This window comes from Fringilla coelebs, assembly GCF_963513975.1.
Source record: "Fringilla coelebs genome assembly, chromosome: 8".
Lineage (NCBI taxonomy): Eukaryota > Metazoa > Chordata > Aves > Passeriformes > Fringillidae > Fringilla > Fringilla coelebs.
In genome coordinates this window covers 32819602-32961958 of record NC_140066.1, presented here as the reverse complement: position 1 = coordinate 32961958, position 142357 = coordinate 32819602, and the positions used below count along the sequence as shown (strand labels likewise).

General features: G+C 44.8%; 8 protein-coding genes across 9 annotated transcripts in view; 1 reads left to right on the top strand and 7 right to left on the bottom strand.

Annotated features, from left to right (window-relative positions):
* The window catches only part of LOC311156330 (disintegrin and metalloproteinase domain-containing protein 9-like), a gene marked incomplete at both ends in the record, with an annotated part of 13917 nt that extends 11923 nt beyond the window's left edge, over positions 1–1994 (bottom strand). Inside the window, 2 exons of the mRNA XM_084210180.1 lie at positions 187–284; positions 1925–1994. Coding sequence (XP_084066306.1) covers positions 187–284; positions 1925–1994 — 168 coding nt within the window. The remainder of the gene's footprint in view (positions 1–186; positions 285–1924) is intronic.
* A 1857-nt stretch (positions 1995–3851) lies between these two features.
* Positions 3852–8860, top strand: LOC311156660 (ATPase PAAT). 2 transcript variants are annotated; one of them, XM_084210781.1, is made up of 6 exons: positions 3852–4074; positions 4165–4356; positions 5350–5422; positions 5987–6193; positions 6880–7349; positions 8304–8860. In XM_084210781.1, exons 1-6 carry the CDS (start codon positions 3920–3922, stop codon positions 8530–8532), a joined length of 1326 nt encoding a protein of 441 aa, XP_084066907.1. In that variant the 5' UTR covers positions 3852–3919; the 3' UTR covers positions 8533–8860. The 2 variants fall into 2 exon arrangements, with proteins under 2 accessions (XP_084066907.1, XP_084066908.1); XM_084210782.1 differs by lacking the exon at positions 4165–4356.
* A 138-nt stretch (positions 8861–8998) lies between these two features.
* On the bottom strand, positions 8999–18277 carry LOC311156659 (CUB and zona pellucida-like domain-containing protein 1; the record flags this gene model as incomplete). Its single annotated transcript, XM_084210780.1, has 9 exons — positions 8999–10241; positions 11177–11445; positions 11795–12180; positions 12670–12842; positions 13670–13893; positions 14665–14815; positions 15774–15988; positions 16840–16975; positions 18196–18277. The coding sequence occupies 9 exons, from the start codon at positions 18275–18277 to the stop codon at positions 10081–10083; spliced, it is 1797 nt and encodes a 598-aa protein (XP_084066906.1). The 3' UTR covers positions 8999–10080.
* Positions 18278–38947: 20670 nt separating this feature from the next.
* Positions 38948–57946, bottom strand: DMBT1 (deleted in malignant brain tumors 1; the record flags this gene model as incomplete). The annotated part of the gene is made up of 22 exons (XM_084210177.1): positions 38948–39233; positions 39899–40287; positions 40899–41071; positions 41297–41508; positions 41819–41969; positions 42739–42768; positions 43894–44205; positions 44645–44686; positions 45024–45335; positions 45787–45828; positions 46159–46470; positions 46919–46960; positions 47299–47610; positions 48855–49166; positions 49641–49682; positions 50119–50430; positions 51175–51216; positions 51713–52024; positions 53017–53385; positions 53533–53970; positions 55548–55859; positions 57880–57946. The coding sequence occupies 22 exons, from the start codon at positions 57944–57946 to the stop codon at positions 38948–38950; spliced, it is 4821 nt and encodes a 1606-aa protein (XP_084066303.1).
* A 4126-nt stretch (positions 57947–62072) lies between these two features.
* LOC311156327 (scavenger receptor cysteine-rich domain-containing protein DMBT1-like) lies at positions 62073–65115 on the bottom strand (the record flags this gene model as incomplete). Its single annotated transcript, XM_084210176.1, has 5 exons — positions 62073–62245; positions 62904–63175; positions 63270–63326; positions 64198–64586; positions 64966–65115. 5 exons carry the CDS (start codon positions 65113–65115, stop codon positions 62073–62075), a joined length of 1041 nt encoding a protein of 346 aa, XP_084066302.1.
* Positions 65116–67392: 2277 nt separating this feature from the next.
* On the bottom strand, positions 67393–74384 carry LOC311156326 (scavenger receptor cysteine-rich domain-containing protein DMBT1-like; the record flags this gene model as incomplete). The annotated part of the gene is made up of 7 exons (XM_084210175.1): positions 67393–67946; positions 68469–68783; positions 69749–70060; positions 70583–70894; positions 71122–71169; positions 72008–72145; positions 74285–74384. The coding sequence occupies 7 exons, from the start codon at positions 74382–74384 to the stop codon at positions 67393–67395; spliced, it is 1779 nt and encodes a 592-aa protein (XP_084066301.1).
* An 8271-nt stretch (positions 74385–82655) lies between these two features.
* On the bottom strand, positions 82656–90970 carry LOC311156325 (scavenger receptor cysteine-rich domain-containing protein DMBT1-like; the record flags this gene model as incomplete). The annotated part of the gene is made up of 9 exons (XM_084210174.1): positions 82656–82941; positions 83714–84102; positions 84749–84921; positions 85186–85397; positions 85736–85886; positions 86301–86333; positions 87156–87370; positions 88941–89094; positions 90604–90970. The coding sequence occupies 9 exons, from the start codon at positions 90968–90970 to the stop codon at positions 82656–82658; spliced, it is 1980 nt and encodes a 659-aa protein (XP_084066300.1).
* Positions 90971–107729: 16759 nt separating this feature from the next.
* Positions 107730–140621, bottom strand: HTRA1 (HtrA serine peptidase 1). Its single transcript, XM_084210335.1, has 9 exons — positions 140158–140621; positions 125422–125521; positions 124870–125074; positions 115707–115901; positions 114989–115021; positions 113707–113821; positions 112642–112699; positions 111183–111278; positions 107730–108463 (listed from the first exon to the last, which is right to left on the bottom strand). Exons 1-9 carry the CDS (start codon positions 140606–140608, stop codon positions 108295–108297), a joined length of 1422 nt encoding a protein of 473 aa, XP_084066461.1. The 5' UTR covers positions 140609–140621; the 3' UTR covers positions 107730–108294.
* Between the last annotated feature and the right edge of the window lie 1736 nt (positions 140622–142357).

The following is a 142357-nucleotide window of genomic DNA, read 5'->3' as shown; positions in this document are numbered from 1 at the left end:
CACAGGCCTTGTGGGGACAAATTCACTTAAAATTAGTTGAACATACTAAGAATCAGAAGAGAGAGTGTGGGGCATATTTCATTACAAAAATCCCTATATACCATCCATCGTGTGTGTGCATAATGAAGGACAGTGTTTTGAAAAATATGAACAATCAGAAAAAAAGAAAATATCAGAATAACAAACCTCATGAGAAAATGGAGGATGTTTCTCTCTGCCTGTCAGACTTTGAGGAACGATTATTTCTAATGTAGAAAGTCTGGATGTGTGTTCAGCAGAGACACCTGAAAATAAAGTTTGAAATTGGTAAAGAATCAGAAAGGATAAGGCATTATGTTGGCCCCTGCACAGTGGTGATAGCCAAAAGCCTACTCTGATTCAGCCAGCAATGAAGAAGGAGTGAAACAGTTCAGGAATGACTTTAAAAAAAGTTACTTCAGATTAAAGCTGGGGTCTTCTGAAGCACACAAAGAAAAACTATCAAAGCATTTAAACAAAATCCTAATTCTCTCATATTCTGGATTATTAACTTTGTGACTTTATCCTTTTTTCTTCCATGACTGACACTTTTAACCTGATGTACCACAGGAAATTGGTGCAGCTGGCCTTCTCCTTTCTCCATTCTCCTGAATAAGGAACACTTTTAGCTGTCCTCTGGATACAATTTGTCCCCCTCCCTTCCCTTCCTTTCCTTAGAAAAGGTGGCTCACCACGCTGCCTCCTGCCATTGCCTAATCTTGCATTTTGTTTGTTCTAGCAACCGTCAGATCTTTGCAAAAGGTTTGTAGCCTTTTACATGATATCAGAATTATCTCCAGAACAACCAATGCTAATGCAGGAAGCTAAAGATAAGAAGGCTGCCAAGTATCTGGTTTCAGGTAAGTGGTTTTATAAATACAAAAACAATCTCCAGTGACTTTAAAAAATTGTGTGAAGTTGAATTAATCTTCCTTTTTCTTGTCTGCTCATCAACAGGTTTGATCAACAGAGACACAACCATTGCTTTTAAACAGAATCAACAATAATATGAGTTTTAACAATGGAAGAGGTTTCTTCCTTATTAAATTGTTCTTTTATAAGGAAACAAAGAAATTTCTTCACATTTATAGTAGTACAAAGTCACCCTCAGCTTCCCCATTCCTGTGATAGGAATTCATAATTGCAAAAGAGTTACACAATCACCCATTCAAAGTGAGGAGGGTTCTCCAGTGTAATGATGATCTCTACCTGTTAGATAGCATCAGGATTTTTAAAAGCTAGGTGCAGGTAGCATATATTTAACAGTACAGGCTGCAATTGCAATCCAAATGTGGAAGCTGATATTAGCAAACCGGTCTGCAAAGAATATCAGTTGTGATTTTGCTCTTAATCTTCAATAATTTTATTATCTAAATCACAAAATCCATTCTGTTTCATGAGTCAAGTGTATGTAGAACTAACCATGGAGATGCTCTTTTAACAATTCAAATTTTGAAACTTGAAAACAGGAAACTGTCTTTGATGCATGTCATAAAAATACCAGTTTCTAAGAAACATTTCAGGTGTTACACTTAAATCTAAAATGTGAAACCAAATCATAAATGGAGATGAGTTGATGAAAAATTCCAATGAAATTGTAGGAATTTCCCTCACATCAGAGAAGAAGAAATGTTTTCCTACAGTTTCTACTATTGATGAGAGCGACAGCATCTGCAGTTGTCACAACCAGAAAATGATGGATTTACATACCTACGATATCCAGGAGGAAAAAATCCCACAAAGAGCTCAACTATAAAAAGTTTCAGCCTGTAATCTTTTCCAAGATTCTCTCAATGAGCAGGGCTGCACAAGGAGAGCTGTGGCTCACTGTTAAAGGTGCATGATTACAATCAGGGTCAAAGCAGACGTGGAAAACTTTCTGAATACATGAAAAAAGAAAGCTTACCTTTTATCCAAAAAGGGTTTCCAGTAAAAATTAGTCCAAAAGTGAACAAGAAGAAGCTGTGCATTAACATGACTTCCCAGAGAAACTACTCCAGCACCTGACCTGGCTCTGGCTGCTCTGCATGGAACCAGAAGACTGAGAACCATCTGCTCTGAAGGTAAACAACAGAAAAAGCTCTTTGATACTGCATCTCTGCTGAGGAAATGGGAAGTAAAATTTAATCCACTAGGCTTGTGAGAAAACTGGTCAGACAGCCTAATGCAAATAAAAAGCACCACATTCTTAAATGCTGATTGGTGAGTGCCGTGTCAGGATCAAACTGGTTTATTCTAAAGGACTTTCATCCCACAGTGAGATCTTATGAGATTAGAAACATAAAGTATTGCTACTGACAAATGCAGTGTTTAGGATGTTTATCCTGGCTACTGTCAGCTCAATGAAAAACTAGTCAATTTACTCTTTGAAATTTTCAGCTTCTTGTCTTCCATTATTTTCATCTTTACTTTAAAATACAATGCATATGAATATATGAAAAATCCCAAAACAGAAGTTCTACCCAGTCCCTTCTATGTTAAACACAATTCTCCTCACCAGAAATCCGTAATTTTGTGCAGATCATTGCTCTTCCAGGATCAGAGTCATCTTCCACGTAACCACATTGTCACCAAAAGCAGAAAATAAATGCTTCTAAAACTGGATGAGTTTGCAACGCATTTCAGAAGTATCACACGCATTTAGAAACAGAAAAATGAGGCTGAGACAACACACTCAAGCATTTCCATTAATTAATTTTAATTAATTCTTTGATTAAAGCAGAGAAAATCCAGTTTTCCATTGCTGATAAATGCTATAAAACAACACCTTAAGTGGCGAAAAGCAGAAGGCTGGCTGTGTTTGCAGTATTAGTTTGTCAAAGCCCTTTCAGGTCCATTTCCAGAGTGTCACAGACTGAGAACAGCCTGAACATTCCTGCACTGAGCACTGGCGGAAGCAGAACTTGACACCCTCATTCCCTGGGTCTGTCTGCCACAGCCTCAGGAGCAGCATTCCCCAACTCCAGAAGGTGAGATCCTACTGAAAATTAAATGAACCCCATCTTTTATTGATGGCCTCTTTTATTCATAGCCTCTCTCCTGTGTGGTGCACTATCAGGACACAGCTCGGGAGAATCCTGCTGCTCCAAATTTTGACATATTAGCAAGTTTCACAGAATCCAAGAATCATTTCAGTTGGAAAAGACCTGTGGGGTATTGAGTCCAACAGGGGGGCCTGTTCAGAGCTGGATCACACTGTGGGGGAAGAACATTTTCCTAATACCCACCCTAGACCTCTCCTGGCCCAAGTTCAGTCTCTTCAGTGACAGGACAAGAGGATATTGCCTTAAGCTGCACCACAGGAGGTTTAGGGTGGACATTATGAGGAATTTCTTCTCAGAAGGAGTGCTTTGACATTAGAATGGGCTGCCCAGGGAGGTGCGGGAGTCAGAGGTGGCTAAGGAAAACCTGGACCTAGCCAAAGTATGGTTGGCACGGTGATGTTGGGTCATATATTTGATTTAGTAAATCTCAGAGGGGTTTTCCATGCGAATTAACTCCAGCTCTGCGTCCCTTGGGCCATCCCCGGGCTGAGGGGGCCACTACCCCGGGATGAGGGTGCCGTTCCCCCGGGATGAGGGGGCAGTTCCCCCGGGCTGACGGTGCCGCTCCCCGGGCTCAAAATGTCACTCCCCAGACTGAGGGTCCCGTTCCCCCGGGATGAGGGGGCTGTTCCCTGAGCTGAGGGTCCCGGTCCCCCGGGCTGAGGAAGCCGCTCCCCGTTCCCCATTCCCCATTCCCCTGCCCGACGCTCCCTCGGGCGGTTCCCGCCGCTGCCCAGCGCGCAGGCGCGGAGCCCCCGCGCTGCGCAGGCGCGTCCCGGCCGCGGCGGCCGCTGAGGGTCGGTCGGTGCCGCTGTCCCGCCCGGCTCTCCCGGCCGGTCTCTGCCCGCGGCTCCGCGATGTCGAGCGACTGCGCGGCGGCGGAGCAGGAGGCGGAGGAGAGAGGCCGGGAGCCGCGCTGTGTGTCGGCGCGGTGCTCCTGGCCCTGCGCGCCGCCGGGCGGCCTGGCCCGGGCGCTGTGCCTGCGGCGGGGTGCGGGGGACGGCGAGCCCGGGTGAGGGCGGCGGGCGGCGAGAGGGGGCGCCGGGCTGGGCCGGGCGGGAGCGGGGCTGAGGGGACAACGCGTGTCGCTTCCCCCCCGCAGCGGCGAGCCCGTGGTGGCGGAGCGGCGGGAGGGCGGCGAGGAGCCCTGCGAGCTGCGGCTGCAGTGCCGGGCCGGCGCCGAGATGGTGTCCGTGGGCATCGTGAGCCAGGCCCGGAACATGGAGGTGTACGTGGGCGAGGAGTACTGCGGCACCGGCCGGGGACAGAGCCGCGGCACCCGCCCGGCCGCGGGGTGAGTGGTGGGTCCCGCACGCTACTCTGTGTGTCTCTGTGAGGTGCTGCTGCTCTTCGAGACCTGATGTCTGTAACAAGGCTGAGAAAACTGAGGTTGTTCAGCCTGGAGAGGAGAAGGCGCCTGGGGAGACCCTAGAGTCTTTCCACTGCCTGGAAAGGATGCGAGAGAGCTGGAGAGGGACTTTGGGCAAGGGCTTGGAGAGATAGGATGGGGGGAATGGCTTCACACTGCAAGAGGGCAGGGTTAGGTGGGATATTAGGAAGAAATTCCTCCCTGTGAGGGTGGGCAGGCCCTGGCACAGGGTGCCCAGAGCAGCTGTGGCTGCCCCTGGATCCCTGGCAGTGCCCAAGACCAGGTTAGACTGGGCTTGGAGCAGCCTGGGACAGTGGAAGGTGTCCCTGCCCATGGCAGGGGTGGCACTGGGTGACTTTTAAGGTTCCTTCCAACCCAGCCCATTCTTGGGTTCTGTGAAAGTCTCTGTGATAAGTAGTTATCTCACACTTCAAAGAACAAGAGAGAAGATTTAAAAAAGAAGTTTTTGTTTTCCCCTTCAATACTTCCTTCCATGCTTTGCCGGGGGAAATAAAGCAATATTTCTGTTTTGTTTTTAAGTCATTACATGGCACATCTGCTGCTTAATTAGCTAACTAGAAACCAACCGACTCAGAGCCTCAGGGAGGATGTGTGAATAATGCACTGAACCTCAAAAGCTTCTCTAGTGTGCAGTGCAAGAACACATACGAGTAATTTTTACATAAATATTTCATAAGATTATTGCAAGTTGTATATAAGCATTAAAGCTGCTATTAGAAAGTAAAAAACTGCTAAAAACTAGAAATTAAAAGTGCTGTTGGAAACTTTAGATCTGCATTAGAAATGTGTTCTAGTCAGTCTTATTTCTTATCTAAATGTTTACCAATGTAGTGTATTTCTACAAAAGAAAAGTACCTTGTAAATTGATGTCACAGCTTGTTTATTTTGTTTTTCTAGTGAAACTGAAGAGGTTACTTTATACCACAAGTACCTTAAGTTTGAATGCCCTGCGGCCTCTTGTAGAATTAAGGTAGGGAGTTGAACAGCATTGTTTTATTTTTCTTCTATCTTTTTAATCACTTAATCGACTAAATTGCATTTCTCTTAGTAAAATTATTGGTTTTATACACTTCATCTCTTCACATAATCACTTAAAAATCTGTTGGCTGCTACTTTGTCTTGATGGCAGAGTGCTCCTTTTAAGTTGGTATCTCAGTTTTCTTTTCATGAAGACTTTATATGATACAGATAATTTAGTCTTAGTGAAAATAACCATAAACCAGATAAAGTGCAGATCTGTGATTAGAGCTGTCAGCTCTGGGGTTAAATAAGTTTGTGAAAATTGTGTGGCCACTACTCTTAAATTTAGCTTAGAAAATCTTTATTTATATTTGGGGCACTCAGGCGCCTCTGTTCCAATCAGAATTTTATGGGGAATAATAGCAAGGAGCAATTGGCTTAATTTCCCTGGAAAAGAGTTCATCATAATTTTCCCCAAGACTCAAAGAACAGTGCATTGTCCCCTATGTACAAAGAAAAACATGACATTTTATTTTCTAACCAAAGTTTTTGGTTTTTTTCCTTCTTGCAATAGCTGCTCTCCTTTGGTGAGAAACACAGAGTACTCATCAGTAAAATAATTCTAGAAGTGAAAGCAGTGTCTGCAAAACTAGCAACTGATTTTCCTTCACTAGGCTCAAGCATAGATCTAGACAGAGTGCAAACTATAATGGAATCCATGGGATCTAAGTTGTCTCCAGGTGCTCAGCAGCTCATGGACATGGTCCGGTGTCAGCAGAAAGTAAGTCACTTTCCCACAAGCACAAACTGGCACTTTATTAGTTAGGAATGCTCTAAAAAGATTTTGGGGATTTTTAATCTGCACTTTCTGCATTTGAATCCTGATTTATCTGTTGCCACTCAAATGAGTGCAACGAGTAAAGATTGTGTTCTCCAAGATGATGATGATGATGGTGATTATTTTTATTATTATTATATGCATTGTTATAATTTTAAGCTTCACTGCCACCCTGCTCTCCTTCTGCCTGTTTCCATTGTCACTGCTGACCATCCCAGGGCATTTTCCCTGGAGTGTTTGGGATCTAGATAGATGGGCTGGTTTCTCTCTTATATGGTCATTATAATAACCATGTCACCTTCAACTAAAAGGAATGTGCTCTCACAGAGCATTTACTTTAGCTCCTAATCCTGCCAAGTGGGCTGTATCAACAGAATCCTGAATCCATCTGATCCTGATAAGTCAGTTTTGGGAACACAGCCTGGTAAAAATGAAGTCAGTAAAGCTCTTTTCTTACTTAGACACTGACAAGATAATTAACACTTCATACTTACAAGGAATGTAGTTCAAAACTACTTTAAAAATCTTTACTAGTAGGATGCTGGGTTATAAAGTATCTATTGTTACTGCTGTATAATTTCCACTATATTGAAATCTCAAGTACTCAAATGGATTTTTCTTCTCATCAGAACAGTTTCCCTCTTGGAGACAAACTCAGTTGGATCATGGGGAGAAATTCTGACTTTGGAGGTGACCATGCAATAGATGGAGTGCACAGTGCAGCTCTGCAGTCATCATTGAGTCCACCAGCCAGTGAACCTTTGCCTGTTAAAAATCATTTAACGAGTGAAGCAGTGTATAAAGATCTAAAAATAACTCGTGATCTGAGCTCAGAGCTACCTGAAAGAGGGAATACTTTGGATTCTGAAGGACTTCCTGCCCAGCAAAATGCAGTCGACCTCAGGAATGATTTGAAAGTTGTGGGATCTTTGCAAGTGCAGCAGCAAGCAGGTGAAACTCCAAACTTGGCCAACCCACAGGTGCTTCTTCCTTTTCTTCAAAACTTGTGCACTCAGGTGAATCACCTTCGGCTCAAGGATGGAGAGAGGCACCTTGGGAAGAGTGCAGTGGCTAAAGAGGAAGGTGTTCAGAGTGCTGGGTGAGTTAACTTTGGTGAATCTCTCAAAGTAGTTTTGGCAAGTTTAAACAAAATGTGTGATGTAAGCATTTTCTTCTCATTAGCAGCAATAGTGAATCTTAGAATATGGGGTTTTGAAGGTTGTGTGGTGATGAACATTACAAATTTTCCATTTCACAATTTTTTTGAATTTAGGAGTTTTTCAGAAGAAATCACATCATTTGTAGTTACAAAACTGTTTTGTATTCTACCTCCATTTAATCTAATTTAAAAAGCATGTTTCTTCATACACATTTAGTTTGTCTTTCTCATGTACTATATTTTCAGTTTGATTACTTTTACCCCTAAATTCTCACATCTTCCCTTTTTTACACTGTGGGCCATAATCTTTCTGCTGTACTTGGTGGGAATCATCCCACTGATTTTCCTGTTCCTCCTCACCTGCATAAACAGTGCAGGTGTCACAGTTAGCTAGTTTGGTACCTCAGGAACAATAGTGGAACTCCTGAGACGTAGGAATCAGGATTTAATGGAGACTGAATATCTCAGCTCCAGTATTTTTAAAGAATGCAGATACAAACCCAGAGAGTTGCAGAGTTTGGATGACTCTTGAAGCACTTTTGCTGACAAGAGCAGTCTTCCATGCTGACAGAATAGCAACTGTGTATATTGTTGACTTGTGTGGATTTTGTTTATTGTAATTAAGCTCTCTAATGCCTATTTGAATCTTTGAAAAAACAAGGTTGAAAGAAGATGACTACATACAGTAGCATGTTTATGAAAAAAAAAAAAAAAGATTTAAAAGTGTGGCAGGCAGGGTACTTTGCTTTTGCTAGAAACCTAATGCCTTCCAAAGTTCATTGCCTAATAAATGAAATTTTGCATTTAACAGATATTCAGGTGCCCAGATCTCTATATTGCCCCTTGTCATTAAGAAACAGGTTATACTTATTCTCATCTTTGTTCTTCTTACAGAGTGGAACAACAGCCTATTTGCTCCTACTTGGAAAAGATAATTTCAAAGAACCTGGATTTGATGGAGAAGAAACTAATGGACTATATTGACTGCCAAATCCAGGCTCTTCAGACACACATAGACAATAAAATGTTTCTCTTGATGGACTTGGTTCAGAACTCAAAACCAAACAGAATTTCCCAAGCACATTATGATTCTAACGAGGGGTTTTCTAATGGAGAGAGATAGAGGGATTCACAGGTAGGATTTCAGTGTGAATACCTGGAGTAACTACACTTTACAAAGCTTAGTATTTATGCAGTTCAAACTATGAAGAACCTCAGTGTTGTTAACTTGCATTTTGTTACTGTAATTCTATCCACTGTTGTACACACTTGTTAGTTTTATGAAAGATCTTAAGAATGTGTTTTTTCCTAAATATAAGAGTTTTGTATGCCCTTTGTGGCTTATTTATTTAAAGAGCATTGCTAGAAGCTGTATGAACAGTCCCCTAGTTCCTGTTTCAACAATGAAGTACTCTAAATAAACTGAGTTACTGCTTATCTTTTTACCTACATGTACTCAGCTCACTTTTTTTAGTTGTATTAATTTTGATGTGAAGTGTGTTGTCAGCAGGAGGCAGTATGTTCTTTTGCTTTATTGGCACTCCTGTTGAAGACATTTCTTGTTCCATCTCTAAAAGGAAGCTTGGATTGTCATTGCCTAATTTGGACACTTTTTGAGTTGTCTTTACAGAGCTGGGGGAATGTGAACCCAGCCTGGGTTCTTTGGAAGCCTTGTGGGCTGTACAGGCACCTAAATTAGGAGTCCAGGCTCATTGAGATACCTGAAACAAGACTCTGATACTTCTTTCCCTCCTAAGCTAGCTGAGTGTGCAGGAGCAAGTGAAATGAATGCATAGTCAGCAGGCTTTATCCAGGTTTCATTATCCTAGGAAGTGCAAGTACTTCATCCATGGTTCCTCTCAAGTGGATGTTGCTCCCAGACAGGATGTGCTGGGGTAGCTCCAGAGTTTTCCTTACTGCATCACAGTTCTTTTAACCCGTTGGGATCAGTTTTGCTGTCATGTGGGGAGGTGGGAATGTGGTTCCAAATCCCTCTTGTGTGGCAGGTTGAGTTTTAAACTTCATTCTGTTTGTTGCTCTTGGATTCTGGGTGCACCGTTTCAATTGGAGGGTGTAGGGACTTCATGGTAACCCCCTCAGTTGGGTGCAAAGCATTTTTGGCAAAAGTTGTTGATGGGGAAGCAAATGTTGACTCAAAATCAGCATAAGCATGTCTAAGCCACTATCTCTATTTACTCAGCCTGATGTTTCCTTCTCCAGGAAAAGTGATGTATTTTGAAGGCTGTCTGATCCTGGTGGTAGTAAACACACAGACGCAGATCTGGGAGAGGATAATCTGCTTTGTAAAGACATCTTGCAGTTGTCCCTGATCTTAACTCCTGCCAGGTGCAGTTTCAAAGTGATTCAAAAAGAGAAAAATATATTTTTTTTTAAGACAAAAGGATCTTAATTATCTTGTACTTCATACCTGTAAAGGCATAAAATCTATCCTGAGGTACACACACGTTTTCAATTCAGTAACTTGAGATAGAGTATTAAATTGAGATGGTTTTGGGTTTGGATTTTTTATTTGATAATGAAGTTGAAATTAATTTCTGAGTGTTGAGTTCCAATGCTGTTAATTTAATGATTTTTTTATTTTTTCCCTCTTCTCTCTCTGGGTGACAAATATGAATAGCAGTTGACACTAAGTAGAAATCTCCAGAAGTAGTTAAAATGAGCTCTGGATGTTTTGATAGCTGTATCCTACCTGTTGCTTGTGATGCTTCAGTATCACAGCTACTACAATGAGAATGTTTGAAATTAAAACCACAAATGCCAGAGTGTAGAAGTTGTATTGTTGCAGGTTTGGTGTTTTTTCAGCTTCCACTTCTGTGCAGAGAGAAAAATAAAGTGTTGTAAGTTTAGAATACTGTATGATTTAACTGGGAATTAAATAAGCATTTTTTCAGATATTTTCATTTGACATGACCCACACAGAGTGCAAATCCTGAATAGTAGTACTGAAGAGTTGTAAAAATTGCTAATAAAACAATCCTGCAGATCATCATGATGTTCAATTCTTTGGTATTGCTGCAGCCAAGTTTCTGCCATGCAGTGATGTCACCATGAGAAAGATTTGAGACATTTGCTGAAGCAAAGTTGGGAAAAAAAAACCAGTTTATGGTTTCAGTGGTTTCCTATCTGCTCCTCAGCAAAATTCATTCTGCTTTATAATATTTGCACTTGAATATTTGTGAGTTACAGATGTGTTCACTTCCACACATATGGATGCAAAATCTTTCACTATTGAAATAAATGGGAACATATCTAAAATGTTGCTAGAGTTCAGAAAGGTTAATAATTAAAAAAGAAAATACTCTAATTGCTATCAAGAGCAAGATTAATTCTAAATATTTCCTAGCTCTGATACCTGAAAGCAAGTGGCCCAGTGTGCGTTTCTCAGGTGCAGCTTTGGGCTCCATAAAAGAGCAATGAGCACAGTGGGAGTAGCAATACAAGCTTTTAAAAATAGCTTTTCTGTATTTTGTAGTTTCTCTTTGGTCTCAGTACCTGACCATTGCAGATCAGACTGCAAATGGCACCAAAGCTTAGTTGTCTTACAGACTACTCTGCAGCTCTGATTTAAAGGCATGGTGCTTTTGGTTTCTGCTCTCAAGACTCCTTTTTCCTCCTGCTCTGTGCATGCAGTGGGGGGATTTAACCTGGCCTAGAGTCAGTCAGCTGTGTTTATTATCTGGAGTACCAACAACAAAACTGAGTGAAGAGCACACATATATATATTTTTTTTATTTTTCCCCTCTCACCTGAGTGCTCAGCAGCCCTGAGATCTCTTTTCAGGCGGATGGGACCCACCACAGTGTTGGTTTTCCATGTGTAGGGAGAGATGTCTCTTTTCTGCCTGGAGATGCAGCCTCTGGCACAGCGAGAGTTGGTGGTGTTGCTGTCACAGATCACAATGTCACACTGCAGATAAACTGATGGGAAGCTCCTCAGGAACCTGAAGGCCCTAAATTTGAATCTTCCATGATTTTCAAATGCTGGGTAGGTTACCACAGTGTCATCTTTATTGCAGCTGCAAAAGGATGTACAGATCTGTTAAAACAGTCCACTTGGAATAATCATTCTGGCTAAGTCTGTGAGCCAGAAACGTGAGCTGTAACTACAGCATTTAACCAGGGCACTGTTCCTACATGTGGGCATACAGTGATGTGCTTTTTTGCCTTTGCCCAGCATGATGTGATGCATATTTTTCCTAGCTCTAGCTCTGTGGAATATCTTTAAATTTGTCTGCAACTCACTTCAAATCACAGTCCCACTAAGGAAGGTAAGTGGAAGAGAAAAAAAAAAAAAAAAAAAATTAAAAAAAATAGAAGAAGTGCAGTTGACATTTAGTTAGGAGACTGTAATAAAATCAGCCTTACCCACTCCTGATTAGGTCATATGTCAGTGATCCAAAACCAGGCTGTGGAGATGCAGTGCAGGTATCAATGAACACCTGGAGATTTGGGTCAGTGGAATGAAGAGTCGCCTCAGCAAAGAGAGTTTGGTTCAAGTCTACGTAGTATGGGGAGTATTGTATGGGCTTGGAGAACTGATCTGACTCGTAGAAGGCCATGCTGACGTTGTACCTGCCCCCAGCAGCCAGCTTTTGGATGGCATTGTTTGTTGTGATGTAGATGAGCTCCAGGGTTTCGTTGTTGCTCATTCTGCACTGAGCTATGATCTCGGTGTTCCTCTGGCGGGTGATGGTGCTGCCAGCTGGAGCCAGGGAGATGGTGTTGGTGTAAGTGATGCTGTGCCCTTCATCCTGGGAAAGGAACCGTGCCAGGTGCTCAGCTGGGGTTGCACCAGCACAGCAGTTGAAAGGAATTGTAGCTAAACTTACACACCTGCCCAGCTGTGCTTATCAGAGTCTTGGAAATGTGAAAAAGGCTGCAGCCAAAAAATCTTTTTAACCCTCCTCTTATTTTTTTCTAAACACTGAACCAATCCAGGCAGCAACAAGGTTAAGGAATAGTGCATGGAGTGTGGGAAGTACCAAAGCTATGCTCCAGTCACCCTTATCAAAACAGTGCTATCAAGTGGCTCTTGGGAATCTTTTGGGGGTTAATTTGTGTGGATTCTCCCATACTTCTTTTGAAAGGGTCATTGATGTACTTCAAGACAGGAAACATGGAATGGGATGAGCTGAGTGAAAACAAAATCAATGTACTCACATGCTATTTATACACTGCTTTTATCAGCTCTTATTTTTCCTAAGCTCTCGTTAGCTTATTCATATTTTCATCCCCTTTACCTTTTTGATTGTTCCACAGCTGGCCAATGGGAAGGAGAAGATCACTGAATCTGTTACAAGTGGTCTGCAAGATGGATCATTCAGCTGCAGGTGAGCTTCCCTAAAGCCAAGGGAGGCCAGGTAAGACTTGCTCAGAACAATTCTCATGCTGTCTGAGGAGCATGTAAGGGTTGCTGCCATTGAAAAAGAATCAAACAAAACCAAGAACACATTAGGACAAACTGCAGTGGTCCTTTCTCACTTTGTCTTAATCCTTGAACCTGTCACGTGATTCTGGATTTGTCAGTGAAAAAGTTCATGCCCACTTGAGATCATGCAGAAGTTGCACCAAAATTTCGTGCTCAGAATTAGAGCAAAACCCCATAAAACTCATGCAGAAAGCTTAATTTAAAACCCAGTAACACAGGAGGGTCTCTGCATTTTTAAAAGGGAAAATGAATCAAAGTGCTGGTGCAGAATGGTAAAGAAATTGATTTATCTCAGGCACTGAGTCTTTAGAAACTCCTTTGCACCTCAGGTAATGGGAAGATGGGCATGCAAGGATAGAGGACCAATAAGGAAAGTAAGGCCCAGCTCAGGGGAAAAGGAAATTACAACACACCTGAACTCTGACTGACCAGTGCAGACCAGGAAAATTCCTGAGTGCCTTAGGCAACAAAACCATTTAACTAACCAGACAATAGTTTATCTTGGCATCTTAGCATGGTAACAATGCCTGTTTTGTACAAAAGAAGGAAAACCTCCGATTTTAAGTGGTGCCAGCCAGAAAAAAAGCACCCAAAAGTGAAAGAACTGTTTTTCTTTTGCAAATGGGTCAGGAAGTAACTTATGCTCTATAGGTGAGATAATGTGGGATTTTTGTGTGTAAAAGGGGTTAAAAGACTACCAATAAAAAGGATTAACTCTTCAGTATCAACCATCAGTTCTTTTGGATGTTTTTAAGAGAAGAATCACATCATAAAAAGAATCAGCATGCTCTCCATGTAGCAGGGGCACTCACTGTTGGGCTCCGTGGGACCTGGCAGGGGAGCAGTGGAATACTGAGCTGAAAATCCTCTGTAGGAGTTGGTGTCATCTGTGGACAGCACAACTGTCATTGTGTTTGAAGAAGACTCAAATGTGGGCTGGGCACGCCCACACACTTTCCCCAACAATCCAGAGCCAGTGCTGGGGCCATCATAGACTGCTGTGAAGTCAAGCTGGCAGTATTTGTCCAATTCCAGGCTGCAGACAGAGGAAAAATCATTACAGGGAGATCTGAGTGCAGCTTTGGTTGTACTGGAGAGAGGATCCAGTGCAGATAAAGTGTCTGAGAGTTCCACTCAGCTGAGGTAATGGAATGGAGAGCAGAACACCACAAATGGACATTGTTAAAACCAAATAAAACATATTGAAAATATTGTGTTTCTCAAAATAATTTTTAAAGTGTAGGGTTGGCTTCTGAAACCTCTTGAGTGTATCACAGAGGAAGATTCTTGCAATTTTTCACCAGTGGAGGGTGGATTCTCCCAGAATTAGAGATGGACCCTGGCCAGAGATGCTCAGAGCATATTCCACCCTGTGCAGTGTTTATCATCTCAGGGGGCAGTGGTCAAGGTAATGATTTCCTGTGGAATCCTGAACATTTCCTACTGAACTCTTGCAGGGCATCCTGCAGTCTGAATAGCTGAAGAAATGGACCTGCCCCTCCTGGTTGGTCACCTGAGATGTTTTCTGCATTTCCCTGACTGGCACTGCAGCTGCTTTAGGGTAATGTACAGGGATGTGAAACAATCATTTTATCATAACAGTTTATCATAACCCTTTATTTTAAAAGTGTACATAGGTTCTAAAAGTTAAAAAGCACCTCTTCCTGTGTTTAACAAAGTAATGCCTTTAAACAGAATGTATCAAGAGAAACAGAGCATTTATAATTGTATGTATAAATAGGGATATATAAAAAATATATATTTTTATATATATACATAAATGAATATAAATAGGGAATTTACTCACAAAAAATCTTGGAACTCCAAGTTTATCTTTGTGTTTTTTGGTGCTTGTATGTGCCAGACACAGTATTTGAATTGAGGGTAAGGTGCTGGGTAGTTGGGGCTGCTGAATGTCCCATTGGGACCAGTTAATTGTCCCCCACAATTTTCATCTCCTGAAAAGAAGAGGAGATATATTGGTAACAGAATAAGTCATATAATGAGTCATTAAAAAAACCCCCAAACCTGATGTAACTATCAGGATTGATTCTTTAGGACTCCAGTCCTTTGGAAATGATTAAAGATACTAAAAATGGAAATTCTGTAGGGAATTTGAGGTGGAATTACAAAATGGAGCCAGTGGTCACTATTTGTGTGATGACACCTGAGCTGACTGTGGATCAGTTAACTTTGGTACTGGCAGCAGCTTAGTGAGAGCCACATTTATCCACATTTTGGATAAATTCAGTGCCCTCTTGAAAAACTGCACCAGCCATACATGATCTGTATGGAAGTGCAAAATCTGCAAGTATGAGAGAGATTTTGCTTGACAAAGGTGAAAAAAAAATCATGTCAGTGAAACCTCAGACAAATGTAGACTAGAAATAGGGCAGAATCTTTCAGCAGGAAAATTAAAGACTGGAGCAACACGAACTAAGATTTGGTAACTACTCTGTAAAATTAAGTTTTTAAGAGCTTAATACCATGCCACCAGGTCAGCAGAAGCAAAGGGGCTGGTCACAAGCTAAGATTGATTTTGTCCAAGCTATTCTTGTCTTTCAAAAGAAAAAGAGTAAGGAGCTTTTTGAATTAAAATCCTTACTGGCTTCTGTGATCTGTACTTGGCAGGAGTTCTGACTAGATGGTCAAATTCTCCTGGGTAAATGCTGTAATATTTGCAAGCTGAGTACATTTCATAGAAGTCTGGAAGTAAAAGTAAAGTCCCATAATGTCACCTTTGCCATCACTTTTCTAAGTTAAATTTAACTTTTCTGGATCTCTGCAAACACATTGCTTGTGCCTCTTTCCCTGATTTTTGCCATTTTCTGAGGCCTGAAAACGTGAGTGAGACTGATTTAAGTTTTTTAAAAATATCTTTCATTGCTGCAGTTCAGATGTTATTTAATGGCTTACTTGATCCTGGTGAGAAGAAGTAGTAGTAGACAAAGAAGTTTCGTGTGAAAGGCACGGAGTTGGTGGTTATGAGAAAAGTTAAACTGTCTGAGGATGATTCAAGCACTGGGACTGCATCTGTGTCATCACACACTTGTCCAAGGAGAGGTGAAGCAGTGGAGGGACCATCAAACACTTTGATGCTTTCTGTTTCACAGCTTGAAGAAGGAGCAAATCTATTGGGAAAAGCACAGTGAGAATCACCTGAGCTCCTTGGCAGACACACAGGCTCCTAGGAAATGTGCACAGGGGCTGGGGCAGTCCCACAGACACAGGCTGGGTGGAGAATGGCTTGGGAACAGCCCTGAGGGGATGGATTTGGGGGTGTTGGTGAATGAGAAACTCAACATGACCCAAAAGTGTGCATGTGCACTCCAAAAATGAATGGCAGATTATTGAGAGAGGTGATTCTTCCCCTCTGCTCCCATGGGACCCCATCTGGAATGCTGCATCCAGCCCTGGGAGCCCAACACAGGAAGGATGTGCTGGAGTGAGTCCAGAGGAGGCCATGGAGCTGCTCCCAGGGCTGGAGCCCCTCTGCTCTGGGACAGGCTGGGGGTGCTCACCTGGAGAGGAGAAGAATCCAGGGAGAGCTCAGAGCCCCTTGCAGGACCTAAAGGGGCTCCAGGAGAGGGACTGGGGACAAGGGATGGAGGGACAGCACACAGGGAATGGCTTCCACTGCCAGAGGGCAGGAACAGATGGGATTTGGGGAAGGAATTCTTCTCTGTGAGGGTGGGAGGCCCTGGCACAGGGTGCCCAGAGCAGCTGTGGCTGCCCCTGGATCCCTGCAGTGCCCAAGGCCAGGTTGGACAGGGCTGGGAGCACCTGGGACAGTGGAAGGTGTCCCTGCCATGGCAGGGGTGGCACTGGATGAGAATTACCTCACATCCAACCCAAACCATTCTGGGATTCACTGGAGGGCACAACACAGATTCAATGGAGAGAAATATTTAGAGGCAATACATTTCTGTGCTATAGTCTAGTGAAATGGAGCAGTACAAAAGCATCTGTAGGAAATACTTACTTAAAATGGGAGAAAACAATCCTAATTGTTTGATTTGCATTCCTCTGGATTTGCCAGGTGCAGTCTGCATTTGCATTTAGGTCAATCCTTAATGCTTTGTTGGGCTCATGAAGTGAAGCCCCACAGCGAGGCGCCCCTGTAGAACAACAGCAACCACAGGAACAGCTTGCAAGGATATCTCTCAAGTTTTCTCTTGCAGTAAATATTTAATCCTCTACATGCAAAAACTGGGAGAGTCCATCATCAAACAGATATTTAAAATGTGCTAATTTTAAAAAAATTATTTATATTATTTCATTTTATGAAATCTGATGAATCAGATGGTAAAATAATATTAAAAAGCCATGGTTTATCCTGGTTTTCCCAGTAGCAGAGAAAAGGATCAAGCCAGTAGCACAATTGGAAATGCCAAGCACTGCAGGACACCTCATCATTTCCAAACCTTTTCAGCAAGGTTTGTCACCACAAGCAATTCAGGCCTTGGGACTTTTAAGTACCCTCATGAAAAAACCCCACAACTCAACTCTGTCTGACATCACTGACACTAATTGATAGGTTAGGAAGTAGTTGAAGTAATGGCAATTGGATAGGAAACTTTGGAGAAAGTTTATAATCCACTCTGAGAGTAAGATCTCCTTTCTGCTTTAATATTAAGTATAAAAATAATGGTCTAAAGCAGTCAGAAGAATTTTCTGTAGAGCGCATGCAGGCCCAGAAAATTAGGTCAGGCTTTCTGATGGACTCCAGAGGGAATAGAAAGGCTGAGGAGAGACTTTTACCATCACAAATGAAACCCCTCTCTGTAAGAGCATTACAGGTCAGTCCTACCCTCCTGCACTCTCTGAGGTTCTGGGTCAGACAGCAGTGGAGCAGCTCTGCTGCAATATTTCATTATCCTGCAATAGCCACCCTCCTTCAGTCAGCCACATTGCTGATCTGGGCACAGAATGGGGATCCACACCGAGCAGCAAACAGCTCTTTATTGCTTCTGGTTGAACAAAGGAAAAATGAACAAATCTCTTTCAAAAAGCAAACACTCCCCAATTAATCTCCTGATTTCTGTTATTGCAATATAGCGTTAATTTATAAAAGGAAATTTACATTGCAGGTAAAAACTGCTTCAAAATCAAGTTCTTAAATTAAAATAACTGTCACAGGGTGGACTGTATATAATATTTTTTTTATTATTTACCATTTTTAATGCTTGCAGCCACATTTAGGTGTCACTATCATGCCATCAGCACATTAAAATTAGATTCACTTTTAGAAGTGTTCAACATTTTGCCCTTCAGTTGCCTATATAAGACCTATTGTGCAGAAATCAATAAAATATCACAGATAAACAGATTTCCATACCTGTGAATTCCACTGAGTTGCTTTCAGGGAGAGCCAGAGCAGTGCAGAGAGGCAGGAGGAGGAGCTGCCTGAGCAGCTGCATTTTGAGGGCAGCTGGGGAAGGAAGGCTCTGGCTTTCCTGACTTTTATACCTCCTGCTATTTCACAACCATCCTGTCCTGTGGTACCAAGAGGGAGGGTTTAATCTGCAGTCACTGTTTCTTTTTAACAGATATAAATGAGAAAGTAACAGGTGGGCCCATTTTTTAAACAGGCACTGTGTGGAGGAAGTTTAAAGTGCTTTTGTCAGCTCTCAAAGCACATTTTCCAGCGGATTTCATTGAGAGGCTGTTTGAGAATGTTGTGGAAGGGATTGACAGACCCCCTTGAGACACATTTGCAGGTTTTTTACACATTTCAGTTTTCTCAGCACTGCTCAGCAGGAGTTTGCTTTCTCCCACCTTCATTTTGACACCTCTCCCTTTAGGTTACACTGGGCAGATCATTCCCTGTCCTTGCTGAGGATTGCAACTGCTGTAAAAGAGTTGTCATGAATATATTGCTGAAACACCCAGGGATGAGCAGGGCCAGATTGCCACAGATTAAAAGGAGAAGATTGCACTGCAGCCACTCTGCAGACAGGAATTTCTTAGCCCCACACTTGGAGCTCCAGAAGGAAAAAAGGAGTCAGCCTTTCCTCCCTGAGGCAAGGAAACAAGCACAGCCCTGAAAGCCTGAATTCCTTTCAGCACAGCTTTAACAAAGTACCTGTTCCAAGATATTCACCCTATTTTAAGGTGAATAAGGACCAAAAGTCTGAAAAAATTACAGAGTAGTGCAGAGTATTTCAGTGCAGCAGTGAGTTTGCCAGTCCTTAAAGCTCCTGAGGCTGTGCCAGTGGCCCAGGTGTGCTGTTACCTGGCCTTGGGTCAGGCTGGTACCTGGGGTGGGAGCAGCCAGGGCTCCCTCAGGAGCTGAACCCACAGCTGTGCAAACAGGGCTTCTTCCAGCTTGACTAGAAAATAAAGTCAAGACCTTCTTGAAACACAGTCAGGTGCTTTTCTTCCATTGTAATTTTTTTTTTTTGACAAAACCATTTTCTTTTATAAGCAAACTGGTATATATAATGCATTTGTAATGATACTGTATTTCTAATCTCAGACCTATGCCTTCTTTAAAACAACTCTCTGATTTTTAACTCACTTTAAGGATTTTGAATGGAACTGTCTGTTCATTCTGAAATGTACTTACCCTGCCTTTGAGTGTGGAGGCACTAAATAGATGTCTAAAGATGTTGCACTGCATTTGAATTCCCTTTGGCTTCTGGAAATGCTCAATTTGCATTTGCTCTGTGTAGCCTTTTATTTCTCAAACCCACACACGTGTACTTGCAAGGAATTTTCAGATGTCAACATCCCTTTTGTGCCTGGTTGTGACTCTGCAGTGAGTGTGTGAGCTGGCAGGAGGATCCCTGCCAGTCAGTGCCGTGTCCTCCAGAACCCAATGCCCTTTGCATCAATTCCTGTGAGAATCAGGGCACAGGGTTAGGACTGTGGTGGAGTTTTGTGTGAACTGAAGGAACATTGAGAAGGAAGCAAAGTCTTGAGTAAAAACAGGCCGTCAATCCAATTATTTTTTGCCACTGAGTGTTTATTGAAGTTCAGGCTTTTACAGATCCGAAAAATCTGAAATTTAGCAACCTAAGTTCATCTAAGATTAAATACCTTTAGATTTACACCCACTAGTCTATTTTTAGAAATCAGCAGCCGATCTTGGAACACAATCAACAGGTCTAGAGGTGCTCAACATAATCAGAAACATCATTACTGGGGGGCAATGACAATAACAACACGGTCATCTGTGCTTCTCCTGACTCTCCTGGTCCCTAGGATGGGTCTGGGAACTGGGATGGGTCTGAGAGGAGGGAACCCGTTCCCTGGGATGGGTCTGAAAGGAGGGAACCTGTTCCCTGGGATGGGTCTGAAAGGAGGGAGCTTGTACCCTGGGATGGGTCTGAGAGGAGGGAACCTGTTCCCTGGGATGGGTCTGAGAGGAGGGAACCTGTTCCCTGGGATGGGTCTGAAAGGAGGAGGAGGAGGAGGACGAAGGTTGCACCCTGACACGTTGCACCGTATGCAGACTCTGGAGTTTACAGGAGCTCTGTAACGGAGCTGGAGGAGCCTCTGGCCTGATGAAGGCTGATTCCCACAGGTTGGGTCATACACACACCTGAAAAGGGAAACAAAAACCAAGCCCACATATAAATAATCGTGTAAAGATTGTGGCGTGCTCACTAAGCCCGTTTGTTTCCTCGGTTGCAAGAAGCTTTCTTCCACAAATGTCCAGCTGTGATGTTAATCACAGCTCACAGCACTGGAGCCCTGTCCATTCCATGCCACTGCCTGGGATTTGGGTGTCTGTTGGTGCAATGTGCATCCCAACACACACAAATGTCACACATGTAAAGCACAACGTGGAATTCTGGCAGTGAATATTAAATCACATTGTAAGCTGTACAGTGATGAGTTAGTGGAATTTTACTGCACATTTTGCTATGGTTCATGCTTAATTGAAACAAAAGGACAGCCCTGGAAAGAAGGATTTTGAATTTTTTGGAAGCTTAGAGCTGTCCATGAAGGATTCCCCTGGGCAGCCAAGACAGCACCAGCATCCCAGCCCCTCTGATGTGTTTGAAACCCTGCCAGCATCACCTGGTGCCATAAATCAGCGACTCCAGCAAGAATGGCTCCAGGGACATCTGGATCAACAGACATGCACCAAGAATGTCTGTCTGTTTCCAAGAAATAGTGGTCTTTTGCAAAATTTTAGTGTGATTAGTAATTGGAAGTATGGGTATGACTGAGTAGTCAAATCCAGTTGTACCTGAGCAATTGAAGTGTGTAACAACATGATGTGAAATCATGTTTGGGGTTTCCCAGCTTGGCTGGGGCATCTCACCTGATTAAATAATATTTATTCATGCATGAATAAATATTTACCCTTCCAATGTTACTCCTGGCATCCCAGGTCTCCTTGGCTGGCAGACGCGATTTAGGTACTGCAGCAACAACCGCCTCACAAACTCAGGCACAGGAATGAGCTCTGCTGCAGGGGGAGGAATTGAATGTTGATTAGCCAGAGGTGAGCACAGAGCAGAATGCAGCAGGTATTTTACTGCAATTTTTTTTTTTTTTTTTACTGCATATGTATTTAAATACTGGCTTGCTTTGCAAATTTAAATGTGGGTCTGGAATGGCAGCTGAGTGGGGAGGAAATGAATTTCTCTCTCTTTGATGGTGTCCCATTAAAAGCTCATTTCTCCCTCCTACAACTAACAACTAACCCTGAGGTAACTCCTTGGTCTTGTTCTCTCCTGGAAGAGGGGGAATTTGCCAGATCATGAGATGTCTCTGCCTGTGAGACCTCCAGAGCACAGAGCAGAGCTGGCAGGCTATGGGGGGACATTTTAAATGGCTTTTGACCATAAATGATGCAGACCTGGGGCAGCTGATCCCCTTGGCACTCACCACTGAGGATGGTTCTACTGCCAGCCCTGTGTAAGCAGTGTGTGATCCCTGGCTGAGCTGGGGCATTCCCAATCTCTCTGCCTGCATCCAGCCTCTTCCCTGCACTCAGATCCCCTCTGCCAATGAACTTCCCAGCTCTGCCAGCCCTTCCCAGCTCACATCTCTTACCCAGGGTATCCTGCCCTTAGGAAGAGAAGTCATTTTAAAGAAGAAAGAATCAAATACCTTACCTGAGCCTGTAGTTGCTGCAGTTGTCTGTGGATTGGCTTTTAATGAAAATAGAGAAGGTTAAAAAGTGAGCTGATCGAGGAGAAGATGTGCTTTTATGCCATCAGTTAATAAACATTGTAATGAGCAGAACACATTAGGACTAGGAAATATTATTAGCAACAGTTTTGAGGAATAGAATTGTCATGGACAAAGGTTTCATATTAAAGAAAGTGTGGGGGCTTGAGTACTACAAGTGACATATTGCTGGCATTAATGGGAACAAGATTTAATTCTGTTTGTCCCTCTGTGTGGGGTGATAACCCCATGCTCAAATGCCTGCTTTGCACCTGAAGTTCAGTTTCTTGTGTGTTTTATCAAAGCAGCCAAGTGCCTTTTATCAAAGTGTAGCTGCTATGGCCAGACTCTAAAATAAACCCTGGCTCTGCTCTGTGAGCAGCTGAGACAGAACATTATCAGCTAGTGAGCAGAATTTGCAATTCAGTGTTCTCAAAAGACAAAGCCCACTGTGGAAAACTAAGGTTCAAAGCAAATACCACTGAATATGTCCAAAGGATTCCCACTGCCTCAACTTCCAGTGGGGATGCAGCTTTGGAAGTGCAGGGGGGCTGGCTTTGTAGGAGTGAGGCGATCTGGAGGAAATCTGAATTTATGCTGGTGTGGTGTGTCTGCCCCAGTGAATCCCAGCTCCTTAGAACTTGTAGCAGAGCAGGTATTCCTCCCATATCGATGCCAACAGTTCAGCTCCCTTGATTTGTATGGAAGCCAAAAGAAATTATCCCTAAATTTCAATATTAATTTGATGAGGTGATGCATGGAGACAGGGAGCTTTGCCAGCACATCATCAGATCCCAGCTTTGGTAGGGAATTAAGGGAATAAACCAGGGTAAATCTGCTTCATTTACCAGTGGCATTGGCTTTTGTTTCAGGAGTTGGAGGGACTGATGCAGCGGGTGAGCTTGTCACTGTGAGAAGAGAAAAGATGAAGTTAAACATTGTCTGTGTTCTAATACATGGATGACTCACATGAAATATAGTGCAGTGTCCCCCACTGCAGAAAGGACCAGAAATAAATACCTGGGTTTTCAGCTGTCATGAGCTCAGTTGTGACTGTCAAAGAGAAAACAAAACCACACTTCAGTGTCTGTTCCATTGTTGTGTGGGCACAGCCAGGGCTGGCAAGGGGGGGTGGAGCAGGATTTTACTCAAGCTGATGCTTGGTCCTGAAATTCTGACCAATACACCGAGGTCATACACACCTGCTGCTCCAGGTGTGGTCTCTCCTGCAGGGGCTGATCAGAGACACGAGAGGAAACAAAACTTCAGGTTAAAATCTGCTTTCCCAGAGCTGGGCAGGTGAGAGATACCCAAACCTCAGGAGACTCCAAGTCTCACTTGGGGGCTGGACAATGTTCCAGAGAGGGAGGAAAACCCATCCCTGCGCTGCCTCTGAGCATGGCTCAGCCCTGGGAGCCTGGGGCTGTTTGCTAAACACCAGTTTGGGCTGCTGGGATCCAGTTTCTGACATGCAGTGCCTGCCCAGAGCCGTGTGCTGGCGAGGGCTGGGGTGCCTTGGTGGGCACTGAAGCTGCCCACCCCCATGGCAAATACATCCCAGAGTGTGCAGGGATGGGCATGCAGCTCTGGGAAGGATGATTTTCTGGGAATGGGATGACCAAGAGCAAATCTGAGTTTGTATTGATGTAATCTGCCCCATCCAGTTCTAATTGATGAAATTATATTGTTGTGGAGGCAGGGAGGCAGTCAATACATGATCAGAGCATGGCAGACAGCCAAACATGTAAAGCAGAGCAATCCTGCATTACTTACAGGTGGTAGTGTCTGCTGGTGCAGCAGTGGATGCTGGTGCAGCAGTGGATGCTGCTGCTGTGAGAAAGAAAAGGTGAATTTAAATATTGTCTACATGTTACATGTATTTTTTTCCCCTGACACCCACAGCATGTAGGCCATAGTTACTCTTTATTACTTACTAGGGGTAATGTCTGCTGGGGCAGTACTAGGAGAGATTGTTGCTGCGAGAAAGAAAAGGTGAAATTAAATATTAAGTGTATATTTTTGCTTTGAAACTTGTAGCATGTAATCCAGAGTAACACTGTATTACTTACTGGTGGTGATGTCTACTGCTGCAGTACTAGGAGAGATTGTTGCTGTGATTAAGAGAAGGTGAAATTAAATATTCGGCGTATTTTTTTTGCTTTGAAACTTGTAGCGTATAATCCAGAATAACACTGTATTACTTACTAGTGGTGATGTCTACTGCTGCAGTACTAGTAGAGCCTGTTGCTGCGAGAAAGAAAAGGTGAAATTAAATATTAAGTGTATATTTTTGCTCTGAAACTTGTAGCATGTAATCCAGAGTAACACTGTATTACTTACTGGTGGTGATGTCTACTTCTGCAGTACTAGTAGAGCCTGATGCTGTGAAAAAGAAAAGGTGAAAGAAAAGAAAAAAGAAAAGAAAAGGTGAAATTAAATTTTATATGCATTTTAAATGTTTTTTTTTTCCCTAAAGACTGACAGCATGTACACCACAGTAATGCTATTTTACTTACTTGTGGCTACATCTGCAGGTTCAGCAGTAGAAGAGGCTGTTGCTGTGAGAAAGAAAAAGAAGAAAAGGTGAAATTAAATTTTATGTGTATTTTAAATGTATATTTTTTTCCTCAAGACTGATAGCACGTACACCACAGTAATGCTATTTTACTTACTTGTGGCTATATCTGCAGGTTCAGCAGTAGGGGAGACTGTTGCTGTGAGAAAGAAAAGATTAAATTAAATATTGTGTGCATTTTAAATGTATATTTTTTCTACCAAGACCCATGGCATATAAGCCAGAGTAATGCTGTATTACTTAATGCAGAACGAAAAGGTGAAATTAAATATTGTCTGCATTTTAACTGGATACTTTTCCTCTGAGACCTACAGCCTTTCCTGTTTATAGGAAATCAGGGCTTAGATACAACAGTGATAGAACAGTGATTTTTCTGGGATACCTTGCAATTTAAGGAATATTGGCTTGGGTTTGTTTTTTCCCCTCCTTTAAATACTGCCTGGTCCAGCCTCTCTCCCCAACTTTGCTTCTTCGCTGAGACAATGAGCTAGCAGTTGGCTGATTTTGAGGTTCATTCATTTACTTTCATCCTGATTTTGAGGTTCATTCATTTACTTCAATCCTGTCAATGTAATCCATTTTGCCCAAACTCAAGCCCTGCTATTAGATTTTATGGCATTGTGTCTGTGTCTTACCTTCAGGTGTGGAAAGATTTTCTGCAGCCGCGGTTGTCACCTCTGCTATCAGTTCAGCAGGTAAGGCTTTTGGTTCTGTAGTATTGGCAACAGCTGTGAGAAAGGGGAAGAAAAGTGGAAACAAGAGGGAAAGAGCCCTCAGGGGAGGCTGGAATCAGCTCTTGGTGTATTGAAATGCCTTCAGATTCCTTGGGGTTCACAACGTGCCCCCTCCTCACAGCGGACTCTGTCTGCAGCACTCACAGCTCCCACCTCCCTGCTGGCAGGATGGCCAAATTCATGGACAAACATGAGCTGAGCTGAGAGATGCTGATTTGGCAGCAGATTTTGGCTTCTCCACTGAAGTCCTGTCCCAACCACATTTTTCTGACCTGCTGCATGTTGTGCAAATGCCCTTTACCTGTCTGCGGCGTAATTGGGATTTCTGATGTCCTGCTCTCTTCTGGGGTGGTGGTGGGAGGGAGGGAGGCTGAAAGGGAGAGAAATTAAAGGGCTGCAAGCAGCAATTAAAGGCTTAAGAGGGATGTCAAGAGCTTGTGATTCTATATGGTAGAAAACACTTCTCTGACTGTGGATTATGGAGAGCATAATTAACCCCTAGATATCCCAAGAAACAGGAGCAGAGCCTGTACTTTAAGGTTTCCATTGTGTTATGATTATTTCAGAAAAAAAAATTGAATCAGAAACTTAGACTTGGGGTGTAAAGACTTGCCTCATGTTTTCATTAATTATTAGTAGGTAAGTGGTAAATGCAGTTTGTACTAGCGATGCAAAGAAATAATGAAAATATAAAGAAACAATGTTGCAGTGGGTGAATAAATAGTAATTTGGAGCAATAAATTGTAATTCAGAGCATGTGCCTCTGTAGAAAACTGTCTGCCAAGGAGCTCTAATCGTATTATTTTCTGAGTTAGAAATTAGACTCTGAGCACTGGGGAGACTCCTTACAGAGCTAATTTTGGGACTCCTGTCCCAAAATCTCAGCCTTACCTGTTGGTGCAACAGTGGAGTGGATTGCATCTGTGAACAACAAAAAAACGCAAGAATTTACTTTATTGGGCAGTTATTTATATTATATATTTATGACAAGAATTATTTTTTGTCCACTCACACATGCCTGGCTCACCCCTGGCTGGCCGCTATTTTCTCCTTACTCTTTGCCTTTGTTATTTTGGGGGTTGGCTGTAATCAGATATTGACTAAAGTGGTCCTGAACTACCTGCTTTTCACTGTTTTCATACCCAGGGCTTGCTGTCCCATGTTGTTATTTTGTGCAAGGATTCCTTTTGCTCCTCAGTCACAGACTCAAACAGAAGAACCCCACCTCCACTTTTCCGCCCTGATTTCCAAGCTCTACCCTGATGTTCCTTGCATTTACAGTGAACAGCATAGTCCAAGGAGGTTTTTTCTTATTTGACAGTATTTTATTTCCATTATTATTTTTATCTTTACCTGAGCAGATGACACCAACATCCTCATTGAGTCCACAGTTGTGCTTGCCCCAGCCGGCATGCCGGCAGTCCCAAAGGTGGGATTCACTTCCTCTACACTGCACGTCATCCAACTGGATAACTTTTCCACTGAGGCCAAAGTAAGACAGTCCCAGGACAGAGACAGCTTGGCCACAGTGGAGTTGTCTGCACACCACGTTGGCACTGTTCATACTGAAATAATCATCACAGACCGTGCCCCATTTTCCATCATGAAACACTTCAACCCTCCCGGCGCATCGGTGCCCTCCAGATTCCAGTCTCAGCTCTGGTTGTGGTGGAGCTAAGGCAAAAGTGGACAGGTAAATCTCAATTTGGTGATTTATAGCTAAATTTCTGGTGTTTAAATTTGAATCCCCGTGGTTCTGCTGCCTGCAGGGCCTGATCTACCCTGGTGGGGCATGGCTGGCTGTGCTGCTGAGGCACGGCTCGCCCAGAGCTGGCTCGGGGAACTCTGCCCATCTGCCAGGTGCATTCACACTCAGGAGCACATCTCTTACCTTTGTTCTCCAATTTTTCTTTAATCCACTCAGCAAATTTGTTCCATATTGAGTTTAGGTCTCTTTCTGACTGGTTCCACCAGGCTCCACTCGCTGTGGCAGAGGAGGAAACGTATTAGCCCTGAAGTAACACATCATACTCTTGTTTTGTAAATAATTCAATACAGCCAGCCCTTGATCTCTCTGTGAAATCACCTCTTTTTGTAAGGGATTGGCAAGACTTTCTTCATGGTGCCTTTGGTGATAAATAAAGATCAAATTTTCTCATTCAAACTAGCAAGATTGTAAGTTTGAAGGAACATGTCATGCAGAGCATATTTCCACCTGGGTCTGGCAGACTGCTCTATGTTTCTTTCCCCCTCTTTCTCTACATTTTAAAATGTACAGTATAGAATAATCTTAATTAAAACTAGAATATTGGATGAAGAACATGTAGAAAACGACTTCCACAAGCTATTTCCCTCGTGAGAAAGAAACAAAGGAATATTCTTCAGCCTTCTTCAGTCTGTAACCTTCATGGGTTATATTTTAAAATACAATATATTAATATAATATTACATGTATCATGTATATTGTATTATGCCTTTTGAAATAAATATATTTTGAAATGCATACATTTTAAAACACAACCTATGGATTTGCACTGAATCTTTGAAGCAGAAGACAAACTGTCAATTCTACGGTACAAAACTCATCAGCAATATTCGAGGAGAATCTTTGCCACCACTTCCCAGCAAGTCAGCCTGTATTAGTAAATAATTCTGTAACATTTCAGAAATAATTCAGTGACATTTCTGTAAAATCAAAAAGGTTTTCAAGGCAGTACCTGGTTCAGCCAGGAGAGTGGAGCTCAGCAGAAGCAGCCAGGTGAGACGCACGTGGAAGTCCATGGTCGTTGGGGATGGTCTGCTCTAGCCCAGCACAGCTGCACAATTTATACCCAATGGATGCTGTGCAACCTGATCCCTCTGCCTGAGCTCCAAGAGAGATGCCAAGGAAGTGATTTAGTGAGGATTTTCCTTTCACAGGGTACATCCAGACATCCGGATGCGGAGATCCAGCTCAGGGAGCTGTTCCAGACTGGCCACTGAGATCTTCCCAAACACTCCCCGGGCACCTTCGTGGCCCTGTGTTGGTGGTGTGGCTGTTCCAGGAAGCAATGATTTACTTTTGGAGATTAGGCTGTTTGATAAGGATTCTCATGCCACCCATTAAGACATTTTTCCAATTTACAACCATATTAACCAGATTAATTGGTGTGAGGATTGTGCCAAAAGATTAGCATCCTGAAAGTCAGGCAAGCCTCAAACAAATTCTCTTTGTTTGCCAAAACTACTCATGGAAGAAGCAGTTTTTCTTATTTTCCTGGCTTCTCTTTTAACCTGGGAGAAGATCCCTCCAGCATGTTTCAGATCTGCAGCTCTCTCTGTCTGACCTGTAGCCCCCAGAGCAATAAAAGAGCTTCCAGTCTTCTCCCTGGCATGGGGTGATGGTGGCAACACCACCATGGCCTCTGATATCCTAAAGGATGCCTCCAGCTCTGCCTCATTTTGTCCTGTCAGGGAGAAGGGATTCAGCTACAGAGAGAAAAAAAAAGCAAAGCTGAATTTTCTCAGGTGAGTTAAAAATGAGCATAAATTCTTTCTTTTCATGAAGGCTTTTCTTATTTTCATGGCACAGTACAGCTCTGTTTGGAGCCCTGATGTAGGGATGGAAGGTGACATGGAAGGAACATGGCTGAATGCAAAAATCTTTAGTTATTAAGAAGCATCAAGATTTGCTTTTTCAGCATTCCTCAGTCTCCTTTAGGAAACAGGTAAGGACCCAAGGAGGTCATGCAGAGGGCAAATCCTGCTGCCAAGAGCCAGCAGTGATGGCAGTAAGGCTGACCTTTGTGGTCTTGGAAGGACAAAGCTGTTCCCCAGAACATCTTGAAGAAATCTATTGAAATCTGCTCCAAGGAAACAAACAGTGGTGAAATCACTTTGGGCAGGAGGTTCAGCTTAATCTTTCTTCACAGAGCGAGGTTTTGCTGCACTGGCAGATCTCCCCCTGCCTGGAAATAACTTTATTTAGAGTTATAATTTCTCAGAGTATCTGGGCCTAAAGGGGCTAAAAGCAGAGGGAAAATGAGGAGCTGTTCCGGTGGCTGCTGCCACTGGAGGGCAGCGGGGCCCCGTCCTTGGGAAGAGAGCGCGGGATGGGGAAAGATGCTCCAACACCACAGAGCTGCTGGGGCACCCATAAAAACACTCCACCTGAGCAAATCCCTTTAAAAGTGCACATTTCTGTGAGGAGTTTCACTAAAGTGTTTTTGGAGGGATAAACTAGGGCTGACTGCCTTTCTCCTGTACGTGTATTTATTTGTATTTCTCATTCCCTAGGGAAAAGAAAAATCACTGATGTGTGTGAACTCAGAACTTTCTCCATGCTGTAGCAATGTGTTTGTTATTTCTTTCAACATCACACTGCACTCCAGAAAAGTTTTCTTATGGGGTAAATCCTGGTTTTTGCTGCCCCCACTGTGTTCCCCACGATCTGGGACGGGCCATGTCCAGTGCCTTGCCACAGTGGAAGTGTTCCCAGTGCCAAACTCAGTTCTGTACCAGCCCCTTCCCCACTTCTGTTCCCTTCCCTGGACACTCTCCAGCCCCTCCATGTCTTTGTCATCCCCAGGGACCCAGAGCTGATCCCAGGAGCTGAGGTGCCTCAGCAGGGCTGGCACAGGGGATGGCCACTGTCCTGCTCCTGCTGGCCACACCGGTGCTGGAAGAGGCCAGGTTTTCTCTCTGACAGCCTTTCCACTGAAGTCCAATGAGTTCTGAAGTGAGAGGAGTTTTTGAGGAATGATTAGAGAAAAGGCAAATCCCATCTGAAGCAAATCACATCCTCAATAACACAACCTGCAAAGCCATTGCTTGTATTTATGGTGAATTTATTGTGAACTGAAAGCTTTGGGCATGAAGCCGCTGTGTTTGGACAAAACTGAGTATGGAGTGCTGGGTCCAGGGGCCCATCCCAGAGGAGACTTCCCTTGGGATAAGGATGTCCCATCAGCCTCTGGAAGCCCCAGTGGGGGAAAACCTTTGTCAGGGGTGAGGGCTGTGCCAAAGTGCAGGGGTGTCAGTGACCTTGTCCCCACGCAGGGCAGAAGAGGTCACTCCATCCTGTCACCCACTGAGGCTTTCTGCCAACACACCCTGCTTGTCTTGGCACCTGCTGCATTCCTGCAGCTTTTCCTGCTTCCCACTTTCCTGTGGACAATGGTCTTAATGGAGAGCTTTCCTCAGCTTCCAGCAAATCCCTTTGACCTCAGCAGCGCCAGGGCAGGGTCACATCCCTGCTGGTGACCTCCAGCACCCTTGGAACATTTGTCATCAAACACAGGAGTGGCCTTGGTGTGCCAGGGGCTGAGCTGTCAGTGCTGCTGCCTTTAATTTAAATTTTTAAAATTTAATTTTTAATTCAGTGCAGTGAGACACATGAGGCTTGCAGTGTAGCTCACTGCCAGTGCAGAGAAGAAGAAAGACTGCAGGCTGCCAAAGTTAGTGTGATTTATTCCCAGCTCAGTAGTGGTTATGAAATTTGTCATGATTAAATAAATTACCTGCGCTAGACAAATGATGGTGGGTATTTATTAATATATTTACAATGAAGTATTTAAATTAATAGGGCAAAATCAAGGTTCAACTCATTGAGACAAGGGTGTGACCAAGACCTGAGGTTAATCAAGCCAGAGCAGCACAATGTCACCATGACTTCCCTGTCTCAGCATTTCCCTTTCTCCTTGCATTTTAATAGCACTTCAGGGCCTTTGAGTTTCATCAGGAAGTACAAAATATTTTCTTAGGGTTTTTTTTATGTGAGGTAAATCTGGATAACAGATAATATTAAAAATGCTGGTTTATGCAACACCTTTCCTTTTCTAAGACTTGAAACTTTTAACAACCTGATGGAGTGAAGAGGTTTTTCACACTCAAAAGGTCACATCCTTTCAGTCCTGGGGCAAATCAGATTTATATTTAAGTTTCATATATTAAATCTCCTTAAGAATTAAAAATCTATAGTTAACCTCATGAAAACTCATGTAACTCAGAATTACTGCTTTCACTGTGGTCAAAATACACTGTATTTTAAATTTTTCCTTATGCATAAGCTACTGAAGAAACTAAATAAGGTGCAAATCAGTAAAAATTTAAAGAGCAAGATTTTTATGGTAGGGGATTTTTTTTCAAGATAGAAATGGTTGAATAAATATGAAATTGAAAGTGCCAGGTATTTCAGTTCCCATAGAAGCTGTCAGAGGAAGAAAGAGACAAAATATACATTTTAGCAATTAGTTTCTGTAAAATTAACTGTATTTTTCAAAGAGGTTCTTCACCCAGAGGGTGGTTGGACACTGGAAGAGCTCTTCTGGCTACAGCACAAAACCTACCAGAGATCAAGAAGTGCCTGGACAACATTATCAGTCAGGTGGTTTAATTGTAGGCAGCCCTTTTGAGGAGCAGGGAGCTGAACTCAAACATCATGGGCTGCTTCCAAATCAAGATATTCTATGATAACAATTCACCTTTTTTGTAAAACCTGTCTTGTTTCACAAAGTGCTCAACAACTGGATAATTAATGAAGAGTTGACTGTCCTTGCCAACAACTTGAAAAATCAGAGGAGAATGAGACTGAACTTTTTTTACCATCAGGCAGACATTTTAAAAAGTTGTCAAGGTTAAATTTGTGTAAGGACCAAGAAGGGCCAGAAGGTCATGGCATATCCTGCCTTTTTCTTGCTTTCTGCCCCTAAGCTGCAGAGGAGTTGTGACTCTGAACCTTTGCATTTGGTTTATCCTGGTTATCCCACTCAAATAAATCATCCTCGGGTGTTCAATAAAAGCTTTGTCAAGGTGAGATATGCGGGATTAGCACTTTAAGCTCAGGAAAAATCTCCTGGGTGAAAGTTTGTTGGTTCTGTGAGGGCAGAATGTGCCTCGGGATTGATTTTGTTGCTCCTCCCAAGCCTTGGTAGAGAGCAAATAGAGCTGGATGAGGAGGTTACAGGTGACTGAAAAAGTGTGGTAGAAATGTAACAGGATGGGCTCTGAGTGACACTGCTTAAAATGCTCTAAAAGATTTGGAATCTTAGTTGGATGGAAGTTTGCCATGTCAAATATAGCTTAAAATAAAGAAAAAAGAGGGAAGCACTGCATAGGACAGAGATTTGGTGACAGTGTGGGTATTAAGGGAGGCATAATGCTGTTGAGAAATGTGTTTTATAGTTCAGGGGAGAACTTTTGAATTTGACAAAATTAAAAATTCACGATGGCTCCTCTTGAGCAAGCAAAGGTATTGTACCCAAGCAAATGGCTCTGGCATCACAATGGCTGTCACACTTCTCCCCACACTCCCACAGGTATTTCTCATTCCCCCTGCACTGCACATCATCCATGACACTTTTTCTTGGGCTGTGAGCAAAAGTCACATCTCCTGAAGGTGATGCAGCATGTCCACAAACCTGCTGGTTGCACACAGCTGCTGAATCCCTTTAATCCCAGAAATCACCACAAATGTTCACCCAGGCTCTTCTGCAAAATATTTCAGCCTGGTTCCACCCATTCACCACCCTCACTGACATTTATTTGAAAGACAAAAGAGAATTTCCCTGAACCTGGATGTTTCATGGAAGGGCAGAATCAGAGATTCATGCAGGTTGGTTTATTCTGCTTGAAGCAGGTTCTGCTGGGTCGTGTCTGTAATACCTCCAGGGCTCTGCTCTCTACAAATTCAGTTCTGGAACATCAGAGCATGATACTAAATGCAATTACACAAATGTAAGGAGTTTGCCTCTTCCTTCAGATCCTGTGCCAGCTGTGAATGAAAAAAATCAGTCACTTCTAGGTGGAGTTTGAGTCACTGCAGTAAAAACTACATCTAGCAAGGAAATGGGGTCTTACACATGGTGCTGAAGATATTATTGAAACAAAGAAGCAGATTAATACACCTTGTTCCAGGACTATTACACAGGCCTACAACAGAAGTCAGACCAGTCTTGAAATGCATTTGGTTTTGACTATGGGGGAAAATATGAATTTTTACAGTGTTAGTAGTAAAAGGGTTGTGTACATGAAACAATGTGGTCACTAAAATAAAAATACAAGGCAAACCAAAGTAAAACTAAAGGATTTGATCTGATAGGGTTTGATACTGCAGAGGAAGTGTTGTGGAAGGCAAGAAACTGAGAGAGCAGCAATAGCTAATGTAATTTCATAGAGTGGAGATACTTTGAACTTCTAAAATGTTTCAGTAATTTTTTTTGCAGGGGTTCCTTTCTAATTGCCTCATTTTTTGAGTACCTCAATACTTGTTTGAAGCCCTTCTCTTTTGTGGGAGCAGTGCTTAACCCCTCCCCTTGGACAGAGCAGCCACTGGCCCAAGAGGAGCCGTGCAGAAAACATTACCAGGGCAATACACTACCTTAGCAGCAGTAATCAAAATGCTATTTTTTTCTATTTTTTTTTTCCAAAATGACATGCCAGGAACCTCTCAAGACTGTCCAAACTCTAGCCTGTGTTTCAAACAGTTAATTCCCAGCTTGATTTCTGTCCCCCCAGCTGTGACACTGCTGCCTTTGGGCAGCCCCTCCTGTGACGTCCGGATGAATCCTTGCGGTGCTGGCAGGGAGCAGCCCTCTTGTCTTCCCCAACAATGCATTCCTTAGCAAAACCCAGTCAGCTCCTGGAACAAAGAGGGCTTGTCTCAGGCTGGCAAGGCTCAGATCAAGTGTTTACTCTGCTTGCTCAGAGTGCTGCTCTCAAACCAACGCTGCCCGGCACCTCCGAGGGAAACTGAAGCCGCAGGTTCTGCAGCTGGGGCTGCACCTTTGGATTTCTGAGCCTGAACTGGGAATATCAACATCCAGAATTTGGGATGGAAGGTTTGGCTTTGCCAAACAGAGTCGTGGAATCACTGAGGTTGGAAAAGAAACACCTTTGTGTGGAGGCACAGAGCCCTCACCTGAACACAGCTCCATTCTCACCATATCTCACAACAAAGCCTTGCCTGAATCCAGGCTTAGCAACAGAAGGTGGTAACTAATGCCAAATGCCTCCAAAACATCTCAGCATCACTGGGAGGAAACAGAGAATCCACCTCTCTGAAGTGATGAGAAAAATACAGGGGGAAAAAAAAGTGACAGTCATTCAGACTTGGCAGGCTCTGTAGAACAGCAGCAGCACAATTAATGTCCACATTACACCCTGTGACTAATCCACTTATTTCAGAAAAAAAGAGAGAAAATTTGGCTGGATGAGTACCAGGTGATTCAGGGCAAAAGAGGTGCTCCAAGTGTTATTCTAGGAAATGGAAACAGCCAGGTCACTGATGGGTTTCCTCAGCCAGGAGGGGTTTTGTTAAAATTGACTTCTTGTGTCCTGAGTCTGAGAGAGAAGATCAAACATTCACAAGCTGCTGTGTGAATTTTAGTGCCTCCTTAGGTTTTGCCATCTAGATAAAAACAGCCAAAAAATTTAAAAATACCAAAGATTCTAGTGCAATCCTGGTAAAAAAGCTTGGTTGTGGCTGGGTGAGTCTGATGGAGTTAACTAAGAAAATGAAATAATCAGTTGAGTGGAATGATCTCCAGAGTATATTCCCTTAGTTTTGTAACTGGAATTTGGTGCAAGCAGTGGGGCTTGGGCATTAAAGGACCCCCTGGCCAGAACTGGGAGCAGAAGGTTGTGCTCAGCTGCTGAATTCAGCTTGATGTCAATGCATGTCTGGGATTCCACAGGGAAGCATGGGGAGAAAGTAATGAAAACCAGAAAAAATGGTGTTTCTTACCCATACCCTGCAAACCCTAACTGGCTTTTTGAAATCTCAATCTACATGAGGATTTGTTATTAACAAATAAAAAATTAATTCTCCTTGCTGGCTATGAGATGCAGAAAGAAAACAATATTTATTTATTTATACCCAGTTAGAAATATTTTTCTGGCAGGTTCCTGGGAAGGAGGACTGCAGAGCTGAATGATCTGCTTCATTCTCCAAAATTAGAATGGAAGGATAAACAGGACAGGAAATCCAGCATACAAACAAGCTAGCAGGGCCTTTGTCCCTGAGCTTTTCTTCAACCCCAGCTCTGGCCAAGTGGGTGCCTTGGTAGCTCTGGGAACAGCATGAAGCCAGGAACCCACAGACCCCATGCAATTATTTACTAAAAAATACACATGTATTTTAAATCAAATTGCTTTTGATCCCTTCTCTTCCCGTTAAAGAAACCTTGAGGAGAATTTCTCAGGGATGTGCAGTTTTGTCAGACTTCTGAGCACCTTCAGCTGTTTGCTTGTTCCCCTCTCCCAGTGGGATGGGGGAGAGAATTGGGGAAGAAATAAAATAAAATAAATAAAAAATGAAATGAAATTGCATGAAATGAAATAAAAATTTAAAAAAAAATTAAATGTCTTGAGCCCCCCAGCCTCCTCACTGGCAGGGCAGGATGAGGAGCAGACAAATTTTTGACTGAGTGTGAGAGTTGCCCAGAATAAAATAAAATAAAATAAAATAAAATAAAATAAAATAAAATAAAATAAAATAAAATAAAATAAAATAAAATAAAATAAAATAAAATAAAATAAAATAAAATAAAATAAAATAAATAAAATAAAAGTCTTGAGCCCCCCAGCCTCCTCACTGGCAGGGCAAGACGAGGAGCTGACAAATTTTTGACTGAGTGTGAGAGTTGCCCAGAATAAAATAAAATAAAATAAAATAAAATAAAATAAAATAAAATAAAATAAAATAAAATAAAATAAAATAAAATAAAATAAAATAAAATAAAATAAAATAAAATAAAATAAAATAAAATAAAATAAAATAAAATAAAATAAAATAAAATGTCTTGAGCCCCCCCAGCCTCCTCGCTGGCAGGGCAGCACGAGGAGCTGACAAATCCTTGACTGAGTGTTGCTCAGAACCATCAGTATCTTCTCAACATTATTCTCACCCTAAATCCAAGCAGGGCACTCTACCAGCTTCAAGGTAGAAAATGACCTGCCCCAGCCAGAAGCAGTGCAGGGTGTGATTCTGTCATTGGGTTGACACTTCTAAGGGATTTTCTCATGGTGCTGCAAGAAAAATATTTATTATTGGTGCTGAGATGATGAGCTGAGTGCTGAGTGAACAAGCACATGGTTGAGTGGTGACACACACACCAGGAGGAAATAAAATAACCCAGTACCAAAGTCAGACAGTTCAAAGGAAAAAGCTGCCAAGTGATGGTTGGTGTGTCTTGTCTGAGGGCAGAGCAGGTGACAAAAATAAGCAGCCCCAGAAAGAAAGCTCATTTAAAAGAGCAAAAGAAGTGTCCTGCACGTGCTCCTGGTTCTTGACACCCTTGTGTTTGCAGGCACCAGCCTTCCCTGGGAGATTGGCACAGCTGATCCCCTGCAAACCCAACAAAAAACCAAAACAAAAGGCCAAATAAACAATTTTAGCTTACATTTTGGATTTAATTCTTTGTATTTTTTGAACTAGGACATGAAAGGCAAGAAATCCCAGGTCTTGCTTTTCATGTTTTCATGCATCAGTGATAAATGTTTATGTGGCATTTGGCTGTTTGCATTTCCAGCATACTTCAGTCTGATTTTTAAATGTGCACAAGACATTCTGAAAGGCTGGGTAAGTCCTGAGAAGCCAAACCCCTCACAACTGCAAAGCCTACAACCATGGAGGAGGAAAAAAAATCAAATAGTTTTGTGATCAGCGACCAAAAGTAATAAAAACTGAACAAAACTCTTCCTTCTGGAAAGCAGATATGAAATATCTTTCACCTCTTGACATTTGGGTGAGAGCTGAAAAGTCTCTTGGATGACATTTGTGGTTTTGCCTGGTTTAGGATATGTGTTAATGGAAGGCTAAAAATTGATATAACAAGCCTTTAGAATGGATTGTGTGTTTCAGCCTTAAAGATTGCAAGCAAAACATCCTTAACAGCTCAGCATATTTTGAATTTGAATTTATTCAATTTAGAGAAGCTAAAACTTAATGGAAAAGATATTAGTCAATGTTCAAAATAATTAGAATATTGTAAAGCCACAAATCCAGTTGCTGTGGTAAGATCAATTTTTACATTTCCTTTCCAGAGATGATCCATTCTCACCAAATGAAATCTTCCTTCCTTTCAATAAACCTTGAAATATTTCCTGATGCCTCACTCACATTTTCACTCCAGCTCACAAAATTTTGAGGCATTAGATAAATGATTTTGGAATTATGTGAGAGGAGAATTAAAGAGGAGAAAAATGATAAAATAATTATGCTAAACAACTTGTGGCATGAAAGTGGAAATTGTTTCTTAATCCTTTAAGAGGTGTTAGGACTACAAAGATGTTCTTAGGCATTGTAGCAGAATTTATTGAAGATAAAGAAATCACAGCTTCCCACAAATGGCACATGTGAGACTGTCATCAGTGAAGCATTTTGGTGGCTCATAAAATGTAAGGTTTGCCCTGCATTCATCCAGGGGTGATGCTGACCTTTCCTCTGACATTATCCCATGTGAAAGCAGCTCCTTCAGCGCCAGCCTTGCAGGAAAACCATCAAGAACAGAAACAACAACTGCACCAACCACTGGTGTGAGGGAATTGTCAGCAGCAGGGGTAAGATACTGAAATATTTATAACCATATCAATAATAATAATTATAATATTATATTTACTATATTGTATATTTAATATACTTTGTATTGTATAATATTTATAGTTATATTTTAATTTTACAGATAATTTTTATATTAAGATATCTAGGAGTTCCCCGTGTAGTGTTTCAGAAGCAGGGGGCTTAGACCATCACCTGGAATTTTTAATCAAACAGACCACACTCTCTAACAGAGTAAAACATTTGTATTTTAAGCACAGAGACATTAATTTGAGAGACAAAATAGATTTATTGCTTTGTAAACGTTCCTTCCTTTGATTATAAATTACACTGCTCACAGAACAGATTAATTTTAGCTTGGAAATCTCTGCATTTTATAAATAAGCACAGACCCATCATTGTTTCAATCAGAAATATAGCACTAAAAGCAAAACTCAGAGTAATTAGAATATTGTATAACCCCAATTCTGGTTGCTAGAGGAGCCCAGCCCTGTGAGTGAAATTTCTGGGGTTTGATCTCAGATTATTGAAGGTCAAGGCACAAAGAGCTCCAGTTTTAAAGGGATGGCTCCCAGATCAAAGTCAGAAATAAGAAAACTCACAGATTCGTTCCTTTCAACTATTTGGACAGGCTTCATATTAGCAGGGACAACAACCCAACTAAACAAACTTCATGAGCAGAACACAACTGAGGGAATGAAATATCTCTCAAGGAGGCTGGGAGTTTGCTCCCAGCTGGCTGTCATGGAATCATGGGATCATTTAGGTTAGAAAAGACCTTTAAGGTTATTGAGTCCTACCATTAAACTAGCACAGAGAAGTCCACCAATAAACCATATCCCCAGGTGCCATCAAATCCACAATCAGACTGGAGCTAATTAGCACAATTCAAGGAGTTACTAAAAAGGAGTTACTAAAAAGGATTACAGGGAACTCTCCTTTGGGACAGCCAGGGAAGTTACACTTTTTTAAAATGTGGGTGAAAGCAGAAGCTTGCAAGGTGTGGATCTCTTCCTTTTTATGGCAAAATTGGCCAAAGCAGATTTCAGTGAGAGGCGACAGAGCTGGGGCTTTTCTTGGAGCCCGTTGGTCACCCTGGAGCAAATGTCAGAGGAATTTATTCGTCTTTCCCGGCGCTCCCGCTGGGAGCCTCCCCTCCTCGGAGCTGGAGGGGCCCAACCACCACATCCACTTGTTCCTCAGCAGAGCTGGTGTCTCTCTTGGCCCTGGAGCTGCAGCCCTGGTAGCACTGGGAGGAGTAGTCCCCGAGCCTGCAGACCAGCATCTGGCACTTGAGGTACACCGACGGGTGCCGGCTCATGAACTCAAAGGCGTTGAACTTGAACCGAGCAAAGTGGCTGGAAGGGGAGTAGTAGGTGGCATAGGAAGAATCTCTAGGACACCTAGAAAGGAGTAAAAGAAAGGGATTGGTCTTCATGGATGTGCACACGCTCATTCCTGCAAAATTAAAATTCAAATTATTTGATGAATTCCTGCGAAATTCAGATTTAAACTGGATTATGTCATAGTCGGGTACTAGGAAAGCAGTGGGATAAAAAATGTAACCTTTATAGCATAGTATGGACTTAAAAAATATAGACTATTTAAAGTACTATGAAGCAGCTGGAGGGTTGGCAACTCTTCTTCTTTTTCCAAGAGAAGGACACTTTAAGTGATGAAGAGGGAACAAACAGATTGTTAGTAATGTCAGTGTTATACAAGGCATAAAAATTAGTGTAATGCTTGACCTGGTTTTACAAAAATGACAATTTTACAAAAATGACATTTTACAAAAATGACAATTGTCATCCTAGGATGACAATTCCTACTGCCAGTTTTCAGTGTGTCATCTACTTTTTGCCCACTACTTCAAATTTTGTTCACAGGACAAAGAAATGAAATGAAAACAAGGTCTAAATAGAATTTCTTATTTCCAAACTCATACTGCAAAAAAAAAAAAATTTGAAAGACCACTTTTCACAGTCTGTTGACAGGGAGTTCTAACCCCATTCAGATTGGCTGTATTATTTAAAATAAATGTGGGTGACAGGTGTGATTGAGCTCTTACCTGTTCCTGACTAAGTAATAGGCCAGCGTGTTAAAATCCCGAGGGTCAGGTGATGCCACACACGTGTCCACAACCACCTTCAGGTTTGGGTCTGGGCTGAGGAGACAGGCTTGCAGGTAGAGGTTTTGGTTGAGGTCGATGTAGTAGGGAGAGCCGCGCACCTGGCGCCGGAAGGCCGGGGACTCGTAGAAGGTGATGTTCATCTTGTAGCTTCCAAACTGGTACTCGTCCACATCCACCGTGTCCTCGGCAGTGTACACCACCTGCTGCCAGCTCTTCCTCAGCATTCTGCAGCTGACATGCAGGTTGATGTTCTTCTTCCTCCTGATTATGTACCCGGAAGATGAGACCCTGATGGTGTTGGAGTAGTTGATTGTGTCGTTGTTCTCCTGTTGAACGATGCAATTTACAATCAGGAATTGTGCTTTTGTCATCTCTCATATTTCCTGAAAAATCCCTTTACCGGGATTTCTTCTCCTGGGAAGATGAGAAGCCTCAGCTTCTCCATGTTTTGCTCCTATGGAATGTGGTCTGGAGACTGTTTACCCAAATATGTGAATTGTTTTTACTTAATGACCAATCACCATCAGCTGTGTCAGACTCTGAGGAGTCAGTCACCAGTTTTTATTATCCATTCTTGTTAAGCCTTCTGTCTGTATCCTTCTCTTCCTTTAGTATAGTTTTAGTATAACATTAGAATGGAATGGAATGGAATGGAATGGAATGGAATGGAATGGAATGGAATGGAATGGAATGGAATGGAATAGAATAGAATAGAATAGAATAGAATAGAATAGAATAGAATAGAATAGAATAGAATAGAATAGAATAGAATAGAATAGAATAGAATAGAATAATAAACCAGCCTTCTGAGAACATGGAGTCAGATTCCTCATCTCTCACCTCAAGCTGGGGACCCCTCACAAACACCACAGTCATGTTCCATCTAGGTTTTGCCAAGCTTAGATATGCAATTGAGTGCCCAAAACGGGGAGTTTACCTCTTGTGTTGTCCCACAGCCGTTGTAGGGGATGTTGAATACAACCTCCTGCGAGGTGACTGTCGGTCTGCAGCGCTTGTCATTCAGGGTGACCCTCTGTGCTGAGTAGCCCTGAGACTGGAGGTAGTCTCTGCTGACCACTACGTGCATGTAGTCTGGCAAGCACTGAATGGCTGGTGGAAGAGGAAGATACAATATATTTGTGACTTTAGGTATTTGGTAATGATTAGAGGCAGTTTTTTTTCAGAATTTTGAAGTCAGGCGGTTCCCACACCAACCCACTCTATTTCACGCACTTCATTCAGTTTCCACAATCTTTAAATTGACACAGATATTTATTCTGCAAACGAAAGCAATAAATAGGCTTGTCTGTTGGGAAACACTGGCCAGGAACTTACTGGTGTTGTGACCTGCTGGAATGGAGGAGTAGTGAGCCTGAAAGCCTCTGAAGGAGAATCTGGAATCGCTGTGGAAGCGAACACTCATCATGTTTGAAGAGGACACGTATGTGGGAAAGGAGCCAGAACAGAATCTCCCAAGAAGAGGGGAAGAGTGGAGGGGTCCATCGTAGACTTCAATGTAGTCGTGCTGGCACGTCCCTCTTTGCAACCTGGTAGAAAAACATCAGCATTTGTCAAATCCATTTCAGAAACTCTGATTTCACTGTCTAACATGTGATAAAATCTTTCAGTGTTTAAAGTTCTCTCAGCACAAATTTAATTTGGCGTTTATGCAGTTCTAGCAGAAAATGGTGAGTAAAAAATGCAACATCAATCCAGATTTTGATCTGGTCTTCCAACTGTGGATGTTATTGGAAGTATCTTTAAAACTGGGAAGGTTGCCTGTTTCAGACAAGATCTCAGACTTCTCAAGTAAGTTTTGACTTTGATATTTGCCCAGGGAATCAAGGCTTTACTTACTCAATATCTCTAAATGTGAGAGTTACACGGAAATTGTTCTCCACTTGTATTTCCCACGTGCAGTCAGCGTCGTTTGGATAATTTCCAGGATAGTTGGGACTCTGCAGCACCCCAGAGGGATCTGAGACTGAGCCACCGCAAAAATAAGGTGCTGCAGAAAGAAATGGGAAAGAATTTACTTACAGTAACCTCTGCAAAATTGTACTTGAGCTGTGTGTGCCTCATCAAGTGCTACTGAAAAGCAGGTCCCCTGCTGACTGCAGGTGGTACTATAGGAGCTGAGTCAAAACTAATATTTGTTTTTGCTTTAGGTTAGCTTTGGTGTTGGGTTTGGCATTCACTCAGGGGTGGATTTCCATCCATGGAGTCAGACTACCCTCTTCAGGCTGGGCTGGTAACACCTGGATGCTTTCTGCCCCTTTTTAGAGTTGAGGTCCATTCTGGGAGGTGTCATGACACTTGAAATGGAAGCACTTTCCTCAACAGACAGCCTCTCATCAGTTACTCTGCTGCTTCTCTTTATTCCCCTAAGGTCTTTGGAGGGTAATTAGGTTTCAAGTTTTCTAGAAAACTGCAATTTTCTGGTCTCAGATGAAATAAGCACTTCAGGCTGCTGCGAAAAGTCCTAAGTACAAACATAGCTGCAAAAAGCTTTAGTATTCCTGCCAGCATGAATGACATAATTCTTGCCACAGGTAATCCTAAAAGTGTTTTTGTAGGAAGGTGAGCACAACCACTAAATATAAATGCTTCAAGATGTGACATTTAAAGATGAAAATCCATTTTATATTCTGCTTGAAAAAGATCACTCACACTTGCAGCGATATTGTCATAGAGACAAAAGACAAATTTACAGAAATGTGCAGCAGGGAGACAGACTGCAAATTAGCAAGGTGAGAAGAGCCACAGCAGAGCATTACCTGGTGGGGGTGTTGAGATGGCCACTGGAGCTGTGTGAAGGAAGAAGAGACACATGTGAGAAATGCAATTCATGAGAAGAGACACGTGAGAAATGCAATTCATGAGAAGAGACACATATGAGTAATGCAATTCATGAGAAAGAAACTGGGGCCTGAACATGGCATCACCTTGAGGCACAGAATGATAAAATGGGGATCAGAGAGAGGCAGTGAAGTGGAAACAGGAGATGAGGCACAGAGGGTCATGAGCTCCATAGGAGACCCAGTTGCCTTGACAACAAATGATCATATTCTCATTTCTTCTGATCATATCCCAAACCCCAGAGTATATCTAGAAAACAACGCTGGTACAAGCAAGGCAGGAATTGATGGGGTGAAGGCAGATTGGTCCCTGGGCATGAGACTCCTGGTTGCAGTGGAAGGCAATCCCTCTGCAAAGAGTTTCATTAAACCAGCAACGGCTGCAGAGATGCTGGACTCACAGCACAGTTGTCCCATTTGCCAGCTCTTCCCCATGATCTGTTTGCATCCCCACTTTAGTTTGGGGTGGCCTAAGAGGACAGGCCCAGGGCTGGGAGACTGCCTGCAGAGCAATCTACTCTGGCAAGGGAGATGAGGAGCAGTGGGAGGGCAGTGAGTGAGAGTGGACAGGGTTACCTGCTGTGCTGCTCTTTGCTGTGCTAGGCGCTGTGCTTGTGGTGGTCAGCAGTGCTGGGCCGGACTCCTCGGTGGTGGCAGGGGCTGGTGCTGTGCTGTTCATTTCCAGAAGGGTGGATGTGTCTGTAAGTTGGGGAGGTGATGAGTTCAATGGCAGTGGCCATGAGAAGCAGAGCTGGAGGCCTAATGCCAGGAGAGAGGCTGGAGCTCTTTCCTTCCTTTCCCCCATCCTGGCACCAGCCTGACCTGTCCCCAGTCCTGCCCCATCCTCCATCAAGAACAATCCCTCAATCCACAGCTTTGCCCCATCAGTGGATGCCAACAGCAGGAATTGTGGAGATCCTGGTGTTCCCTGTGTGTGCAAGAATGGGGATTTTGGATGGCACGGGCCTGAGTCCAAGGCAGCAGAAGAGCCCAGCCTCACCTCTGCCCTGGCGTGACCCAAAACCCTGTTAGAATGATGTGCAAAAGAGCCAGAGCTCCCTGCTGGCCCCGCACCTGCACAGATGACACTGGCATCCTCCGTGTGCCTGCAGTTGTGCACGCCCCAGCCGCTGTGCCGGCACATCTGGAGGGAGGGCTCGTCCCCGCGGCACTGCACATCATCCAGGAAGATGCGTCCGGAGCCCGGGCCAAAGCGAGCGTTGCTTGGGGCTCCCAGGGGCCGGCCACAGCCCAGCTGCTGGCACACCACCCGGGCATCCCGCAGGTCCCACTGGTCGTCACACACCGTGCCCCACGTGCTGCCGTCGTACAGCTCCACGCGGCCCTCGCAGCCGTTCCTGCCGCCCGACAGCCGCACGCCGGGCCCTGACAAGATGCAGTTTGGGGTCAGTCCAAGTCAGAATCCACAGCTCCCACTACCACCCCTACTCTTTTTGAGATTTGGTCACAGAGACCATGATCTGTGGTGGTGCAGGCTCCAAAGACTTGGAGGGGACAGTGGCTGAGGAGAGACGCTGGGTATCGAGATGGGACATGTTCCCTGTCCAGGGCCCTGCTAGATGTGCCTGGGGACAGAGGTGCTCAAGACCCTGTGACATGGGCGGAAAAGCTCTTTGCCTACTGTGCAAATTCACAGGCCCATTCACTGAGGGGGACATTCATGGAGCCTGGAGATGTCAGGGGAATATCGGAGGCGCAGTCTTGCACCGACCAGGATCAGACCTGTTGAACTCCCCTCTTCACTAATTGTGCCAGATTGGGGCTGGCTTTAAAAACGGGCCTAGGATGGGTGAGCTGGACTTACCTGTTGTGAGTGGCCATTGAGGAGGAAGGGTTGTCTCAGGGGCTGCAACAAAGAACAGGGAATGAAGAAATGGGTAGTGAATGCATCAGGATTGTAACAATGGAAGGACATGGACATGGACATGAACATGGACGTGGAGATGAAAAACCAGGCTATAGGATGAAAAGGGGAAGGGAGCATGGAGTTCTGTCCAGCCTTTCCCCATCCAGACCCCACTCAGATGTGCTCCCAGTCCTGCTCCATCTTTCCCACTCTACAATCTCTCCATCTGGTTTTTGCCACCTTGTCACTCAATCCCAGCTCTGCCAAGAAAAGTCAGCATGCCTGCCTTCAGGGGAGGAGCCCAAAAGCTCTCAGATGGACTCTGCTGGCCCCGTACCTGCACAGATGACACTGGCATCCTCCGTGTGCCTGCAGTTGTGCATGCCCCAGCCATTGTGCCGGCACATCTGGAGGGAGGGCTCGTCCCCGCGGCACTGCACGTCGTCCAGGAAGATGCGTCCGGAGCCCGGGCCAAAGCGAGCGTTGCCTGGGGCTCCCAGGGGCTGTCCACAGCCCAGCTGCTGGCACACCACCCGGGCATCCCGCAGGTCCCACTGGTCGTCACACACCGTGCCCCACGTGCTGCCGTCGTACAGCTCCACGCGGCCCTCGCAGCCGTTCCTGCCGCCCGACAGCCGCACGCTGGGCCCTGACACACAGCACAAGGCACAGTTTGGGGTCACTCCAAGTCAGAATCCACAGCTCCCACCACCTCCCCTACTGTTTTGGAGATTTGGTCACAGAGACCATGATCTGCGGTGGCGCAGACTCCAAAGACTAGGAGGGGACAGTGGCTGAGGAGAGACCCTGGTTGAGGAGAGATGGCACATGTTCCCTGTCCAGGGACCCGCTGGATGTGTCTGGGGACAGAGGTGCTCAAGACCCTGTGTCTTGTGCGGAAAAGCTCTTTGCCTACTGTGCAAATTCACTGGCCCATTCAGTGAGGGGGACACTCATGGAGCCTGGAGATGTCAGGGGAATAGGGGAACAGCAGTCTTGCACCAACCAGGATCAGACCTGTTGAACTCCCCTCTTCACTAATTGTGCCAGATTGGGGCTGGCTTTAAAATTGGGCCATAAGCTGAGTGAGCTGTACTTACCTGTTGTGAGTGGCCATTGAGGAGGAGGGGTTGTCTCAGGGGCTGCAACAAAGAACAGGAATGAACAAAGGGTATTGAAAGCATCAGGATTGAACAATGAATGGACATGGACATGGACATGGACATGGACATGAAAACCCAGGTTGCAGGACTAAATTGGGAAGACAGCATGGAGTTCTGTCCTGACTTTCCTCCATCCAGACCCCACTCTGATGTGCTCCCAGTCCTGCTCCATCTTTCCCACTCTACAATCTCTCCATCTGTTTTTTGCCACCTCGTCACTCAGCCCCAGCTCTGCCAAGAGATGCCAGCATTCCTGCCTTCAGTGGAAGAGCCCAAAAACCCTTCAGATGGACTCTGCTGGCCCCGCACCTGCACAGATGACGCTGGCATCCTCCGTGTGTCTGCAGTTGTGCATGCCCCAGCCGCTGTGCCGGCACATCTGGAGGGAGGGCTCGTCCCCGCGGCACTGCACGTCGTCCAGGAAGATGCGTCCGGAGCCCAGGCCAAAGCGAGCGTTGCTTGGGGCTCCCAGGGGCCGGCCACAGCCCAGCTGCTGGCACACCACGCGGGCATCCCGCAGGTCCCACTGGTCGTCACACACCGTGCCCCACGTGCTGCCGTCGTACAGCTCCACGCGGCCCTCGCAGCCGTTCCTGCCGCCCGACAGCCGCACGCCGGGCCCTGACACACGGCACAAGGCACAGTTTGGGGTCAGTCCAAGTCAGAATCCACAGCTCCCACTACCTCCCCTACTCTTTTGCAGATTTGGTCACAAAGACCATGATCTGCGGTGGCGCAGACTCCAAAGATTAGGAGGGGACAGTGGCTAAGGAGAGACCCTGGGTATGGAGATGGCACATGTTCCCTGTCCAGGGATCCGCTGGATGTGCCTGGGGACAGAGGTGCTCAAGACCCTGTGTCATGTGCGGAAAAGCTCTTTGCCTACTGTGCAAATTCACTGGCCCATTCACTGAGGGGGACACTCATGCCACCAGGAGATGTCAGGGGAATAGGGCAGGCGCAGTCTTGCACCGACCACGATCAGACCTGTTGAACTCCCCTCTTCACTAATTGTGCCAGATTGTGGGTGGCTTTAAAAACGGGCCTAGGATGGGTGAGCTGGACTTACCTGTTGTGAGTGGCCACTGAGGAGGAAGGGTTGTCTCAGGGGCTGCAACAAAGAACAGGGAGGGAAGAAATGGGGAGTGAATGCATCAGGATTGTCACAATGGATGGACATGGACATGGACCTGGACATGGATATGGAAATGAAGACCCGGGTTGTAGGACTAAATTGGGAAGACAGGATGGAGTTCTGTCCTGACTCTCCCCCATCCAGACCCCACTCTGATGTGCTCCCAGTCCTGCTCCATCTGTCCCACTCTACAATCTCTCCATCTGGTTTTTGCCACCTCGTCACACAGCCCCAGCTCTGCCAAGAGATGTCAGCATGCCTGCCTTCAGGGGAGGTGCCCAAAAGCTCTCAGATGGACTCTGCTGGCCCCGTACCTGCACAGATGACACTGGCATCCTCCGTGTGCCTGCAGTTGTGCATGCCCCAGCCGTTGTGCCGGCACATCTGGAGGGAGGGCTCGTCCCCGCGGCACTGCACGTCGTCCAGGAAGATGCGTCCGGAGCCCGGGCCAAAGCGAGCGTTGCTTGGGGCTCCCAGGGGCTGTCCACAGCCCAGCTGCTGGCACACCACCCGGGCATCCCGCAGGTCCCACTGGTCGTCACACACCGTGCCCCACGTGCTGCCGTCGTACAGCTCCACGCGGCCCTCGCAGCCGTTCCTGCCGCCCGACAGCCGCACGCCAGGTCCTGACACACGGCACGGGGACAAGGACGAGCTCACACCAGCCCAGCACTCTGCTCTGCCCACACGGGCCACTGCAACAGGGCTGCTGCATGGCCAGGCATGGGGCTGGGGGGCTGGAATTACCTGTGGAGTTTGGCCCGGATGTGGTGGGTGCTGAAGTTGTGGCTGCAAGGAAGAATTGGTGTCAATGACAAAGGTGCCAAACAGAATTATCACAATGTCGTGCAGATGAGTGTAGCCCATTTCTAGGAGCCCTGTCCTGTGATTCCCTCAATATCCTGGAGAGTTCTTTCACTCATCTCAAATCACTATCCTGACTTTGCTGTTTCACACACACCCCACTTGCACACAGTCAACTCTCCTGGATGTCAAAATATTTAAGGCAGCATTTGTCTTTCCTCCACCCACCTCCCCCATGCCAGAGCATGTCTAGGAAATAGTTCTGGTACCACCCATGCAGGACATGAGGCAGTTAAGGCAGAATGAATTTTTTGCTCCTGGTTGCAGTGGAAGGCAATCCCTCTGCAAAGAGTTTCATTAAACCAGCAACGGCTGCAGAGATGCTGGACTCACAGCACAGTTGTCCCATTTGCCAGCTCTTCCCCATGATCTGTTTGCATCCCCACTTTAGTTTGGGGTGGCCTAAGAGGACAGGCCCAGGGCTGGGAGACTGCCTGCAGAGCAATCTGCTCTGGCAAGGGAGATGAGGAGCAGTGGGAGGGCAGTGAGTGAGAGTGGACAGGGTTACCTGCTGTGCTGCTCTTTGCTGTGCTAGGCGCTGTGCTTGCGGTGGTCAGCAGTGCTGGGCCGGACTCCTCGGTGGTGGCAGGGGCTGGTGCTGTGCTGTTCATTTCCAGAAGGGTGGATGTGTCTGTAAGTTGGGGAGGTGATGAGTTCAATGGCAGTGGCCATGAGAAGCAGAGCTGGAGGCCTAATGCCAGGAGAGAGGCTGGAGCTCTTTCCTTCCTTTCCCCCATCCTGGCACCAGCCTGACCTGTCCCCAGTCCTGCCCCATCCTCCATCAAGAACAATCCCTCAATCCACAGCTTTGCCCCATCAGTGGATGCCAACAGCAGGAATTGTGGAGATCCTGGTGTTCCCTGTGTGTGCAAGAATGGGGATTTTGGATGGCACGGGCCTGAGTCCAAGGCAGCAGAAGAGCCCAGCCTCACCTCTGCCCTGGCGTGACCCAAAACCCTGTTAGAATGATGTGTAAAAGAGCCAGAGCTCCCTGCTGGCCCCTCACCTGCACAGATGACGCTGGCATCCTCTATGTGCCCGCAGTTGTGCACGCCCCAGCCGCTGTGCCGGCACATCTGGAGGGAGGGCTCGTCCCCGCGGCACTGCACGTCGTCCAGGAAGATGCGTCCGGAGCCCGGGCCAAAGCGAGCGTTGCTTGGGGCTCCCAGGGGCTGGCCACAGCCCAGCTGCTGGCACACCACCCGGGCATCCCGCAGGTCCCACTGGTCGTCACACACCGTGCCCCATGTGCTGCCGTCGTACAGCTCCACGCGGCCCTCGCAGCCGTTCCTGCCGCCTGACAGCCGCACGCCGGGCCCTGACACACGGCACAGGGACAAGGACAAGGACAAGGACAAGGACAAGGACAGCTTTCCACCAGCTCTGCACCCATGGCCTCTAACTTCCCAACTGCTTTTCAGATTTTGCCACAGTGGCCATGAGGTGGAGTAGTGCAGAGCCAAAGGGGCGTGGAGTAGTTTGTGACCAAGGATGGACGCTGGGCATACAGCCGGCAGTCTAGCCTTGTTCACGGACTTGTTGGTGTCCTGTTAGAGCTGTCTGTTTGCAGAAGTCATGGATTCACTGAGAAATTTCCAGAAAAACTCTTTGCGTCCCTTGGGAGCACCATCCCCAATGGGGACCCTTCAAACACTCTGGAGTTTTCATGGGCCAAGGGGGTAAGCAGCCTCACATTGAGCAGGATCAGCACTGTTGGACTCCCCTTTTCTCATCTTGTGCCTGGCTAGGCATCACTTAGAAATTGGGTATAAGCTGGGTGAGAAGGACCTACCTGTTGTGAGTGGCTGTTGAGAAGGAGTGGTTGGATTGGCAGCTGCAAAGAAGAAGAGGGAGTGAACAAAAGCATAGTGAGGCTTGTGGCAGTGTATGGACTTGGACGTTGACATGGTCATGAACATGGACATGAAAATTCAGGCTGTAGGACTAAAGGGGGAAGAGAGCTTGGGTCCTGCCTCTTCCCTCATTCCTCTACTAGCTGGACTTGTCCCCAGTCCTGCCCCATCCTCCCCAAAGAACAACTCCACCCTCCTGCTCTTTGCCCCCTCATTTAGCCTCTAAAGCAGGAATTGTGGAATGTCCAGTGTGCCCTCTCTGAGTAAAAACGTGTCTTTTACATCGCACAGGATTCAGCCCTGGGTGGCAGAAAACGCCTGGTGGCAGCTTCTGCCCTAACCCTACCAGGGACACTCAGCTTGGCTGTTCTCAGAGAACCCAGAACACACTTAGGGTGTGTGCAAAAGGCCACTCACCTGCACAGATGACACTGGCATCCTCCATGTGCCCGCAGTTGTGCACACCCCAGCCGCTGTGCCGGCACATCTGGAGGGAGGGCTCGTCCCCGCGGCACTGCATGTCATCCAGGAAGATGTGGCCGGAGCCTGGGCCAAAGTGTGCATCTTGTGGGGCATCCAGGGCCTCTCCACAGCCCAGCTGCTGGCACACCACCTGGGCATCCCGCAGGTCCCACTGGTCGTCACACACCGTGCCCCACGTGCTGCCGTCGTACAGCTCCACGCGGCCCTCGCAGCCGTTCCTGCCGCCTGACAGCCGCACACCGGGCCCTGACACACAGCACAAGGCACAACATCAGGGTTCCAACACCCCAGCATCCACAGTCCCACAGTCCCCCACCACCTCCCCTACTGTTTTGGAGATTTGGCCGCAGTGACTTCGATTTGAGGTGGTGCAAACCTAAAGAGACCAAGGAAGGGGAGTGAGAGAGCAAAGACCCCAGGTGCATGGAAGGGTGATGCATAATGAGCAAGGATCTGCTGGGGAATCCCATGAGAACAGCCTGGGGGTCCTGGGAGCTGCTGGGGGCATGAGGGCATTTGCCAAAAATCATGTGACATCCCCCCCTACCAGTCACACATGTTGCAGGTGTTTGAGGCTACAGGCCGTGGCAGGGCATCCACAAGGAACTGGCCAACTCTGCTTGATGGCTGAACAGCAAACAGCCATGACCTGGCATCAGGACAGATACCTGGGGCTGGGGCTGGCCTGGCAAGCATATGGGCTTGAGGAAAGGGATTGCCCCCATCCTCTTGGTAATTGCTGCCCCACAGCCAGGAGCCATGGAGTGTCTGGCAGACCAGGGCTTGGACCCACACCACTGCAGTTGCAGCTCTGCTGACGCTCAGATCCTCCCTGGCAGAAGCCCTCAAATGACAAGACCGTTTGCCATGGGCAGAAGGGACCAGCAGTATTGCAGTGAGCAGGCTCAGCCCTGCTCTTCTCTCTTCTTCTCTTGCACCGAGGTGGGGCTCACTATAAAACTGGGAAAATGCTGGATGGGAAGGAATTACCTGTTGTGTACGGCCATTGAGCAGGAGGAGTTGGATCGGCAGCTGCGAGGAAAAAGAGGGAATGAATGAAAGAATACTAAAGGCAGCAAACTTGTGACAGCAGATGGACATGGACATGGACATGGACATGGACATGGACATGGTCATGGCATGGACATGGGCATGGATATGGACATGGACATGGACATGGACTTGGAAATGCCAGGCTCAAGGAATGAAGGCATGAAAGGGCATGGAACTCCTGCCACTGACCTATCCAGACACCAACCTGACACGTCCCTGGTACAGCCCATGCTGTGATCCCACCAACCTACTCTTTGCAACCACATGGAGCACCTACACCTGTGAGACTGGAGAGCCTGTTCTGACCTCTCTGCAAAAATGGGGATTTTGCATAACATGTATTTCAGCACCAGGCAGCAGAAGACCCCAGGCTTTCCTCTCTGCCCTGGCTCTGCATGGCTGTTTCCCATGGAGGACACCAGAACTCATCCAGTGTGAGCTGCTGGAGAGCTGATGGTCTCTGCTGGCCCCGCACCTGCACAGATGACACTGGCATCCTCCGTGTGCCTGCAGTTGTGCACGCCCCAGCCGCTGTGCCGGCACATCTGGAGGGAGGGCTCGTCCCCACGGCACTGCACGTCGTCCAGGAAGATGTGGCCGGAGCCCGGGCCAAAGTGAGCAGTGTCCAGCGCAGCCAGGGCCTCTCCACAGCCCAGCTGCTGGCACACCACCCGGGCATCCTGCAGGTCCCACTGGTCGTCACACACCGTGCCCCACGTGCTGCCGTCGTACAGCTCCACGCGGCCCTCGCAGCCGTTCCTGCCGCCCGACAGCCGCACGCCGGGCCCTGACACACGGCACGGGGACAAGGACGAGCTCACACCAGCCCAGCACTCTGCCCTGCCCACACGGGCCACTGCAACAGGGCTGCTGCACTGCCAGGCATGGGGCTAGGGGGCTGGAATTACCTGTGGAGTATGGCCCCGATGTGGTGGGTGCTGGAGCTGCGGATATAAGGAAGAATTTGGTGTCAATGACAAAGGTTCCACACAGAGCCATCACAATGTTATGCTGATGGGTGAAACCCATTTTCTAGGAGCCCCGGTCCTGTGATTCCTACAACATCCTGCAGAGGATGTCTCATCTCTTTCATTCATCTGTAATGACTGTCTCGACTTTACTGTTTCACACACTGAACAGTGAGAGTGCACAGGGTTACCTGGTGTGCTCCCTTCTCCTCTTGCAATCCCTGATGTCATCATCATCCCTTCTGTAGTCACCAGCCCTGCTGAGGTGGTTGTCTGTGCTGAGGTGGCTGTCTCTGCTGAGGTTGCCATCTGTGCTATCAGGGTTGTTTCCTTTATCTTCTGCTCTATCATGGACATCCCTGCTGGGGAGGTAATTCTTACAGTGGCCACAGCCTTTGGTGTGATAGGCAAGGATGGATGATTAATGATGGTAGAGAGGGTGAAGCTCTGTGTCATTTCCCGTAGAGACACCAGCCCAAAGTGCCCTGAGTCCTTCCCCAACCTCCCAGCTCTGTCACCTCTCTGTCCTGCTCTTTGTCACCTCTCTGAAACCCTATTCCTGCAGGACAGGAGAGTCTGCTGTGCTCTCTTTGTGCAAACAGGCTTTTTCTTGGCACATGCTCAGCTCACCAAGCAACAGAAAGCGCCAAGGTTGCTGCTTTGCCCCACATCTTCCAAGAGAGGTCAGCATGGCTGCTTCCATGGGAGTGCACCAAAATCCACCAGTGGGACAGGTGCTGGGGGTTAGGGTCACTCAATAAAGGGATTGGGAGCATTTAGGAGACCAATGAGTGAGAGATGACAGGGTTACCTGGTGTGCTCTCTTCTGCTCTCATAGCTGTTTTCTCTGAAGTGCCCAACAATGGTGAAGTTTTCATCCTTGTGAATATGGTTGTCTCTGGTGAGGTGGACGTCTCTGCTGGGCTGGACATCACTGCTGAGGTGGGCATCTCTGGCATGGCACTGGATGCCACTGTGCTGGTCATCTCTGCTGGGCTGGACATCACTGTTGAGGTGGACATCTCTGGTATGCTACTGGGTAGCACTGAGGTGGTCATCTCTGCTGGGGTGGACGTCTCTGGTGCACTAGTGGGTAGTGCTGCGCTGGTCGGGTATGTTGGGCTGGATGTTCCTGCTAAGGAGGTCATTAGTGCAATGGCAATGGACATGAAAAGCAGAGCTGGACAAATAATGGGGGAAGAGAGCATGGAACTCTCTCCTGTTGGGAGAGAGACTCATTTTGGGAGTCTGTCTGCAGTGCAGTCAGGTCTGGGAAGGAAGTCCAGGGGCACTAAAGAGGACAGTGAGTGACAGTGGACAGGGTTACCTGCTGTGCTCTGCTCCACTGTGGTGGTCACATCAGGCAGTGAGTACAGCACTGGTAGGGCAGAGGATGACACTGGTAAAGCAGATGACTCTGGTAAAGTGGACATCTCTCTCGTGGTCGTTTGCCATGGGTTGGGTGTGACTGCTGGGGTTGTCATTGGCACTGTGGAGGCCATCTCCACTAGGAAGGATGTCTCTGCTCTGGGGGATGGTGGCACGGTGGCAGTTGTCACCAATGGGCTTGTCTCCTCCTCTGTGTTGGTTGGTAATCCAGTTGTGGCCGTCTCCCATGGGGATATCTCCTCTCTGAAGGCTGTTGATGCTGACATTAGAGACATTGTTGGTTCTGTGGGTGTTGTCCCTCCTGTGGTGGTTGTCTCCAGGGCTGAATCTGCTGCATATGTTTGTATTTGCTCGGCTTGTTTTGAATCAGGCTCCTCTGTGAAAAAAAAAAGAAGAAAAACACCCCAGACATGAGCACTGTGCAATGTGTGGTAGCTACAAGCCCAGATCCTTGAGGATGATGAACTGAAATCAAGAGCAGTTACTCTGATGGGATAGTCCTCCTTACCTGGGATCAATGGAGAGAATGGAGGTGGGTAACAGCCAATTTAACATTTTTATTGGAAGTGGTATTTCCAGATGGTAAGCAGGGTAAGGTTCAGGGATGGCATCTGCTCCCAGCCCCTGGACTCCACAGCCCAGGCACAGGCTGAGACTCCACAGGCTCCTAGCATGAAGGGGGGAGCTGTGGGGCTGCTGGCAGCAGCGGGGCTTAGACCTGTCCCCGTTGTGAATGCCATCTGCAGAGGATCAGGACAACCCCAGGAACAGTTTGGGCAGTTGTTTTGGGATGGTGCTTGGTGCAAGGGCAGGAGTGGACCAGGCTGAATCATCTGTTGGATGATTCATCCAGCCTGTAGAAGGCACTGGAGCTATGAACGCAGGCAAGAAATAAATGGCATTTTAAAAGGCTCTGAATATATCACACATCGATTAATACAGGTCTGGGAGCAATTTTTATTCTTTTCTTCTAAGTGAAAAACACTGGTGTAGCTAGCACTTCCTTCCAGTATGGATTCAGCTCTCCAGGCTGTTACTGTCTAAGGAAATGTGGAATGCTGCAATATTGATACAAAACACCTGAACAGTCTGTTGTCCTCAGCAATGCTCGGTTCATGATGATCAGTTGTTAATACATGAGAAAAAAAAGATACAAATAACCCACATTCTCCTAAAAAATAATGGTAAAGTAAAATGAACACAGCAAGCTGAAAGAGTACTCAAAATGGATGGATATTTGCAAAGGAAAAAGGCATTAATGGACCTAAACGAAGGAAGACTTGAAAAATACAGAAACAATCCAAAGTGAATTGTGAGCTATGGCAATCTGAGCTGTGATTGTGAAATTTTTATAGCCCATAAGAAATCCATTAAGAATTCACCTAACCCCATTCTTCCCTGATAAACATTGCCTATCAGACATAGCTTTGTCACTAATTTTGAACTGTTTCCTTATTGCCACTGCCAGGTGATTGGATGGAGCAATTGTCCTGCATATCTGCAATGTAGATCAGATCCTTGGGGTTTTTAATTGCTTTACATAACGAGAAAAACACAAATCTGTAGGGGGATAGAATATAAAAAAATAAAGATAGTGTAGAAAGTAAACATCTTACACTGAAGGAGTTGCAGCTGGGCCAATTAGCGAAGATTAGGAACAGGCCTGACTTTAACAGGCCACATCTGTAAGCAATGAGAAGGAGAGTGCTATAAAAGAATGGGTTGGTTGGTTGAGAAGGGAACTGGAGTCAGCTGGCTGCTTTGTGAAGAAGAAAGAGTGAGTGCTTTGAGGAGCTGCTCATGAGAAAACACCAAGAAGGTGTGAAACTTTTGCGATAAGGAGACAACAGTACGGAACCCCCGCAGTAAGATGACAACACAAATCCATGCTGGTTCTGCAGGGTGGAATGAATGGAATGGATTGGAGGGGGGGAAAAAAAAATGTGGAAGTACCTGAACAGACGACAGAAGCATCTTCATAGTGGGCACAGTTGTGGATCCTCCACCCCGTGTGATTGCAGCGCAGCAAGGACGCCTCGTTCCCGCTGCACCTCACGTTGTCCAGCACGATGTCACCCGAGCCTTGCCCAAAGTAGGCACTTCCCAGGGCTGCAATGGCCCTGCCACACCCCAGCTGCCTGCACACGACCTGGGCGTCAGCGAGGTCCCAGAAGTCATCGCACACCGTCCCCGAGCGTCCCCGGTAGTAGATCTCAACGCGACCTTCGCACCGGTGCCTTCCGTTCACCAGGTGGACGTAGGGAGCTTTGGGAGAGAGGGCATGGGCACAAAACAGTCAGGGAGATGGGCTGCAAGGAGCATCTGTTCTGCCTTCTTCCCCTTTTGTCTCTAGAAGGTGTTGCCCAGCCCAGTACTAAGTGCTTGTGAGGACAAAGGTGATTTATTCCTTTTTTACTCCTATCTTCCAGTTCCCCAAATCAGCCACATATGTTTAGTACTAGATCCATGCTGTAAAGTTGGCCACCAGGCTAAGCACAAGCAGTTTAAGCAAGAAATGAAATTTTTGGGACAAGTTTAAGGACCAAGAGTCCACATGTCACCAAATACTATAGCTTACAAGAGTAACTTTAGTGGAAGAATTCCACCAAATGTTCCAAGGAATGGATGATGGTCTCAACAGGATTATAAAGATTTCAATAGGAGTTCAGTAGCTTTGTTTCTTATGTACCAGTAAAATTTATTACCTTTTGAAATAAAGAAATAACCTATCCTGTATACAGCTGATTGCTGCATTCATTCAGGTAAAGCCAATCTGCTTTTCAGCTTTTTGTGTCTTGCTTAGCCATTGTGGTGTGACCAGTGTGAAATTCCTGATTTTAGAGATCCATTTTTGGTGAAGAAGTTTATTAAAGACTTTACTATCAAGTGTAAGCAAGCAAATAAATGTTTTAACTTTGGATTTGCAGTATTTACACTCTGGAAATCAAAACACGCAGCTGCACTTGTTATAGTTTACATTGCTGCCAAGCATATATTTACCTTATTATTAAACACTAAGTCATCCAAAGCAAAACAAATTTCAAAAGTTAACACCTCCAGGATTTCTTCACTGCACCTAATTCTTTGCTAGTGGTCCAGAAGTGCAGTCAAGATGGTGACCAAACTAAATTTGCCCTGATTTGTATGACTTTCAAAAGGCAAAGTTATGAAAGTGCCCCTTGACTTATATCTGACTTGTTCCTTCAAATATCTACTTGAGCACGCACATTTTTGAACCCTGCTCACAGGGTTGAGAGGTGAAACAGCAAACCTGGCAAAAAGTCAGAGTGGGATTAGGAAATTAAAGCCAACCTAAGCCAGTTTTATTTGCTTTCATTCAAGGGCTGTCATCACTGTGAGAGCATAACCATCAGCTGGGGGTGAAATTGGATAGGCTGAATCCTTCCTCACACTTCAAAGGTATCAAAAAGACAAAAGCCTGTGATTGTACAAATACAGCAAATACTCTGCTCTGGGACACAGAGGCAGAGAGCAGAGCTAGAGCAGCAAGAGTGAGATGAGTTATCACCAGGAGACAGATGGGGAGAATTGATGAGGTGAATGGTGGCAATATAAATTATCACCACAAAGCTTAAATAACTCATTAGAAAAGTCATCAGCAATTATTCTAGGATATACACAGAACTGTTAACTCAAAGTCACCCAAACCACTCAGGAGATAGAAACTAATCATGGAAGGAAAAATTCCATGACCATAAAAAAAGTTGAACTAAAAGTATTTAATCTCTTATAATTTTTAGATGTCCATCATTTAACCACAGTGCTACAGTGTGAAAACCTAACTTCATGTTATATTTTGTTAAATTGTGCATAAGACCAAGAAGAACCAAACAATACAAGTAATATTAAATATATAGCATATGTGTGCACACGTGTACTCTGGAATAAAATACACATGGAAAATAAGTAAAGAAATAAATCTTTCCATGATTTGTAGATCAGATTTCTGGAACTGGAAGAATACCTCATTCATGATGTACTCACAGACACAATTCTTGCAATGATGCAAGGCACTAAGATGAGTAGGACCCTGTGGTAGCAAAATAAACTCCATAAAATGGTTCAAATAATTTTTATCATCCCCTCTGATGATTAGCTCATAATTTTAGTAGAACAAAACTCTGCTCTTTCATCCAGTTCCCAAACTTTTGCCCAAACCAATACCAGCCTGAATTTAATTTCTGCTCTTGGAACCAACAGAGAGGACTCCAAGCAGTCTTTATAATTTTTTTTATGTGCCCTGGAACAAATCTAAGACTTTTACCTGTTTTGGCCTCCAGAATTGCTGGACCCAACAAGAGAAGCCATGTCAAAATCATGGTGGTACCCATCTCACCAGGTGTTGTTGGTAAAGAGGACCTCACAATATATACTCTCTATTTCTGAAGGGGAGTGGCTCTCCAGGTCTCTTTTTCTTCAGCAGAACAATAAAACAACCACAGCCCTCTAATCTGAAACAAACATGTGTTTGATTTGTTATTTAATATTTTGTAACTTCCTGGGTTTTGCAAAAAGACAATATCTCAAGAGAAACATTTTCCATTGCCCGGAAGGAACTATTTATGCTACCATAGGTTTCACAATCATCTCATTGTACCAAGAAAAAGAGAGCTCCTGTCCAAAGATACCTTTTAGTTCTGGCTGATGCATCTCAGCATTTTTCTTTCATGAGGAGGTTCCTGGTCAGATATTGGGTTGGTAGTGGAATCTTGAAACTAAAATGGGTTTCTTCCAGCAAAATAGCAAGAGACCTTTGCCAACTAATGTGGCAGGTCTTTTTGGGGAGTCATAAATGTCCTAAAGCTTCAGCAGACTTTAAATAAAATGAGATCAGACCTGGTGGCCCTGTTTAAGTCTGACTGAGGGTCTCTGAAGAACCTTGCAGCTGAAGTCAACAGCTCCAGCCCCAGTATAAACTAATTATTTTGGGGCACATTTAAGTACAAGCCAAAATTCCAGTCAAAATTCACTGACAGGCAGATTACCAGGAAATGTCAGAGAATCAGGGTCGACTGATAAGTTTTTGTGCAAACACTGTGGAAAAAAATCAGTGGATTTCATGCATAGTGAAGGAAATTACATAGATGGAAACTAATTTTATTCTAAAATTTCATTTGACCATTTGAACCAACAAATTGGGGGGGAAAAGTCCTGATTTCTTCAGATGAAGAAAATGTCTTGATCTATTCCTTGTTTAATTTTACACAGTGACAATAACAGCTGTGTCATTGAAGAATGAATCCAAGGCTTTTCAACAATATGAAACAATGCTTAATTCTCATTCATCACTCTCTTGCCAGAGTGGTTTCTTTCCTCTGTTTCTGTGTTTCCAACAATTTAACAAGAAACTCTGAGGGTCATCCTAGCACTGAAGAGTCAGAACATTGTTCTCCATCTCATCCCTACCTCCACAGCCATCATGTCTTGCAAGGAAGGAATTATCACCAGTTAAAATTGTTGCCACATATGAATTTATTGCCTCCAGGGACAGCCATCAAGCAGCCATCAAAGCCCAGGCGGAAAAGAGAATGATCTAAAACATCTTTCCACACAGGCCAATATCATTGGAATGGAAGAAGGAAGTGAAAAATATGAGAGGCCAAAGATAACTTTGGAAGGCTTGAAAGTGAACATTCAGAATGGTAAATATGTTTCTTCTTTATCCAAACAACCACATTTGCACATGAATGAGGATATGTACACAACACCTGGTATTTACTATTCATATTCTGGTTTTGACACCCTGACAAGAATGAAAAATCCAGTTTATTTGACTGGCCAATCAAACACTGCAATCACTGAAGCAAGAGTGAGTGATGGATCACAGTTCTTCTCCAAACCCTTGTGATAACTGAAAAAGGGTGAGGAGGAAGGGGAACACAAAAGGGATTCCCAGGTGGTTCAAGTGTAAAAAAAAGTCTTAAGCTGCCCAGGTAAAAGATCAAGATTTATTGTTTGTTTGATTGATTCATTGATTGATTGATTAGTTCTTCACTACCCTCTTCATAAATAAATTATGTATTTCAAAAAACTAGATATTTCTAGAGATCTTTATTATCAGACAATCTCTGCACAATGGAAATGGATAAATAATTTGTTTTAATTAACCTTAGTTAATTAGTGCAAATACCATACAGCATTTCACCCTTCCCACTGGCTAGATAAATCTTTCTTAGTAACACATTTTTGTTCTCAAGGTCTTCTTCTGACAGCTTGAGGCATTTCCCAGCACATCACTCTGAATGAACCTACCCTGAGCCTTGAAAACACCTTTTCTGCTGCTGAAAATTGTGAGGGCCCTTTGCAAACATACTGGGTTTTTAAAGGTAAAAATGGAAACCAGTGGAAGGAAAAACGAGATTAATCAGCTTTCACCCATGACTATAGGAAAGTATCTTCACTGGAATAAGGATATCCACAGCCTTCTCCACAAAGGAGTGATAGTCTGAATCCAGGCAGGAAGGTTTTATGGCAGAGAGATCATTCCCAAGCACATGGCCCTTTCCTCATCATCAAACCCAGTTTTCTTGAATCCTGCATTTCTATAATGCTCATGGATCAAGGGAGAGAGCAAGAAATGAGGAGGAGTCTGAAACATCTACCACCTGAACAGTTTGGCAATGCTTTCTGCAGCAATATTTAATATGGAAACCAGTGAACTTGGTAATTCTACCTTGCATTTTTTATCCAGCCTTAGTATTTCCCCCTCTGGGAGCCCTGGCACAGACATGCCATAGGAAAACTCAGCCCTACACAGCACAGGGATGGTGAGGATTGGAAACACCAGGATCTAGGCCTGGGGTCTTTCTGCTTGTCTGTGAAAAATGATACTGAGAGAATAGGAGAAGTGTAAAAAACGTGCCATCAAGGTGTACCCTGCAAGATGGTGTGATAGCAACAGCACAGCAGCAGGGACAGGGGAAGGGGAATACAGCAGGTCTAGGAAGGAGAGGGGAAGGTGCTGTGCTACAGAGTTAGGCAAGCCCAGGTCCAGGAGAGTCCTTGGTGTGCTGAGCAGATGGCTGGATTCCCCTGAGCCCAGACAATCTCTGGAACAGAGAGCAGGTGAAGGTGGACCAGCCTTCTGAGGTGCTCTGCCTCCCAAAGGTGGCTGCAGGCAGAGGTGGGGGTTGAGAACCCTCAATCCTTGTTCCTCAAATGTGGAAAAAACCTCTCACTTTCTGTGTGCAGTGCCAGTTCCTACCCGTGTGATCCCTTCTTTACATCACAGAGAGGTGATGGCAGCCCTGCCTGGAACCAGGAGGAGAAGGCAGCTTGAAGGAACAAATGGTACAGGCTGCAGGGCTGGTTCCTGCCAGAGCTGCCCTCATCCTCCTGGTCAGGTCAGGATGTCACCCAAGAGTACAGCTCACCTTCCTCACACGTCACCACCTTGGCTCACCTTGCGCAGCTGACACTGCTCAGCTCCAAATGAACCTGCCTCTTTCACAGCTGGCTGGGAAACAGGAACCTCTCAAGAAGGGCATTTCTCAATCAATACCAGTGACCTTTCCACCTGTATTAAGTAGCTTCTTCCAAGAAATTCTTCCTTTTTTGTTGGTTTTTCTTTTTAAATTTTGTTTTCACATGGGGTGGGAGAGAGATCACACTTCCTTATGGGAACTTCTGTACATTTTCTCCTTCCCACCCATTCCCGGTGTAGAAATGTGTGAGAGCAAGAGCAGGAATCATTGCTTGGCACAAAGTCACTTTGTCAGAAGCCACATTCTCAAACCCAGCAGTGTGTCAGCCTTGAGTTCACACATAAAAGTGGGATGTTTGCAAGTACACACACACAAAAAAAGTATTGCTCAAAAAACCATTTTCTTTCCTGTTGTTTTTAATTACACATTTATGTAATGGGATTATATCCATCTTCCATACAAAATCATATAAATGGCCTATATTTATTCAGAGAAATATGAATTTGGGAAGAACCAATCTGCCCAAAGTCAGGAATGCTGTACAGCAATAATTCTTCATATGCAGCCCCTGAGCATATTTGTTTATGGCTCGTTATTGAGATTTTTTACTGCAAATAAACATTTTTCTTGTACTACTTCCCAGTGTATCTATGGTGCTACACAGGTGTTTCATCTGCATATCAGCAAGGGCCAAATGAATCAGCTCTTGTTTCTCAAGTCACCTATTTCAGTCTTCTCAGGCAGACACTCAATGAGGAGTTCAACAGAAAAGCTTTGAAATGTCCAGCACTGAAGGTGCTTATTTGGATGCTGGGATGAAAGAATCAATCCTTCTTTACACCTTAGGTTTTAAAATCAGGTTGCTTTATAAACTCAGTTCATGGTAGCATCAGGTGTAATCTTGATTCTTCAAACATGATCTGGATGGTGGAATAGCCAAGTAAGAGCTGCGCTTCACACAGATTGCAAGCTGAAATAATGAAGCAGGTGGCTGGTGAAAGTGTCCTTCCACCTCCATGCCTGGAGCTGCCTCTCACATTTTCTGGTATGGGATGGCCTCTTGCAGTTTCCTCTTCCAAAGAAATCCTCCCACTGTGAGAGCAGCAGCTACCAGCACCACGGTGGTCACAGCCAGAGGAGCATGGGAGCTGGCAGCAGGCTTTGAGCTCAGAGTTTCCCCTTTTGGCTGGATGGCAGAGGCCAGCCCTGTGCATAAAAGAGTCAGAGAGAAACTTACTGTTTTGCTTTTTTTCCCCTGAGCTAGTTAATTACAAAGATAGTTAGGCAAAGCAAATTTGAGTTAAAAAGCTCTAATCTGGATCTGATCAGAAAACCGCACATAATTTCACAAATTATTCTGTGGCCATGCAAAACAGGTAAAGATTGTGACAAGAAATTAAAGAGAATCTGGGAGTCTGTAATGATTGCACTCAAAGACCTTAAGATGTTGCTTTCTGGTAGTGGAAACAGCAGCTACAGCACACTGAGAAACAGCATTTCCAAGAGGACCTAGAGATTGATTGCAAATAAATAACAGACATGCAAATTAGGTACAGACACCATTGGAAAATTAATATAAATCAGATTAGTTACATCTCATCCCTCTTCCCATAGAACTTAGTCAATTGCCACTTGATATGTGCAGAACAAAGAATGCGTCTAAACTTACAAGGAGGAAGGAGCTTGTATAAATCTACTAGAACTATTTTGTGTATATAAAAATAACAATCCCCCACAAGAATAATAGCCAAATTGTAAATAAACCAGTAAAAGTACATTTCAGAGCTGGGTTTCCTGTCTGAACTGAAATGCAAACAGACAGTAACACACAGAGTCTTACGTTATTCAAGATATTTAAACTTACCGATGTTCCTGCTCTCAGCGTGAGCTTCCCGAAGCTGCACGGGTCCAACAACAACATTCACTTGCTCGTGGGAAGAATCTGCGTTCCTCTTGAACCTGCTAAGGCAGCCCTGGTAGCAGCGGGAGGGGAAGTCGTGGTACCTGCACACCAGCAGCTCACAGCGCAGGAACACCGACGGGAAGCGGTTCACGAACGAGAAGGCGTTAAACCCAAACCGAGCGACGTCGCTCCGCGGCGAGGGGAAGAGGGAGTAGGTAGAGTCACTGGCACACCTGGAAGGACACGAAATCAACAAATTAGTTATTAACTCACAGCTTCTCAGGAGCAGAAGCACTACTACAGCCTCTCTTTGCGTTAAACCCGAACTGAGCGATGTCACCGCGTGGCGAGGGGAAGAGAGCGTAGCTAGGGTCACTAGCACACCTGGAGGGACATAAAATCAACATTAGGACATAAAATCAACAAGATTAGCTATTAACTCACACCTTCTCAGGAGCAGAAGCACTATTACACACTCTCTTTCAAGGTTAAGTATAAAGCCAGGAAGTAAAATGGAAATCGAAAGGCTTAAAATAAAAATGTGCTTTTAGAAGAGAAATTAGTAAATGTGCACAGCACAGAAATTTCATAGCTTAACAAGTTCTGTGTAAACATGAATAGCTGAAAAAAATGGCTAGTGGTTCTGCTGGTTTCTGTGTTTCAGGTGAGAGCCTGTTCTGCATTTGCAAACAGGATTAACTGTTTGAAAAGAGTCCCTTGAAAGTTGTTGCAGAAAGAGAAAATTCTCCTTTCTTCTCTGGAAGCATAAATCTAATTTTTTTTTTTTTTTTTTAATAAACATTCTCTTTAGTGCTTCAATGCACTTTGGTATAAATTTAGGCAAAGTGGTTTAGGTTTCTAGAATAGTAAGAAAAGGCTAAGGAATTTCTCTTCTTTTTGAGTAGACAGTTTTGTACTCCAGTTATGATGCTGTAAAACTCATGACGTACAGAAATGTAGAGCCATGAACACCCCTCCTTTTCATACATCTATTTCAGAAACAAAGTCAGACCTCAATTTCCTCACTGAAATTCCTCAGTGAAATCTCAGTGCTTGACTGTGACTTCTGAATGACATTTTGGTTGCCATTCTGAATTTCACTCAGGCTTTGCCAAAAAGTTGTTCTTAGAAGAACATTTGCCCTGACAATTACAACCAGTGTACACTGATCCTAAATCACCTCATTTCACAAATTAAGTTCTTTTAGAACAACACATAGAAACGCTTTTAAAGTGATTTTTTACAAAGTTCTTACCCACTCTTGGTCAATTCATAGGCCAGTGTTCTAAAATCACTAGAATTAGGCGATGCCACACAGGTGTCCACAAACACGGTCAGATTTTGGTCAGAGCTGTGGAGAGAAGCTTGGAGGAACAAATTCTGATTCATGTCAACATAGTAAGGGAAGTCATGCACTGGCCACTGGAAAGATGAGGAGTTGTAGAAGGTCAGGCTCACTTCGTATCTGCCATACTGGGTTTTGTTGACATCAATGACATCATCAGCAATGTACATGACCTGAACCCAGGTGTTCTGCAGCATTTTGCAGCTGATGTGCAAGTGAAGGTCCTTTTGCCTCTTGATGACTTTGCCAGGAGCAGGCACTTTAATCACGTTGGAGTAGGAGATTGTTTCGTTGTTGCTCTGTTTGACACATTAAATGAGAGTTAAATTTCCACATGGGGTCATGTTCACTGTGAGCATTACAAACTCCTGTATGTGCCAGGTCCTGGCAGTCAGGATACTGAAAAATCCCAAGCATCCAGGATGGGATTGCTCACTTAACTCTCCCCTCTATTTTTGTTCTCTGGAACATCATTCTGAAATAGGTACAGGGAAGGATGTAAGTACCCTGGGAAGGATAGGTATAAATATTTAACCAAATTCACCCTCCCAAAACACATGCTCCTTTTCCGTGTTTTGCATGCCTGTGGCCTACAACACCCTTTGCAATCCATGACAATTTTCCAATTGTCTATTAAATTCCCATGCCCAGAGTTTTCCCAAATGTCTTGACACCAACCTGTCTACTTGTACCACAGCTGCTGTATGTAATGTTGAATATAACCTTAGTTGATGTAATTTTTGGTCTACAGTCAGGGTCTGCCAGGCTGATGCTCTCCACTGAGTAGCCCTGGGACTGGAGATAGTGTCTGTCTACAGCTGCATACATGTAGGTTGGGGAGCACAGAAGGGCTAGGGGGGAAAAAAAAATATGAATTATTAGTGATTTTGGATACTTGATAACGTTTTCATATTGCAAGTCCAACAAATGCAATCACTGCTGCCATTTAGAGAAGAGAATTCATAAGCCAAACCACTTATTTTTACACTTGAGACTTAGATATGAGTAAGCAATAGGACAGTACTGGAACAGGTCACCCAAAGTAGTAACTTTCAATACTTCATCCTTTGAATATTTCTAGACATTCAGCCAGGCCAGTTCTTAATGGATCTGACCTGGTGTTGGCAGTAGCTCTGTTTTGAATAGTTGGCCTAGGAAACCTCCAAAAGTCCCTTCTAACCAACGTTTCTATGACTTTGTGAAAGTTTGTCCAGAAAGGTACAAAAATATATAAGAATTATGATGTGGTACAAGGAATATGAGTTTAGAAAATAACAGAAAACATCTAAAGGCAAATGAATTGAATATTTTTAAAGAAGAAAAAGTAGTTATTTTCCGAAAGTGAGCAGTCAATAATCAGTAACAAAATTCAAACAGGAATATCATCTACGTGAGATTCCTTCAACAACATTAACAAATACTTATTTAGTTAAAAAAGCAGTATATAAAAGCTTTTGAGCAAAGAAAACATTACAAAGAGAACAGAATTACAAATAGAATGGAAATTTACTGGTGTTCTGGTCTGCTGGAAGGGACTGATACTGAGCCCTAAAACTTCCACTGGAATATCTGGAGTTGCTGTAAAATCTCACAGACATGTAGTTTGAAGATGAGGTGTATGTGAGATGAGAACTAGAACAAATTCTTCCAAGTAGAGGAGAAGATTTGGGTGGCCCATCATAGATCTCAATATAGTCATTCCGGCATCCACCTTGCAACCTGAGGAAGAAATGAGAATATACAAAAAAATGCATTTGCTGAACTTTGGGACTTAAATGCTGAACAAACAATATGATAGGATTCTGCACTCACATATTTCCCATGTATATTTCTCATTCACTTATAGGATGGGAAATGTGCCCAGGAACTGTGGATGCAGTTGAGATTTGGAATTTTTGTATTGCCCAAGCATAAAGTGGTTTACTTACTGAATATTATCAAATGTGAGCGCAATGAGGAAATTGTTTGTCACTTGTATTTGCCACAAACAATCTGCTTTATCTGGAGGGTTCAAAGAAGGACTCTGAAATGTTCCAGAGGACTTAAAAAGTATATCACCACAAATAACTTTTTGACCTGAGAAAGGAAAGGAAAAAAAAAAAAGAAATTAAAGGGATAGAAGTGATTAATTTAGATTTACTTCTGATCAAATAAAAATATGCTCGATATACAGAAACCGCGGCAACACAAGTTTAAATCTCAAAAGAAACATAATGATTGTGCTCCTCTCAGGCTACAAAAGTGATGAACTCTTCAGAGAATTATGATCCATGCTTGCAGTTATTACCTCTGTGGGCTTCAGGCCCATGAGTATGAAATAGAGTAAAAGGCGGTGGCCTAAATACCATTAAATCAGAGAATAAACAAAAGTAAATCTCCCATGTAATCAGCATACTCTGAAATCCACCCCCAGCCACAGAATCACTCAAAGACAAAAGATTAATGAATAGCCAAAAGATTAATGTGTAGCATATAAAGAATTAAAACCAGAAAGGATTTTTCCCAATGTATTATGCTATACAAATGAAACAGCTCACACCTGAAAAACAGTAATCATGACACTTCAAGAGTAATGGATTGGAGAAATGGGAAAAAATATATAAAAATACAAACCTGGAGGATTTGTAACAAGGGCTGTGCTTGTGGCATCTGTATGTGACAAAGAAAAGGAAGCAGGTGAGGCGCTGGAGGATGAAGGAGCATGGCAAGGTTTTCTACCACCCCTGGGCACGCTGTTGCCACCCTGACACTGGGAAATAAAGAGCTTGGGGTCTCAGCAGAATGCTCTCACATGCTGCATCAACCAAAACCACAATCCCGCACTCAGCCCCAAAAAAATTTGAAGTCCAGTCAAAACAGTCTACAAGCAGGAATTTTCCTTGAGAGGGCCTCGACAATGCTCTATGAATTTTAGGGTCCCACGACTCTCAGTCTCAGCTGCATTCAGCTGTGCTTTTGCAAGGCTCTGCTCTCCCTTGGAGGAAACTAAACCCCAACCTTTGAGGCACTAATTGTTTCTGCAAAAAAGCAGTGGCCAGAAATCCCAGGAGGAACTCAGACCCACCTGAAGAAGCAGAGGTGATGGGGTTGTCCGTAGTTATGCTTTCAGCAGCTGTAGAGGAGGAAAGGAAAGAGGCAGGTGAGGGCTGTTGGATGAAGATCCATGCCTGCCTTTCTCCCAGCGCTGGGCACGTTGCTGCCAGCCCGGCACATGGGCAGTGGAGAGCAGAATGGTCTCTCATGGTGGGACCCACCAAAAAGATAATCCCCAACACACACCCATATCCAGCCAAGAGGGGACACTTCCTGAACGAATCCCAGCATGCAGGCAGTCAGACCAGTGGTACCTGAGCACACAACACCAGCATCTTCATGGTGGCCACAATTGTGGCTGCCCCAGCCGTTGTGGCGGCACTGGAAGAGGGACGATTCTGATCCCACGCAGTTGACATTGTCCAGGTAGATGCTGCCATTGCCTTGTCCAAAGGAGGCCCCTGATGTTGCAGAAACAGCAGCTCCACATCCCAGCTGCCTGCACACCACCTGGGCATCGTTCAGGTCCCAGTCATCATCACAGACGGTGCCCCGGCCCCCGGAGTGTGAAATCTCCACGCGACCCTCGCAGCGGCTCCCGCCGTTCACCAGGCTGATGGTGGCACCTGGGAAAGAAGGAGGTATGGAAAACTTGGGAAGAGCCTCCAGCACAAAGGCATTTTCTCTTGCCAGAGAGAAATCACTCTATGAATTTCAGACCACCACAACTCCCAGCCTTGGTTGTATTAAACTGCCTTTCCTGGCTTCTCCTCTCTTATGGAGAAAACCAGACCCCAAACTCTGAGGCACTAATTGTTTCTGCAAAAAGCAGCAGCCAGAAAACCCAGGAGAAATTCAGACCCACCTGAAGGAGCAGAGGTGATGGGGCTGCCTGTAGTTGTGCTTGTGGCACCTGTAGGGGAGGAAAGGAAAGAGGCAGGTGAGGGCTGTTGGATGAAGATCCATGCCTGCCTTTCTCCCAGTGCTGGGCATGTTGCTGCCAGCCCGGCACATGGGCAGTGGAGAGCAGAATGGTCTCTCATGGTGGGACCCACCAAAAAGATAATCCCCAACACACACCCATATCCAGCCAAGAGGGGACACTTCCTGAACGAATCCCAGCATGCAGGCAGTCAGACCAGTGGTACCTGAGCACACAACACCAGCATCTTCATGGTGGCCACAATTGTGGCTGCCCCAGCCGTTGTGGCGGCACTGGAAGAGGGACGATTCTGATCCCACGCAGTTGACATCGTCCAGGTAGATGCTGCCATTGCCTTGTCCAAAGGAGGCTGCTGATGTTGCAGAAACAGCAGCTCCACATCCCAGCTGCCTGCACACCACCTGGGCATCGTTCAGGTCCCAGCCATCATCACACACAGTGCCCTGGCCCCCAGGGTGTGAAATCTCCACGCGACCCTCGCAGCGGTTCCTGCCGTTCACCAGGCTGATGGTGGAGGCATCTGGGAAAGAAGGAGATACAGATTCTCTAGCACAAAGACACCTCTTCTTGCCAGGGTGATGCCTTTGTCAATCTATAAATGAAATAACACAGCTTTTGGGTTAATTTTTATATAGGAAGTAATATAAAAATGGATCTTTATTGGAGGCTTCCAGGGCAGATGTGGAAAAATATCCACAAAACTCACAAAATATCCACAAATGGTGGTGCAACTTCCCCCCTCTCCAAGTCCCTTCCAAGTCCTCTCTGCCTTCGGATGGGACTGTACTTTGTTTATGAATTGTGTGTGAAGAGCCGTTTTTCAGCCTTTTTAGCCAGGAAGAACCAAGATAGCATAGGGATCCTGGAATGAGTTTTGACTTCCTGACTAGGAAAATGCTGGTGCGAAGTTAAAATAAGAAGCTACAAAGCTACAAATATGTGCGTAAAGGATACAGAGAATATATAAAGAAAAAAGATAAAAATCAGGATGACACCAAGGCCTTGAAATCATTTTGAGTTTCAGGCCACCACAACTCCCAGTCTTGGCTGTCTTAAACTGTTTTTCCTGGCTTCTCTTCTCCCAGGGAGAAAACTAAACACGAAACTCTGAGGCACTAATTCTTTCTGCAAAAAGGAGTGGCCAGAAAACCCAGGAGAAATTCAGACCCACTGTAGGAGCAGGGAATGTGGTGCTGGGAGGGGTTGTGCCTGTACTTGTGGCACCTGTAGGAGAGGAAAGGAAAGAGGCAGGTGAGGCCTGTTGGATGAAGGTTTGTGCCTGCCTTTCTCCACTGCTGGGCACATTGCTGCCAGCTTGGCACATGGGCAATGGAGAGCCCGGGGGTGTCAGCAGAATGGTCTCTCATGGTGAGACCAACCAAAAACATGACCCTGCACTCATCCCCAACAAATCATCTAATTCCAGCTAACTAAGAGCACCTTCTGAAAAAAGTCACAGTATGCAAGAAGTCAAACCAGTGGTACCTGAGCACACAACACCAGCATCTTCATTGTGGCCACAATTGTGGCTGCCCCAGCCACGGTGGCTGCACTGGAAGAGGGACAACTCCCATCCTGTGCAGTTGACATCATCCAGGTAGATGCTTCCACTGCCTTGTCCAAAGGAGGCCCCTGATGTTGCAGAAACAGCAGCTCCACATCCCAGCTGCCTGCACACCACCTGGGCATCGTTCAGGTCCCAGTCATCATCACAGACGGTGCCCCGGCCCCCGGAGTGTGAAATCTCCACGCGACCCTCGCAGCGGCTCCCGCCGTTCACCAGGCTGATGGTGGCACCTAGGAAAGAAGGAGGTATGGAAAACTTGGGAAGAGATTCTAGCACAAAGGCATTTTCTCTTGCCAGAGAGAAATCACTCTATGAATTTCAGACCACCACAACTCCCAGCCTTGGTTGTATTAAACTGCCTTTCCTGGCTTCTCCTCTCTTATGGAGAAAACCAGACCCCAAACTTTGAGGCACTAATTGTTTCTGCAAAAAGCAGCAGCCAGAAAACCCAGGAGAAATTCAGACCCACCTGAAGGAACAGAGGTGATGGGGCTGCCTGTAGTTGTGCTTGTGGCACCTGTAGGGGAGGAAAGGAAAGAGGCAGGTGAGGCCTGTTGGATGAAGATCCATGCCTGCCTTTCTCCCAGCGCTGGGCACGTTGCTGCCAGCCCGGCACATGGGCAGTGGAGAGCAGAATGGTCTCTCATGGTGGGACCCACCAAAAAGATAATCCCCAACACACACCCATATCCAGCCAAGAGGGGACACTTCCTGAACGAATCCCAGCATGCAGGCAGTCAGACCAGTGGTACCTGAGCACACAACACCAGCATCTTCATTGTGGCCGCAATTGTGGCTGCCCCAGCCGTTGTGGCGGCACTGGAAGAGGGACGATTCTGAGCCCACGCAGTTGACATCATCCAGGTAGATGCTGCCATTGCCTTGTCCAAAGGAGGCTGCTGATGTTGCAGAAACAGCAGCTCCACATCCCAGCTGCCTGCACACCACCTGGGCATCGTTCAGGTCCCAGCCATCATCACAGACGGTGCCCCGGCCCCCGGAGTGTGAAATCTCCACGCGACCCTCGCAGCGGCTCCCGCCGTTCACCAGGCTGATGGTGGCATCTGGGAAAGAAGGAGGTATGGAAAACTTGGGAAGAGATTCTAGCACAAAGGCACCTTCTCTTGCCAGGGCCTTGGCATCAGGCCACCATGTCTCCCAGTCTTGGCTGTGTCAATCTGCTTTTCCTGGGTTGTCCTCTCTCAGGGAGAACACTAAACACAAACCTCTGCCCCACTAACTATTCAGCCAAGACACGTCACCAGAAAAACATTGACAAAGTCAGACTCACCTGGAGGAGTGGCCAACCTGAACTTGGGTGGACCGTTGGCTGTGGCATCTGTAGGGAAGAAAGAAGAATTAGCAAGTGAGCTCCTGGTGGATGAAGGAGCATGGCCAGGTTACTCCCAAGACTGGGAATGTTGGTGCCACCATGGAACACAGGATATGGAGAGCTTGAGGGTGCCAGCATGGTGGTCTTTCATTGTGGGATCAAGCAAAAACATAATCCCACACTCATTCTCATCACACACCAAATTCCAGCCAACAAAAAACACAGGCAGGTGCCTTTCCTTGCCAGGGCCTGGGCAATGCTTCTTGATCAAGCTACCACAACTCCCAGTCTCAACTGCATTCTGCTGTGCTTTTCCCAGGCTCTGTTCTGCCTTGGAGAAGACTAAACCCCAAAGTCTGAGGCACTAATTGTTTCTGCAGAAAGCAGTGGCCAGAAAACCCAGCAGAAATTCAGATTCACCTGAAGGAGCAGAGACAGTGAGGTTGGTTATGGCATTGGTGGCATCTGCAGGGGAGGAAAGGAGTGCAGCAACTATGGCTCTGTTGGATGAACAGGATGGCCAGGTTTCACCCTGTCACATGGGAGATGGAGAGCTTGGGGATGTCAGCAGGGTGGTTTTTCATGGTGGGATCAACCAGAAACATAACCCTGCTCTCATTGCCAACACACACCAAATTCCAGCCAGCAAAGACCACCTTCCCTTGCTGGCACCTTGGCATGGGTGCCAGGTTTCAGGCCACCAGGAGTGCCACCCTTGGCTTCAGTTATGATGTGCTTTTCCTGGGCTCTGCTGTCCCATGGAGGGAACCAAACCACAAACTCTGTGGGAATTACTGGTTCCTCAAAAGCACTGGCCAGAAATTTCAGAGAGACTCAGACCCACCTGAAGGAACGGAGGGCATTAACACGGATGTATTAGTGGTGGTGGCAGATGGAGTGATGGAAGGTGAAGCCAGTGAGTCCCTGGTGAGTGAAGAATCATGATCAAGTTCTTTCCAGTGGTGGGGATGTTGGTCCAACCCTGTCAAATTGGAGATGGAGAACAATGTGTCAATCTCAAGGCTGATCTTTTGTGGAAGGAGTAAGGAATTCAAGAATTTTTGGACACATATTAAAAACACTCTTTTCCCTATAAAATGAGTCCTAATTTTTTTCATCGCCCTGAGATGTTGTGGATTTCCCTTCACTGGCCACTTTCCAGGTCAGAGCATCTGTTTTAAACTGTCTCTGCTTCTTTGGGAGGTTTAAGCCTGAAGATTATTAAAATTACCTTGTAACCCAAATCATTCTATAATTCTTGACTCCATGAGCGCATTACTTTCAGATTTTTGTTGTACATGGCTGCTTCCTGTGATTTAATTTATGATACATCTGATAAACAAATTTATATCAGGTGTGTTTTCCCTAGAGAGCTGCATCTTCTGGGATGCAGGGCAAAGATCTGGTCTCTGTGAAATCAGAAACAATTGGTAATGTCATATTCCACAAGGGTGTGGTAACCTCACAAAATTATCTCTTCAATTAATGGAAGTATGTGAACAAAGACAACTGAAGTAAAATCTGCCAATTAACAAACATCTTTTTCATTCATGTATGTTTGGATTAATGTTTGGTCAGACTAAAGAGAATAGTTTTGATTTTTGACTAATATTCTAATTTTTTTTCGTTGCAATTCTTAATGTATATTTGCTAGGAATAGACAGAATTTGCTGGGAGGTCAATAAACCAAGCATTAAAGTCTTACTGATAACCAAATAAAGTTTACAGGAAGAGGTGCCTGGGCATGAGTAATACAGAGTATGATGCAGAATATGCTTGGAACTCCCTTAAATCTGGGCTTCTAATTTGAGATGCAACAGTACTTTCAGTTGTTTATATACACAGGTTTATCTGTAAAATTAAATGGGTAATAAAAATCCCCAAAACAAGAACAGAGAAAACTTCCATAAGTGTATTTGTGATTTTAATGCAAGAAGAAATCAGGGACCTGCTTAGCTAGGCTCAGTGATCTGATACAGCATTATACAAGTCCTGTGTCTTTCTCAGGCTTTTTTTTTTATCTGAGTAGCACACACAAAGTACCAGGTAATTCCCAGACATACAGAAAGTGACTTTGTACAGTGAGACAGGTATCAGACCCTTTTGGTTTCTTTGTTCTACAATTTCATTCTTTTAAATCTCTCTTACTCTGATTTCCTTGGATTAGTTTTCATTAGTTTCTCTTTGTATAATTCAAGCATTTTGAACTGTCTTTTGAAAAGCAGTGGGCAAAATTAGCAATGCACACTCTATCACCAATATTCCCATGGATATAATGGGTGTTTTTTCTTATTTATAGCTGCAAAAAACAGTGAAAAAAGAGGTGTCTGAGTCAGAAGAAATTCCCAGCAGGAACATAAGACTTCAGACATTTTCTGTGAAAGAGGAGTGAGAGTCATACCTTTTTTATTAATTTGTTGAGTTTTTGTTGTTGCAGCTTTTTTAAACTACAGATAGTGTTTAGAAAGTCCTATGCAATACAAAATATTGGTTTCTGAGGAAACCCAACACTGTTTTGTATTTTTACACATGCAGGCTGGATAGTTACAGTCCCCAGGTTTTTATTCCACCTGCCTGAAAGTCCCAAGTTAGTAAAATGCACACACCTGGGGCATCCTGACACCCTACAGCACAGCAACTGTGTCTTTCTGGTGCAGTCCCATTAAATTATATAAAGCTAAATAAGTATTTCCCATTAAATTATGTAAAGCTAAATAAGTACTGGGTGGTTCCATGTGCATTTGCAAGGTGGAATTTGAAGTACTGCAAAGCAGATATGCATTACAGCCAAAGAAACTACAATCCCTCATCATTCCATACTGGAAGCCATAGATTTATAAGAACAAGGTCTCTCAGTCTTTCTTGTCAGATTTCTTTTTAAATCTGGTTCAAACTTACCTGCAAGACACTACTGCAAAACAACGATCATTTCATCACACTAAATTCACTTCAACAAAAATAATACTTAACTGTGGTATTGATTGGTTCACATTTTTAATAAAATAATCTGATGTTCTCTAATTTCAATCTGTCTTCCAATCTGTCCAAAGGGTTGATTAAACTGGCCTGTGAGTGCCATGGATAGACCCAGAGTAGCAAAGCAAGACACCCTTTTTCCTACCTTTTTGGGAAGAATAATTTTTGTGTGGATTAGGTGAGGTGGCATCCAGGAGTGCTGCATTTAGCAGGAATAACCACAGCAAGTCCCTGGTGGCACCCATCTTGTCAAGAGATCCCAGTAAAACTGAGCATTACATTTTATACTCTGCACTACTAAAAACTGGGGCTCCCAAGGTCAGCCTGCCCCATGCTCTGTCTGATTTATTATGCAATATTTTTTATGATTACCTGATCTTTGCAGAAGGATTACATAGGAGTGGTAAAGTTTCCATTTCCTAGATAATTTGTGTTGCTAGGAAGAAAAGTAACTCCATGCCAGCCCAAACCAGGATATGCCTTTATTATACATTATCTTCAACTGTATGTGCTGGCTCAGAGTTACCTTTGGATCCAGACTGATGAATATATGTGTTTCTTTTCCTCAACCATCCCAATTTTATTTATTTATTAATAATAGGTAATTGCTTGCTTACGCAGACTGTAGGGTATTGCAGAATGAAGCAGTAAATTCACAGCAGATTTTCTGATAAATTCTTCAGCAGAGAGTCCTGGTCTCGTAAATGATTATATTTTAATTCTCCATTTGAAACTGTAGGTTTGTTTCCCTGCTGTTTGCACATAAAAAATAAAAACCACATCTTAAATGGGGTTAAGTCAGGAATAAAAAGTAAATTCATGCAATTTTTTATAACATACCCTAAGTGGAGCTCACCTGCAGGCCTCTGTTGAGCTTGCTCTGTTTTACCAGGGTCTTGCCTCAATCTACACCTGTGGTGCTCAGATGCATCTGCCAGCAGGACTCCCTGCAACCCCTCCAGTTACACAGTTTATGAAACAGAAAAGAAGGATGAACTGGAATCAAAAGTCCTGTTGAGTTGGTTTCCTTGGTTGGTCTGTGTGAAGTCTTCATGGAGTTTAGGATGACTTGGGGGCACAACAAGTCCTGTCTGCTGGGGTCATTTTATTTTAAAATGTTTTAAAGTAAAACTTTTACATTAAAAAATATTGCATTTCTGCTCTTTCTGCTCACCTGATGAGGAGAAATAGAGCTCAGCTAGAAACAGGCCAGTTGTTGGTCTGATATTCTTTTCATTACACCCCATCCAGGCTGTATCTCTCTGTTTATTTTGGCTGCCAGACCAGCTACAACCAAACTGCAGTCATTGGACATAACTCAATATTCTTGCTGGTGTGTTCCAACCCTCCTGCTGTAGAAATTCACAGCTTGGGTCTAGAACAGGGGGAATAAAGAGTGCTCTTCCTGCAAAGGTTCACAGTGCTCAAATTGAGGAAAGAAAGACAAAAGGCCAGAGTCCAGAAACAGAATCAGAAGCTGTTAAAGCTGTTTCTGAGAAGAGCAAACAAACTGGAGGACAATGGTAAATACAATCGATTGTACTCACATGTTAATAAAGAAATGGAAGCTTGAACATTGCTATTCACAGCTCCACTGCTCCTGACTGCCTGACAAGGGCAAAAACAACACCATGTGCTCAGTGGAGTGATCACACACTGTCGTGGGGAGGGGCTCATGAGGTCAATTCTGCTTTAAGATCCTTGAAAAATGAGCCAGACTTGTCTCAGTGGTGCCTGGAGCAGGTTGGGAAGAAATGAGCATGAACTGAACTACAACAAACTCAACACAGGGAAAGAGAATTCCTCTGTGTGACTGGACAAGCAGTGGAATAGGGTGCCCAGAAATTTTATAGGTTCCTCAGTTCTTTGAGATATTCACACCAACTGGACAGTCCTGAGCAGCTTGATTTCTGTGACCCTGCTTTGAGCAAGGACTTGAGGGTTGGCAGATTGTCCAGCCATAGCTGTTTGAGACACTGTGAACAGAAAATTTATGGATGATACCAAGGAGTTTCAACATCAGAGAAGGACTAAATGTTAAATGTATCCACAATAATTAAATCTGCTAGCAAGGTTCACGAACACATGAACCTGCCAGGCTACTTCCTGGGTCTCACTTAATGGTGCATTTCTGGCACTTCCAGTAAATGCTTTTTAACTTAAATGAGGACCTATGCCTTAATGACAGGCACCTTTGATTTGTAGAGGCTAAAATTCCAATGTAATCTGCGAAACATGCCTCAGATTATCTGTTTTACCTATTGCACACACTGAGATTAGACAGCAGGAAGTTTTGTGAAAAACAAAGTAATATAAAAGTCCACAAAAAAACATGAGTTATGAGAATGCATTCCTGCTAGCAGAACATATATATGTGTATATATATATATCTCACATCAGGAATAAATGAAACTTTTGTCTTAGCTCTTGACTACTGATTAGTGAGATAAAATACACAGGGTCAAATTTGTCTTACTGTGGTCAAAAACCTTGAGACACAGGAAACTTTAAGAGATTTGTCTAAGAATATCAGCCTCAATTAATGCATACCCTGTTTTTTCAGAGGTCAGTTGCTTGCTGGAGAAGTGCTCAATAAATTATACTGTTATAGTTGGATTTAAATCCAAATATCTTTTATGCAATTTCAATCAAAAATGAAGTTTCAAACTGCTGAATTTTTCAATCATGGTTGTAATTTTTAGTGGTTCTCAGAGCTGTTAAACACCACAGAAAGCTCTGCTGTGTTCATTGATCAATCATTTTCTTTCAGTTTAACAAAGGAGTAAGACTTACAATAACACTTTGTGCTATGGATATGTGCAGGAGGGAGCTTGAACAAAATCAATCTCTCTGTATCTGCCCAGAAATGCTCTGTAGGATTTAAATTCCTATATCTGTCCCTACTCATTTTGTGTTGCACAGATGGGCCATACCCCACCAGGGGAGCACCCAGCACTTTTTCTCTCCTTTGCTTTGTCCCCACAAAAGGAAAAATGTTCAGTTTTAAGTCTAAGAAAGAGGCAAAAGTAAATATCAGATGTTTTATGAAAAGCCAAAAGAAGGTGAAATCAATCTGTACACCACCCCTGCCTGTGTCTGACATTTGGGTGCTGTCCTGGGTCTCACAGCCTCAAACCCCTGGATGAACAGACCTGCACTTCCCTTGTGACATGACACATTTTTGTCACATAGTGAATGAATGTCCCCCCAGCCAGAATTTCCTGTATTTGCAGGGATTCTGGGAGAGACTGAGAATAACCTTGGTGGATGCTTCTTATATGCCATATTGCTCCTGCCTTTGTGACCCTGCAGCTGAATTCCTTCCTGCTGCATTATAGCTGATCCTCAAACCTGCCTCTTGACCTCCACCCCCTTTTTATACTCCTCAATTCAAACCACCCTTAGTTATTTGAAGTGTTTTTACATTTAATGCCAATTTTCTTTCTGAGTTTTTGAGTTTTACAGAGAGAAAAAACACCTGATTGTGGGAGTCTGGGGCAAATGGCTCCTGGAAGAGGTGGTGTGAACATAGAAAGGTGGTGGACATCTAAACCTAAGAAAAGTATAGAGGAAAGGAATATGCATTTCTCTCTGTGTGAAAGATATTTTCAAGGCAAGAAACAGAAAGGGAAACAATCATTTAGCAGTTCCACAGTAATTACTTCCCATCACCAATCTGTTTATAATCTCTTGCTCAACTTTTATGGTACTTTAAAGCTAATACAAACTGATAAACCTCAAAGTCCTTTTCCAGAAAGATAAAACTGACCTTATATACACCAATTTGTCTAAGTGCTTTTACCTGTTCACCTTTTCAGGAATGTATTTCTATGTCTGCCTTTAGCCAGCCTCATTATTTCATCCCTTGTTCTCACAACTGGACAAGAATTATGTATTTCTGAAGCCTTTTAATGACCCATGAGCTTTGAATATGTTGAAAATTTGAAATTAATTCCTTGGCCACAATATTACATCTTTGTCAAGGATTTCTGTTCATCCTATGCACCTCCCAGAAATTCTCAATATTAAAAAGAAATCATCTTAAAGCAATATTCCTTCTGCTTAAACACAGAAATGCCAAAAAAAAAAAAAAGCTGAATTAAACTGCTTTAAAAATAATAAACTGTATTTACTTGGAAGGCGAGTGGATTAAAAGAAAACTTGTTACTAAATTTCTGTATGTGCAGTGTTTAAGGACATTCAAAAGCTAATACAGTAAGAATTCCTTTTTGTGATAAGTCTGTGGTGCCATGTCTCACAGTAATTGTGTTTCAAGTCTATTTATGTGCAGAGAAACACCTGTGGTCCTAAGGGAAAGAAAAACTACATTAAATTTACATTATATTCTTTATCCTAGAGAAGCCAACTGCACTAAAGGTCGTGATTCCCAAACATGTAAGTCCACATTTCTAGCCAAGAGGGCTTTTGATAATTTCCCCACTCAGCCCAGCTTGTGCAAATTCTTCCCAGAAATTCCCTGGACAGCAGGTGTCTACATGTGCTACCCCATGCTTTGTCTCTTCTAGGAATTTTTTCTTTCAAAGCTCAAAAACCAAAAAACCCCCAAAGAGCCATAATGAAAAGGACAGGATTACTGTTTTTTTTTATTTTTTTCTAATCAAGGCCCCAGTAATTTACACCTTTTGTATTAAAAATGTGTGCCTTGATTTGTCATTTAAAATAGAATTAGATTTTTGTTTGTATCTATCACAAATCTTTAAACTTAGAAACACTTTTTTCATTCTTCCTCGCATTAACCAAAGATCTGGAAGCATCAAGTAGTTTATCTCAGGAATGTGTAGCTTTAATAACTAAAATCTGCACCAAAGAAAAATTACCAATGAACAAAAGGAATTTCTATCTGCAGTCCAGCACTCAGTGCAACACAGTCTAGTTTTCTGAGCTGCATGTTTTATTTTCTCTGAATCACACAGGGTAGCAAGATAGAAAACAAAGTGTAATATGTGCCATTTCCTTTCACACTTTCATTTTTTCCCACCTATCTGTGCAGAAAATTTCTGCCAGTGCGCTTTTTATGGAGTGAGGGATGCTCTACATCTGACCATGTGAGGCAGCAGTTTTTACTGAGTGAGTGGGCAATGACAGCTGTGAATACATTTCACCTTACCCCCACTTTACAAGGCACTCTGTAACAATTCATAGACAGGGAAGAGAAGTTTGTTAATTTTGCCACAGTAAATGAAACCAGTTTTACACATATATTACTGTACTAAATATTGCATGAGGGCAAATATGCATTGACATTTAACTGTGGGCCAAGAGGAACCATTAAAATAAAATATTTGAACTAGCAAATGTTTAAATAATTTATGTGCATAACTTTTCTGCTATGACTGGTCTCCCAAATTCTTTGTAAACCACTGGGGTAGTTAAGTGTTTGCCCTAACCTCTGCATGATCAGGCCTCCAACACACTTCTTGAAATCCATCCTGAAGGTATTTGCTGAACTACTCACTGCTCGAGTGAGGCTCTCAGTGTATAAATTCCACAATGATGGTGCACATTGAGGGCAAACATACCTCAGCCCCCACGCTGGAAAACTCCCCAAAACCAACCCAGAAACCTGTGCCCCACCCTCCTGCACAGCCTGGCACAACTGGGGCATGGCCAAGCAGCAGGTTTTGCTCTTTACCATTCAAAGTCAGAGATGAGATCTCCCTGGTGGGCTCCACGCTGTGTTTGCTGTTATATAAATAACCAAGAATTTGTGTAAAGAACAGAGCCCAGAATTTGGCTGCACCATAATTCATGGGCAGGCTCTGGCTGCCCAAGGGCTCACAGCCTGCTGGAATGAGCTGGCAAGACTTACTTGCCTAAGCCAGGCAGTTCAGCAGACATCTCTTGGTTAGAGAAGATGAATTTTGTATTGGTCTATTTATCTAAATACAATGGAAAGAACAAAAGGGGAAAAGGTGGTGGAGACATCTTAAAATTTTTTATATATCTCATTTTAAAATAATAAACTGTATTTACTTGGAAAACTTTTATGTATATATTTATAATATATATAAAATATATTTTTATGGCTTTCATTGATATTCAGATATATCAGACTGACTTCAAGCTCAACAATTATGGCCCCAGAACAGATCAGATCCACAGAAATGTTCAAAGTACTCTAAAACGATTTTGCATTGTGTTTGCAAGTTAGAATTTCATACATCTCATCTCTTGCTGTCCTATCCTCATCCCTGAGCTACATGCTTTTCTTGAGGATTTCACTGTGCTGCAGCTCTGGCTTTGGTGCTCCCTGGTCCATGTGAATAAAACAACACAATGAATCTACTCTGTCCTTGATAAGAATGGGTGAGTCATCCCTTCAAAAAGAAAGAGACAAAATAGCCATTGACTTATTCCATTGTTCTCTTTGTAGCTGCCACCCCACAGTGTAGCAAGATTGGTCATTTTGAACCAAGAACTTGAGCTAAGAATAATAATAATGTAGGCTTTTACTGGAGTGACCAGAAAGAAATGTTAGTACAACCCTTTTCAAACAAGATTTGGTGGAGCACTTCAGGGAAGCATGGTTAAAAAAAGAAAATATGAGAGTAGATGCCACTTATTAATAATCATCACTTGCATTTACTAAGAGCACTTTAATGACTACACCATTTGCCCTAAACTTAAGATTTTATATAGAACTGGAGACTTATTATACATAGCCAAGGAATGGTGAGGAGAACTTCAGGCCTTAATGCAAATATGACAGTGCAAATACCTCTTTGAGCACACTGATATATTTCCTATTCATTCACCAGTATTTAACAGAGGGGCAAATTATAGAGACATGTGGGGTTTTGCTGCAATTTTGTAGGTTGTGGTTGCATGATAACAGAAGGTCATCAGAAACCATTGGCTACTCCATTGGCTTCAGTCACAAATATTAAACCCTTGTGTGTCATTAAACTTCCATCCAGTTCAGTCCATGTTATCTCCCAGCCCTCTTCCCCTCCAGGAGTCTTCCACTGAAGAATTTCTTCTGGCTGTGGTGCAATTACTCCATCACAGTGGCACATGATAAATGAAAGGCACTAAAGTCTGATCTAAGCTTTTTTCCCTTGGGATATTTTGAACACATTTCCACTCCTTATGTGGTCCAGACCCTTTCCCAGCTCCTTTGCCCTTCTCTGGACACACTCCAGCACCTCAATGGCGTTTTGCAGTGAGGGGCCCAAAACTGAACCCAGGATGTGAGGTGCCACAGCAGTGCTGGCTCCCTTGTACAAGCCACATGATGGCACTCAGGATTAGGTGTTACAGGCATGGGGTGTTGGGCTGTGCTGATCTCCCAGCAGATCTGGCTGTATTTTTCACTGGCAGAACCAAGATATCCCTCTTGAGAAGACAGATTTTATGGTTCATGTGCTGTGATTAAATAAGAGAGCCTAATATTGCAAGGTGGCAATCAATCTGAGGGTTCAACTTTCCCTGGTCTTTTGGCTTCCTCCAGGGTTGAGTAAGGTCAAGCCCACCTCTTTTCATGAAGTGAGCCTCCACCAAGGAAAGCCAGTCAGGCTTGGATTTTAATCTTGAATCATCAATGAAATTACTCAGCACAAGGAAATTGCTCAATCCACCAAACTACTCAGATAACGTGACCGGGTGTTTAGCAAGGTTTACATAATCTGGTATGGAATCACTTTCTTCATTTTCTGCTTCAATAGAAACTCATCCAGAGTGAGAGCAGTGACTGAGGGGAGCCCTCATCATGGTCTGCAGCTTCCTTGTGAGGGGAAGTGAGGGACAGCACCAACTCTGGTCAAGGGCATGGCCTGAAGTTATGTCAGGGGGGTTCAGGCTGGATTTCAGGAAAGGATCCTCCCCAGAGGTGCTGGCACTGCCCAGGCTCCCCAGGGAATGGGCACAGCCCTGAGGCTGCCAGAGCTCCAAAGTTTGGGCAGCACTGCCAGGGTGGGGTTGTTGGGGTGCCTGGGCAGGGACAGGAGCTGCACTGGATCATCCTGTGGGTCCCTTCCATATTCTGTGATTCTATGAACCGCCAGGGGTTGAATGCAAAAATTAAATTATGCACAGGAATCATCAGATGGAACAGCAGCTGAATTCATGTTTTCCTGGATGACAAATGAATTCAGCTCTGGGAGAGATGAAAAGAGCTGGACATGCTTTATCCCTCATCGGGTTATGTCCCAAACATTAAAAAATGCCAGAAAATGTTACTCTAATACGTCCAGACACAGGTATCTGTATATTAATAGAACTTGTTTATAGAACCTAAACTGCAATTTCAACATTCCAGTTTTACCACTGAGAAAGCAAATAACAAACAAAAAGCTTAAAGATCACAAATTTCACTCCCCATAGAACTGCTGAGGTAGCATTTTTGTTATATGGGGATGACTGATGTGAAGTGGGATTAACAGGCATGAGTCAGTGAGCACATTCCTAATATTTATTCTATTTATTTAATCTAGCAGCGTGGTTTCTTCCAGAATTCAATTGGCATTTAAAGATGCTCTCTGTCAAAGGAGACAGCTTTACTGAGACCCAGGTTCATCCATCATCTCAGAACCAGGTTCCCAAAGCTGTATTGGGCCAGCAACAACAATCACACTCTCTAGGTCAGAGCTTGCCTCTCTCTTGGACCTTTGGAGGCAGCCTTGCTGGCATCTGGAGGAATAGTCGTAGGCCCTGCACACCACCAGCTCACACTGCAGGTACACCTCTGGGTTGCTCTGAATGAACTGGAAGGCATTGAATTTGAAGCGGAGGGTGTGTCTGAGGGGCGAGTAATATGTAGCATAGGTGGGATCTTTGGCACACCTAAAAAGAAACAGAAAAACCCCTCTCATGAATACACACTGCATTTACATGCAAGAAAACACAAGACATGAGAAGTGATTTTTAAGCATAATGAAACAGTTCAGAAAGCTGCAAGTCGGAAAACCAAAATGCCTTTTTTTGGCAGAATTGAACCACATCGCCTTTCCTCAGCCTGTTGTGTGTCTGATACCTGGAGTTTGTATGATTCTGTGAAGGTAAATTAACCTTATCTGAGGTATTTCACTATTACCTAAATCATAAAAATAAAATTTAAAAAATAACATAAAATAACATAAAATAACATAAAATAACATAAAATAACATAAAATAACATAAAATAACATAAAATAAAATTAAATTAAATTAAATTAAAATAACATAAAATAACATAAAATAAAATAAAATTAAATTAAAATAAATAAATAAAATAAAATAAAATAAAATAAAATAAAATAAAATAAAATAAAATAAAATAAAATAAAATAAAATAAAATAAAATAAAATAAAATAAAATAAAATAATTCATCATGAACTGGCCATAGCCATTTAGTCTACTTATTATTTTAAGCTGTGGTGTCTGTGTTGTATTTGGGGTCAATCCATCTCCCTTTTCCCAGTAAACCCTGAATGCTCTAGTCCATTAATTAATTAGAAGTTGTCACTGTCATGTATTACATTCACACTATTCAATTAAATTAAAAAATAAAAATTAATAAGAGATACAGGAGTTTGAAGGCAGTTTTATCTGTCATTGCAATTCATAAGAACTCACCCATTCTTGATTATAGGATAGGACTTTGTTGTAAAATTGTGGCGAGTGGGAGATGCCACACAAGTGTCCAGGAATAACTCCAGGGATGGGTCAGAGCTGTGCAGGGAAGCTTCCAGGAACAAATTCTGGTTGATGCCAACACGGTAGGGTGATTCATACACTGGCCTTGAGAAACTTGAGGAGTCATAAAACGTGAGGTTTACATCGTATCTCTCATACTGAGTTTCGTTGACTTCAAAGTTGTCGTCCGCGACGTACATCGTTTTTGCCCACGTGTTCTGGAGCATCTTGCAGTTGACATGCAAGAGAAGATTCCTATTTCTTGTGATTAATGTACCAGAAGAGGACCCTCTAATAGTGTTGGAATAGCTGATTGTGTTGTTGTTTCCCTGTTTGGCACATAAAATATAAAATTAATTCATATATTCAGGTACACTACTGTACATTCTGAACTTTGATGTATCCTTACAGCAATGTGCACTGTAAAACATTATTTCCCAGAAAGTCCGAATCTAGTAATTTCTGTTCTCAAGATAAGAATCTGTAATCTTCATGTGATATTCAGTGCCCACAATTTTGACCTAGAAAACTACTCACAATAAATGCAGACATAACAGAATTAAACACAACCTGTACAACATTAATGTGAAGGTTCAGGTCCAGCACATTATTTAAACTGAAATCTGGCTACAACATCTTTAGCCATGTTTAGTGAAAGCTTTGAAGCCTTTGTGGCTATCACACTCAGCCTGGGACCTTGAAAATGCCAAGTATTTGTATCCTTCCACAGCTTATTCCTTTGGAGATGGGTAACAGGCTGTAAGGGAATGCTCTGCTAGCAGAGGCAGGAAATGCAAGTGCAAATAAACCTCATCCTTCAGCAGAGAGGGAGACAACCCATAATCACCAGGACACTTCCAGTCTCTGCAGGTCCCAGGGAGCTTTCAATCTGTGCTGCTTTTCAAAGCAAATTCTCCTGTTCTAATTTTTATATCCTCCTCTTTTTGCCCACTCTGTTGAAACGTTCGGTCTTACCTCTCTGACAGTGCCACAGCGAGTGTATGGAATGTCAAATGACACAGAGTTTGATGTGATGTTGGGTGTGCAGAAGGGGTCATTCAGGGTGAGGTTCCAAGCAGAGTAGCCATGGGACTGAAGGAAGTATCTGCTCACAACCACGTGCATGTAGTCTGGCAAACACAGCAGTGCTAGTGGATGGCAAAGAAAATGCGTTGCAAGCTCAGGGAAGTGACCAAAAAAGGTTGTAAGCAGTGGATTAAATAAACACTATCTTTTGCACAAGCAGCTGATATGGCAGAAGGAATTCAGAATCCAAACCATGGACTTGAATCTCCACGAAGATGCTACAGAACTTAAATTTTAAAAATCCAATTTAAGACACTAACGAGATTAACAACCAGCGAACTAGAAAATAATTGAAAAGCGTGTTTCTGCTTTAAAGATGAACTTACTGGTGCTGTCATCAGCAGGAGTGGAGTGATAGTTGGCCTGAAACCCTCGGTAGGTGTGCCGGGAGTCGCTGTGAAAGCGGACGCTCAGCAGGTTGGAGGACGATGTGTAGGTGGGGTAATAACCCGAACAAATCTTCCCGAGGACAGGAGAGGTCTGCGGGGGCCCATCGTAGATCTCCACGTAGTCAGAGAGGCATCTGCCACCTTCCATCCTGGGGGGCAATGTAACTGTTTATTTTTATGCTTAGTTTTTATGCTCTTTGGTTTTTGTTCGCTTGTTGGTTTGGGTTTTTAGTCAGATTAGCTCTTTATAGCAGAAGAATACATTTGATTGATACGGCTGTCAAATCTTTGGAACAGAAACTACAGCTTCCAATTTCTGTCTCAGTAAATGCCAGCCACGTTTTTGACTAAATAAGCAAAAATTTTCCCTCTCCAGATATACTAAAAGCTTTGATAAAGATCCTTGAAATCTAGTTGGCTTTTACTTAGTAAGTCCTAGTTGTCAGTCCCATATGTTCATCTTCCCAAGTAATAAATTCTTACTTACTGAATATCTGTAAATACAAGTGTGACACGGAAGTTGCTTTCTACTTGTATTTCCCACACACAGTCAGCATTGTTTGGATAATTTCTGGGGTAAAATGGGCTCTGTAAGGTACCAGATGAAGAGGAGAGAAAGCCACCACAAGAATAATCTTCTGCAGAGAATAATACAAGAAGAAAAAAGATATGTAGGCACCTTTAGGGTTGCGTTTGGAGTACATCTGTGTGAAGTTTATGCCTAAACATAGAGATAGTGACTTCTATCAGCTGCAGTAGCCTCTCCATTAGGTTCATATACATCTGAATGCAGGTTAGGAGATGCTAACCACACTGAATAGATTTTATAATGATGATCTGCAGTGCCTGCACTAGCAGGACACAATTTTCCACAGCACTGGACAGTTTTGAGGCTGGAATTGTGGAGATAAACTGTTCCTTGAAAGAGGAACCCCCTATTAAAATTGCTAATGACCAAAGGGAGGAGGAAAAAAAATTAACTAATTTTGTTTTAAAAGAAAAAAGTTAATAAATATCCAATTCATAAACTTACCCAAGTCCTCCAAACCTACCTGGGGTTGGTGACAGAGTAGAAGTATCGGGAGCTGTAGGGAGAGAGCAGCAAGTGGTAAAAAATACAAAATACACTCAGCATTTTGCCTAAGAGAAACAGCCCTCTGGAGGTCTGAAGGACCTCCTGAGAGGTCTGAAGGGCTCCTGAAGAGACACTGACCCACAACACCAGCCCCACAATCACTACCTGCACACATGGCAGGTCCCTGTGTGCTCCAAGCCCTCCCTCTCCACCCACCAGCCCAGGCTGCAGCTGGTGTTCTGCATGTGCAACAGCTCCCATCAGCAGGACCTTAATCTCCTTTGTTAAGGGTCAGCAGGGTGGGACAGAGTGGACCCTCAGCATGTTTGCTGGTGACACCAAACTGGGAGGAGGGGACGGTGAAGAAGATGGTGCTGCTGCCATTCAGAGGAAGGCACTGCTGACAGAGCAGCAGCCAACCCTGCTGCTCCACAGTTCCTCAGCTGCCAAAAGGAGTTCTCTGCACTGTGGCTGAGCACATCAGCTCCCTTATTTTGGAAAACAACAAGCAGTCTTTGGCCTCTACAGCAATGAGTGTGCCAGGGCTGAGCAGCTCCTCTGCCTACAGCACCGAGGAGGAAAATTGATGATAACTCAGTGGCAGCACTGGGGGAGGTGGAGGGAGCCCCATTCCTGCCCACCAGGCAAAGAAACAGTGTCTGGCAGCAGCTTCACAGCCATCCTCTCCTGAAAAACACACTCGAGCCAGGATGCCTCTGAGTGGGACTAGAGTGTCTGGATGCCCTCAAGGCGTTGAGAGCCGCCAGAAGCTCTTTGTGATTGAGCTTGAGCTCCTGCCCTGGCGAGGAGTAAAGGGCAGCTCCAGTCTTACCCAGGGTGGTACTGAAGGCAAGAAATGAGGAGTAGTAGGCGTGGAAGCCCCTCCTGGTGACGCTGCCGTCGCTGCGGAACAGGACGGTGAGCTGGCTCCCGGAGGAGTTGAAGACGCGGTGGTCGTTCCGGCAAACGCGGCCCAGGAGCCCGCTCTGGGGGGAGCCCCCGTCAAACACCTCGATGGCATCGTAGGAGCAGCTGCTGCCCTCCAGCCTGCAGGGGGGACAGGGGGTCTCAGCTCTCCTCACAGAGAGCAGCACGTAGGAAAGATATCTTGTGCTGCTCTTGGGAGCCAGCGAAGGCTTCCTGGAGATAAGGAAAGCCTTGTGTCCCTCTCGAGGAACACACCAAGGTTGTCACCTGTCAGAGCCCAGGAAATTCCTCTGGCTGCCCTGGAGGGCTCGAGCCCCTGCCCAGGGGGCTCAGAGACCTTGGCACACAGCCCAAGACCCCTGTGCCTTTCATTTAGCCCTTGGAAAAAACAATTACCAACCTTATATTACAAGGATATAAGGATACAAGGATTACAAGCCATGACAGTTTAAGTAGAATGATAGTGAACTTATCATGGGGTGAAAAATAGATTTTTGGGGGTTTTAGAACGGGAGTTCAGGGGACAAGATGGAAGAATCTACACATGTCCTGCCTTTCTCCTTCTTCTTCTTCTTGGCCTCCATCTGCTGCTGTGATGGTGGCACTTTTAGATTGGTTTAGAGTAGACGCTCACTGTCCAACATAGGTGATAGCAGTTGGAAAGTAATTGTAAATATTGTACACGTAGTTTTTAGTATAAAAAGATAACACTGCCCCTGGGGCAGGCAGAGTGCCTTGGACTGTCTTGCTGAGCAGACCTCGGCTGGACAGGAGAAAGAATTTTATAGATAAGAAACAATAAACAACCTTGAGAACGAGAACTGAAGAGTTCTGACTCCCTCTTCGACTGCCAGGCTGGGAAAAGAGACTTTCTAACACATCTCGGGGTGACTGTGACCAGCTAGAGATCCCAAGAGTCACCATGACAAGGTGATGAAGGAGAGAAAGTTAAAAGATACGGACTTCAGCTGGCTCACAGAATGAGACAGCTCCTTGTTCACCTGTTGAGAACTTTGTTTCTTTCTTATGACCAATGGGGAGTGAATGTGTCTGTTAAGTGAATGTAAATATCTTGAAAAACTATAAGAGCAACATGTTGCTATAATAAATCTCTCTCAGACACCCTTCTGATGGAGTCTTGGTGCTTCGAGCCGTGTCGCACCCTGCAGCGACATCAGCAGGCGCAAAATCCCCAAGGATTTTTCCTGGGGAAGACAGTGAGAACCTCAGAGAGGAAGAGAAAACAATTCTTATGTCTATTTTACTGCTCCTGTTTTTGCACATGTGGAATGTGTTATGGAGACTGTTTACCCAAAGTGGTTTGGTTGTTGGACACGGGTGAAAGTTGTTTTGAGTGATTCACCAGTCACTCAAAACACTCAAACCTCTCAAAGCTGTGTCCTGGCTGTCTCAGACAGTCACGGGTTTTTCTTTAGTACAGTATCTCTTTAGTAGAGTTACTATACAGTATTAGTGCAATATAGTTCAGTTTTAATAAAGCAATTTGTTCAGCATTCTGAATCATGGAGCGACAGCACATTATTCCCTGGCTGGGGGATTGCCTGCTTCTACTATAAGAGGAGGATCTGTCTGAGCACAGCTGCAGGGCCCAGCAGCCCCATTCCCACCTCACCCCAGTGCCAAGGTCCCACCGTGGGGACAATGCCACCCCAGAGCTGGCAGGACTCACTCCACGTCTGTAAACTGGAGCTGGATCCTGCGGGCCGGGTCCCGCAGCCGGATGTGCCACACGCAGTAGGAGTTGTCGGGGTAGGAGCTGGGGTATCCCGGGCTCTGGAGGGTTCCAGACAATCCCTGCAGTAAGCCACCACAGGAGAAGTTCCCTGAGGAAAAGAGCAGAGCCTGGGCAAGGGCAGAGAGATCTTATCCCGTGGCCAGAATCCATCAGAGAAGGGCATGGCTGTGCCAAGGAGGCTCTGCCGCAGCCCCACAGAGACCCTCCCTGCCAGGCTCCCCAAAACACCACCCCTGCATCCCCCCAGCCCAGCTCACACAGTAACCCATGGGGTTGGCTGTCCAGTGGGACACCTGGGGAAGGAGAGGATCAGACCCCTCAACTCCTCTGGGCCTAAATGTGCTCAGTGACAGAGGGGAAGCTGAGCTGGAGGCAGCCGGTGCTGCAGGGAGGGATCAGCAGCGTTCACCCCCAGCTTTTTCCTAAGAGATACAACCTGCTGGGAGTCAACCCTCTCCAGAAGCCAGGCTCCTGCCAGGGGTGCCCCTCAAGGGACATGGACACAAACTCAAACACAGGGGATTTCCTCTGAACATCAGGAGACACTATTTCTCTGCCAGGGTGACTGAGCACAGACACAGGCTGCCCACAGAGGTGGCAAATAGCCAGGTGCCCTCTGGTCTTGAGAAGCCAGCTCTGGCTGATCCTGCTTCTAGCCAGGGGGCAGGACCAGATGCACTCCAGAGATCCCTTCCTACCCCATCATCCTGTGGTTCTGTATAATGGGGGGCAGAAGCCAGACCAACCCCACAGCTCCTCTGGACATACCTGTTGTATTCCACGGCCTGGTGGACCTCAGTCTGGAGAGAGATGGTGCTGCAGGGAGAGAGCAGCAGGTGAGCAAGCAGGGCTTTGCCTAAGGGGATCATCCTGCTGGGAGTCCCTCCTCTCCAGTGGGAACCCCGCTGAACCCCAGTGAAAGCCAGAGCCCACAGCCAGCAGTGCAGTGTGGAGGGACCGAGGTGGCTGCAGTGCCCACTGCACCAGCCCTGGCTCAAGGGCATCCCCACTGCAGCACCACGAAGACCAGCACCAAACCTCTCCCACAGGAGAAGTGGCTGCTCAGTCCCAAATGATCCCAAGCAATCCCACATCTCCCTTTATGTTAGGGACATCAGCCAGGGTCTGCAAGTGCAGCCTACACAGAGCATCCCAGAGAAAGAAAACCCCATGGAAAACCCATATGTGAAGAGAAATCTGTGGTTACCTGTTGCTGGAGTCACTGTTATTCCTGAGTCTGGAAGGAGAAGATCAGAGGATGTGAGGCACTAGAACTGCTTGGCTCCCCCAGGACCGTGTATTTAATTTCATGGAAAATTATGGAGGGACCCACGGGGAGGAAGGCCTGACTAAAAACCATCCCTCTCCTCACACCCTGCTCTGTGCAGGAGTGATGCCCAAACCCCAGACTTCCCAGCTACAGTCTGCAAACATGAGATTGAATCTCCCTCTGAAACACCCCCCTCTGCATCAGGCACGTGGACCCACGACCTGCTGCAGCCCTGCTGAGCACGGAGCAAGGGCTGGGCATCCTCCACCCCACCTCAACCCAGACAGATTCCCTGCAGGAAAATGGCCCCAAAACGCAGCCACCCACCTGAGCACACGACAGAAGCAGGTCCACGGTGGCAGTCAGTGTGCTGGTATTTGTAGGGGCAGTGCCACAGGAGGCTCTCCCTGCCCGTGCAGTTCACCTCAGTAAACATGTAGGAGGAGTAGGAGTTGCTCGGAGGGAAGGGGTACATGATCGTCTGAGGGAAGCCACAGCCCAGCTGCCTGCACACCACCTGGGCGTCCTGCATGTCCCACAGGTGGCCACACACCCTCTCCCAGCCTCCAAAGAAGTAGATCTCCACATTGCCTGCGCACCCGTCGGGGCCGCCGCCGAGCCTCAGGTAGATCTCTAAGAGACACAAACCCTGGTCAGGCCACTGGTGCTGACATCCCACAGCCTCTCTGGGCATGGCTGCATCCACCTGCAGCACAGCCCAGGGCAATTCTCAGCTCCCACACTGTGGGATGGGGAGGTTGGGGCAGCTGGGGCAGGCACGGCGCATCCCTGTGCCCAGGGCTGTGACAAGAACCATGGCAGACAGACTCACCATCAACTATGATTGGAACTGTGGAGGAGAACAAGAAGAGAAAAAAAAACAACAAACAGAGAGCAAGAGAATTAGAACAAATTCTTTGGAAGTTGTGAGTGCTTTCTACCCTTCCTCTAGTGAGTCAAGATCCCACTGAAGGGCACAAGTGACAGAAGATCTTTTTCATTCTAGCAAGGAGGCTGGTTGCTGGAGGGCAAAGCCATCCCCAAATTCCCTCCATCCCAGATAATTTGCTTTTCATGTACATCCCCATCCCCACTCTAAAGAGAACATGAGCTTTTTAATCATGCTCATTTCTTCCCAACCATAAATTCTGTGACAAAACCATAAATCTATCACTATTATATAAAGTAACAATCTGATAAATTCTACTTACTAGTCGTGGGCTCAGTAGTTGTTGCGGGTCTTGTTGTTGTTACTAGAGAAGAAAAAAATAAGTTAGCACATGTGAAGGTCAAAAAGGGAAATTTAACATGAAACTTCCTCAAACCCTGCTTCAGTCTCCAGCAATATGCAGCCAACAGACTTGAGACCCAGGAGGTTTCTGCCTATTTTAGTCAATCTCAGCAGTGTTTTCTTCCATCAACCATCAACCCTCTTTGAGAGCCCACCAGAACCTGCAAGTGGCCCAGAGAGTGCCTTGAGTGGGACCAGTTTTCTCAGGTCCCCCAGCCCCTGAGCTGAAGACAGGGACAGGGAGCAGCATGAATGCCCCAAAATCCAGGGGGAAGCCTGAACACCACTTGGGTATTCACAAATCTGTGGGGATCCATTCAAGGGACTTGGGGAGGCTCAGTCTGGAGTCAAAAAGGCTCGGGGGGCCCTTATTGCTCCCTACAGCAACAATGAGAGGAGGTGGCAGCCAGGTGGGGTCAATCCCTTCTCCCATAACAGGACATAGCCTCAAGTCAGACTGGACATAAGGGGAAATCTCTTCCTGGAAAGAACAGGCTGCCCAGGGCACTGGTGGAGTCACCATCCCTCAGGGGATTTAAAAGGCATGTAAATTTACATGTAAATGTAAATTTAAAAGACATGTAAATGCGTGGGGCTGCGGGGTTAATGGTTGAACTGATGATTTTAAAGGTCTTTTTCAGCTGGAGCAATTCTTTGATTCTGACCACTGGTTTCACCTGACCTGATCAGGAGCTGATGGTTCTGCTGCTGATATGAGAATAGGCTGTGAAAAACCACCTCTTTCTCCAAATCAAGCAACGAAAACCTCAACACAAATGAAGATGACATAAAATATCTGGGTGGGTAGTCAGAACAAGGCCAGCGACAAGGGAAGCTGCACATCTCATTCTTTCCATCGGGCACAGCTGCAGCTTAAAAGGGGGTCTCCAAAAGCTCCCTGTCCCAGGTTCTGCTGGCATTCCCACCACATCCAAGCTCCCCCTCATTCCCTCCCACCTCCAACACCACTCATTCCATCAGTGCCACGCTGCTGGTTTCACTGACTGGGTCAAAGAAGGTTTTCCCTGCCGGGGCTGATGGGGAGCCTCCAGGTGGCACTAAGAGATCAGAGGTGTCCCGCAGGACAGGGCTCTGGCACGCCCAGGAAGGTGTTTGATCTCTTTCCCGGAGTTTTTGGATGGAGCGACAGCACCAAACCTATAATCAGAATTAATGACAACACTTCATGTGAATCCTGCTCTGTCCCTACGTAGGTCGCTGAAAAGCAATCTACAAACCTGTATTCAGCCAAAATTTGCACCACAAACCTGCACTCAGCCAAATTTTGTCTGTTTAAACCGTGGATGACTTTGCTCTGGGATTTCAGAGATCCTCAGAAACTGCTGCATTTATACAGCACCACTTTTAACCTGGCTTTATTCCCCTAAGCTTTTAACCCAAGCAGTGATTTAACGAAGCTCTCCATTGCAGTGATGACTCTCATCCTTTCTGTGAGAGGAGCAACAAATATTCAATTATTTTTCAGTTGTTTTCAGTGCATGTATGTGCTGCCATGTGGATTCTACATGGGTGCATTCAGCACCTGGGACCCCAGTCTGAAGGACACTGACTACCCTGCTGTGTTGGCAACCACTGGACTACAAGAGCTTTCATTTGCCTGGAGAGAGAATACTTAACAAGGCCAACTCTATAAACAATGCATATTTTTCTATAGCTTCAAAGTTATCTGTTGTTAGAGGAATTTTTGTTGGAGAATCCCCTAGCATTAACACAAGAAACAAAAACAAGGGGAAAAAAACATGTTGAAGGAACATTACATGAATTAAGTAATGAGGACAAGAGGTTTGCATGCACAGGATCCCCTGGTGGCACTGGCAAAGGGATGTCAGTGGATTTTCAAGGGAGTGGATTAGCTCCAGCTGCTGTTGGGGATAAAAATCCTCTCTCTGGACAGCCTGAGAGATGGGAATAAGCCCTCACTGATATCAGGTTGATAAGACCTGTGACATTGATCTCAAATTCACAGTATGTGTGTTTGAAGTGATTTCTGGATGCTGACAAGGGTCATTATTCAGATATTAGGAAACTTTCCAACACGTCCCACCGTGCCGCTCCACACACATGCAGAGCTTTAAATCTAAATTAGCTGGATGGTAATGAAAGGGTTAAACAGCAACTCTGTATTTTCCAGTTGAACATCAACATCCCAGCTTAGTTTTCAGTGTCACTAATTGCACCTCAAATATTTATGGAGGGAGCAAATAATGGGGGAATTAAAAACCTGGACCTGGAAACAGCCATGAATGTTTTTTCTTTCTGCTGTGTGGGAGGGGGTGTGTGTGGGAGCAAGCAAAGGGAAAGCAGTTTTTTGCTTTTAGTTCATTAGTTCAAGTCAAGTTCATTCCAGAACTTTGCACCTGAAAGAGGAAGGGAGCCAAGATCCCACTGAAGGGCACAAGTGACAGATCTTTTTCACTCTAGCAAGGAGGCTGGTTGCTGGAGGGCAAAGCCATCCCCAAGTTCCCTCCATCCCAGATAATTTACTTTTCATGTACATTCCCCATCCCCACCTAAAGAAAGTGTGACTTTTTAATCATACTCATTTCTTCCCAACCATAAATTCTGTGAGAAACCATAAATCCATCACTATTATATAAAGTAACAATCTGATAAATTCTACTTACTAGTCGTGGACTCAGTAGTTGTTGTGGGACCTCTTGTTGTTACTAGAGAAGAAAAAGATAAGATAGCATGTGAAGGTCAATAACATGAAACTTCCTCAAACCCTGCTTCAGTCTTGAGCAATTTGCAGCCAACAGACTTGAGATCCAGGAGATTTCTGCCTATTTTAGTCAATCTCAGCAGTGTTTTCTTCCATCAACCATCAGCACTCTTTGAGAGCCCACCAGAACCTGCAAGTGGCTCAGAGAGTGCCTTGAGTGGGACCAGTTTTCTCAGGTCCCCCAGCCCCTGAGCTGAAGACAGGGACAGGGAGCAGCATGAGTCCCCCAAAATCCAGGGGGAAGCCTGAACACCACTTGGGTATTCACAAATCTGTGGGGCTGGATGGCTTTTTACACCTGAAAGAGGAAGGGGCAGAAAGACAGCAGCTGTGGCAACACTTTTTGATGTTTTTCCATCCCTGCATGGAGGACACAGCAGCAGCTGCTGAAAAAGAAAGGTTTTGTCTCTCCCAGCACCAGGGTGGCACCCAGCTCAGTCAGAGAGGTCTCACCTGGAAAGGGAGAAAGTGAAAAGGGAGAAAGAATACAAAATCCTATTTCACCCTGTTTGAAATATCCCCCCTCCCATCAGACCCACCAATATTTGTACTGGTCCTCAAAGGGGTGGAGGTGGCTGGGAGATCATTGACTCTGCAACCAAATTAAATTACACTCCTAACAGGAATTATCCTCTGGGAAAATAGACTAATAACAAATTACAGTAATTTCTATTATAATCTAATCAAATACAAACCCCACAATTTGTACACCTCACCCTCTTTAAAATAAACAGGTTTTTAGTCCATAAGATACTTATTAGTCTTTAAATCCATTATCCCAATATAAAGGATAGGAAAATGTTATAATTGGCTTTGCAGTATATTCATTTTAATTTCCTTTACTAGGCTCTTTATGAAAAATGATGGGAAAAAAATTAGATTCATTAAGCAGTTTTGATAACATTGATTTGCTCAGCTCATAGGTTTGACCTGCTCATGGTTTTCTCTTTTACCATTAAATCCCAACGTGAACCCAAGGTGAAATAAAGCTACAAAGGTGGTTGGAAGTGAGGCTCTTTACCTGCATCCCCCTGAATGTGAAGAATTACCATCACCACCCAAGACAAGATCCTGGTGGCAGCCATCTCCTTGGAGCTCCTGGAGCAGGAGGAGGACTCCAGAATTTATAGGCAGAGCCCCAGAGGGTGCAGCTCAGCAGCCCAATCTCTCCTTTCTGTAGCCCAATACCACATTCCCCTCTGCTCTCACTTCCTCACCTTCCATCCCCACATGTTTGACTTGTAAACCAATATTTACAGTTTCCTGGTTCTACAGGAGGACAACACCTGGCATCTGCTCCAGGGAAAGCAGAGATCAAAAGTGGCAGCAGTAGCTGCTGTTTTTCCATCCCACCCCTCCTTGGCTGTGGGGTTCTCTTTCTGTCACTGATGTAACAGCTTTACTTGAGCTGTATCTCAGCCAAAGCTGCTTTTTAGGTGCTGCAAAATGCGCTTTTCTTTCTGTGACTGAACACGTGGAAGGGTGGGACAACAGTGGGAGACAACCCAAGGGCTAATGGAAATCCTTTGTCCCCTGTCCTAGTAGATGTCACAAAAACATGCAGTAAAAGTGAGCACATTCTTCATTTTCTGTTCTCCCCCTGTTCATCCCTCAGCGTGCTCTATCCTCACCAAGGCAGCAAGAGTTCATCAAAAGTTATTTTTTTACTCTTGACACAAACCCAAGCCAAACTTCAGTGATCTTACACTGATCATTGTTAAACTGCGCAAAAACCTTCCCAGAGAACGAGGGCTCTAAGTCTGGGGATAGGGGCAAACATAGAAAAGAAGTAAAAATTCATCCCAAATTCTCTATTTCTAAAGCTCTTAAGAGCTTGGCAGAACTCTTGACACAGTTGTCCCCCTGAGATTTACAAGAAATTTAAGGTAATAGAAAAGTAAGGGCATCCAATGGAACTTAAAATGGATTTTTATAAACATAAAGTATCTCAGGTCATGATGAAGTTTCAGTGGGTCCAAGTGCTCATCAAGGATCCCACATTTGCACAGCAAATTTGGCAATGTTTGAACACTATTAAAACCTCAGAATCACAGAGCTGCTTAGCCTGGAAGAGCCCCTGGTCCAAGCCTCAATTTAAAGCAAGGTTATATTCAAAGTTCTATCAATCTTTAAAAAGTCTCAGGGTCTCAGTAAATTGTGCAACTCAGAATTCTGCATTTTCCTTTCTGGAGAGAACACGTGAAAACTTCTAGTAGATAAAAATTTGACATCCTGGTTGTTCCTGCTGTTAGTTTTGGATTTACTACTGATTGGCAAACAAATGACTTCTCAGAAACTCAGGAACAGGTTTCTTGTGCCTCCTGAACCATGCAGTGCAAGAGTCCTGGACAGCCCATGACCAAACTCAACCTCACACAGCACAGGAGAGCCCAAGGAAGATGAAGAGGAGAAAGGAGGCACAAGATCCACGGTGAGGATGGGGGGAGAAATGAAAGGATTGGTTTGTTAGACTTGCAAACAGTCTGTTGACTCTGTAAACACAGGGAGACTTTGATTCCCATGGCTTTGTGAGGCAGGTGGAGGAAATGGTCCTTTGGAGGGGCTGGAGGAGGTGAGGGCTGTGCCTTGGTAAACACAGCGGGGCAGCTGTTGCAGGCATGGAAAGATGGAAGAAAAATACAACCAGACTAAAACCACCCAAAAAATCAACGAAAATTGGCACTATTTGAACACAAAAAGAGAACATGTGAGACAGCCCCGTGCTCAGGGTGACTGGTCCACACAGATCCCAGTGGCAATCACCACTGCATGGCCATCTCACTCCAGGACTGGCCTTCTCTGGGGAGCCCAGCATCTCAGTTCCTCAGATAAAAAGGAAGTGTGGGGGATTGCATTTGCTGCAAGACACCCACCCAGCCCCTCTCTCATTCCTTCTCCTCAACAGGGCAGGAGAAGAAGAAAAGGTGAAGGAGTTCATGGGTTGAGATAAGGATGGGGAAATCACTTATTGTCACATGGAAAACAGATTCAGCTCATAGAAAAATAACTTGATTGCCAATTAAAATAGACTTGTATAGAGAGAAACACAGATAACTTAAACAACACTCCCTCTTCTGCCAGGCTCAAGGTCACTTCTTCATTCCACTGCTGTACTCCCCCCCTCTCTGAGTGGCACGGGGGGCTGTGGTCAGTCCCTGGCAGTTTGTCACTGCTGCTCTGTCCTCCTCACCCTTTTCTCATGCTCATTTGTAGGGATCTCCCCTGTGCTACAGACCTTCAGCATAAACCAACAGGTTATCCTTCGGGATAATCCAGCATCAGCTCTCCATGGCCACAGCCCCTCCAGGAAATGTCCTTTGGATCCAGCACAGGAGCCTCTGGATTGGGGGGACATCTCAAGTCTGGCACAAAGAGAACCTCCTCCTCCTCTATCTCCTCTAACTTTGGTGTTCACAGGGCTGTTCCTCACATTTTCTATCCCAAATCCTCATTTCCTGCACGGCATTTAATACTTTCTTATATAGTTTAATAATTAAATACAACCCAGCCATGCCCTGAGGTGGGACAGTTGCAGAGCTGGCTGGAGCACACCAAGGCACCAGAGTTGCTGGGTCAGTAGTCAAGACACCAGCTGGCCCCTGCTGAGCCACCCCTTCCACTTAATTTAATTTGCTTCATTTGCAGTGGTCACGACCCTGACACTGCAGAAAAAAATTCACAGAATTCACAGAATTCACAGAATTTACAGAGTGACCAGGTTGGAAGAGACCTTCAAGATCATCAAGTCCAACCCAGCCCCAACACCTCAACTAAACCCTGGTACCCAGTGCCACATCCAGGCTGTGTTAAACACACCCAGGGATGGTGACTCCAGCACCTCCCCAGGCAGAACATTCCAGAACTTTATCACCCTTGCTGTGAGCAAAAGAGCCAACAGCAAAGTGGTGCTCTGGTACTGACCTGTTTTTTTGCACCAAATGACCTTTCTTCCCACCAGGTGGGATGGCTGATGGAGAGGGGCATTTTCTTGAATCTTGGCTCATTTAACCAGAGCTGGAACTTGATGAGAATGTGTGGAAACATCAGTTTCAGTTTGGAAACATCAGTTTCAGTTTGGATCCATGCTTCCTTTAACAGTCCACTATGCAATGAGATGCTTGTCCTTTGGATAGGAGAAAGGATGCAGGTTGTTCACACTTTCAAATTAATTGTTATATGCAGTCAGCTCCCACTTACTCCTCCAAATTCAATTGATACCATAACTTCTATTCTAGCATCAGTGATGCTTCTCCCCTACAACAGGGCATGGCAAGGCCCAGAAAGCAGTACCACTCACTCATCCAAAGCTGAAACAGCCCCCATGGTACACAGCTCCCTGCTCCCTGTCCACTCTCCCCATCTGTTCACTTTCCTTGCCCCTCTGTGCAAAGCTCTGTTTGCACAAGTAGCACCAAAGCAAATTGTAAGGCAGGAATGGTTTCATTGCATCAGGAAATCAAGATTTATGATTGAGCTGTGTTTGCTTGGGATGGGGAAGATTAAATGATTTAATCTGACACTGGACACAGCCTTGCTGGCCGTGGGAACACCATTTTTCCCCTGACAGCCCTCCTGCCACCCCTCTGCTGCACTTGGTTCCATTTCTCACTGACCAATAAGTTACAAAAGTCTCCCTTAAATACAGTGGTGCATCTGGCAAGGAGAGCAAGCAGGGTCGAGTTGACTTTCCCTGTAGAAGCCTTGCTGGCACTGCTCTGTCCCTGCCATCTCCAGCTGCTTGGCTCAGCCCCACAGCCCTCCCTCTGACCCTCTGGAGATCCCCTCTGCACCCCTCCAGTTGTCCTGCTGCTCTCCTCGTTATCCAGCTGTGCCTGTGCTCACCATGGATGTCTGAGAGCCTGTGCACAGCTGGAATAGAACCAATTAAAGAATTAAAGACCTTGGCTGCAAGGCAGCAGCAGAGGAGTCACCACTGCAGACAGACAGACACTGAGCTCCCCCTGTGTGGCTGTGGGGGTCTCCTCCCTTCATTCCTCTTGCATCCTTTGTCTCCTGGCCTGCTGTTCCTTTCCCAGCCCACTCCTCTCTGCTCCCCCCCTCTCTGTGTCACCCCCAGGAGGAAATTTGGACCCACACCAGCAGCTGACAGGAGGGCAGAGAGGGTTTGGCCAAGCAGCTCCTGCCTGGTGAGTTACGGGTGAGAGCACCCAGGCAAGAGGTGGGGACTGAGAGCAAGAGCTGTATAAGGAAATCATTGTGTTGTTCTCATGATACTCAGGATCTATGACATTCCAGAGCAGAAACCATGCTCCAGCCAGGAGCAGAGTTGGAAAATAGGGAGAAAAAAGGCTCAGCACAAATTCAGGCTGAATTCAGCAAAGAATTCCACTTTTTACACTGAAGTGTAAAAAATTTCTGTTCTGGACCTGTCATAGCAAGATGTTTCAAGTAAAGTCATCGAAAATTGAACCAATCTATTATTCAAAGCTTGAAGAGCCTGAGACTCAGTTCCTTTGAGCCAGTGAAAGATTGCAGCTGAAACATTTATTAGGCAACCAGCTCTGCTATTTTTGAGCTGCTCTCCCACATTTGGGACAAATGATGGAACTGTGGAGGAAATCTGGATTATTTGGGAATAGCACTAGGCAGATGAAAGGACACTTGTGCCTTGTGTCATTTTGTGCTGCTGTTGGTTGCACCTCATCTGCTTCCAACACTCCTCCCTCTTCCAGATCTCCACTGGCTCCAACCCACCCCAATTAATGAACACCAACCTCTTGGAATGCAGCAAAATTTGTTTACCAAATATGAGATAGAGAAACCTTTGACCTTACAGCAGGGGGACACAGCACAGAACAGGAACTCTTTGATCCCTGTTTGCTTTCTGGTAGCAAATAACCCAATATTTTACACACCATGTCAGAGCACAACATATTCCTTTGTATGAACATAAAGTCACCACTCCTTAAACCAACACACTCAGGCCTGCAGCTGTTAAATTGATAAAGGCTCAACAGCAATGGAAAAATAAATGAAAAATATAATTTTTGAGAATATCCTTGTCATTAGGGTGTCTTAATATCCAAGATCTACATAAACAGCTTCTGCAACAGAGACAATAATGAGACCTAGAGTGGGGACTAGGACTGAGGTTTCCACACTTTCAAACAACCTTTAAAACTGCAGAAAGCTGCTCCTTACCCTGCAATTCTCCATACCTGGAACCACAGAGGCAGAGACCTCTCCCACCCTGTTCCCCTGGTAATCAAGGGTTTAGGTTGGATTTCTGGATGAGAGTGATGGATTTGACCTGGAGCATTTCTTTGATGAACAGAATAACTCTTAAGCCATTTTAAGATGGGAACCACTCCTGCTCAGAGAGAAAATATCTTCTGCTTTCCTCTCTTAAGGACCCTCATCTGTCACTCCGATATCTGCCACCATTTTTGACCTTTTTGACAGTTGCTAAATGTCCCAGTCTCAATAATTAAATTTAAATGCCTCCAAGGTTTGTGGCAACTGATGCCAGCAAGAGATAAGGGAAGGGCAGTTCAGCTTCAATCCATCCCAGATCTCCCCTGGATCTTGCCTTATGTTTGTTGAACAAATTTGATCTGTTACCCAACAAACGCAGAAACTGAAAAATGCACTGCTGTGATTTGCAGGAGGAGGGTGGGTCTGAAAGATTTTATTGTTTGCTGGGCCAAGAAAGGAAAATAATTAGTGGAATGATCCATTAAACCACAATCCCATGAAATTCCACTGAAGAGTAAAAATGTTACCATAAACTTAAGGATAACCAGAAGCACTTGACAGCTATCACAGCTCAAAAATTTACATTTACTTGTAACTAAGAGCTCCACACCCAAAGTTGGTGTTCATGCTCACAACGTGTCATAAGTTCCTTTACCCCCAAAATGCTAAAACATTTTGTTTTGTCATTAAATAAAGTTGCTATCAAACAAATATTGACCATCTTCCCACGTAGTCAGCCCTTGCATAAAGAAACAGTGCTATGTATTATTAACACATACTTTTGTCTATACAGTTTGGCCAGCTTCCTAAACAATCTATCCCACCTGGTTCTGAATTTAGGACAATGCTTTCATTAATTCAGCTGGGCTGATTGCTGCTGGTTTTAAACCTTGCAGTGCTGCCTCCTGCTCCCAGTACCTGCAAACACTTCTGCCACCCTGACAAAATAAGACCAGAGCCAGAGTAAAAAGCCTCAAAGCCAAGGGCATTTGTGTTAAAAAGGAGAGCCTGTATCCATAAAATAATTTAAAAGACAAAAAGGAAAGCACAAAAATGTCCTTCATGAGGGGAGCAGCTGTTTGACCAGCACAGACACGAGACTGAGTTCTGCAGTTGTATCTGCAGGCAAAACTGACTTCCAACACCAAATGCCAGAAATTCAGGCATGAATTTCTCTCCCACTCAGAGACCCAAGTGCTCCCCAAAGCCATGAGTGACCAGCCCCACCTGAGGGCAGGAGCCCCAGCTGCAGCCTGGCACTGATGCTCCCAGTGGAGACAGCCCCAGCTCTCCCTGCCCTCCCACAGGAGGTTTGGGGTCACATCAAGGCTCTCTTCTCCCTTAGGTTTCTGTGCCATTTCCCATTCCTTGTTCTTCAGAGCACTGCCCAGTGTCTGGAAATCATTTTCTGTGGCCATTGTTGTAAATAAAACAATTCCATTTCTTTGCTCTCCTGGAAGCACAATTTCCCTGCTGTGGCTGAGGTTTGGCAAGGATCTGATCCAGAAACAGAAAAAGCCCCAAAGCAGATCCCAAACAGATTGCAAGACTGCAAGAATTACAACCTCCACTTTATAAAATACATGCAGGCAGCTCATCACAATAATGAAGTGCCAGGCAAAACTTGGAGAAAAATTCTCTCAGAAAACCGAATTTCTTATCAACAGGCAGCCCTGCCACCTTCCTCAGTGCACCAGCCATCTGTTCAGCATCCTGCTGAACTACTTCACTCTCAATGACTCCTGAAACCACTGGGCACCTTTTCCACACTCCCATTCAGGATCTCCCACAGAATGGCTCAAACAACAGAAAAAGGAAAAACTCCTTTCATAATAAACACAAGGCTGTCTCACTCCTGCAAGCTCAGCACAGACTGTGCATCTTGTTGGCTTTCTGAGCAGTGCCCACTTCCACAGGAGACCCTAAATACACTTCTCTTGGACATGGGCTCACCTTAGAAATCCTCTATTCACCCTTCTGAGTTCCTGTTGCCCAGGAGAAATGCAGGCAAAGAAAACAGATTTAAGGAAATTAATTGCCATAGATCAGATTTTAATGTGGGCACCCCAAAATCCAGAAGCTAACCTCATCTGCATTTTTGTTCAAAATAAATAATTTTATTAAGTGCAAATGTTTGGTAGGTGGCTGTAATTTTTTTTTTTTGTCCTGTAATGAGTACAAGTTTCAGGTTTTAGTAATAACAACATTGTTAATGTAATATAATTTGTGTATGTCATTTTGGATCAAGGGGTTTGCACAGGCAATTATTATATTTGAATGTAATGAATAATGGTTGGTTCTAAATAGCAGGATTTACAATTACATAACAGGTGGTTAATAGCACGTTGTAGTCACATGAAAGTTGTATTAAATTTATGTAAAGATTTGCCTGTGGTAACACCTGGATTGGGGTAGATGAAATAATCAACCCTCTCAATAGGAATAAAGCTCCTACCACTTCTGTTTAAGCAAGTCTGAAACACTTCAGTGATGATGAGAAAGTACCTGATGTCTTATTCAACCTTCAGGCTGCAATTTCAAGCCCTCCCAGACTGAAACCAGGGCTATAAAATGGGTATAATCCTATATAACATCACTCCATGCTAGTTACAGGTAGATTAAGTGTTCTATTTTCTGAGTCTCTTTACTCTGCATCTGCTGCAAGTGATGTTCTCCAGGCAATGAAGGCAGCCCTTTGCAGGAGTGAAAAGTTCTGAAGTTTCTCTCAGTGCTTGCAGGAGCTCACTGCACAGGCTGGAACTGATCCCACGGGAGCTTTTCCTTTTGCACAGCCCTACCTCCTCTGTGAAAGTGCTTTTTCATCAAACAAACAAACATTAAAAGCCTTTAGCTGAGGATAAATAAAAGCAAAATTGTTAGACTGCAAAACAAACCCCAGATGTGTCAAAGCTTCATTCTATCATTATCCTTTCCATAGCTGTTCATGCAAATATAACATGGCTCTCAACCCTTCTCTGTTACATGAATGAAATATTGATCCCCCCCCAACCACTCTGGTGAAATGGAGCATTCTTTTGCCAACTCCTCTTCAAAAGGAAGGTTTCCTTTCAGCATCCCAACCTCCAAGTCAGATGTTGATTAAGATGTGAGGAAATGTACATTGATTCCTCTGTTAATCACAGATGGGTTTTATTACAGGTTTGTTTTACACCAGAGAGTGGCAGCTAGAGCTCCTTTTCTGTTATATTTGCCTGTTTCTGGTTGGTTTGCAGGTTGGTGGGTTGATTTCTTTTTCTTACAAGTGCAAAGAACTTTCAAACAGTCACAGCAGGCTGAAACACTCTGGTTTTCCAAATCAGACAGTCGACTCTCCTTCCTTGCCAGACACATGAACTTACCAGAGATGAGATGCAGACAAAATCTACTTTTTCCTTGTCAGAACTGCCCAGTTCCTTGGAAGATTGGAATAAATTTTTACAACAACAGCTTTCAGCACTTCTTTCTGACCAGACACCAAGTTCAGGCTTCCATGGACATCTTTTATTCCCCCTGCATCCCCCTCCTCCTGCAGGAGTCACCCAAATCTCAGTGACACATCCAGACTCAGCTTCCCCAGAGGCTGGGGATGAGATTTTAGCTTCAATTCGCCCTCTCGTGGTCTTACCTGTCCACAGGTTCCTATGAACAGGTTGTCCAGAGATGTGGCTGCCCCTGGATGCTTGGCAGTGTCCAGGTTGGATGGGGCTTGGAGCAGCCTGGGATGCTGGAAGGTGTCCCAGCCCCTGGGACTGGGTGGTCTTTAAGGTCCCTTCCAACCCAAGTCATTCTCTGATTCCATGAAAAATACCTTTTTTTCCTGGAGGACAGCAGCTGTGGGGTCAGGCCCAAGGGCTGCTGCTCCTCTCCCAGCTTTGGGAAAGGGCTTCTCCAGGCAGACACAGCAAATCCTACAGTCCCTGCATGGACACAGCCTGAATCACCAGCAATAGCACCCCACAAATGTATTTTTCCTCTGTGGAGGGGGGGTCTGCACCACTGGCTCCATTTCAGAGGGGAAAGGAAGATTACACTGCACTGCTGTTACCACAGTTCATCTCCCTCAAATATCCCCATGGCAAACTTTCTGAAAATCACTGTGGTCTCTGCATAAACACTGAGCAGAAAAGGAATGAACAGAAAAAATATTTAATTTTCTTCTCCAGCATGTTATGCAGCGTTTTCAAGCTCCTAAATTGAATTTTTTACCACATTAAGTAAATTTGACTCGTATGCTTTAGCTCTGACTCATTTTCCTTCTAATCAGTTGCTAATTATTACCCACTTCCTCACAAAGTTTATGGGGACAGATGCTGCAGTACCATGACTACTAAACAAAATCCATGAAATTGGAGAAAAACTTCCCAGCAGATGTAGATAGGTTAAATTGATGTTTCTTGCTCTACTTTCTCTGCCCAATTAGTCAATTTACATATGCACTGGTTTTAGCAGTGGCTTTCTGCAATAAACAACCCTGAACTGATCTAGTTCTTGCATTCTTGCATATTTACAGAGGAATGGTACAAAGAGGCTGAACTGGCTTAAATCCTGGGGCCAGAGTGTCCAGCTCTGACTTCCCTGCCAGCATCTTGCACAAGAGATGGGGTTTGTGGGTTTGGGGGACCTGAAAAGGGCTCACAGAGTGACCCACCACCACACAGAGCTGAATCCTCACTGCTCTCACCATTCCCTGCTCTGGGTTGGTGCATTCTGCCTTCACCACTTCTGTTTCCCCTGGGCATTTGCAGCTTTAATCAGTTTTATAGATAATCAGTACAGTTAGCTCTGCAGTACTTTTCTGACATACAAAAAGAACCTGTCTATAATCTAATCATGCCTTACTAACATCCCTCTCACCACAGCTTGGAAAGAAGTGGTTTTAAAAATATCCTCAGCTACCTTAGCATGAATACAAAATAGTTCTAGGTAAGGAGGGGAAAAAGAAAAAAAGAAGTCCTCTGGCAATGAAATGACAAGATTTTACTTCTTGGCATCTAAGCCCCAGAAACCAGACAATTGTTAGTCATGACCATTTTTTATAGCTCGAGACCTTTCCCTTATGGAATAAGTGAACTTGCCTTTCAAAACTACCTCCAAGTGTAGCACACGTAGCCACTACTCAGCATCACACACAGCAACTCCAGTTTCCATTTCAGATGCTCCAAAATACTGAAAATCAAGCCAGAATGTCCAATTTCCCTGATATAGCATCCAACACTTCATCAAACTTCCAGGAAACTGATATTTAAACAAACTCTGCCAAAGCTATTCTGTACAAAGTATTTTCAAGCGCATTTTGGAAAGAACTGCCTGCTGCAGCAACAAAGAATAGAAACCATTCCAGATCTATAACCCCACAATGCATCAAAAATCCATGGTAATCTATTGTGTTCTAAGAAAAACTTTGCTTCCACACCTCTGCTAATCAGTAATCTTAGTTCAAATATTTAATAATCATTTGGAGAATGCTTTGTAAGAAACTATCTGGGCAGCTGCATCTTTGGATACAAAGAAAGCAGATTCTAAATACTTTCCATATAATATTCATGTGGTTACCAATATCCACTGCACAGAAATTAATTACAAATTAAGAAAAGGTAAAATAGAAAACCACTTTCAAAGTGAATGGCTGCAATGTGAGACCATCTCACATCCCACTGGATGGAGCTCAGGGCTACAATTCTGGTCAAATATTTCGCTAATCCCAGTGACCCAGGAAAACCATTTACAGAATTTCATTTGCTTCTTTCCTAATGCCCACACAAAGAAAATTAATGAGTTTGCATATTAAAAGACCACAACAACAAGCAACAGCAACAAAGAGAATCAATCAGCTCTGCAAATTGTGCAAGCATTAGTTTTGAAATAAAAAGGCAGATGAAAAATAACTTTGGTTTTGAATACAATTTCCTGACTTTGGGGCTTTAGTTGAATTTTTGCTGGTTGGGTTAGGTGCAGTACTAGAGAAGGCAGGTGATTTTTAAACTCATTTTTGCTGAGAGCTGTGTGTCACCACTCTGTGCTACACGGGGCACAAACAGACTGCAAAACATACCACCACTATAACTGTGAGCTGGAACATGAATCAACATCAGCAAGATGAACTTGCAGTGCAAAGATGCTACAAAACAACTCTGCAAGATCATTCTTTGCAGTTTTGGAAAGGATTGCAGACTGGCAGTGCTTTGGCATTGCAGCGTTTTGGCAGATTTTCACACGTGTGATTTTCCACAGCCATGGCACCAGGTGGTGATGAGGTGTTCCATCCCTGAAAGGCACACTGCAATTAATTAATGCCACACACTGTGTAAAATTACAGTGATCCAGGTGAGTGAGGGCAGGCACTGGCAGCTGGGGAGGATCCTTAAATTGGGATAAACTGAAACAGAGCTGAAATACAGCTGGGAGGAGAAGGAGCACTGTCAGGAATCCAGCTCTCGAGGATTTATTGCTGCATTTGGGTGGAATACAGCCCTTTCTTTAAAAATCACAAACTGCCAACTAGCCAGCTGGAGAGGTTTACTAAAACATTCTTTTTCTAAAAGAGCCTGTTGAGGAATGACAAGTCACCAAAACTTGTCTACAGCCCTTGGGTTTATTCTCTGAAATACATGTTACAACAGAGGAAAGCAAAGGCTGCTTAGCCTATTATTTACCCAGTGAGTAATTACCTTGTAATTAGTTGTGTCTGATTGTTCTCCTTCACAGCAAGACAAACCCACTCACCACCCCCAAGCTTCAAGGGCATCAGTAAACATATGTATGAAGATTAATGTCTGTTAGAGGATGCCCAATATCCCAGAGCTAAAACCAGGTTCATACACACACCAGCACTCCATATTTGGATAAACCAGGTTTTAAAGAGCTTAAGGCCAGGTCTAAATGGTTACAGACATCCTGATATCTGAACCAGAATGGTATGAGATCTGTGATCCACTGATATTTAGTGGGCAAACAGATTCCAGGCATTGGAGGAGTTGTAATTAAAACAGCAAGGAAAATGCATTAACATCTGGAAGCCATAGGCAATATGACAAATTCAACCCAGCCTTGCTGAGGACAACAGATGCACAAAAGAGCAAACACATACTGAAAAATAAGTCATGTGATTAAATGATGATTAAAAGGAGACCACCAGGACATCCTCCCAGGCATGAAAAGAAAACCACTCCACAAGGGGAAGCAAAATGAGTCACTCACAAGAGGTACTGTTGAATTCTTTTAATAACACTAGGAAAATATCATAGTATTAAAGTCCTGCACGGGGTCCTGGGGAGGTTATTTGGGTTGGGATTCCTTTTGTGTTTATAAACCAAACTTTATTTCCCAATTGTGTTTTCTTTTAGGCCGACTACTCCTTTACAATGGCATTTCCAGTTGAAACACAGCTAACCTATAAATACCTGAATGCCACAACACACATTGTGTGCGTGGGTTGTGTTTTGCTTAAGTCTTAGAGGAAATGACAGGAAATCTACTCAACACAGGGAAGCAAACGTCGATTCGTTAAGCAGAGGATGTAAAAGCCAGTAAAGAATACATTGCATACATAATACAGAAGGAAAAAAAAAATTATCATCAGGAGTATGTGAAATTACACTGATTTTGCACCTTAAACCTAGTAGAAGTTACTCTGTTGGCCAATACTAATCCACTGAACAAGCAGAATGTTGGTCAGAAGTCTAACGTTTTCCTGTACCAGCACAGAGAGAATACAAGCAGTCCATTGCTGTTAAAAGAAAACATGAAATCCAGCTCATGTTTCTGGTGGTTAGGGGTCGATTTCCTCGGGAACTACTGTGAGCATCACATCTTCGTTGCCCCTGCGCACGACCATGTGCAACGTACTGTCCTTTTTGATGATGTCACTGACATCACTGGCTGAGCTTATCGACTGCCCATTGATGCTGATGATCACATCGTTGTCCTTCAGGCCACCACTGAAAGCACAAAGCAGCAGTGTGTTATTGGAGTTGCAGTTTTGTTATTGGGGAAAAAAAAAGAAGATATCGCTGGGTTGTTTCTGTTTCCCACCCGGCAGCCATGAGGAAAGCAATCAGGATTTATGGAGCAGTGAAGGTTACAATGAAGTGCAGAAACCTCAGGATCTGATGGATGTACGAGTTTGATGGATCCCACATTTCACTGCCTTCAAAGGAATTTGCTGCTGCAAATAGCAGTTAATTCTGCAATGAAGATTTTAGGTGCTGATATCTGTCTTCTAAAATAATTGCAACAAAGCAGATTCATTTTAGAGGGGAGATTCCCAAGCTTTTGTTCCTGAATACAGAGAGAAGGAACATGAGTGGCCCTGTGTGCCACTGAAGGATTTCAGCCCCTGTTCTCCATGCAGAACTTACTGGCAGCCACTTCCCATCCTTCATGTTTAAACCTGAGCAGGGTAACACATGTAGCTATCTAGTTTGGTCACCAAAACTCAAATGTGTCCTTCCTCTGCTGCCCATAACAGCCAAAATCCCTTTTTCTGACCTCCAAATCTGAACCTTCCTGACTGAAAGCAAGCCAGGGCAGAACCAGGGCTGTGTCTCTCCCCAGGCTGGCTGGAGCTGCTGCCAGCACCAAGAAATGGCTGGTGAGGGATGCCACAGACCACAACATCTTGCCCAGTCTTGCACAACGAGCTGGCTCCCAGCGATGGAAAAATTAACCAAGACAGATCAGACATGATTCAACCCTTCAGAAGCATAATCCTTCACAAAACCACAGACCACTCATCGGCCTCTTCCACCCACAGAAGGCGCCTGACACGAGTGTCTCCTGCAAGCAGGGTGCCCTTGGCCAATGTCTGCAACAAATCTGGTTGCCTACAGAAGGCATGGCTCAAAACACGTCCCTGGAGGAGGTCACTGCATGGCTTTTCATGCAGCCTCTGCATCTGACTCACAGCCAGGACAGGTCACTGCAGCTCTGCTCCTGTGCCCCACCAGCACATCTCTGTCACCGTGATATTTTCTGAAAAATCCTTTTGTCAGGATTTCTTCTCCTGGGGAGATGAGAAGCCTCAGCTTCTCCATGTGAATTGTTTTTACTTAATGGCCAATCACCATCAGCTGTGTCAGACTCTGAGGAGTCAGTCACAAGCTTTCATTATCATTCTTGTTTAGCCTTCTGATGTCTCCTTTCTCTTTCTTTAGTATAGCTTCAGTATATCATATCATATAATATCATATCATATCATATCATATCATATATCATAAAATAATAAATCAGCCTTCTGAGAACTTGAGTCAAATTCTCATCTCTCACCTCATCCTGAGGACCTCACACCACAAATCTACACAGCACATGCTGGACAGATCAGGAGAAGGAAACCTCTGGGCCAGGGGACTGGGAATGGGGGAGAGCCAACATGGGCTGCATTTTAACTCCAGGCCAGCCTTTGGAGGGAGCACCTTGATCTGGGTCTCCCTTCACATTAGGTTACATTGCCTCACATTTCTTCTCCCTCTCCAAAGTCCTCTCCCCCTCTCTGCTATCACCCACACTCCTAAAATGACTTTTCTGCACCTTCAGGCTGAACCTGAACACCAAGGCAGCGACTCCAGCCCCACACTGGAGCAGCCAAACCATTCCTACACATCCCTTCCCCTGCAGACCCTCACCAGGGTCTGCCTGGCGAGCACTGCCAACAAGGATCACCTACAAACACAGCAGAGGTTCAGAGAGCACACTGGACAGCCAGCACTGTTCATCTTACACCCAGAGCACCCTGGAGAGCCAGCACTGTTCATCTTACACCCAAACTGCCCCAAAAGACACCACCCTGCACACCTTGCAGCCTTCCTAAAAGGCAATGCATGCCTGCCCCAGGCAGCTCCCTGCCTCCACGTGAGCCTCTCTGCTGCCACAAAGATTCACTCCTCTCTCAAACCATCCCTAGGTTCAGAAAATGAATAAGGTTTCCCATTTCCTGCCCTGGATTACGGAGCAGTTTCCTATCAAGCAAACCCTGAGAGAAAAGTGTCTCCAGCAAAAGCCAGCCAGAGCAGTGCCAGTGACCACAGCCCAGCTGCCAGGCTGCAGCCAGACGTGGCACCAACCAGCTGCTGAGCAAATCCTGAGTAACAGGAACAGAAAAAGTCAGTTGTGCAAACCCAAAAGCTCTTCCAGTAAAATGTGACTGCTGACAAAGCTCTCACATGGCAGACTGTCTGCTGCCAAGAGGGGATTTCAGCCCCAAGGTGTGCCAGGGGAGCTGGTGGGTTTGGCCAACGCTCAGGTGGACATTTCTTCCAAAGTGGACCCAAAATCTTCTCACTCTCTCTCCTACAGTGACCAGCAGGGCCATGGAGGGGGTGCAGGAGCAAAAGTCTCTATTCAGCACTGGCACTGGTACAGCAGATGCCTTGGAAGCAACTGCTGAGAAAAATGAAAAAGGAGTTTTCACACCCCCTGAATGCCTTCCCTTTGGGCCTGGAAGGCTGACAGGGCTTCCCTGCAATGCCCTGATACAGTTACAGCACTGCCCATCAGGGACCAGAGTGAAACCACAAACCCATTTCCATCTAATGGCAATCAGATGGTCCCAGCCCTGTTAATTCAGCATGATGAGGAAAGCCAGCTAAGCAGGGAACAGGCTCCATCGTTACCCCCTTAGGTCAGTGGCAGTGGTTTTGAGAAAAAAGCACTTCAACCTACGCTTCAGCTGGTGTTTCTGGAATGACTTCAATGACATAGGCCCCAGAGACAACATCAGGGAAGTCTTTATGGCGATCCTTCAGCTCTCTAGCTTTGCTGAAAAATGAAGAAATAGCAAAAAAAAAAATATTTTGTCAAGACAGGAAAAAACCCCACCCCCAACACATTTTGCTGAAGTCACGAGTTGAGGTGTTTTACACACATTGGTAATAAGTCACTTCAGCATTCATTTTAACCCTTAGATGCATATTTCAGGAATTATTACATTTTTTTTGCATGCATGCAGCTTTTTAATGTCTATTTCTGGTAAAGGCAACCGTTTCAATAGATACAGACAATCAGAGTTCAAATATTTCAAAGCTTCAGAAATAGCAGATCATAGAATCACAAAATGGTTTGGGCTGGAAGGGACCTTAAAACCCATCCAGTGCCACCCCTGCCATGGCAGGGACACCTCCCACTGTCCCAGGTGCTCCCAGCCCTGTCCAGCCTGGCCTTGGGCACTGCCAGGGATCCAGGGGCAGCCCCAGCTGCTCTGGGCACCCTGTGCCAGGGCCTCCCACCCTCCCAGGGAAGATTTTTTTCCTAATATCTCATCTAAACTCACTCTCTGTCAGTTTGATGCCATTGACCCTCGTCCTGTCACTCCAGACCCTTTGTAAATAGTCCCTCTCCACCTTTCTGTCAGGCTCCTTTCAGCACTGGGAGGTCACAATTAGGTCAAGCCCAAAGCTCCTCCACTCCAGGCTGAGCACTCCCAATTCCTCAGCCTTTCCTCCCACCCCTCTGATCATCTGTGGGACATCCTCTGGACTGGCTCCAGCAGGTCCATGACCTCCCTGGGCTGGGGACCCCAGAGCTGGATGCAGAACTCCAGGTGGGCTCTTCTCCTCAGAGCAGATTAGAGGGACAGAATCCCCTCCTGCCATCCTGAACACCTCAAAAACCCCAACCCCACGTGTTCCAGGGCTTTGTTCTACCTGTGGGTCCTGCACAAGGGAAAACTCCTGGTTACTTTTACAGGACATGGCATTGCCTGCTCATGAGTCTCTTATAGTCTGAGCATGAATAAGCAAGTCCACACAAAAGCTTCATTTGACATTAAGTGAAGAGTTTAATGAAAATAACTTTATAGGAATGTAGGGGTGACGTGAGCCATGGAAAAATACAACAACACGGATATAACCCCAGGACAGAGCCACAGTCACTAGCTACTCTCTTCTGAAGCATTAAGGAGAAGAAAAAGCCAGGAGCTGTTTAAGAGCTAGCTCACAGGAGAGTGTAGAGGAGAGTCCCAGCAGGTGGCAGCTGCAGAGGAGGAGGTGGCCAGGGCTGGCTGGGTTTGTCACCAGCACACAGAGACACTCGCTGCTGGCTCCAACATCCACGTCCCCAGCTGGATCCAAATGCATGCAGAGACCAGGCTGGGGAAAGGTGAGGAGCCACCCTGGGTACTTACCTGGGGGTTAGTGACATCATTCGTATGCCAATGTATTTCTTTTTGGTTACAGCTTTTCCTGCAAAAAGGAAAACGGGTCGTGGTCAGCTGCCCTGGCCTAAAGAGCCTCGCAGGCTGCTGGTTTTTAAAACCAACAACACGAGCTCACACACTGCTCTTCTCAAGGTGAAAAAAGGAAGTTTATTTTCTGACTCCAATATTTATAGATTTCCAAAAGTGACAGTGGATTGGAGAGTGACAGTGCCGCCTCTCCAATGGCACTGGACAAACCAACAGTCCATCAAATTTCTCTTCTTCCATGAAAGAATGCAAAACAATGAGTTATTTACAGAAAGTGTGTGAGAAAGTTTGTTACAAGAATGTCAACATCAGAAGGCTTAGAAAATCTTTCAAAAATCAAAGTGACTTTTAATTTTTTTTTTTTTCTATTTTTTACTCGCTTGGCTTGCTTGGTGTTAGCACACGTTTTATAGTTATGGATAACTTGAGAAATACTGTTTATGGTTAAATTTGCTTTTTGGTTTTGTGTTTACTTAAGAGGTGGCATTTTTATGTTGATGATCCGAGGTATTATGGGTTTATTGAGCTAGGAATAATTTCTTTGAGTATTTTTAATTTAGGTCTAATTTTGACAGTTATTGTTGCAGTTTGGTTTATTTGCTTATTGTTTTGGTGCTTTTTATTAGTTTTGGTTTTGGGGATATGGACATTTATATGGTGGACTTTTACAAGTAGTGTTTTTATTGTGGTAGTGATGCTTTTTTACTCTTCACCAGTATAAGTTGACTTTTTTACGTTGCTAGTTAGTTTTTTTAAACTTTTTTAGCCATTCTTACAGAGTGTTGGCTACTATTTATGAATTAGTGTAGAGGCAGAGTTTGACTAATTTTTTTTTAATCTTAATTCCAGCCAGGCTGCTGGCTTTAGGGTTTACCACTGTTTTCACAGAATGGTTTGGGTGGGATGAGACCTTAAAGTGACTTATTTCCAAGCCCCTGCCATGGGCAGTGATGCCACCCACTACATCAGGTTATTTTCTGGTTTTCCTCTTCCCAGACACTGTACCTTTAGCTTGTCTGTCATGGGATTCAGTTAGGAACTTCTTTATTTTATCAGATGGGATAGCAAATGAGATTCCTGCTGTTACTTTTAGTGTGTTAATTCCAATGACTTCACCATCCTGGAGGAAAAAAAAGAAAAAAAAGAAAAAGCCATTATTAGCAAAGAGAAATGGATCAATTCTTCCAAGCAGTCACAAAGACAAATTCCAATTTTCTACATTTTAAGCAAAATTTTTTGAGTCTATTGATAAAACACTACTTAGGAATTTTGGAAAATCAATGTGATTATTCATCTTGCTGCAGAAGAGATCAAAACTGGGCAATTCTCATGCTTACAGCAGAGGAGCAACACATTCTGCAGCTATTCTGTGTTCATTTCAGCAAGCACCACATAAAGCATGCTCCACAGACTGCTCCTGTGCCATTATTACGTAATGATAACATAAAGAAAAATGCAGTTTGCCAAAATCAAAAGTTTTCCTGGCAATATAACTCCAAGAGCTTTGGATGGAACATCTCTGATGTCACCTCTTTTGAAACCTCAGCAGTTTCATTCTCTGCTTCATCCCAGACAAAAACTGTCTAACTGCAGGTGGTTTGAAGTGAAGATTAAGTGTGACTGAATGTGTGCTGTGAATTGGGTGGGAAAAAAAAAATTGCCAAATCTCCTCCAAGGCAGAAACTCTGAGTAGTTCTGAGTTTCAGTCTGTGCCATGCCTCCAGAGGACTCAACCCCACGTACCCTCAGGAGACCTGAGAGCTCTCACACAGTGAGTTTTGCAACCTGCTTCAGTTCATTCTACACTATTGGCAAATAAACCCTAATATCCTGAAAATATGTGGATTTTTTTGGTGTGATTCGAAATGAAAGGGTAGATACATTTTAGAAGCATTTAGCTGAGTTTCTGTGTGAAAAGAAAATAACTGCCAGCTTCAGGGTAAACAGCAAGGGCAAACACCTCACTGTAAAATCTGTTTTTCCCTTTTTGCAAGGCTTGAGCAAAAAAAACACCATTACACTTGTTTGAAACTATGCAAACCATAAACATCCTAAATATTGAAATCCAAATGTAGCCTTTTGCCAACATAAACACAGACAACTGATTAGTAAGAGCCATGTGAATTTTGTGTAGTCAGCCAGATATTGAAAGCTGCAAATCACACATCTGCTGGGGGGAGTTTGCCTTTTTTTTTTTGTTGGTTTGGGTGGGGTGTATTATTTGTTTTGTTTTTTAAATTAAACAGCAATAAGGTTGACACTAATCAAATTTAAGAGAAACTCTTACCAGATTTACTAAGGGTCCTCCAGAGTTCCCATACTGAAAATAAACATAAGTTAAGAACACATTTTAGTATTTACCTCCCAGTTTGTTGCAAGCAAAATAGAAAAGAAATTTTTGAAATATTTCTGTAGTACCTCTTCCATTGTCTATTAAATTCATGCAATAGAACAGCCTTAAACAGCCAAACCCATAAATTACACTTTACCATCACCCATTTTAGCTGAGCTTTGCAAATACTTCGGTTTTCTTCTCCTGCCAGAGCAAGTTAAGGAAGCCAAGGTTTTCCTTTTGTTTTCTTAGTGCCACACTAGAAACTGAGAAGATTTTAGGACAGTTCTGGGAGCTGTCAGTGAAGATTTCTTACAAGGCCAAGATCAGAAGTACAAAAACTATTGTTTTGCCTTAATGCAGAAACAAACTTGAACCCTCAAACGAAGCTTGGCTTCTTTTTCAGAAAACAAGATGGATTTTGAAAAGATAGTTATTTGCCAGAGAATATTGCCTCCTCCCTTGCAATCTGCAAGGATTTTAAAGTGAGGGCAGATATTGAGCCTGGTGTGGCTCCTTGGGGGTTTTCCAAGCAACAACCAAGTGCTGCTGTGGTGCAGATGTCCAGATTTACAGGGAGAGAAGTGCTCCCTGCTCCTGAGAAGGGCATGACAGGGGGGATTCCTGCTGGGGAAGGGTCAGGGCTGAGGGCAGCAGCTCAGAGGGGACGTACATTGATGATGGCATCAGTCTGGATGTAGTCCATGTCGGAGTTGCGCAGCCCCAGCTCCTTCCCCCCGCGCTGCGTGGTGCTGACAATGCCCGTGGTCACCGTGTTCTGCAGGGAAAAGGGACTGCCAATGGCCACCACAAACTCCCCTGGCCTCAGGTCTGCAGACTGGCCAAGCAGAAGAACTGGCAATTTACCCTGCAAAAAAGAAAAAGAAAAAAAAATTGAAATGTTAAGACACTGCTGTGCTGGCAGAACAAATGTTACGGGAGGATGAATACATTCACGGGGTAGAGGAAAAGAGAGAGCCTTTCATCCCTCAGGGGCTTGGTTTGTTCTGTTTCCTTTTGAGTATTTTGTGTGTGGGTTGGTAGAGAAACATCCAGTGTGGGCTCTTCACACTGGAGAACTTTTTCCACAACAGGTACCCATTAAATGAAGAACAATTAAAAGACCAAAGGAATATTTATGCTCTGCTGTACAAAGCAAGCATGTGATGATACTAGAAATAATAACTTCTTGAAATAATTAGCAAGCAGCTGCTGAAGTAAAAATATGATATTGTTTGAGAGTGAACACTGAAGAATCATGAAAGCCACAGCCCAAGAATTTTAAGCATGCTTGTGTACAGTTAAAAGCATTTTATATTCTCACAAGACACAAGCTAATGATTCATCTTATTTTCTTTTAATGAAGTATCTCTTCTAAATAATTGTATTGCCTCCTACATACAGTGATGCCTTCCTCTGAAGATGCTAGGATTTAAGGACCTGATGTGATTTTTCTGTTATGACAGTAGAGGATACCACTATCCTTTCAAGATCTTATCTCTAAATGTATTAAATATCACATAGTTGAAGACATTCCCACTAAAATGTTCTTAAAATCCAGCAAACACTGCATTGTACAGCAATTAAAAACAAAAAAGGGGAGGGAAGGTTGGATCCACACACTTGCCAATGAATCAAGGGTGTTCTGAAACAGATCATACTTCAAATAAATACTTTTTTTTTGATTCATCACCTGCCTGTACAATACACATTGAGTGCCATTTCTCCCTTTCTTTACACTTTTACAAGTCAGTCTCTACTTACAGTGATGTGACATGTTTTTGAATATTTTTGGTTTATCTGTTGTCTAAATGATCCTGGCCATCCCCAGGTAATTTAACCAGGTGTTTAACCCATGGTATTTAACCATGTCACTTGACTCCTTCTATTAGCAGCAATGAACCTGGACTTGTGTAAGTGCAGGTTTGGAGTTAAGGATTTGGAGGATTAGGTTACTGAACCCAAAAATCAAAACAGAATTCTGGAGACATTTATCTTTTGCTTGGCAAAGCTAACTTGAACCTAGCTTTCCTCCAAGCTTGACCTACTTCAAGTTTTGGCAAAAAGGGAAAATATTGCATGTTTGACTTGGAATCTCATTGCTGGCTCTGAAGGGGTTTTGTTACCAGCAGTTTGAAAGTTTGACTCAATAACTCATCCATGGGGACAAAAATTCAGTATTACAAACTAACCCAAATTCCCAGAACTTTTGTATTTTTCACCTACAGTTTATTTCAAATATCCTAAGAGACAGACAATGCCAGCAAAGTAGAAAGCAAAAAATGGCATCAGTTATTACTATAGGCTGCTGCAAATACAGAAGTTATGGTTTCAATGTTTAACAGGACTGGTCTTGTGTATCCTTTATCCAGTTTTGTTACAATCCCACCAGGGAAGTTTCACTCAGATGAGCAGATTGTTTCAATAAAAGTCATTGCCAGCTCCCAGACAGGGTAAGATGCTTTATGCAAACTTATCTTTCTGATTCCAGACTGCAAGAAAATAATTAACCCAACTGCTTGTTCAGCAGAGTGAGCTGGAAGAGCAGCAGAATAGGCAGCACAGAAAGCAGAAAGCATTTCCACGTCTATTTGCATTCAGAGGAAAGTTATCACAGCCAGCCTGTCCTACTAATGCATAATAATGATAAAATACAGCCCTTATCAGGGCCACAGCCACAGATAAACCCAGCTGGGTTAGCTCTGGGAAGGATCCAGCAGCTCTGCCCCATTTCCCCATCCCAGGGCAGTCCCTGATCCCAGCACAGCTCCAGGGGATGTCCAGGGCAGGGCAATCAGGCAGTTGTGATCAGCTAACACAAACAGCCCCATCTGGGTAATGTTTGGACACAGGGAGCACCCTGGCCCTGGCTCCTCTCACCAGATGCTATTGAGCTTACGTAGCACGTGTTTGCAAGATGTCATTGGTCAAAACCAGCATCTTCTTTTGGCACTGCTTTTCCTTCTTTAAAAAAAAAAAAAAACAACAAAAAAACAACCACACAAAAGACAAAAAGTGTTTTTTGCGTGTATCCCAGTGCGCTGAACAGACACTTTGCAGAGAAAGGGGACATTTATCAGCAAATGAAACAGAGACAAGCAAAAGAAAACAGAATACTTTTTATGTTTCTTTACCAGGAAAAAAAAAAAAAAAGGCTGGTGGTGTACAAAGTTAAAATATTTATACAAAGTTCCTGAGTTGTAACAACAGTCACAAAGCCAAAATTGCATCTGGCAGCAGGGAGAAAGTACAGGAACGGCCTGTGACTAATACAATTCTGATTGTGCTGAGTTTTCAGGGCTGTGCCTATACTAGCCAGGCTCCAGTTCAAGCTCTGATGCTGTATGGATTGGCTGCAGGTCACCCCTGTGATTCAACATGCCTTCTGGAAAGTCTGGCTAACCTTTCCCTTGCTAGAAACAAAAATCCATTGCAAAAACCTCCTGGTCCTGCACACATTATGAAACACAGCTTTGGAAAACGTGTTCTGTGTTCCTTGTGACTTCCTGGTGTGGGGCAGAGCTGACAGCACTGCATGAGGATGCATTAGTGCCCCTACAAAACAATGCCATGAGGGGTTGGTTATGATGAATATATATGTTGTCATGGCTGTAGATTTGGGGGATTCTCTCTAAAATAGCTTAAAACATTGCCACGCTCACTGTGAAGTTTTCTGTTATAAATAAACCAAAACAAACTCACGTACTTATTTACATGGAGCACGTGGTTTTGAAATGAAACCAGTATAAAACCTATCAAAATCCTGTGATGGAGTGGGAAAAACATCCTTTTGCAGGCCAGGAGGAGCCCTGGCAATGCCAGGCAGGCGCTGCTGTGACCAGGATGGTGTCAGAACACCCCCTGTGTGCCCTCACACCCCATCTCTGGCAAGCTCATCCAGGAATCCTGGTAAACTGAGTGTGATTTCAGGGCTCTTCATAACTATACTTAATAAATGTGCATTCTTCAATCTTTACATAATGTCTGGTGGCCCTCAGGGTGACATAAGCACCGCTCCAACTCGTGATTCTCCTGCTTTGACTCCGGATTTGCCACAACAGTTAATTAAAAGTGCCAGGCAAAGGACCATGCCTTGCAGCACCAGCAGCAGGGAGCCAGGAACACCCAAGCCCAGCTCTCCCAGTGACTCACTGCAAGGCCTTGGGCAACATATAATACCTTTTCTACCCTTGTCTTTTCTAGCTCTTCCTTTGATGAAGCCTTGGGGCTCTGCTGGATCAGTGTTTACTCAATAAAACAAATCTGCAGGCAGGCATTCTGCAAGCACACAGAAATAGGACCAAACATGCAAACCCCTAAGTGGCACATGACTCACTGTTTACACCCAGCCAGAGAAGGAGCCATTAATTAGGGTTAATATTTTAAGCCTTTTGCATCCCAAAGGGCTTCAGACATTTTTATATATGGATTTCACTCCAACCCTGGATAAACACAACTCCCACGGCACGGAGAGCTGCACACCACCACCACAAGAAATGGCTCCAGCCAACAATAGGACACAGCTATTGTGGCATGAGGAGAGCTGGAGATCAGCATCATCACCCAGAGGGACTGAGAAAGACATGGAATCATTTAGGGTGGAAAAGGAGAGATTATGGAGTCCAACCACTAACCCAGCACTGCCAAGGCCACCACTAACCCGTGTCCCCAAGTGCTGCATCCACATGGCTTTTAAATCCCTCCAGGAATGGGGATTCCAACACTGCCCTTCTATGAAATTTGTCCCAATATCCACCCTGAGCTCCCCAGCCCAGCCTGGGGCCGTTCCCTCTCTCCTGTCCCTGTTCCCTGGAGCACAGCCCGACCCCCCGGCTGTCCCCTCCTGGCAGGAGCTGTGCAGAGCCACCAGGGCCCCCTGAGCCCCCTTTGCTCCAGGCTCAGCCCTTTTCCAGCTCCCTCAGCCCCTCCTGGTGCTCCAGACCCTTCCCCATCTCCCCTCCCTTCCCTGGACACCTTCCAGCCCCTCCAGATCGTTCCTGCAGGGAAGGGCCCAAAGCAGCCCCCAGGACTGAAGGTGCAGCCCCAGCACAGATCTTCACCTGGTGTCCTTCAACAGCACAACCTGAGTCAGATAAAATCAGGGAAATCTGGACAGAACTTCATAACTAAGAGAGGAGGAAACACAAAACCACCAACCAGCACAGCCACTGCCATGGAGAAATGGAAACCAAATCAGACAGCCATAGGCAGGAGGTGTTTTGGTTTGAACTTTTTCATCCATGAAATAAGTGAATGTGTCTCCATGCTGGCACAGAAAGCAAGTAAATCCCTCCTCTGTCCTGTAATCCCCTTCATTTGTGGATGGAAAGTCAGAAATTTGCAGGAAGCACTTTGCACTTCAATAAACTGACGAGGAGGAGACAAAAGTTCTGAGTTCAGTTTGTGTTAACCAGTGACAGATCTCCTTCATGCTTCTTATTTTTAGGTGGGAAAGGCACAGATGCTGCTGTGGAACACTAATTCAGCTGTAAGTGTAACTCTGGTAAACATGTAACTGTCCTGGGAATTGCATTTCTGTTCTGACTAATTCTACTTTCAGAATACGTTATGGCAAAATAAAACCACCAGTCATGAGCACATGAAAATATAGAATATCATCTACAATCTAGAAACTGCTTGACAGAGAGTCAAAGAAAACAAAAAACCCAGGCTGAACGCATTACAAGCTTCCAAAAGTATTTCATCTATAGTTAGAAAAGCAAAACTGAGTCTCCTTATCTAAATATGGAGCATGGGAAGCTTGCAGAAAAAAAAAAGAAGAAAAGGATGAAGTGTTGTTTTGATATGTCACCAGCTTTTCAATTGCCTGGCAAGAGATTGCTGTTTTCCCTTAAAAATAAAATACAAATGAAATTACAATTAAATAAAATAAAAATAGTAATTAAAAATATGCTGGTGCTGGCAGAGCCACCCTGGAGATGAGAGTATTTTGCTGCATGGGAAGCTGGACCAGCACATTGTCCCCACAGTGAGGGCTACTAGAAGAAGCTGAAGATGACAGAAAACCACTGCTGCCTAAACTGATGAATAAACTGGAGTTAAGATCCAAGCTTTTTACAAGCTCTGTCATTCCTAGGGGTCCTGAACACTTCTGGAAGCAATGAGGGTTTCCTCCTCAGCCTCTGAGGAGGAAGCAGTGCACTACCCAGCCACAGATTTCAAAGTGAAATAGCATTTCAGAAAAGCCACTTACATCTGGTGTCCAAGTAGTTTGTTTCTTCAAAATGTGGGCTATTAAAATAGTGATGCATAAACAGGCAAGTTTGCTTTCCTGCCTCCTCCAGTTTGTACACACAGGGGAAGATCAAATCCCCTCTGACCACAAAGATACAGACACTCTTTGCCTCAGGAAACCACCAGGGCAACGAGGGCAGGAGGTCTTGTTGATTTAAAAGTGTCAAACTGAGTGTTTATTAATAAGGTGCAGGAGAAACCTTAAGCTGAGGGTTTCAGCTGAAGGGCTGAAATGTCACCACAAATTAGAGATGGGTCCCAGCCCCACTGCTGCTGCACCATGCAAACCCCAAATCCTTTCTGGGGTAAAGAACCAGGAACTGGTCACGCTGAGGAACAAAAATCCTCAGGACCTGGCCTTTGTTCCCTGTGTGATTTCAGGGCCAGTGTCTCATGGCTGAAGAAGAAACCCCTCAAATTGAAGCCATTCACCCTGCTCCTCCCTTCAGTGCCACACCACAGGCATCACTTCTGTGGACAGAGCTCCATTTCCAAGGCTGGAAAGGGTCTCCAGGCAAAAGCCACCTCCACCTTCCACTACTTTGGGCTTGCAGGTTCCTTTTGGGTTGGGTTCTTTTATAATTCTGCCCCCCATTAACCCTGACATTGTCCATTAAACCACACTGAGATTTCCTCTCCTGCTGCTGGTGTTTATTTTTCAGCAGCTGCATTGCACATTCTGGTTTAACAAGGTCGTTATTTGCCTTGAGATGAATCCCACAATGCACAAGCTCTGCCAGCAAAAAGCATCTGCTCCCTTTGGAGGGTTGTGCAACACTTCTGATGGGTTTCACACTCGCTGCAGTATCACACGTGCCACGCAGGACACTTTATTTATTTCACCAGTCCCTGCCTATGCTGCCAAAATCCAACTTTTTCTAGGGAAGTCTTATAAATTGTGCATGTTCATATCCAAATTGTCTGCAGCTGCACTGCTCCTTTCTAGTGATGTGGTCTCCTCCTTGCATTTGGAAGGATATTTAGATTGGATTCATGGCCACCACATCGATTCCAATCTTCCTTCCCACTTTCAACACTCCAGCAAGCTGCTCAGTGTCACCACAGACACGAGAAACACTGGTGCTCTCTTTTATAGACTGTAAAAACAAGAACATTTTAGGACTGGAACAACTGCTCCAAGGTTTCTGTTCCTCATTGACTGCAAGATGTTTTTCCACGGAGAAGAATTTAATCAGGGAAACAGTTCATCCTGACTGCTGCCCAGATTTTACCACCCTCTTTCATTTCCTACTGCACTCAGCAAAGCCAAATTAGTTCTAGTAATGTCTTTGAGCAGATGCTCACACCTTAGAGGGAAACAGCATCCAGGCTGCTGCAAAATCTGAACAGCTGTAGGAGTACCAGCTGCCAGCCTGATCCCATACTTCAGGCTCAGCTCTGTTCCTAATCACAGAGCATTCTTCACCCTTCAGATCCTGCCTTAACATGCCACACATAAAAAAGAAGAAAAAGCCCTTCTGCATCTTTGATGTCACCGTCAAATAGCTTATTCCAATTTAAGAATTTTGCCTCTTACTTCAGAAAAATTCTTAAGGATGGCTTTCATGCCGTTTCCAGATTTTTAAGGGGTCATTTGTACCACCCCCTTGACTTCTTTCACCAGCAAATACATTTCAAATTCAACAAATTATTACCCCTGTGATTTTAAAAAGTCTTTTCTGCATCTGAATGACTGCAAGGCATTCCAGTACAAACAGGAAAGCTCAAACACTGAACTTGAAAGGGTATATAAAAACACCCCATAAAAGTTCAATCTGAGAATCAATTTCTCAGCTGACCACGTTTCCATTTTAACCTGATTTTTTTTTTTTTTTTGGTGGACATATATAACGTTGTTTCAAATTCCCAATTGCAAACAACAGCTGTGCTGTGAACAGAGGTGCCTCAGGCCCCACCTTGGACTGGGATTTCCAGAGCTAGCTGGAAAGCTGGGTCTCCCATCCCTTTCAATTTCCTCCCAGTCTTCTCAGAATTATCCTGAGCTGCAATGGGGGAGGCCAGGAGGAGAGCACCACCCAAGGTACTGCCTTGTACAGCTGATAAGATGCTTCCAAGGGCAGCTCAGACCAATTCCAGCCCTGCTGAGTAGTGCTTTCCACCACAAGCCCATCTGGATGGATTACCTTTCTCCAAGCTGCTCCCAGGTTCTCCCTTCCCACAAGCAGCTTCCCAGGACAACCAGGCTATATGATCTGTACCATAACATTCAAGCCCACAACATTCAAGCCCATGCCTGCTCTTTTCCTGAGTCCTCACACTGACCATCACACCAGTTCAGGGTCTCCTCTCTGTCCCCTCTCTCCTCTGGAGTTCAGCTTCCTGCTGCTCCAAGTCCTCTCCTTCTCACCACGTCTGCTCTCCCCTCCACCTCATACTTCCCATTTTAAAGCCCTTTTCCAGCGGCCCTTCACTCCCTGCCCCATCCTGCTCACCCCAACGCTGCCAGTGCTCATGCTGGGGATCTTTCCTTTGCTTCTTCTTACAGCTTTTTCTTATTTTAGGATAAAAATGAGAAAACAAAGCGACGCCGTGAAAACAGAGGAAAAAACAACACAGCAGAAATATTATTGGTGCTGTTTGGTCTTTCTGCCTGGTTGCTGTGCAAAAGCTTTTGAAAAAGAAGAAGATTTGAAGTTATAAAGGTGGCAGGGGAGCAGCAGGAGCTCTCCATCCCTGGGGTCATCCAAGAGCTCTGCGTTAGGCGCCCGGCTTAGTCATGATAGCCATGAACTCTGGCACAAACACTTCTGGCCTCGCTGGGGAATAGCCCTGAACTAAAACAAGATCTACACATTTCTGAGTCATGTGTTTCAAATGAAGCATTCCTGCCAGTTGAACTTGGAGGTCAGTAACTGACAGACCCAACGAGGGGAGCCAGCGTGAGCAGCCCCCCAAAGAGCCACGTTCAGCTCATTGCATCTCCATTTCACAGCATTTCCACACAATATCCTTCCTGCTACCTGTGCAGAACCTCCTGACAGCTTTTCTGCTGTGGCAGGAGGCACAGCAATGCTGACAGAGGAACATTTGATATGGAGGGAGATCATAGATGGGAAGCTGCTCAGAAAACCACTTGCAGTGTAAGAACATCTTTCCAAGCTGGCTTTAATTTCCATGCTCAAGACGCTCCCCAAGGTTTTTTCCACTTTAGTATCAACATCAGCAAGGGATAAATGTGTCCTCTAAAAGCCATTTGTGACTTCAATACAGACACTTGAGACAGAGCAGCACAAGCAAAACACCCCCATTTCTTCTCTGAGAAAGATTTATATCAGATAAAGTGTGTGCACAGCAGCCAGCAAACTGGGGTGTTGGTTTTTATTTTGAGGATGCATAAATAAGTGCTATGTAATACTTTCACTACACTGAGAGGTGACAAAATTACCATTGCCACCCACAAACTTGGCTTTTAAAAACGTGTATCCACCTAGTTCATATATTCTCAACAACCCAGCCCAGTAAACAACTTGGTTTTCCTTCCAACCTGAAAACCAGTGACAGTTTTGGAAAGGAGGACGTTAAATTAGAGGAACAAAATGTGTCTTGCTTCAACGACTCACCTGAGAATCTATTTTAATTAGTGCAATGTCTGATTTTTCATCAACATCTTTAATTTTGGCTTCATAGGTCTCTCCATTCTTCAGCTCCACCTTCACCCTGTTCTTGTTGGTGACCACGTGGGCGTTGGTGACTATCAGCCCATCCTCAGAGACAATGAACCCCGAGCCACTGGCAACAGGAACCTCCCTCTTGGAAAAAGGAAGTCTAAAAGACAAGGGAAATAGAAGATTTACTGCTGCAAGAAAGATGAAAGGTCACAAATAACTCCAAATAACACACAGCCAAAAGGAGTTTGGTGAGTTCTTAATGTTTTAAGATATCTGCTGTTACTCTCATTAAGAAGATAAAGCACGTCCATTACTTCAACTAATTATTTTTCCATGACTCTTAAATTATCCTTAATTCTTAAGCATGACAAATATTTATTATCTCAAAACCTCTTTGCTATTTCATACCATCCATCAACATTTCTGTCACACTGGCAGCTGTTTTCAAGAATTAAATCAAAAAAGAAAAAAAAAAATAAACCCAAGACTGGGCATCTTGTTTACTTGCGAAATAATTCAATGTGAACCACAGCAGGGGCGATCTTCTCCACCACATCTGCAATAAAGTTGTATTTGTGCCTCAGGCTGTTGGGATGTTCTTGGCCTGAAATAGAAACAGAGGACGTGTCATGAGTTCTTCAAGTGACTGCAGGAGGGTCATTGCAAAACACCTGAATTAAAAAAAGCTCTGAGTGGGTATCTTTCCCTTCCTTAAAAGTCGTCTGCAGCATGACCCTCGGCCCCAGATTTCCTCCCTGCTTCTCTGCACAGAGGTGGAGCGCTCCATCCTCAGGGAATGTGAATCCTCCTGGTGTGGGGTGCACCCCACTGGGCATGGGGCAGGGTGGGCTCACCCCTCTGTGGTGCCCAGGGATGGGGCACTGGAGGAGCACAGGGTTCATTCCCTGTCTGCACCGCCCACCCTCCCTCTGTGAAAGGGATTTTGTACTCAGATGCCTCCCTTGCTGCCCTCCTTTTCTGGATGGTCTACTTAGCCTGGATGGTCTTCCCAGATTAAACAAACCAGCTCTGTTCCTCTGCCAAAATACGCCTTCTTGCAGGGTTTTGAAGTCTCAGGCTGCTGCATTTGTAAAATGCCGAGGACACAGAGGTCCTGACCCCAGTGTGAGCCCTCAGCAGCTGCTGAGAAGGTTTAACTTGGGTACAAGGCTGGGCTTCCTTTCCCACCAGTGTCCCCACACAGCCTGACCCAGCCTGGCACCTACACGGGGAAGAACTTCCACACTCACACAACCCCACTTGCCACAGACTTGTTTTCTGAAAAATCCTTTCCTTAGGATTTTTGCTCCTGAGAAGCTGAGAGGCCTCAGGAACAAAATGTGAACAATGATTTGCTGCTGTGGGATGCAGCAGGTGGATCTGGGATGGGTCTCATGTGGTTGTTTCTAATTCATGGCCAATCTCAGTCCAGCTGTCCAGACTGTCTCAGTCAGAGACAAACCTTTGTTATTCATTCCTTTTCTATTCTTCCCTAACCTTCTGATGAAATAATTTCTTCTATTCTTTTAGTGTAATTTTAATATAATATATATCATAAAATAATAAATCAGCCTTCTGAACATGGAGTCAACTTTCTCATCTCTTCCCTCATCCTGGGACCCCTGTGTCCCAAATGGTGACCCCGAGTGAGGAAAGAACCACCACACCCACCCAAGGGGTCCTTCCCACCCGTGCCCCCTGAGGTCCATCAGCCCCACGGAGGGTGGATCCCACCCCAGGGCTGTAAAACAGATATGACAACACAATGGGAGCACACAGCTCTGCATTCCTGGGCAGTGCTGCAACAAAAGCTCACGGTCACTGAGTACTCAGCAGGGGCCAGTAGGATTTTCAAATGCCACTGGATACCCAACTCCCGCTGTGGCCAACAGAAAACCTGTCTGCACCAAGAGTTTAAAAATCTCTGGGAAAAAACTCACAATTCTGACACAGCTTCTCCTTCTCAAGCAGTTCAGGGGCCAAAACATTGCTTTGTAAAATTGGGGGCAGCTATGCAAATTGGGAACACCCCAAAGAGTTGTTTTCTATTCCTTCAGAGGCCAGAAACACCCTTTGCTTTCATTTCAGTTTTATCTGGTGCATCCATCTCCTGTTTGTTATACAGGCACAAGCCAAGCCTGTAACAGGCTTTCAGAGGAGTATTAATGTGTTGTGCTGCTCCCATCCCTCTTTGCCATTTGGCTTCTAAATCCCTGCAGAGATTAAAGCAATAAGCAGCTTGTGGATGCTGTAAGTGCCTTTGACGGTGCAAGAGGACGATTTATTTGCAGAATCATAGAAGGACTATGCCATAAACCTATCCCAACACCAAAACCCCAAATGCCCTCTGCTGTTGGAAGAAACAGAGAGGAAAACCATGCAAATTTTCAAGCACACACTGGAGGCAATAATGATTTGGGAACAAAATGCCCCTGCTATTAACACTAACCAGACACTGGTTTTATTCAGGGGTGAACGTGTTCCAGGTGACTTCCCAATGCCAACAGCACACGCTGTCCCTCGGGAGAGGGGTGCATGCTCCACCCAAACACCATCTGTCACTCAGGGACAGGTTTTTTTCCTTATTTATACCCTGTGAAACATCTCAAGGGCTTTTAAATGCAGCCAGTCCCAAGCAGCAGCCGCGGCAGGAGCAGCAAAACCCGCTGTGCTCTTTCAGAAGTGTTCATCTGCTTTGTGGAGCAGCAACATCCATCAGGAAACTTTAGTCCTCACCTCACTGTCTTCCTCAAGAGTATTCAGAGCTTTCTGATTTACTCATGAGCTGTTGCCCTTGGGCTTTCACCCCACAGAGGCAAAAGTGCTGGCTGATTGAGAAATATCAATTTACCAAACGAGTTGTATTCCCTGCTAGAAATATTCAGTATCAAACAAGCTGACAATTATCACAGGGACAGTTTTGGGAGACTGCTACAATAAGAAGTGCAGTCTGGAATTATCCACTAATAGGTGCTTGGACAGATTATCAGGTGGGATTAACGTGGTGCTGGGCTAAAATTCCACAGGGCACTGCTGCAGCCATGGATCTGCTTTTTGATCACTGCTTATAAAATGATTTCATCTCAGCTGCAATGCTGTAGACATCCAAAGGTCACATCCTGCCCTTGGGAAAATAAAAAGCTCCACGGATGAGGGAACTACACAGCTTTTTTTCATGCCTTCAATCTTTTTTGCTTTTAGCTATTGAAGAAGAAAAAGGATGCCTAGGCTGTACATGGTGAGACTGCTAATACCCCACCTCAGAGCTGCCTTCCCTTGGAACTGCAGCCCACAAAAGCCAGGATTTCAGAGGCAACAGTATTTTGTCCATGATCCACCCCCTCACACGGTCCCAAACTAAAGTGCAGAGCGAAAAAAAAAGTTCAGAATTTCCTCCTTTTGAAAAAGTTAGATAATAAATACTAATTCATGGCATACTGACCCAAAAAGCTCCCAGCAGCTGGCCACGCCTGCCTATTGCTTATGTATTAGGAATTCCTGCATTGTGTAACACAGTTTTGCAACTGCTCTTGAACCACTGCCCATTTAAATGGAAAACATACCTTTTTAAAGCAAAAAAACAACAGCCAAAGCACTGATCTTGATGGATTCATCCATGAATGTCAACAAATAATTCCTGTAAACCGGTCTTTACCATCAACATAAAATCTGAAGGCTGTAGTAAAAGTATTGATACATTGAAAATTTCTATTACCACTGAGATAGAGAATAATGGAGGGCCAATAAAAAAAGCTGAATTTTCTTTGGGATTACTGAGCTGCACATGGGGAGCTGGGAGCTGCACTGATCTTTCCTACAAGAAACCACCTCTGTGTGAAATTTTACCTAACATTTGAACCCAGGCCCAAAGGACCACGTGGAAGCTTAAATGGCCACAAAAACACCAACATTACAAATTTAATATGGGCAGATGCTCATCCCTCAACCACCACAGGGCAGTTTCAGCAGTGAAACTGAGAACTTCACCAGGTATACTTTCCTCTTCTCTCTTACACATCTATTTTCCAGCTGTAGCAATAGCTCAGGGCCTTTTAGTAGCAAATATATGTTTTTGGTTTTGGTTTGGGGTGGATTTTTTTTTTTTTTTTTGGTGGGGGTGGTGTTGTTTTGGTTTGTTTCTAAATCATTGAGAGTTAGGCTTGAATAAAGCTCAAGTTCCTAAATACCTTCAGGCTCTGATGTTCAAATCTTCCCAGACTGCTCCTCTTTCTATTTATATGCTGTGATTATTGTGTTTTGTAATGTTTTTATTGAACTATTGCACAATGCCCTAAATGCCCACGAGCACGGCTAAGAAACCTTTATTAATTACATTATAAAGATGATTGTTGTGAATTCAGTTAATGACAAAAAAACCCTCCAATATATAAATAGGTTATAGCATGAAAAATTCCCAAGGCAACTAATTCTTCAAGGACTTCAAAGGTGTGCTGGCTGCCAGCCCTGAAATGAGAAGGCAAATCTCTGCCAACTGGCATTAACAGGGCTAATAATCAGTAAACAGACTGCTAGGAGAGCAAGACAGAGTACCAAGCCATGAAAAAAAGCACACCCAGCTGTAAACAACTGAAGTAATTTGGTTTCATAAAGAGGAGCCAAAAAGCAAATTAAGATCTGGGTTCTGGTTAGGTCATTACTCAAAGTGGCATCGGTGCAATGATGCTCACGGCTCACACATGCTGCTTTGGGTGGTTATTTTGAGCTGAACTGAGGAGATGTTTGGAGATAGGAATCTCACCAAAGTGACCTCCCCAATTCTGCTGGGAGAGCTGTCTGTGCTCTGGGAGGGCTGCTCTTGGCATAGAGAAGGGAGCAGGTCTCCAAACAAAGCTTTGGGCACATCTCAGTAGACATGGGGGTTTTTCCCACCCAGTTTTCACCCCTTTTCAAAAAGGGGGTTTAGCTCTCCTTTCCACTGACTGAGGTGAGGAGCAAAACAATCATCCCATTTAAGGGGACTTTTTGTCCTTGGCATGATGAAAGGGGGGAAAAGGCACATCCCAGACACTCTCTGTGCCACCGTCGCTGAAGGGCTGCAGCTCCCGGGATAAATAAAGATATTAAACTGCCCAGGCTGCTGAAAATGGGTGAGATGATTTCCTCCTGCACTCACCACTTGTTCAGACACACACAGGGGTTTGCAAGCATGGCTTGGGCTGGGGATTCTCTGCAGAACGAAACCAAAAGAGCTGCAGCGCTCACGAAACCTCTGGGCTGCCAGAACCGGTGACTACTGACACAAACCACAAACCAAGTTTTGCTTGGAGAGCTTCCACCTTCCCAAATAAAACTCCAGCCACTGGTGTTTGTACAAACTTCCATTCATGCCATAAAAGCCTCCAAACCTCTGACTATGGAGACAAAAAAACTCCAGCAAAGGTGTTCAGCTCACCGAAAACGGGGGGATCAGCAAGCCCTGCTGGAGAGAGACAAGGGAAAAGTGTGGGAACCTGCTGCCACACTTTCTTGTTTTAAATTACAGAAAGCTGCAAGCCTAAATATTCCACTTCCTATTCAAGGATAAGTTGTGTAATTCACCAGAAAAAGGGTATTACGCAATGAAAACAGTAAGAAAATAAGGAACAACACTCGAGGTGTCACAGGCAATTTGCTCAAGGGCAGCTCTTAGGTCATTGGAGGGAATTTTGAGAGGTCTAAACCACAGCACCTTGTTAATACAGGTGCTATTGCATCAGTTATTTTTCCCCCTGTATAATCCATGCAGAAACTCAAGACACCTCACAGATTTCTGGGAGGAAAGTCTGCGTTACTGTGACGTCCCTGAAAAAGCAAAAATACTTTCATAGCCCTAAATAATGGTAAAATAAAATGCTTGAAATCTCTCCAAACAGTAAACTGCACAAATCTGGTCTTCATTTAAAATATTTCCTGTAGCAAGAACCACTGCAAGATTAAAGTGAGGATTTCAAGTGAAATTGCTATTTGGCATAAATGCACACGTGCAAAGGGAAACTAAAGTCCATTTTCATCACCATAATATTTAGATGATCAATTCCTTCTTGGCAGTCTTTAACAAGGACTTTGTATTTTCCCTGCTAATCCAAAAGCAGAAACTCATTCATTTTAATCACTGATTTTAAACAAAGATCTGCCAAGCTAAACAAAACAGGGGATCTACAGAAAGTTCATAGAACAGAACAGCTCTCAAATTAATGGTAACACAGGACAGATTTCAGAGCAATGTGTGGTTGCTCATAGAACAAAAGAACGTCTGAGCAACAAAATAAAGGTGAAAAAACTTCACATTTTAATTGATACTCTACCCATTCACTACTGGCCACAAATTAATGCTTGCCCTGAGAAGAGCTTGGAAAGGAGAGGTATTGAGAATCCAGTTGTAGGAATAAGTGAAAGCAGATGTTGGCAACACAAGAATGTTAGAAGAATATCTGATGTCCCGTTCCTGGAAGCGTCCAAGGCCAGGTTGAACAGGACTTGGAGCATCCTGGGATGGTGGAAGGTGTCCCTGCCCATGGCAGGGGGTGGAATGAGGTGCATTTTAAGGTCCCTTCCAAGCCAGACCACTCTGTGATAGTAAGAATTATCAAGTTACATGGAGAGAATGACAAAAAGAGTTATTGTGTATTTATAAAGCAACAACAAAAAGTATTTTAATGAAATTGCAAAGCAAAGCCTTCCGAGAACTTTGGTCCATCCTCTCTAGTCCAGCTCCTTTCCTAGTGGGAATCAGACCTCTTTGACATCCAGTGGCAAGGCTGTTCAGGATGTTCTTGCCACTGAAATTGGTCAATAGCCAAGTTACTTATGTAACATTCCCACAGCTTTCTTCTAGGAAGTTCCTATATAATTTCAGATTTACACTTCCATTTTTAGCCAAACAGGAGCTTTTCCTACCACTTACCTACAAGGCAGAGTAAGTGGGAAGTTAATCAGACCCAGAACATCTTTGCTACAGCTCAGCTGCTGAATTACTGTAGGTCACAGGACTGGAAGGCTCTGCAGAGAAGGACTGCCCTGGATGGGTACATCCTGGTCCAAGCTGTGCTACTCAGTCTCCATGCAACTTGTAAAAAGCAATTTGTGCTTCAGTGTCTTAGATTCAGCTCTAAAATGGGCATAACCCTATTTTATCTGATTGGAACAATCTCAGGCCTTAGCAACCCTTGCAGAACCTCACAGGGAGAAAATATGTATATAAAAACTCTCAGGAATGCCAGAAATTCCTTTATAAACCAAGTGCACTGGCTTGAGTGCAAAACAGACTCACAGTTATAGCAGCAAGGAACAAAAACCACCAGACTTTTGAGCTGATGAGGCTCAAAAGCAACTGGGTGTCAGGCAGGAATCCAGGGAGGAGCGACAGCTCCATCTAAAACAACAGGAAACTGCAATTCCTTCTGTAAACAGAGTGGTGAGGGGGAGGAAACCCAGCTGGGGATAAACAGGGAAGGGAAAAGGAAAGGAAAAAAAAAGGAAAAAAAAAAAGGAAAGGAAAAATGAAAGGAAAAAAAAAAGGAAAGGAAAAATGAAAGGAAAGGAAAAAGGAAAGGGGAAAGGAAAGGGGAAAGGAAAGGAAAAAGAAAAGGAAAGAGGAAAGAGGAAAGAGGAAAGAGGAAAGGGGAAAGGGGAAAGGGGAAAGGGGAAAGGGGAAAGGGGAAAGGGGAAAGGGGAAAGGGGAAAGGGGAAAGGGGAAAGGGGAAAGGGGAAAGGGGAAAGGGGAAAGGGGAAAGGGGAAAGGGGAAAGGGGAAAGGGGAAAGGGGAAAGGGGAAAGGGGAAAGGGGAAAGGGGAAAGGGGAAAGGGGAAAGGGGAAAGGGGAAAGGGGAAAGGGGAAAGGAAAGGAAAGGAAAGGAAAGGAAAGGAAAGGAAAGGAAAGGAAAGGAAAGGAAAGGAAAGGAAAGGAAAGGAAAGGAAAGGAAAGGAAAGGAAAGGAAAGGAAAGGAAAGGAAAGGAAAGGAATGACAATGGCACAGAGCTCTGGTGGCAGTGCCAGCAGTGCCCTGCACAGGCAGCAGGAGCAGCATGAGCAGGGAGATGCTCAGGCACATGGAATAAAGGTGAAGAACAATTCAGAGCAAGGGCAAAGAGTGCTAAGCTGGAAAATATCATTAAGAAAATGTAATTCCAGCAGCCCTGTCTGAGCTGGAAGCACTAAGAAATGTAAGTCAGGTAGTTATGGAAAAGAGTCTGCCTCATTTCCTGCAGACAGAGGAACAGAATATTTCAGCCAACAGGTTAAAGCAGACAATTCTCTTCTCTGCAGAAGGCTGAAAATACAACAGATGAGTCAGGAATAATTTCTCCTCTCCTTTTTTTTCAGCCCTGCTCAGTTTGTGTCCCTTCCAAGCTGGGTCATCATCCTGCTTTACCTCCCAGCTCCAACTCAGTGCAGGCAGAGAACCAGCAAAATAACCTCAAAACTCCCATGAAGTACCAAGGACATGGTAATGACGTGGTAATTCCTATAGCCCACATGTAACCAGCAGCTGCCCGATCTCGAGAGCTCCTCCTGAAATTATAAACCCATTAAGATCTCATTTTAAGTATGTGAGAAACTTTCACACTGCATCTTCAGAAGAAATCCCTGCTTAAGAGAGGCTTAGCTTTTATTTCCAGGAACCCTGGTATGAAGACACCAGGGAATAAAAACAAGTTCTTGTTTTCATGCTTCTTAAACTTCTCTCTAGCCTAAAAAAAAACCTCTTAAGGGGAAAGCCTATAAAAAGCTTCCTAAGATGCTGCTTTTCTGCAGCTGGAGGAGGCATTGATTTCCCTGCTTCTCTGTGGCAGGACTTAGGAGAGACATGGAGTTGATACTAATAGGGATCAAATCTATAGGAAAAAAATTAGATAGAAAGCCCTCAGAGCAGTAATAAAACAGACATCACTCCTGCTCTGGGGTGTTGTAATTGTACACTGAACCCAGCATAATTACATTGCAAAAGCCTCAATAGCCTGAAAAATCTGTCAGCCTTTGGCAGTATTTTCTACATCTGTCTCAAGAATCACTCCAAGACCACCCAGATTTGTTTTAATGCAGCCATCAGAAATCAGTGAGTGGCTGGGAAATGGACCTGGGGTGATGGGGATGCTCCTTCTGCCACCCTACCTGGGGAGCAGCATAAGGGGGTGGCACTGCCACTGGTCAGGCAGCCACTGTCACACAGCCCTGCTGCTCCTGTAGCTCCTCAGGAGAGGTTCAAAGGACAGCAGGTCTCTGTTTCACTCTCTCAAATATGCATTTTTTAAAGATATTTTAGAGTCCTGATTATTATATTCCCTGCTCCCCTATCAAGAGCAGCTATTTAAATATCGATATTCTTATCCCCACACCTATCCTGCTTTATTTTATGGACCATCTGAGCATTTTTCATATTTATAAGTGGCTTCTGCTTGCCCTCTTTCAGTGTCTGAATACAAAAGAAAACAAGGGTTTGCCAAGCTTTACCTTCATAGATTGAGGTCTACACAGAGATAAAGGGCAGACATTCCAAACAGTGCCTGTGCTGTCCTGGAAAAAGGAGTGAATCATCCCTTCACCACCACAAATGTTGGAGCATGAGATTCCTGGGGGGTTGTGTTTATTTTGGGGGTGGGATGGTGGGAGGGGAGAGACTTGTTTGGGTTTCTCTTCCTTCCTAGTGCTTGGTGCACCCACTCCTTCCCTCCTCCAAGGGGAATTTCTGCAGAAGCAGATCGACAGATCATCGATGCTGTTGGCAGGGCAAAGCCAAAGCTGCAGCCTGAAACTTTGAGAAATAGAGTAATGGAAAAGAAAAGCAATGGAAAATGGAGCAGCAATGCTGGCAAGGTGCAGGAAACTGAGCAGGGGCTCATGAAAGCTCAGTTTGCTCTCAGCTCTGCTGCTGGCTGACCTTGAGTGAAGCTCTTTATCTTTCCCTGCCCTAGATTCACTATCTGTGAAACGGGGCAATGGCAGTGGCCTCTGGAAAAATATTGAGAGCTCCTCCTAATGTTACCCTCTGCTACAGAAAATATTTCAAATTTTAGACCACTGGGTAACTTCTGTGCATGGCTGCCAGATTTACTAAGCATTATTTTATCCACTAGTTGTCTGGCAACAAAACTCCCAGTGCTACCAGAAACATTTTAAGCACCACAGCTCTGTCTCACTGGGATTTCCAGCAGCAATTCTGCAAAAGGGGATGTAGGAATTATTCACTGCACATCCCTCTCCCATGTCTCACCAAAAAAAAAAAAAAAAAAAAAAAGGCTTTACAACAGCAAGGAGATGGAAAGACTGAGAAACCCTGATGGGGAAAAAGTGACAGAGACAAGAATGAGGTTTGGTTAACCAATACCACACAGAGTTCTAATGGCACTGCTTGCAGTGACAGGGCCAGCTACCAGCCTGCAGGAAAGGCAGAGAGAGGAAAATGCATCTGCTCACACATGGAACACACATTTTGGTTTGTTTTCCCACTTTTTTCCTCCAGAAAGAAGCTCCTGGCAGAGCACTTGTAACAAATTGCACAACTCAGCTGACCTCCAACCCTATCAGTGCACCAGGGTGCCTGATGTTAACCCAGAGATTCAAGAGCTGCTCTGCCTGCCTGCGTAATTCACCTCCAGTTGCTAAAACGTGGTAGCAAAGATCTCCTCAGTTCATTAAACTTTAAAATAACCACTCACCTGTGTCTTGTCTCACAGGTTTAAGATATTATAACTCTCCTGGTACCTAAGGTCAACATCCATTAGTAAAAGATCAATTATTTTATAGCCCTTTGATATAAGGGAGTGGAGGTTATTTTTTTAGTAATATTCTTCTCTTTGAAGCAGGACAACTTGGGAATCACAATGACCTGCACACAGAAGGCAAAATAAAGTCTTTTATTCCACATCCTGAACACAGCCTCCAAAATAATGTCAGGTATTCACTTGGGCCCAGCTACAAAGGCAGTGGGACTCAGAGCCAAGTGCAGCCAGGGATCCTGGAGTGGCTGTATTTACAACACAAGTCCCATGGTACCCCAGTTTCTATTTCCTACCTTGCTTTCTTTCACTCCAAGTACACATAAATTCACATTTGAAAAATATTTTCCAGCTTCTCCTATTTCTTGGGCGGCAGAGCCTGAGAGCTGCTCAGGATCTGCTGCCTCCCTCACATCCTAACAACACTCCTGCTGCTTACTCATGGCCTCAAGTATTCCTGCCCAGTCCACAGGTACCTTTAAATTTCAAAGCCCAGAAGATGAAAGGATTGAATCTTTCCTTGTTCCAAATCTGTGTTTACTGACTTGACTGTTTGAAGTCTGGAGACTGCAAAATTACTGCCTGCTCCTCAGGAAGGAAATCTAGATGTGGAGAGGAGAAAAGGTGAGCTGCTTCTGACAAACCACTTCTTACAGTTGCCTCCTCTCTGAGCTGAATACTTGGCTTTGGAAAAGCTTTTTAATCCCACACTTGGGAATTGGTGCTCTTCTGGAAAGATGTTGCTATTTATTTCCATTGCCTTCAGCTGCCTCTTCATTCCCTCCCTCCCTTCTCCTGCTGCTGCAAAATAGACTGAGGAGAAGTTGGAAAAGAATGATGTTCAGACCACCCAAACAGCAACTGGGGGAGGAGGTTTTATTATTGTTATTTGTGCGCTCAGACCCTAAAAACCTGCTCCTCCTGGGTCATTTTTAATGGGCTTGGCACGTGCCAAGCAACCTGCCAAAGTCTCCCAACACTTCTTCAGCACACAAATAACAATAATAAAACCACCACCGTGTGCCTGTCATTATCTTCGGGGAAGCAGCCGAAAGCCTTGTTCATAACAACAGTATCAACTTCCCTCTTGATAAATATCTGGCCGAGTTCCCAACCTTCACAGAGCTCCCAGCTGAGCTTCTCTCCCTGCCCTGGGTATCCCTCGCTGCCAGGCTGAGCAGGGGCAGGCACAGGAAGGCAGGCAGGTCCCTCTGCTGCCCATCCCCTGCGCACTGAGCTCACTCTCAGGCTGCTCTAGAAGGACTCAGCAAGGACAAATGGTTATTGACCACAGAGGTCCTTCCCTCCTGCCAGATAATGACACAGAGGCACTTGGATGCCTGCTGCATTTCAAAACACAAAGTCAGGCACTTTGCAAGAAACTGAGTTTTTTGGGTTTTTTTTTGCTTCCCCCTCGCTGTGTGTAGAATGGGAAGAGTAGCCAAGCCTGTGTCTCAGTGATACACAGCTTTTAGAATGAGGGTTACCCCTCACCTCTGCCTTCTCCCCAGGCAGTCCAGCTGGAATGACCTGCTTAATCCAAGCCATGAGAGCTCCCATCAAACCCCAGATGTGACATCATGGTGAGAGCATGCTTGGGACAGATGTCAGAGCCACCTGTGACAGATGCCAGCAGGCTGAGGGCTGCTGAGCTCACTGAGATACCACATTAGACATGGCAAACCTAATAAAAATATGAAAACATAGAAAACCAGCTCAAAGCCAGGCAGAAAGTAGTGAGAAATGGAGAGCAAACACAAGGAATGTTCTCCTTCCTCAGGTTAAGGAGGAAAGGACAAATGCAGGTTAGTTTAGATTTTACAGTGTGAGGAACACTACATGGACAGAAGGGCACACTGTCCCAAAAAGCCTGCCAGCACTTGTGGGAAAAACGAGGAAGGGAATAAAGCCTGGTTTAGGTTGTGTGCTGAGCCCTCTTCCCTTGGTCAGCAGGAGGTATTTAAGGCCACCAAAAACATATTTGCAGAAGAAAAAGAAAACATCCTGCCAGCATGCTGAACCTCACCACTGAACATCGAGGTCTCGTGGCTGTGACCTCGCTCCTGGGCGTGGGATGCTCTGACACAGCCACAGTCTCTGCCCAGGGGACATTCACCTCTCTGTGCCTCTGTGCTCTGCACCAGCACACACAGAGCTGCAGCAGCCCTGGCTCTGCAGGCCTGAACATCCCCTGATGGAAAGGGGAGATTTCTCCAGTGGCAGCTGCAGCTCAGCAGCCCTGGCAGTGGTTCTGCTGCCACAGCACAGCTGGACACTGCTGGGAGGGGCTGGAGTTTTTTAAGGCTCATTTTGCATAGGGAATCATCCCCCTTCTGGACACAGACCCACAGCAACCTGCTCCTGCCTCTACTGCATCCCCTCAAACTCTGCTGGTGTTTGAAGATTCCCTGGGAATCACTGATGGACAAAATTCCAGACTGTAGGAGATGAAAACTGAAAATGACAGAAAGTTTTATTTTAAGTAATATACACAGCATTGTACTTGACCAGCTACTGAAATAGTGTGAAGTTTAAAAACAACTACAAAAAGTGCTTTCCAAACCCTTTCTCTATGTTCTCATTCCTTTGTTTCCCAAGGCTGTTGCATTGTATTGACCGAATTATTTACATGGGTGTGTTACTATGAAAAAAATGGCTAGAGACAACTCAATCTTTAGGTAGAAAAAGCACTCCTGATGATGAACTCAAAATAAAATTAAAAATTAACTACTTTAAGGGGCCAAATATTAGGCAATGCTTTTTCAAAACATCGATTCAAGCACTTTACAGCCTACTTTCCACCCCTTTTTATTTCGGTTCTCTACATATGAAAAAAAAGCTTTGCTGGTAGCAATGTTTGCTCTCGTCCAGGGATAAACATGTGCCACTGGTTGGCTTCTCCAGCACTTTCTTTTTGTTCCAGAGGTGCAACAGGGCAAAATGATTGTCTGGAATTACTCCTGATGGATCTACAACAGCAGAGCTTTCCCAGCCAGGGACTCTGTGCAGCCCGTGCATTTTCTGTAGCCCCCACCAGAGGCACGTATTGCTCCCAGCTCAAACACAGCCCCAATTCTGCAAACGTTCAGCAGAAAAGGCTGAGAAAACAATATTGGTTTCATGAATCGAGAATAAAAATCACAAGGCATTGTCTTACACTGGGCATCAGGAAACCGTGGGGTGAAAAGTTTGATTGTCTCCAGTGACAGCAAATGCCAGCAACGTGCCATGGAGAACAACACAGCTCTGACACCGAGGGGACAGCCAGGGGTACAAAAAAATTGATTGTGTTGACACTAAAGCTGAGAGCTTGATCTGTAGGCTGAGCACACAGCCTGTACATCGGAGTGTTTTTCTGCTGGAGAGATGATGGCTAAGTGTAGAAAAAGATGTGTTTTAAAAGAAAGGAAGCCCAGAAATGATACAATTTATACCAAAATAATTAATTCTCACTAAAACAGCGCTGACTTACTAAAAAGTGACTACCACTTCAGAAATAAAGGCTTAATTCATGCTAATTGTTACACGTTACCCTCTAATGGTGCTGAACGGCTTGGAAGGGATACAGAGCCTCGGCTTACGGGGTTTAATCCAGCCCGTATTAGGGGCTGCGTTTTGTGACGATCATCCCCGGCTCATCCCAGCTCGGCTTTGCCCCGCTTGGTGTCACATCCTGCACCCACCGCTCCTACCGCACCGAACACTTCACCGGGCTGCTCAGCCCAGCCGCTCCGACACCGTTTCGTAACCCGGCAATGCCTCTTTACTCCTCTTTTCCAAATAATTTGCATCCGTCCTGCACTCTGAGTACCCACATTACATTTGTCTGACTGCGCTGACAACTAAAGAACGCTGAAGGAGAAACGCCACGCATTGTTACTTCTCAGTGGCCATCTCCATCCTTAACAAACCTCAAAAAATACAAACACAAAAGTCTAGGCTGAGCTTAACACGCTGTTAACAGGCTTCTCCCTTTCCAGCGAGTCTTTTATTAATCAGAGCGCAACTGCTAAGCCGGGCCAAGGCAGGCAGCAGCCTGCTCTGCCCACCCCTTTGCTCCATCACATCCGAACGGCTCCTGCATTCCTGGCTTTATTCCCCGGGGCATTTCCCTGTGACAAAGCCGGGTCGGGAGAGCGCTCGAATTATTTCTCCGAACTTTGCTGCAGGCGCATCGCCGGCCCCGGCTCCGCAGCCGTACCCTCTGCTCAGGGTTTGCAGCAGTTTCCCCCAGTTTCGAGCCCGGCATCACCCTGGGGGGGATGTGGGAGATAACTTTAAATCGGGTATAGGATGATTCACCCCCCTGCACTCGGCAGCCGCTGCCAAACCTCATTCCTGCTCCGGTTCCTCGCTGAGCCGGAGCGGCCGGGTTGAGCCGCGGCCAAGCCCCGTCTCCGGCTCCTCTCCGGTCCCTCCTCTCCGGTCCCGGCCGGGGAACCGCATCCAGACCCGGCATGAGGATGCCGTGGCCGAACCTCCGCGCATCCCCCGCGCCCCGGGCCATCCCCCCGCGCATCCTCACCCTGCCCGCAGGCTCCGCGCTGGATGGCGATGATGGGCGGCTGCCGGAGGCGCTCGGCGCGGCGGCTGGCGGCCCGCAGCTGGCAGTGGCTGGCGTAGGTGACCGCATCGCTGCCGCACACGGGCTCGCTGCTGGTGCACTGGCAGCGCCCCGCGGCCGCCCGCTTGCGCACGGTGGCCGAGGCGGGCACGGCTCCGGGCGGCAGCACGCACTGCAGCCCCTCTCCGCAGGGCGGCCCCGCGCCCCCGCACGCCTCGCCCTCCTCCGCGCCGCACACGCGGCAGCAGCCGCAGGCGTCCAGCACGGGCCCGCCGGGGCAGGCTGCGGGCAGCGCCGGGCACCGAGACCGATCGCAGCGCTCGGGGCAGGCGGGCTGAGGCGCGGCCAGCAGCGACGGCAGCGCGGAGGGCAGCAGGGCCGCCAGCAGCAGCGTCCAGCCCCGCAGCGGCATCGCGGCGGCTCCGGGGCGGCGAGCGCGGTGAGCGCGCCGGGGGCCGGGCGGCCGCTTTAAGGGAGACGCGGCGGGGCGGGGCGGGACCGCGGGCACGGCCCCCCCCGGGCCGGGACACCCCTACACCGCCCCCCCGGGACGGCGACATCCCCTCGGGACAGAGACATTCCCCCCGGGACAGCCGGAGGTCCGGCGCTGCGGGGAACTTGGCGGTGAAAGCACCGAAATGGCCGCCGGCGATTAAGATCGGGGGAAAGGCTGATAAGGCGCTCCTGCGAACCAGGTGAGGGGGATGTGAACGCTTCCCCACCTCGGGAATTACGGGAAAGCAATCCGAAGTAAGCACCGATAAAGTTTCCGGCTGATAAGGGGATGGGGGGAGTCGGTGCCGTGGTGGAAGGAGCGTAGGATACATCCATTCTATGGAAATGTGGGCAAATATCAGACAATTTATATCCATATCAATTCCCCCAGGGAATGGCCGGTGTTCCCGTGAGATCCCCGGCTCGGGAGGGCGCGGGAGGCGCTGGCCGGTACCCGAGGGATGGGAGGAAGGATGGGAGGAATGGAAGGATGCTCCCGAGCCTTCTGCTCGGCCCCGAGCTGCGCCCGACACGCTCAGAGCCGCAGGGCGAGGTGGATACCAGCAATTAGCACAAGGTTGATCAACCGAAATAATAATAGGGAAAAAAAAAAAAAAAGAAAAAGGAGTTTTCCACCATCTCAGGCAGGCTGATCCCATTTATCCGGCAGCGGGGCACTGGCCAGAACCTATGGACAGCGGCCTCTCTGCCGTCTGCTCTTCGGGCACATACAAGGTGCTCTGGAGGTTTAATTACAACCAAGTGCCCTCCCAGGGACAGGGCATCCCTGCCAAAGCTGAGAGAGAACGGTTTAACAGAGCTGGAAACTAAGCAAAGCCATTTTTTTTTTAATTACAAGCCGATTAAACTTTTGAACTGACTCCCAATCTATAATTATTTCAGTGTACCTTTATCAGGCGCCGATAACCAAGCAGCTAATGAACTTTACAAGCCATTAGGCAAGAGGAAATGCTGTTAACTGTTAGATGAGCTGCGACTGAGGTGTTGAACTTGTCAGCAACTCATTAACACAAAATAATTAAAAATATTTTCTCCTAAGAAAAGTTTAACAACGGGCCATTTGAGCGTCCCAAGCACCAGAATTCCAGTTCTTCCAGGGAAAACCATAAAAACTTACCAAACTGTGTGCAAAGCTTACTAAACTGTTGGTTAGTATCTGAAGCTTGGAAACCAAGTATATTCCAGTGTTCCCAGTTAAAGTTCCAGTGCAGTTTTCTTTATATCTGCAGTTTTCTTTATATCTGCAGTTTTCCAGTAACTTCTGTGCTCTGCAAGAAAAGAGATTTCAGGAGAATCCCCTGATTCCAGAAGCGACCCAAGCAGTAAAATCGAACAATTCACAGAAAATTGTCTTAATACTAAATTAATTTGTGTTAAGGAGTCTAAGAAAAACTAAAAAATATTTACAAGTTAAAAATCTTTTAAATGAATGTACATATGTAAACATATATATACCCCCTATATATATATATATGGCAGATATATATATCCATGTATGTATATATGGATAGATATCATGGCAAAATGTTTCCAAGTGATTAATTATCCATTGCTTATCGACTATTATTAATCGGTTTTGTGGTTTTATAAGCTTGGGGGTTTTTTATTTGGTTTGGGTTTTGCACTTTTTAAAATAAAGACAAGT

Coding starts and splice junctions, on each gene's coding strand:
- LOC311156660 (XM_084210781.1), top strand. CDS start 3,920: ATGTCGAGCGACTGCGCGGCGGCGGAGCAGGAGGCGGAGGAGAGAGGC. Junction 4,357..5,349: donor GGCACCCGCCCGGCCGCGGG/GTGAGTGGTGGG, acceptor TTGTTTTTCTAG/TGAAACTGAAGAGGTTACTT. Junction 6,194..6,879: donor TGGTCCGGTGTCAGCAGAAA/GTAAGTCACTTT, acceptor TCTTCTCATCAG/AACAGTTTCCCTCTTGGAGA.
- HTRA1 (XM_084210335.1), bottom strand. CDS start 140,608: ATGCCGCTGCGGGGCTGGACGCTGCTGCTGGCGGCCCTGCTGCCCTCC. Junction 115,902..124,869: donor TAATTAAAATAGATTCTCAG/GTGAGTCGTTGA, acceptor TCTTTTTTGCAG/GGTAAATTGCCAGTTCTTCT. Junction 112,700..113,706: donor CCATGACAGACAAGCTAAAG/GTACAGTGTCTG, acceptor TCCTTTTTGCAG/GAAAAGCTGTAACCAAAAAG.